At 43.2% G+C, this 144,179-nt stretch overlaps 9 protein-coding genes across 10 annotated transcripts; 2 read left to right on the top strand and 7 right to left on the bottom strand.

Moving 5' to 3' along the window:
* Positions 1–1,126: 1,126 nt before the first annotated feature.
* On the bottom strand, positions 1,127–2,155 carry LOC131289947 (microfibril-associated glycoprotein 4-like). Its single transcript, XM_058319301.1, has one exon. It carries the CDS (start codon positions 2,078–2,080, stop codon positions 1,127–1,129), a length of 954 nt encoding a protein of 317 aa, XP_058175284.1. The 5' UTR covers positions 2,081–2,155.
* A 36,763-nt stretch (positions 2,156–38,918) lies between these two features.
* Positions 38,919–40,406, top strand: LOC131287800 (protein GUCD1). Its single transcript, XM_058316884.1, has 6 exons — positions 38,919–39,112; positions 39,225–39,399; positions 39,469–39,592; positions 39,667–39,854; positions 39,926–40,032; positions 40,109–40,406. Exons 1-6 carry the CDS (start codon positions 39,106–39,108, stop codon positions 40,201–40,203), a joined length of 696 nt encoding a protein of 231 aa, XP_058172867.1. The 5' UTR covers positions 38,919–39,105; the 3' UTR covers positions 40,204–40,406.
* Positions 40,407–41,199: 793 nt separating this feature from the next.
* LOC131289101 (protein strawberry notch-like) lies at positions 41,200–55,690 on the bottom strand. The gene is given in 12 exon segments (XM_058318302.1): positions 41,200–41,710; positions 41,796–42,159; positions 42,984–43,122; positions 43,208–45,116; positions 45,196–45,349; positions 46,009–46,415; positions 46,523–46,908; positions 46,989–47,150; positions 47,153–47,371; positions 50,970–51,191; positions 53,976–54,099; positions 55,679–55,690. Coding segments are annotated over 12 exon segments (4,344 nt in total). The 3' UTR covers positions 41,200–41,464.
* Positions 55,691–57,990: 2,300 nt separating this feature from the next.
* LOC131289976 (TLC domain-containing protein 3A) lies at positions 57,991–59,770 on the bottom strand. The gene is made up of 5 exons (XM_058319344.1): positions 59,283–59,770; positions 58,729–59,200; positions 58,429–58,659; positions 58,240–58,338; positions 57,991–58,163 (listed from the first exon to the last, which is right to left on the bottom strand). The coding sequence occupies exons 1-5, from the start codon at positions 59,549–59,551 to the stop codon at positions 58,035–58,037; spliced, it is 1,200 nt and encodes a 399-aa protein (XP_058175327.1). The 5' UTR covers positions 59,552–59,770; the 3' UTR covers positions 57,991–58,034.
* Positions 59,771–60,844: 1,074 nt separating this feature from the next.
* LOC131289975 (alkaline phosphatase 4-like) lies at positions 60,845–62,299 on the bottom strand. Its single transcript, XM_058319343.1, has 3 exons — positions 62,050–62,299; positions 61,125–61,980; positions 60,845–61,049 (listed from the first exon to the last, which is right to left on the bottom strand). Exons 1-3 carry the CDS (start codon positions 62,297–62,299, stop codon positions 60,845–60,847), a joined length of 1,311 nt encoding a protein of 436 aa, XP_058175326.1.
* Positions 62,300–62,987: 688 nt separating this feature from the next.
* Positions 62,988–64,895, bottom strand: LOC131283967 (eukaryotic translation initiation factor 5). Its single transcript, XM_058312814.1, has 2 exons — positions 64,625–64,895; positions 62,988–64,535 (listed from the first exon to the last, which is right to left on the bottom strand). Exons 1-2 carry the CDS (start codon positions 64,835–64,837, stop codon positions 63,342–63,344), a joined length of 1,407 nt encoding a protein of 468 aa, XP_058168797.1. The 5' UTR covers positions 64,838–64,895; the 3' UTR covers positions 62,988–63,341.
* Positions 64,896–66,048: 1,153 nt separating this feature from the next.
* On the bottom strand, positions 66,049–67,911 carry LOC131288423 (uncharacterized). The gene is made up of 4 exons (XM_058317555.1): positions 67,775–67,911; positions 66,843–67,118; positions 66,352–66,448; positions 66,049–66,259 (listed from the first exon to the last, which is right to left on the bottom strand). The coding sequence occupies exons 2-4, from the start codon at positions 66,862–66,864 to the stop codon at positions 66,202–66,204; spliced, it is 177 nt and encodes a 58-aa protein (XP_058173538.1). The 5' UTR covers positions 66,865–67,118; positions 67,775–67,911; the 3' UTR covers positions 66,049–66,201.
* Positions 67,912–74,532: 6,621 nt separating this feature from the next.
* Positions 74,533–77,494, top strand: LOC131287757 (protein aubergine-like). Of its 2 annotated transcripts, XM_058316841.1 has the most exons (4): positions 74,533–76,129; positions 76,196–76,951; positions 77,030–77,302; positions 77,400–77,494. In XM_058316841.1, exons 1-3 carry the CDS (start codon positions 74,661–74,663, stop codon positions 77,292–77,294), a joined length of 2,490 nt encoding a protein of 829 aa, XP_058172824.1. In that variant the 5' UTR covers positions 74,533–74,660; the 3' UTR covers positions 77,295–77,302; positions 77,400–77,494. The 2 variants fall into 2 exon arrangements, with proteins under 2 accessions (XP_058172824.1, XP_058172823.1); XM_058316840.1 differs by having other exon boundaries at positions 77,030–77,488.
* A 4,004-nt stretch (positions 77,495–81,498) lies between these two features.
* Positions 81,499–141,299, bottom strand: LOC131288480 (uncharacterized). The gene is made up of 8 exons (XM_058317618.1): positions 141,170–141,299; positions 88,318–88,538; positions 88,099–88,237; positions 85,423–85,634; positions 84,283–85,357; positions 83,231–83,963; positions 82,232–83,152; positions 81,499–82,180 (listed from the first exon to the last, which is right to left on the bottom strand). The coding sequence occupies exons 1-8, from the start codon at positions 141,297–141,299 to the stop codon at positions 81,499–81,501; spliced, it is 4,113 nt and encodes a 1,370-aa protein (XP_058173601.1).
* Between the last annotated feature and the right edge of the window lie 2,880 nt (positions 141,300–144,179).

Below are 144,179 nucleotides of genomic sequence, written 5' to 3'. Positions count from 1 at the left end.
GTAGACATTGACTGCTGGAACGGTTGGCGTTCGGGCCGACGACATCCGGATGTGCTTTTTCGTTTGCAGGCGACAGGAAATTCAATCAACCAAACCATCGCATCCAACTATCGCCATATGCTGCCGAAGGTTAGCCCTTTGACGTCCTTCCTGAGCAGACCTGACCTCCATTTGATTTAGTGCCTATGGGGTCCAGGGAGGAGTGAATCCATCCTACCAAACTGCAGAGCCAATAATATCTTCGGTTCATGCAACAGGAATGAACACATTAAATCGGAACGGAAATGGTTTGCGTATTTTATTATATCCCATTTTTTTTCGTTGTTGCGGTTCTAATGACAGTATTACTTTAATTTTAAAAAAACTCAATCTGCAAGAAAAATAATGTTTACGCAATAATCTCAGTAATGATACTGCAAAATACACAAACCAGAAACATTTGCTAATTATAATAACAACAATATCTCATTAAAAAGTGACCAAGAAAATTGACCAACATTAGAGGTCGTAGAGCTACAAAAACATCAGAATCATTAGCAAATTTTGAATCGTATACAATCGTGAGCAAAAAAGATCATAAGCTTGGTGGCTTCTACTTCCACGACATGTTCCCTCAAACCACGTTATCAACATCAAAAAGAACCGAATTAAGAAATATTTTCAATAGAATCCCTTACCAGAAAATTGAGCCGCCAGTACCTGGCGATAAACTTTTTCTTCGAACACGCTGATCTAAATCGTCCATATCGATGACCTTATGCAGGCTACAACTATGCAACGTGATATGAATTTGTATTAAATTTAAAAGTAAGATAAAATCAGCGTTGGAGGCGAATAAATCTAGAATTAAAAGGATATCAATACAGATGTTCCCTCCTACCTCAAAGTATTACTGTTAAGTGTATTGTCAGAAGCGATAACCTACGAACACGAAAACAATCACAAATGAAAAGGAAACAAATGCAATACCGTTACTTTACAAACTCGTTACAAAAAACTTATTGGAATATTTGGGAATAAAGGTCAATGTTAAAGTTTAGAAACAACATAAATTAACTGATTAATATTTAAAACACATATTTTAATCAAAAAGTTTAAAAATTGTGTTTATTTTCAAACCTAATCCTCACACTTCCCGTATCAGCATGCGCGAATAAGCCATGCCCTGGTGGTTACTCTTGAAGTGATACCAAGAGATAGACTTCACGTCTATCGCGTTCATGAACCGTCCGTTCAGGTTCGAGTGATGGCAGTTATTGTACCACCAGGCTCCCTCACAAGTAACCGCACAGTTCGTGGCCGATCCATCATTATCTCGATCCATGGTCGTAAACTTCCAGCCTTTGTGGTAGGTGAACGAGTCGCCACCGGTTCCGCTGTACGCTCCCACCTTCTTCAACATATACTGTTCGGCCTCGCTGCCAACCTCAAACTCTTTATACCGCGCGTACCGATAGTCGTTGGCAAAGTCTTCCACCTCAATCAGCAACTGGTATGCTTTGCGGGAAGTCAGCTGGTGCAACTTCTCCAGACCGATCCAGAACTCCCGATCGATGCTCCCGAATCCGTCCCGGTACTCGGTCCAGTTGCGGAAGAAATCGAGCGAACCCTCGAAGCGGTGCTGTATCACCAGCCAACCGCCTCCGAACTTGGTCTGTTCGCAGTACACCGGGAACGGCTCTTCATCGTCCGATGGTCGAAGCAGGTACTTGCCCGAAATCTTCGACGGTTCGTCCCGACACGATGCAAATGGACCCTTGTGGCGCATGCCCTGCAGATCGAACAGAGACCGCGCGTTCGTGCTGAGTCCTTGCTTCGGGGCAAGACTGAAGATTTCACCACGCAGCTGCTCGTGATTAGCGCACACCGTCTGCCGGGCCAGGATCTTCCAGGACTGTGCTTGCAGCGCTGTCAGATTGTTCCCGACCGCCTGATCCAGCCGACTGATGGCCCACAGCATACTACCGAACACCTTTTCCAGCTGAGCCTGGTTCTGCGCAATGCCTTCGCTGTGCTCTTTCATTCCGAAGTCCATCTCGAGCAGCTTATACTGAAGGTAGTCTAACTTGGCCATTAGCATCTCGAAGCCATACCCAGACGACCCGGTGTTAGCGGGCTTAACTGTTGTCGATTCCGTCTCATTCGTCGCAACCACCAAACTACAGCCGAGCAACAACCCAAGGCACAAGTACACCGATCGCATGATTCGACGAGGAACCTATTTCCGAAAGAACTCTGCAACCAACAACACCAACTACACAGCACCAAACGAGACTAATGACACGCCACAGTATAACCGACGTCTTTTATACGCCAACACAACAAACCAACCGCTAAGCACGACGGTAAAAAAATCCCCGTTCATGGTGATCCCCTTTATCAGAACCGTCGTCGGGTCAAAAGCGAAATTCACCGACGAGACGCGTTGCAGTTTCCGGCAGTGACGCAATCGTCAGCGAGCCAGTCTTATGCGTACACATTTGCAAAGTGATAACGAAAGGCACGTGTTGGTATAGTCTAGCGACTTTCTCTTTCGGTGCTTCCTAGGGAGGGAATTTATATCCAACACCCTTGGAAGTGGAGACCTCCAAGGCCAAGGCAACCATTATCAGCGTTTGTTTTATTTTTGCGTGCACGAATTAACGCGATTATGCAGCTGCTTGCTGTCTAAGAGTCAGTCGTTCTAACCAAAACTTGTTCTGAACTTGTTCACTTCCCAAAAATATCACGGATGTGCTCCGTTCAATTTATCTTAATTGTTTTGTTTTCTTTTAACGGTCAACAATAAACGAATGATATTGAATGTCAATATTTGAAAATCCTTATTAGGGCTAGCGCATTATTCATGCATTAAAAACCTAATTCAAATCCTTTGAAGTATTTTAGATAAAGAAAAAAACCAACCACCCTTCATATCATAAGGAGTTTACTTCTAAATCTGTCCTGCCGTATCCATTACATCATTGTTAGTTCAATATTATTCTTTATTTAGAAATCTGTCCTACCGTATCTATTACTTCATTGTCATTCATCCTTTGATCTAGGAGTTATTCGATCTGTTGCAATTTTTTACTTCTCTTGTACAAACAAATCAGTAACAATGTTGGTCAAATATCATTATTAGTGAAAAAAATGTGCTACCCTAAGTACAGTAAACTCCCGATTATCTGGGTATTTTTTAATAATCTCACGTTTCGTTAGAAACAAGTAAATTAAACAAAGAAAATAAATATAGTTGACTTTTATGGTTAGTAAAATCAACGGTTAGTAGCAGAAACCAATTCGTAACCAAAGTGTGCCAAAAATTGGTGTACCAAACCGAAACTATGCAACAGACGCCACTCTGCCTAATTGAATTGTTTATTTGATTGTTTAATTTAATTGTAATTTGGACAACAGTTTACTATTGTCCTGACATTTTGTACGTTTGTTTTGCAAACATTGCTACCGTATGCTTGTAATGTGAAGCGATTACTATACATTTCATTTGTAAGTATTTATTTTTAGTTTCGTGATTGTATGATTCGCTTGCGTGATTGTATGATTCGCAGGAGCCGTGCCACGTAATAACTTGGATAATCGGTAGCTTACTGTAATACTTTAGTACCATTATCCATCCAAAGATCAAAGGACACTAGCGAATCGTTCGAACCGGTTTGGAGTTTGTTTGTGCATCGAAAATTTTATAGTGTAATGATTGACTTGGGTATTATTTCAAGCCTCTCAAGATTGAAAGCAATGACCCAAAGGTTACCCAAAAAATAGTGTAGTGTCCTACAGAATATAAGTTAACTTTCGTTTATGTTTATGTAATAATTTCAACTCCAAAAAGAACTTTCATCAAATATCTGCTTTCAGATAGAGCACCAGCTGCAGCAATTTGTTCCCCGGGGGCTGAATTGAAAGTGGATATTTCGTTTACCGGTGGGGCGGACCAAGAAAATGAGAAAATTTACTGCCTGGATTTTTTAGTCTCTCTACGGCAGTGCGGTACGTCGATACTTTGTCTAGTGTAATATTTACCTGACGACTTGCCATGATCAAAACATCTTCATCGTCCCAGCCAGTCAGGAATCGAGCCAGCAGCGCCCAACAAGCGAAGGGCCAATCTTATTTCCAGCATTATCGCCGTTCGCATGGGATCCCTCCCATCCCGAGCTAGGTTGGGATGGCTCAAAAGCCAAAATTTGTACCACATCGTCACACCCACTGCAATCGCTCAAGCCTCCCATATTTCCCGTGGGAGGGGGCCGGGCAAACGCAGATAGCGCTCCCTGCTGATGACGAAATTATGAGTCCACAAGAAAGCGAGCGTCTTTGTTGATTTTATGCTTCTTTTCGGCTGCAGGAAGGTCCTATTGAAAATAAATGACTCTATTGTTAATGTGGGAGGGAATTTGCATAATTTCACTTGGCTTCGTCCATGGGTGGGGCGGGTCACCGTAAGGTGGGCGGGGTTGGAAAAGATTGGAAAATAAGGAAATAATCATGACGGACCGCTTGTTTCGTTATTTTATGCCCGACGGGAGATTAGGTGGACGCAAACTTTACGATTTTTGCATTTTCTCTTTTTATCCATCCCGCTACACCCGAAAACACTGCCCGCAAATTGGATGCCCTAAAGATGCGGTTGCACGATAAGTACCATAATGATCTTTCGGAATTAATAATTCAGTGTGTTGGAAAAACGGGACAACTTTGCTTATTTCAGCCTCACAAACCACCTAATTAAAGTTTCATGATACTTATCGAAATAACACAGCGTTTTTTGGAACACGTTTTTAGCACGCACTTGTAACAAAACAGGTTATTTGTAATAAAAGTGAAATCACTAATTCAGATAATTCAACTAAGTCTCGATGTCAGCATGAATAATACTTACATTTGAACTATAACCACAAACCAACTATTTCAGTATGAATAAATCCGTTCAAAGCGTGGTATGTTATAAAATATTATTGGCCTACTAATCTGCAACAAAAAGCAGTTTGTTCTTAATTCAACACCCTTTAATATAACCATACGAATACAATATGCACGATGCATCATTAAAAAGACCCATGGTGAACTTCCGGCTGATGTAATCCGGTTCCATGTGATTTCCTGCAAGGTTTGGATAGTAAATTGGAAAATATAATCTTTATACTTGAATAGAGGTCCTTCATGAACCTGTTGACATTGGCAAATGCTACGAGCTACTTGCTTCAGCAGAGACCATTGGAGCTTATTGGACTTGGTTGCAGACAGGCTGCAAGATTTCCATATACATGTCACGTCGGTTGTAAGCTAGTGCCGTACAAAAGCTAAACTACTAGAATGATTTATAACATGTTGTTGCTGTTATAAATAACATTTTGTCAATCGCCATTATGGTGTATGAATTTATAATAAACGGGAATAAACAACTAGCTAGCCAATACATAGTCTTAGTACATATAATTATAGTCGTGGGTCACGACTGAAGGTTTTTTATTATATTGACCAATCAGGTAGGCGGCTGAACACAGAAGGAAGATCTGCTCGACGCTGTAGCTTCACGATGCTTCGCTTGAACTTATCTCGCGGCTCAGCGAGATTTATATAACTCAATCGAATGCTGCGATTCATGCAGGATAGCGAAGTATAACATAATTATATACTTATTATATTCATAGCAATAAAGTCTTACATCAATGCATGAATTGAAACGCAAACTAGATATATTATGACGATTACCAGTTTAAGATTTAAAGATATAAGTAGCTTTAACTAAGAATGTAAACCGTTAAAACAGACAACAACTAAGCTACCCTGTAACGACAAAACCACAACACAACCTTCATTATTTTCTTTGGGAAATGTAAGTTATTCCTGTGTAGTTTTCATCCTGTAACGGCAAATCTCTACACGAAAACGCTGCGCATGTTACGTCCTTTTTCTTATTCATTTTTAAATCGAAAGTTAATAGTACCATCTTCCAAATTGAACCAAGATTAACATAGGTTGGAAGCACCCTCTAAAAAATGCACTTTTTACAATTTATTACCTTCACGTCTCGGCCGTGCTGTTTGCCAGAATCCCTCCATGGCGTGGCGAAAGTGGCATCAAACCCACAACAATCCTTAAACCTTCGGATGGGAAAGGTTCGGTTCGGTTTGGAAATGGCTGCCAAAAACTAAGTTAACGCAATGACACCATCGCACTGTATTAGCCGGCGAACGTGCCTTGAAAATGGAATTATCCTAATTGAAACCGCAGGCGGCACGAGGCTAACTTCCGCCGCGTCCCAACGCCCTTCGAACCATCTTCCTGATCGATTTCGATGGCGGTTTTCTTCTAACGACCCAACTAAAGGAAACTCCGGGGTGCTCCGGGATGAAGATCGTGCTCGTGCTATCTCGAGTTGGGGCGGTAGAGAGAGAAAAAAAGATGAACACACACACGCACACTCAATCCCGTAGAAGAAGAAAACAGGAAACCCTTCGCTAAAGGTGGAAATTTGAATCAAGAATCCAAATCAGGGACCCGATGCACCACGGGGTCCGGCCCGGTTCGGTTCGGGAGTGTCTTCCCATTCCGAGCATTGGCAAGAGATCATTATGCAATCGGAGGCAAGAAACCGCAACGATGTTGGAGAGTGTCAGAAATTGAAAACCATCATTTTGTCCCGTTGGCGTTGGCGAGCGGGTGAAGGCCTGGCGAGTCGACGGGCCGGGTCACGAAAGAACTACAAACTCGCTCCAACCCCGCCGTAAACGGTGGAATTTATATGCATAAAATACCAAACACAAAAAAAGAAATAACAGTTGGGACTATTCTGCATATAAATGAATTATAGCCGGAGGACTCCTTCCGGCGTCGGAAAAGCCCCGGATTTCGAGGGGAACAAAAAAAAGGAGTGTGCCACTCGGCATACAATGAATGTCTGCAGCGGTGCTTATGGTAATTCGTTGTTATCGATGCTTTGCGAGGAAGCGTAACGATCCCCCGCTCCGATCCGTCGTGGGTGGCGAGCCGCTTTCCGGCTGCTCTAAATTCAACCGAAGGTGTAGGGCACTTATGGGTCTTGATGTTTTTATTCCAGTCCGTGGGTTACTGCAAACATGTTTTACTGTCTGGAAAAAGCCCCCTTTTTACCCAGCAAGGCTGATTTCTGTTTTTCGGATCCACTAGTTTTTCGACAGTATTAATCAAATACTCTGAAAGAAGCTCGTTACGTGCGCTGTACGCTTTAAGAAAATCACTTATAGATTTTCACCTACGTGCCCTGTTTCGATCGAAGCCAGCCTGTTGGACCGGTTGGCTGTATCGAAAAGAAACCGGCAAACCATGTCCGACTATTTTCAAACTCGTTATCCGCATTGCGCTAGCATGTTTTCGGACAATGGCTCTTATGTACGATCGAACACCGACATACGTCTCCATTCAGGAAAATCTGATCCTATGCATTTGAGTGACAAAAAAGTCCAACGTTGAGACGGTGCCGCACGAAATGAACAGGTGTTTCAGAAACATTCTTCTGATGGAGTGCAATCCTTTTCCCTCCAGTTTTGCTGTTTTTGCTTTCCATTTGGACAGGAGTTGCTCCAAGGCAAAGCTACTACTGAAAGTGGTTTAACACTCGTTAAACTCCAGACACATTTTTTTCATCACCCAACGAATACAAAGAAACTAGTTTTCTAGTTTACAAATAAAAAGTAAGAATTTCATTTAAAAAAAAAGTGTACTAAAAAAGTACACAAAATATTTCAATCAACTTTGCATCTGGATAAACCCCAGCCGGACAGTACGTCCTAGTAAAGTATTTCATACGCAAATTGTATGTAGAATTACTAAAACCGTCTTCTAAACTTGTTCACAGCAAATCAATCACATCAAGAGCATCCGTTGGCTAACAAGTTACGATCGAAACTGTTTTGAATAAATCCTCGCACAAGCATGAGCCTTCGATTTAAATTTCGGAACGTTGTTTCTATTTCAATCACGAAGAGAGATTTAAAACCAACCAAAGTACTGTTTGATAGGATAGGACCGTTTGAAGTTCATCCTGGCTCTTGTTTATTGTGCTCAAAATCTCTTTCCGCTTGCAATGGGTCGGCAACCACCAACGGGAGCCTTTTATCGTTCCATACGAGTCCACCGCGTTCTTTCTTTCTTTCTTTCACGTCGGCTTTCACACTTACCCGTTGGTGGCCAGAGCGACACGTGTCCGTAATCGGATAGTAGCATTTACTTACACAGTTCAGTTACATGCGATTCGACCATGAATTTGTTTTTTCAAGCTCTACCACATAGGGATTGCACGAAAAGAGCGACTGTGGCTTCATGAAAAAGCGAAAGCTGCAGGCAAACTCCATCGCCTTTCCAACGTGAACAAATGCCAAGTCCTCATTCCGCCCAGTCCAGTAGCGTTCTTGTAACAAGCTGGCCATCCGAAAGGGAACCGCAACGCAACTGCAAAAACCGCGTACATTGATTCGCTCTCCAATGAAGAGGTCGGAATACTCCGGAGCGGACGGCAAAGTGTCATGAAAGAATCCCTCTAGGCAAGCCCACCCTTTTCAACTTAAGTGAGCCGGTGAGTATGTGGAAAGCACATCGTGAATAATCAGTTTCAAATATCCGCTTCGAGCACCTACTCGGTTCTGTCGTACTTGGGCTATCGATGACATTCGCTGCAAGTACCATTGATATCTCTTCTACAGTATTCTACATTATTCATGAGCATTACAAGCTGTAAGGGACACTGGGAATGTTTTATTTTTATTAGAGAAGATTACATTGTACTCACGTTTGGAAATCAAATTGGGCGTATTGCGCTTTAATGTAAAAAATAAATCCAATGTAAAAACCGAGTTGCATAATTCAAGAATATTTTAGATATCGCTTTATTAAAATTGGTGTAAATAGCTGGCATACAATCTAATTTATATATCAACATTTGATAACCCGTGATGGGATTTCAAAGAAAGAAATGAAATTAAAATTACTTATTTGACTAGTTTTTATATATCTATTTACATTTTTCTACCTGTTTAGAATAACCTTCAAAGAAAAGGTTGAAACATAGAGATGGTCAAGAAATCAAATAAAATAAACGACAGAGTGAGCGCAATAAAATCCAGATAGCTCCGATTTTCCGGTCCATGTCAGATTTTTCCCCCTTTTAACAAACAAAGTGTCTGCAGCAGGCGAGAAAAGCTGTAGTTTTTTTTTGTTTTCTACTGCTTGCATTTGATTTCCGTCTATCGTTGTGTTGCGTGCGGTTTTTGTATGGCGTATTTATTTTGCAATTACCGTACACGAGCGCCGCTGCCAAAATACTGTCAGACGACATAAGATTTATCGTTGTATCGAGGTCAGCCTTTTAAATGTTCGTTTCTAGGCGACCGTGCAGGTCTGATGTAGCAAAACATACGCTTTCAGGCGCGCTTCGAAGCAGTTAAAAATGGCATAGCTCGTACCTTTCGCGTGGTTTGTGAGTTAGTTCCTCCAGAGGCTTATTTGTATTGTCGATAATTTAATAAAATTATGTTTAATCAGTGTTGGTTGCAGTTTTATGGGAGACCAGAAGAAGCAGTACAACACATTTCCGCATTCCTAAAAAATTGCTAATATGACGAAGAATTAACATTACATTAACAGGCTGTCACTGACTACCTTCAGGCATTTTGCAAAAGAAACCAAAAATGTATCTACAGCCAATTCAAGGAACAACTTTAAAGAACACCAAAAGTGTATTAAATCCTAAAAATATGTCTTCACTCCCACTAAAATCACTAAATCAACTAACATCGCTGCTGTACTGGGTTTTTGAAGCTTAAAATTAAAGCAATGCGATTTAAATGAAACTTCACGCATAGATTGAACCAATCAAAAAGGTTAAAGTTAAATACAGAACCATTCCAAGATGTCAACGTTGTATCATGAAATTTTAATTAATCCTCAAAGTCCGGTTGCGAATGCTATTAACGGCAACAGTTGTTGTTGATGCTATTATAATTGATCAAGTAACTACTCACCACCACATGCAACGCAGTTTCCCAAAGGAATGATTTCTTCTGAAGCTCCATTTTAACTTCGTCCAACTTGGGTACGTTTTAATTAAGATTAACGACAGTCGTTAACGTAATATTGCTCGTTATGTTCCCACAAACTGGGAAGGCGTTTATCAACAGAGTTCTGCTTACATTGAGGAGATAAACTTTATTAAAACTTGAAAGTTACCGTTGTGAAGTACAATGCATGAAGTTACTACCACCACTGAAGATTGAAAAATATTCACCAATTTTTTTAAGCTCTAGAACAATCAAGGAAAAATGTCATGCCAGAACTCTGTACTCATGAAACACGGTGCTTAATTTGCAAATTTTGCAAAGGTACAGCCCCGCTAAATTAAAAACAACCTACGCTACAGCTAAAACGTATGTAAACCGGTGATTCCCCAAATTGGCTAAAAAAGGAACGTTACCTTGCAATCGTCAACTTCCACTCCAGATACTTCACAGTAGCAACATCTAGCGACGTCCTTCAGTAGCCTTCAACGAAAACGACTAAGAGACGAGTCTCCGAGCAACCGGAGACATTGCTTTGATTGCATGATTTATACACCAACTGACAGCTGCTCTTCCGGATTGTGCTTACGGTTAACGTGCAGCTACCAGGTTTTCGGTCCTTTTTTCATGATCCTGCTTTCAAGCCATTCCATTTTAGGTTTCATTCTCTGCCGTTGCATGCGATACGTGTACCCGACGGTTGTCGCAAAAGTGCATTTTTCCAGACTTAAGATGGATTGCCGTGCAAACAATGAATGTAATAGTCCGGGCAATTGGAAAGCGGATGAAGAACAGTCGTAAATTACCTTGACTATCTCTAACAAGGAGCATACATTTCTAAACCTGATTTCAGTGACCCACTGTAATGTTTGATTTTTTTTTATTTTATTACAATCCAAACCTATCTAGATAATGTATGAAGGTTTTGATTAGAATGTAGAAAGATTACCTATTACGGTAACTTTGTAAGAATATATCGTCCAATTTATTTATTTATTTCAGTGCAAGATAAACATACTTTTATACAAAAATATAAAATAAACACTAAATCTTATATACTATTGAACGGGGTCAAATTTTCTAAAAATATGATCATTAGAGCGTGAAAAAAGAGCGAAATTCCTTGAATGTAAATCACTTTCCACTATTTTTTAAATTCTTTTCAAATAAAGCAACAGAAAAATAAGCACACCGACAACAATGTTGTTCGCATCAGCACTAATGCACAACTATTTCCGTCCGTACCTTTGCAACTCTAGTCTCAGTGGCTGGGCTATTAGTCTCAGTGGCTGGAAGAAACGCAATTTTCTCCGTGTCCTTATAGATATTACGATGAATATCGGATGCATCATTATCAAAAGCCTTTTTATTGGTACCATCGTTTGATGATACATTGTGATGCTTCAGTGCCTACAAATAATGCACTGAGGATCGTTCAAATCGGGCCCCCGCAATGGACCACTAACAAGCAGCATCCATTTTTATCGTACTATGAAACTGAAAGCGCTTTGTGCATTGAATAGAGTTAATAAATTGTATATTGTGTGTTTAATTCTTCATAACTTGTTGAGTAAAGTTATGAAGTGAATATCCTTAAGGCCTTGATAGGTAAAGGTATAGGTAGGTAAAAATCCAAATGACGAGCAAAAAAATGTTATCTATGCTTATCTTTAATTTACATTCTTAACTTATACAAACGTTTGATCTGATATGGTTCATGATCCGACTTAATTGTATTGCTTTTGTTTATGAAATATACAGGGTATTGCTATATTTTGAGCTAGTTGTTACTAGAGCTAGTTAAAAATACTATACTATCTAGAAATACTATACATACGTTATTCAGGTAAGGTTAGGTTACAATTCACAATTAAGTTTCAAACCTAAACCAAAATGGATTAAAGCGTATGTGTTAGCATAACTCCACATAGTGCAATAAATAATCTACATTAATCTATTACGCCCGGAAGACGATTATGGGACGTGTATTTTGGAGCCAGAATCCATTTCTCAACATAGGAAAAAAAATGTGTTTGCTTTGCTTCCATCCATTATTGATATTGCTCTGAATTTTATCTTTTAATCTAGAAATTTCAATTATAAAAATCGAAATCCTTACCCTTGCCAGACCACTGCGCAGACAACTGTAAATCGAAAAGGTTTGCTCAATACGACCGTGCTGTTCCTTTCGCTTTGGTGCACCCAACAATTGCATCCATTTCTTTTGCGTTATCCAAAAACCTGCTAGTCCTGCTGTGCGGCAGTTAGTCATGGTGGTATTTCCGATAGGATTTCTATAACTTGCTGCCGGGAATCGTGGAATTCTATTAGTTCAATTGAAAGATAACAACGAGTCCAAGCGCTGCAACGCGAATCGATAAGAGTTATCTGAGCATTTTGCGCCGGCTTGTAAAAACCATTATCCAAAACTATACCCTGCACTGGTTTTGTGGTGGAGTAGAAAAAAGGTTATGTTCATAGCGGTATGCTTTGAAAAGCTTAATATTTTAACTCAAATAAATAACACACAACCTGAAAGTCCACAGATGTCCTTGCGTTCCTTTATGATTGGTTTGTTCCTTTCATTTGTAGACTTCATAAACAATTGCTATATTTACTTTACTATAAATTTAAATTGTGTTGACATTAAAGTTACTAACGTGACAGATTCTAAAAATGTCATTCCTAAATGGTTCATTATTTACATGTTAAAATATGTTGCATATTTTACTAAAGTTATATTTATTAAAGTTTTTTAATATTCGGTTTTAATATCTCCTCGTAAGTTTAAGTAAACTAAAGAGCAAGTTTGAGGTATGCTGCATTTTTGACATCACTTACCAGATAATGGAAATGTTGTAAATTTAAACTGGAGAACTGTTCATTTTATGTCGCATAATTTAAGATCATGAAGTTCATTATGATTTTATGACTGACGAATATGATATTTTTATAACCTATGAAAAAGCGCTGTGTAGAACTTTGTAACAGACAATAGAACAGTCACCATCAATGGACCAGATAAAGAGATTCATATTGAAAACCACGATAAGAAAAACTCGTACAATGCATTCAGGTTAAACCCGATTCTTTCCCATCGCCTAACTATGTGTACTTCATTACTGACTAGTGATGCAGAAGCAACATGGCTAAAGGTTGCGCCACCACACAGCTTCAGAAAGAAAAGCAGCATAACAGGAATACTCGCAGCAAATTGGAACTGTAAAGCTTCATTGAAGATGGAACGATCTGCGGTCGGGAAGAAAGAATTCAACTACGGCAAAAGTGCTCGTCTGATTAACTGCATGCATCGAATCTGCTGGGTCGGCAAATCGTTCCGTACCGCACGGTGTACCTTCGCACCCGGACAAGGTAAACCGGTAATGCTATCCGAAGAGTCTTGCAAACGCCAGAAAAGACTGACGCGCTGTGCTCGGAATGTTTGAATCGGTTGATTAAAAAATCGTAAGCCGTGCTCGATCGGATGGGCCGCTGGGATGCACGAAATAGACGGATGGAAACGAAGCTCCAGCGAGGCATTCTATTGACAGACGGAAAATGTGCTACTTAAGCATCCGATCGCAGGGAGCCGACTGGGAAGGGGATCAAGGAAAGCGCCCGGCCAACGCTACGCTGCGCTATCAGTGTAGATAATCATGGCAGGAAGAGTGGCAGTCGTGGCAAAACGATTGGCGCCGTCTTGCGGCTTGCTTCGAATTCAAACACAACACACGCAAAAGAAAAAGCAGCGGCAAAATTCAGCCTTTCGACGCTGGGAAAGAAACGATTGGAAGTTGCATCGAACCGGAGGGTCGGACCGATTGCTCACCGTTCGTGGCTGTCAAGATTTGCTTTCCTCATAACCGGAACGTAAAACGGACCCGGCGGTCTGCCAAACCGAAGCGGAAGACTGACAAAACCCTTCGGGATTGGCTCGCTTCGAGGTTAAGCTGATTACGAAATTGGATTACTGTGCAAAGCGAGCAAACGAGAGCGATTGCAATGCAATAAATGGAAGCGGGCCGAGTGGTATATCCCCGCACGGATAGCTTATCATTTTAACTAGCTGTGGTCAGATGGAAGAGAACGTTTATTTTAAAGGTATCAAGTGCTCATCAGACGTTCGAAAAATCCATCGAAACGGATACTGAAACGAACCCACGAGAGAATCCTGCAGACGCCTGTTATGAAGACGTTATTGACGTAAACTTTTTGGGTTTGGAAGCAAAAATGAAAAATGTCTTGGGTGCATCTTGAATTGATTATTTTTTGATACGATACTTATCTTACAAATTTTTGTTCATACTCAGTACAATGCTGTAGCAGTTACTTGCGCAGGTGAGATTTATGTTTTTCTCTTTAATGTTACGTATTTAATATTTCACGTCTTCAGTAAGCATGATCATATTCCATCCGAGCCGGTACTCTTAAAAAAAGATATTTACATGGCGTGAAACATTTATCTTCGTCCGCAATTCCTTGGAGCGCGAGAAACAAATCCAAGACACTACGTTTGGTGTATCATGCATGTCAGAAGATTTTGTTTTTGAACTCTTATGATTTATGTGTAGCTTACATTTGTACTCTCCAAAATAAATTTGTGGTGAAGTGATAGCATAAACTAGAGAAACAGTAGTTCTAGATTTTCCAATTTATCATGCGCCAGAAAAGGCTCACGGTTTAGATTGTGTGTTAATATCATCATACAACATACCTCGTCATTCCGGTGATACTTAAATGTTAGAAAATTGTACAGCTTTTTACTGACGTTGAAATGCTTGTTGCATAATAGTTCATCGCAATTTCTTTGTTAACCATTCCAAGTGCTTGTTAATAAGGAGCAACTTTTGAAATGAATCTATCAAGTGAGCATATTTTTTCCACCAACGCACATGGTCCATTCTGTTCAAATGACGCCTCGACCGAAACGCGCATAATGAAGCTTTTTCCATCAACCTGCAAGTCGTACCGCACTGATTTACACCCCGCTCCAAGCCGGAGCAAACATTACCGTAAAGTTGATAGTTTGCATTTAGACAATCAAATTTGTGTTCCCCAACCAACCATGATAGCCGCCTGCACATGCTGCCAGCTCGTTTTGATGTTTTTCTTTTGGTTTTACTTCGTGTGCATACGACCATCGTTCTTTGACGACCGGGATCTTTCCTTCCATGCGCATGATACGGGGCGTTTATCGTTTTTCCTTTTTTTTATTCCTTTCACGTGGACAGGACAGGACGCCGAAACACAGCGAAAGATGCTGAAAGACTGTTTCTCCGCACGTTATTACACTGTATCATGTATAATTTATGAAACTTATTTCGAAACACTTTCTGCTATGGTTTATGACAGTGTCGTACGCCGTTCTACTATCATTTCTAGCGTCATCTTCAGTGCTCGTTGCAAAAATTTAAGTTCATTGCATAACGCATTGCATTTTTTATGAATTCAGACTTTATTAAAGTGCTCTGATATATTCGTAAAACATTCTTTATTTTTGCAGTCGTCAAAGATTTATTTGGAGGAATGTTTAAAAAAATTAGATGATGTACATGAAAGATATTGCATATATCTAAGCGGTAATAATTTATTATCTACGATTAGTTGCCTTCATACTTAAGTTTATAGATTAATTTCTAATTAATCAACCTTTTTTGCAACAAATTTAAATGCATCAAGTACTGGAGCAATTTATTTCACAGCATGGTGGGTTGTTCTCAATTTGACAAGCTCTAAACCGAAACGAAACGAGCCGGTGTTGAAATCAAAGCAAATCAAGTTAGCGTTTGACCACGGAATCCCGACGCTCACGCTGACCATTTCCCACGAACCTTCAGCGAAATCGGAAAAGTACATTTAATGGAACAGGCAAGTCTCGACACAGGGCCGTTCGGTACATTCCTTCCCGTTGCCGTGGAAGCAAAACAAAACAATAAACAAAAATGCAAATATTATCCCATCGTAGCGAAACGAACAAGGAGCAGTCCTGTTAGTGATCTTTATTCTCTTGTTTTTTGTGTACGCCCGATGTCTCGCGTTTCCAGTAATGGTGCTGGCCGAGAGTGGGCAAATGTATGATCCCGAGAGTTCGGTGTTCTCGCATCAGCACGATGATTGGTGGGATGTCCGCAAAATTGCAACCGGCCCTGCTGGACGGTATTGGGATGTTCTCTAGCGCGGAATCAATTAACCTAGCAACATCGTTGTCGCTACGAAAACCCGAAGTGCATTCACTCTCCGCGAACAGTGCGGAACACGTTTTTGTACTATACTTTTTCCTATGCTTTCCTCGTCGCTACGATGCGCCGTGGCAATACTTAAAGCTTCACCGGACTCGGACTGTACTACACCCTGATGGACGATAGAGTGATAGCCAAACGGGAGCGGATTGCAAACGTCCCCGATTAAAGCCGCCCCAGGGGCTTAATGATGATGTACATCAACCGTGCTGGAAATGGTGGCAAACTGATACAGGAAGATTCCAGCTGAGACAAGTTAGCTTTAAATTATCGCAACCATTCCAAGGAAAATTACTGAAATTGTTGTGGGTTAATCGATTCATTTGATGAGGATGGTGAACTATGCGGAAAACATTGGTGTTGGAAAGTTCGTTTCGAGCGGTTTGAACAGCATATTTGCGACTTATTTTCTCTCATTTAATTTCAAGTGCATAGTTACGCAATTTACAGGGTGGCATCGTAGAAGTGATACACTTATTTGAGTGTTTTCTGACAAACTTTTTGTGTCGCATACATGGGTATATTTTGATAAATTAACGTGTTTAGAATTTATGTACAAAACGTACACTTAGTGTTCAGTTCAGATAGATGTTATTTAAATTGATTACGAAGAGATATCAAACCTGATTTCAATTTTATTACTCAAACAAAGTGTATCACTTCTACGATGCCACCCTGTATACTGCCGACAAACTTTCTCAGGCCGTAAAGGAACATTTCGTTCTAATTCTTTATCTCTCTCTTTCTCTCCCTCTTTTAGGATATGTTACTTGTCCATCACGGAAGCACTCAACCGTCGCGCGTCTTTCGAGCGAACATGTGCGAAGTTTCGGCATCTTTCCATCGCACGACGGTTGTGCAGACCGAAAGTGACAGGCTCCGTCCATCCGTCCACTTCCTGGGAAAAGCAACACACCATGCTTAAGGCTCCGAGCACCAACGTCCATCGAATTACAGATTTTCGATACTTGATATTTCCCCTGCATATGCATGTATGGAGCTCATCGATGCGACGGGCTCTATTAATTATTGCTAAGTAACTCGCAAACGCCTCCCAAACGCCCGGTGGGCAAAGCGATGGAGAATAAATCATTCTAGTCTCTTTGACTAGGAATCAATCCAGAACGGGTCGTGAGTTAAATTTTTAAATGAATAAATTTTCTGCCGAGGGCATTCCGTTCGCTTTTCACCTAACAAACTCACCGAAAGTGAAGATACACTTGCATTAGCACATACGTTTATCGATCAAATTTAACTGGTTACATTTGCTTGAGGAATAATAAACTATAGTGAAATTTTATTTTTATCTTCAGGCTGCCTCTAAAAATATGTAGGAATCTCAACAGAGCTTCAAGTTCTTTAACCCGGTCTAGTCCGTTAGAGCGGACAGGATTTTAGTGGGTGACAAGTTTTCATTCATTACTAATTTTTAAGACTATAAAAGGAAGATATTTATCCTGAATTTGAATCTTTATTTTGCTATGCTTTCATGTAAATCAACAATTTGAGGATCAATAACAATTTTGAAATACTTTTAAAAACAGAAACTAAAATGTCTTCATCGCTTTATCGCACCAAAGAGATCGTAGAAAAATGGGATATCAGAACAGGGCATATATTTAGTTAAGCATATTATATCAAACCGTATTTAGATAAAAACTGCAGGTAAAATTAATTGATTTTACTTTAAATGAATAATCTGTCAAAAGTGCATAATCCAATGGTTTCCAATCATGATAATATATTTACACCAACATACAATTCACCAGTCGCTCGATGAGATGCTCTACTGGAGGATAAATCAATCAATAAGCCCCCCCTACGAACGGCTCTAAATTTACCGCGCGATGAAAATGCCCTTTGAAGTAAAATAGTAAAGTGCTGCTGAAACGTTATGCGTGCCCTCGATTTTGCCGATCGATGCATCGGGACTGGCCACCTCGGTTGCTTGGCCTATCGCATTCATCACGGTGCATCTATTCATTACCGGATGAGTTGTTCGCTAATGAACTCAAATGAAGAGTATGTCGATCGGGAATTATTGTCATAAAGTGCGTGTCAACGGGCAAAGCCGGCACAGACGTAGTGGGATGGTGTATAATTTTAAACTGCATTTCTAGCCAATATTTCTGCAACCAAAACGAACGGACACAGGCACACACACACTCACTCACACGCATGCAAGCGGAAGTCACTTAAGCGCACGCGGAAGCATGCACACAAATCGAACGTGGCTGAGTTTATCCGTCGCTCGAAAGTGCGAAACGGAAATTGCTACAATGGTGGCCCCTCTGGTGTGTCGATGGCTACTGTTGACAAATATTTGAGGATAATGTTAGCCATTTGCATATTTTACGGGCCAGCTGGCAGGTAGCGCATTCTTCATTAATGCAATTCAGTTGTTGCAAGTGAATGGGAAACTGTTAAAAGCTGATGAGTGCATTGCGGTCAGTAAATACATGTCTATTGAATGTTTGCGGAAGTTAAATATCAATAACTGGTACACGGTTTTAAGTACCACAAGCAGTTGAACTGGCTTATGCTGTACAGGAATTATTTTCTAGAAAATGTTATCGCTACAACATTATGACGCCAAAGGAAAATGTTTAAGGCATAGTAAATCAATAAATTAATTTGAAGAAAAATAATTCGACTCTCATGAGACGAATCCACTGAGCCTTTGTCCCCAATAAATCCAACACATTTAGTAAGAGAATATTTCTGTCCGAGAAATAGGTCAAAGTCTCTAAAATTAATAAAAATATATAGTATATTTCTGTACGCAGCGCGTCACAAGATGGCTAGAAACATGATACAACAAATAGATGAAAAACTATAGAGTAAAACCATCCTGATCAAAACCCAAATTCTACACATTCAAAATCATTTGTTGTATTTAAGGCACGTCATATCATATTCAATATCGTTATTATTAGAATAGATATTGATAATGATTACATGAGTTTTCTACAAGGCTAACAAAATTGTGTTTCCTGCAGACCCTTTTCAGGAATGAGAGCTAGTTGGTTCGGAAATGTGTGTCGATTGTATGTGTTCTTCGAAGGCTGATTATAGGCAACGTGCTGACATGTTTGCTCATGTTTGGTAACAATTTCTGTAAAATACTCTCGACTACAACATCAAAAAACCAAGGTGTCGGTTGTTGTTTCCATCTCGAGTGAAACATTCAACGTTATTCGCACTACCCGGATAAGTTGACGATGAAAATTAGTGGAATCCAAAACACGCTGCTACAGATCTCTCGAGTTTTTAGAGTTCGTAATTTTGTAAGCGCTCAGTCGTGTTCTATGGAGTGTAACGCACACAAAACATAGCACGGGATAAATATCCTGCTATTCAACAACATGTTTTTCGTTCTAGTCCGTCATGGGGAAATGTAAACGTTCTTTTAAAGCCATGACCGAATCGTTGCCTCAAATTAGGATCGAGCTTACATTCCTTTTACCAACAGACTCTCCGTGGAAAATCGTTCATCCTTTGTTTCGAATCCCATTTCGTCTCTCCATTTCATCTAACAACCGGTTTTGCATGGTAAGTACCTGCTCGGAGCCATCTAAAGTCTGCTTGTCTGATCTCCATTAAGGTCCGGAAGTACTCCTATACGGCACCGCCGTAAAATCGATGCCAAATTTGTCCGGTGACCTTTTTTGCTAGTTATCGCAGCGTTTGCCGAAGGCTTAGGGTTTCTTAAAGCATTCAAAAGTTTACCCATTAAACCGGGTTATTCCAGGGCTGGGTGGCATGATTACGGACAGCGTAGTAACAAAACACGATCCTACATTTAGAGCATTTTAAGAAAAAGTCACCATTGCCTTTAGTAGTGTTCTATTAACAATATTTTGATCTATAAATGTTGCTCATATTGGTAGGGGAACCTTGTCTTCTTACGTCATTATACAAATATTAATCTTAAAAACTGTCTTAATTTTATTTTCTATTGCAATAGTTTATAAGCTGCTGTTTACATTTCTAATCAAGTACAGTAGATTGGATATTGAATGAAAAAACCCTTCTTGCCCCCTTACTTCACAACACGGAAAAGATTTTCCACGCTCTTTTCAATCAACCAACCATGTAGCACTATTTACTTCGACTTTAAAATATTCATAACCGTTAGAAATCCTTCAAAAACTTGCTCACTTTGATGTTATGCAGCTATAAATTCAGGAAGCTGAGTATTATTTTTCCAATAAAACATAGCAAACATAAATTCCACAAACGAATATAACTATCTGAGAAATCGTTGCAAAGTTGATCAAATCAATTAGTAAAAGTGATTGCAGAGAATGCTGAAACGAGAAGTAAACACATGAATTCACGATAGAGTATGAAGGTTTTCCTATACAAAAATTTGCCACCAACGATGATAATTAAAGGAAAATGTAAAACATTGTAAAATGTGTTATGTTTTCAAGTCTAACCTATTTAAAGATATGGTACATGGTTAAGCTCAATTTTAATAAATGTAATTCATGCTTAACCATAATCGATTTAGTGTAACGCGAGAAAAACATGACTTTAAGACATACATCATTCGCTCCTTAAGCCCATTCAATACCTCGTGCAAAGAGGTTATGCAAATGGTCACGTGTGAAGGTAGTAGAAAATTGATATAAAGTGTACATAAATATGCACCTCGTCGCCGCGGACGGGACACACAACCTTTCAACACGTTGCTCGTGGCAAACCAACCACCCCAAAGAACCCCCTTTTTCTACAAGCATGCTTCTGCATAATCATGCAGACTATATATTCATCCATTCTCTTGCTTTGTACTTCTTACCACTTTCTTCCCAAAGGCAACCGCTACGGTACTGCACTACAATCATGTTCCCACATTGCCAAGGACTCGTTACTCTGTTGATACTTTGTTGCAGTACCAGAAACAACATCCAAACGTTTTGCTTCCTAGAACGAAACTTTCCGCCTGTTTTGTAACAGTTGATGAAGAAAGAAACCGTGTGAGTAGAACTGAGAAAAACTGGAAAAAAATTGAACATCGGAAGAGAAGGCAACAAACTTCCTAGACACAGATCGATGATGGGACGAAAATTCTATCAAGGATGTGGGAGTTGTTTTGCAGTTTGGAAGTACACGACACAGCTTATACCATAAATATTCCAAGCGCCAATGTAAACTAATTTAAACAATGATATTGTTAAGGAGTGTTTACTTCGAAGACATTTAAACTAAATACTTATGTTTCGAATAGACAATGAAATTATTGAATTCGTAACTAAATTTTACTAATTAAATTAACATATTGTTGTGTATTGTTTAGCTTGCAAATACAGCTTAAGATTAATACAGGTATAATAAAACTTAACTACATTGACGTAGGCAGATTGAAGAAGACCAGAATGGAAATTAGAACAAAGTACCAGGCGCCTCCATTTATTCATTCCCTTGACTTGATATTGGAAGCGTTCTGCTTTCTATTTATTACAATAAGATATTTATGAAGCTTCTATTTCAAATTTTACATGAATTTCAATATAAAATTTTAGAAAAGAAATTCATTCAGACATGTAGTTTCTTTTTTACTCGACAACAAACTACCAGGCGTCTCCATTTTCTCTATTCGTTGAATGGACCTGCAGAAAGTGGTTCATGCACAATTCTATGAATACCTCTCGAAAGCCATTTAGGTGTGAAATGTAAAACAAATTAGTATTTTATGAGATGATGTTTAATTTATTGCCTCTGAAAAAAAGGCAATAGTTAAACTCCATATCCATACAATTACAGTAAAGTTTTGGACAAAAACGCGAAAACCTCAACCATGGTTAATTGATTCTGTTTGACATGGAGAAGTCCAACCACTGATAGTACAAGTTTCGTTCATCACTAAAACCGCACAATCAGGAGACTGGAACAAATTCGCTCGTAATGATAGATTTGGCAACAATGGAGAAAAACCTGCTGGGCGTCATCTCATTAGGCGTTAATTATACCACACCGTAAAAGTCGTTCCTAGGCACTGCATCCACAAAAGAGTGTCTCTTAGTTTTTTCCTCTCCCTCTCTTATCCCCGTCCCTCTCTCCTATCCCCGTCACTATGGCAACATGATGCACGAAATCACCGGACCACCGAAACCGTGAACGGACATGAGCGATAATTTAAAAACAAATAAAACCATCATTAAATTACTGTGTCACTACTGTTGGCAATTGGAACAGTGAGCCGACTGGAAAGTCTGCAACTGATGGAACGATGGTCGATTGGTGAGGACAGTTTCCATAGGATCCCACTGGATCATGGTCGGCAGCAGGGTTGGTACACTTTGCCTCAACAGCATAACCACCAGCTAACCGCACCGGCGTTAGGCACTGGTTGAAAACTTTCCTTCCAGCCAGTGTGGTAGCAGCTGGAAAAAATTCGGCACCATGAAACACAGTGTTCTACGGTCTCTCGAGACGGAACCTCCTCAAAGAGTATACATTACGTACGTTGGACTAAATTTTCCTCAATGGCAAAAGGCTGGGGAAGGGTGAAAAAGGGACCGGTGGTTCCAACTCGAAGACCAACTTTTGACCCACAACCATATGAATGATTCATTCCGAAGGTCCGAACCGGAACTCTCAGCTACACCCAACCACACCTAGTCCATACCGCCCTTAACCCAACACCACTACCACTTCCGCGGATCGATGGAACCAGGACCACTAAACGACCCACTTCCTGCCTTCCTGATGTTGCACTTATTTGCCGGTTTTCAGCCCTTCCCCTAACTATTCCACCCCTGTTAGAATATGTGATTCATGGTGACAGGAGCGGGAAAAACAGTTTTAAAGGGAGATGGCTTTCCATTAGCGATGGTGGTAAGGAAGAGACACAAAAACACAACCCTCGAGACATTTCAAACGGCCCGAGATGGGCCTGCCAGCTGATCTACCCCGTTTACTTACTCTTTCTTTCCCTCGCTCTGTTTGATTTTACAGTTTTGATTGTACGGTTTATGTACCTCCGTTTCCACTTGCTGCAAGCCTTCCACTTTAAACCTCAATTGAAGAACAAAATCCAAACACCGGCGCGTGGGCGGGAGAAAACGGAACGTTTTGGAGGCTGAAATGAATTGGAATTTATTACCTTACCGAGTGAAGACCGAGTGTTTTTCCCTGGAAGAAGCCAACAGGCTTAAGTGCTTGCTTTGCTACTTGGAGTTCGCTTTGGCGCTGGAGAAGCACAAATCGAAGAAGCACAATCCCGGCGGGGTTAAGTGGGTGAGTTGTAAAGGCCAGTTGAGGTTGATGGGGTTCACTGTTCGAAACAGTATAACATGAAACCTCGGGGGCAGGAGGCGATTGAGATTTGTTTTGAATTTTCTCAGCTTTACGAGACAAGGCCCTCAATGCAGTCTGAGTTGATAAAAACCACCTTTGATCCTAATTTTCATTAGTGTAGATTGGATGAATCAAACAGGAAACCCGTAAAATGTAATAATTTTGTCGCCAAAGGCAGCTTTTGCAACTAACTTTTCTGGTTAAAGTTTGCATTGAACAACAAACATTTATCACATAAGTTAGATCACTTTTATTAACCGAGCGTGTTGTTTGTACTATCGTAAGAAAAGTTAATAATCGGCCCTATTCCGGGGAACGGTCGTTCCCGGGAAGGGTCGTTCCCGTAGTTTGTTTACGTTTAACTGTCAATTTTTTTAAAAAATGTTCGTTTTCTGTTCTACGTCAGAGTTAAACTGTTATACGCGGGAACGGTCGTTCCCGCATTGTATGGGGAAAATTTTTGCTGCTCTTTGAGCATCCGTTCAATCGTCAACCCGGGCTTTTTGGAGTTTTATTTTCAAATAACTTTTGATTGGATTGTCGTATCGGCATGAAACTTTCAGAATAACTAGAAAAATTAGTTTTCTATCGTTTTGCTGAATCAAAAAATTTTTTAAAGGAATTTAAATAATTTTTATTTGCATTTTTCGGTCGACACCCCTTACTCGTTCAACCGGTCAACCCGTGTAGCCTATAAATGTGTATGGCAGATTCCGTTTTCCTGTACTTCAGACCTCATATCTTTTTATCGAGATGTCGGAGCGATTTGAAATTTTCAGTGATGATACTTGAGGCTATTTTCTAAATGATAAGTGTTTGAGTGTTAATTTTAAAAATTCATCCTTCTTCTTGGCGTAACGACCGTCTTGGTCATGCCTGCCCATTAAGGGCTTACGAGACTTGTTTCCCTGTTGTACGTGGATAGTCAGTCCTCTCGTACAGAGGAGGGTCCGGTCTCGGTTGGGATTCGAACCCACGCCGTCGAGGTGGTGAGGTTAAAAATTCATTACGTATATTTATTCGTGTTTTCTTAAAAATTCACCCTTCACATCTACAACCACCTACCAGTTTAGACCATGCCATGGTATATTATAAATGGAAGTTTGCTTTTTGTGCAGTTTAGTTCGGTCCTAGATGCAATTTTTTTTTTACAATTTTCGGAAAAGCTACATAAAATATTTTAAAACGAATAAACTTTCAGTCATTTCATACTATCGTCGTCTTTTGTTGCACTCTATCTGGGAACAGCACTTTGTCTGATACTTTACTCTTTTTTCGTCTGCAATGTCTGTTTGGTGTAATCCATTCTTTGTATTGAGTTTTTTCATTACTCTCACGATTTAAATTTACATGTATTTGGTACAATTGTTTGCCTTAGGGACTATACAATACAACTTAAAACTACCTAACTAACTTAACTTATACAAACTTAAACTTAAAACTAGCTTAAATAGGGTGAAGGACTCTGGGAGAGGATACAGGAACGGAATTGGGAGATGGTGAAATTAAAGTCAAAAAGACCGCTCACTGAATTGAAGGTCGATAGCGACCGAAGCAACGGATCGTTCTGGCCAGAACTTGTCCGGCAAGTGGGAAGCAGGAAAGGAGGGTCATCATCTATCACGAAGATGACGCGAAGGGATGTAGCAGGGTAAGGAAGATAGAAGGAGAGGGGCATCAAGGCCATGGAGGAGGAGGTTCGCGATGAACAAGGGGGGCCCCTTGTATTTGATGAATAGTTTTAAGTCCGAGCAAATGCGACGCGACGGGTTGTGGGGAATAGGAAATGCAGAGTTGTTGACAAAACGTCTCGTAGCGAGGCGAGTAAACTTGCGCTGCACACTTTCAAGTCTGTTCATTGATGTAACCCCCGCAGGGGACCACACAACACAGGAGTATTTCAATATTGGGCGGACCCAACAGCAGTTCAGCGCCCTCAAACAAAAAGGGCTGCTGACATGCGCGTTATAAGGCCAAGTGTCCTGATCTCTCTATCCACTATTAAATTGATGTGGTCAAAGAAAGTGATCCGGTTATCCAGCCACACCCCAAGATCCTTCACCACAGATACCCTTGTAAGTGGATTCCCACAAAGGATTCCCACAAAGTAATCGAAACAGATCGGATCATGAATGCGTCCGAACGATACATTTTTGTGGACAGAGCACTAGGCCGTTTACGGAGCACCAAGCTGAAAAGTCATTGAGGGATCTTTGGAGAGAATGGCAGCCAAGGTGGTGACATCATCGGCATATAGGTAGTGCCCAACACCAGGAAGAACACCGTCGCAGTCGTTGAAGAAGATGGAAAATAGGAGAGGACTCAGGACGCTCCCCTGAAGGACATAAAGAGAAAAGAGAAATGATTCGGCACTCTCACCCTAAAGGAGCGACCTGAGAGGAAGGATTGAAACCGCGATAGCAGGTAGAGGTGGTAGCAGGCTACAGCCTAGCCATATAGCCTGGCCATATAATAAAGCTCATAGCTGTGCATGCTAGAAGGGGAAGAGGCAGTTACTTACCCAGAGGATAAAGAAGGGGGGATTAGAGGGTTATCTCAGCGGGAGTTTACGTGGCTCTAGAACGTCCGGGGGTTAGTCGTGAAACGAGCTTGCAACCCGTAGCGGATGTGGTTGTAAGACTGGTAAACAGACGCGTCATAATTAACACGTTAAGCGCTATGCGCAAATTGCATTTCCGTTCTGCCAGCAAGTCGTAAAAACGCCGACCTAACTTACGGGTCTGTCCGAGCATACTGACGCCGAGAAAGGACACTGTTGGCCCCACGGGACCGACGTAGCGCTTAACGTGTTAAAAACATCACGACGGAACGGGGTGTGATGAGCGTATTCTTTGGCACATAACTTATGGCCTTCAGTTGCCAGTCCTTAACCAATAGAGGTCTATGTCTCCAGGTTAGCTAGCGAAGGCCCAGGAAGCTGGATTCAATAGCCGTACTGGAGTAAATCCTCGCCGAAGTAAGAAGAAGAAGAAGATGTGAAAGGTGAAAGTTTTTGGAACCGCAAATAAATATACGTAATAAATTTTTAAATTTATGACTAATGCACTATATTTTGAAAAAAATCCCCAAGTATCTTCACTTAAAGTTTCAAATCGCTCCGACATCTCAATAAAAAGGTCTTTCGTCTGAGGTACAGGAACACGGAATCTCTGGGAAGACCGGTTGAACGTTTACATAGGTAACACGTGAAGATTAACCAAAGCTTTTGGTGGTACATATTTAATTGTATCATGTTTCAGCGTCATTTATGATGGGAAAATGAATAAAATTCATGTTTTGAGCAATTGTAAATACACAAATTACATTACAAACGTAAACAAACTATAGTAAACAAACGAGACGATTGATTTCGGCTGTAAAAATACCGCCTACTATAACGCCTTCTGTTATACTGTCAAAATCGTCGGGAACGACCCTTCCCGGGAACGACCGTTCCCCGGAATAGGGCCGAATGATCAACGTTAAGAATTACAAATACACGCCTCAGATTTGTTTTATTTAAAGTATCAAAGATGGATATAAAAGAGCCAGTGCGATTCACCCGCAGCTCTTTTTAAGAGCAGAAGTTGGTAATTGCAACAATTGCCTGTAATGCTCTGATTTGAAATTACAGCTAATTTGCTTTTATTTTAAAACCATTGCCACGATAATTGAAAAATTCCAAAGTAGCTCTTTGATATGAAAAAAGTTATTGAATCTCAACGAAATAAATGTCACAATACCTGTATTTCTTTCAAAATTTAGTTTGTAAGTAATGGTAAGTATTTGGAAGCTACCAAACAAAATTTTACTTAACTCGCTCTACGCTAATTGTCTAACGCCTTCTGAGTCCCAAACAAATATTTGTCATTTTTAATCACCATGGTTACGTAACTTATTTTTATTCTGCAACGGACAGGGTAGCAGCAATGCAGGAAGGTAGTTATCCAGAAACGAAGTCCGCATTTTCATTTTAACAATGAATTTTTTAATTTTTTTTTCATTGCAACTTTCATTTGCATCAAATAATATTTACATTGCCATTAGAAATGAATGGTTGATTCTGTATGCAACTTTCATGCTGTTTCTTCAACACAATCTTCTTCTTGGCGTAACGACCTTGTTGGTCATGCCTGCCCGTTAAGGGCTTACGAGACTTTTTTACCCTATTGTACGTGGATAGTCAGGCCTCTCGTACAGGGGAGGGTCCGGTCTCGGTTGGGATTCGAACCCACGCCGTCGAGGTGGTGAGCCCCGGCGCTCATGGGCCGATTTTCTAACCGACGCTACCGCTCGGCTGTCGCGGACCCCTTCAACACAATCAAAGTGTTTTAATAAATGCCTAAGTTGAATTTCACTGTTTAATTGGCAAATCTTCCCAATGCCTCAAGGAGGGATTTTCTGAGAAATAACGATAAAAACCCCGTCGATTAATAATCAAGCAAGGCTTTCTTCGTTCCCAACCGTGTTTAAGTGCCATTTCTGATTTCTTAGCTTAGGGGTTTTTTTTTCAAAAGCACAAATAAAAAGCCCGATACACAATTTCAATACGCATTACGGATATTGTGTGCCGATCAAATTAATTATCCACCCTACGCCGGTACGAAGAGAAAAGATTTGCGAACAGCAGTGCAAACCATATTCTCACATATCGCTAGTCTCCCACATTCCCAACCCCCCCCCCCCCCTCCCCCCCTTCCCCAGGGTGGGTGACACTACCCATTCGATTGCAATTTAATCCTTCCACGGGCTATTTGATCTGTGTTCCAAGAAGAATCGACTCTGATTGCCCTCAGCTGAGCTTTCCCCAGCTTCGCCCAAGCTTCACGTTAGAGAGAGGCAACGGGATCTCAGCGGGATGGCACTCGAGGGTACGGATTGAGCCACCCGCATGCTTATTTATGGATCGTGCCTACATAATCGAATGCTCGCCTGTGTTGGTGATCGTATGCTAGTGGTGGTGCCTACGGGAATTCCTCGAAGGTGACCGCACGTTCGAGCGGATGGAATGCGGTCGGAAAAATTCCATTAGCCCTTGGCGGCGGCACACGACATAACCTACGGATGGAATGTGACCCAAAGGCACGGAATGCCGCCCGTGTCCTGGCCGGTGCTTGGATTTATTGGCCCAGTGTGCAACCGTAGGAGGAGGTTGAGAGGAATCGATTTCGGTTCCAAGCGTCCGCTCCAGTGAGAGCAAATTTTTCCCATGCTGTGCGTCCGCACAAACGTACAGAGGAGGGACAGACACCTGTCGGCGGGGGGTCCGATACCGTTGCAGACAAGTACAAATCGATGAAGAATTCTATTGGCCCCAAGAATGCCCCACCATGTGCTGTTATTTTAGCGAAAACAGGGAAAACTAGAGTCCAGAATTATCGGCGAGCGGCATGCGATCAAAGGCGATCAAATCAAAGCCGAATAATGATGAAGCGGTTCGAACGGTGAGAAATGTACGACAAATTGTTAAACAAAGCGGGCAAATCATTGATGGTGAACGTCTGACCAAAGTATTACAAAAGATACTTAAGAAACTTATTAATCAGTGTTGCTAAGCCTTAGTTCTGCGTTACATTAACGTTAAAACTTCTCACTGTAAGCTTCGATCTATATTTCCAATACAATCTGATTTATGAACTCCAAGTGTTTACTTTCCAAGAGAAAAATATTCCCTCTATCCATCACGAATCATACCGAAATCATGCTATGTGTGCTTTTGAAAACACATATGCAAACAGGAAATCATATACAGAACAGAAAACCTTAAAACCAAAGACAACAGTACGCTCAAATACATCTCAAGAGCGGTAAAAAGCGATACTAATATGAAATTGCCCACAAGTATGAGCATAACAACAACCATCCCCACTCGAAAAAAGGCGCTGGAATTTAAACCCGAAATAAATATGAAACACAAATAATACGCCGTTTTGGCCACCGGCCGGATTATTTGGCGAGCGTGAAAAGGCTTATTTTCAACATCCCTTAATTTCACACCCCAAGGGAGCATCGGCAAGCGAAGCGAGGTGAAAAACAGGGAAAAATTAAATAAACATCTCAAATAAAATAAAGCACCAGGGTGGAGAGGAGTCGGTACAAAAATACTTGCAAAATACTTGCTAATTGATTCCCTTGCCTTTCCTCTCGGGCCCCTGGTGCTGCTTGGTGTTCCATAATTTTGCACTGTTTTTATTTTGTTTTATTTTATTTTCTCTTCCCCTGTCAGAACAGACCTTTCAGCTTTTATTTTTTTATTTTGCCTCCCAACACTTGACCGTGAGAGTTCACGGCTTATTTAATGTGAACTTGAAAAAAAATTCCCGTAAAATCACTCCAAGTCCAGCGGCTGCTTTTTCTTGCAAATTGATGCTTTCATCTGGTACGCCATCGACCGTAAAATGTGGCCATTTGTTGTCGGTGACTGATTTCTCGGAGGCATAATTATCAGTCACCATGGCATGAGGCTAAGACAAACAAGGGATTATTGCGCCATTTTTAAAAGCCTCCCTGAAGGCACCCTGTTTTTACTGTTTTCGTGAAGTTCTCGGTTACTCAATTCTCTGTTACAAAAAGTAGTGTTTCATAACAGAATGTTTTTTTCTTATGTTTTCAAATCATATCATTATCCTAAATTGAAATAAATCTGAGTACAACATTATCAAACAAACCAATCTAGTTGAATTCCACTTTTTTTGTTTTCACAATTCAGTAAATTGCAATGTAATTCTCTCTTTGCAAACAGCATACATTAAATTAAATACTCCACTCGTAGTTTTGTCCATTTAAGCCGGTTTGAAATTGAATGTAACGTAATGCTAGTTAATCTGCGGGATAAAAATTACAGCACCACTTGCACGCTACACGAAAAACTAAAGTTTCCAACCGCCCGATAGCTCTGAACAGTCAATTTCGTTTGGTTGAATGAAAAAAACCTTCAGCATGCCCCTATCCAACGGGGACAACCCTCACGTGACAGGGATTACACCGGCCAGCCTCGAGCAACGTCGGGTCCTGCCGCTAGCAACGTGTTGGCATCATTCACATACCATCACCGTCATCATTCTCGGTGCGGCGAGAACGTGCTGCCTCGGACCGTTTCGGTGGGAACAATTATTGCCGGTTTTAATTAAAATGTCCCGCAGATGCTAAGCTTTAATGAAAACCACCGCCCGAACGCAGGCGCGCCCAGCTTCGAGGTCAAAGCCAAAGCCATGTCTGTCGGACGTCGGGCCGGGATCTGGCCATCGGGTGAATTTAATCTTCACCACCCACAATCGGGAGAGGTAGTGGTGATGGTTGTTCCAGCCGTTGGTGTAGAAACCACCATGTTGCCGAGAGTAATTTCGTTAACCACTGCTTCACTTCTATCAAACTGTGACGCCGTCCGGGAGCGCATCTGAGGTACATTATTTTCGAGCCTTTTGTGGTGAAAGCGAGACGTCATAAAGAGGGTGCTGATGTTTGAGATACGAAATCGAACAACAGCTTGTCAATTTGAGCAACGGCCTTTTCCCTTGTCTGAACGATATCTATATAAACATTTTAAATGTCAGCAGTAAAGTTCTCCAAACTAAATTCCCCAAAATACACATCAACAAACGTTGATGAATTTTTGCTAAAAAACACAATTTTCTTACATCGTTGGAAGTGAAACTTAACAAGTATTTATATCTTTTTTCATAATATTTTTATTACTTAAAATAACCGGTCACCAACGAAGACAGAGAGAGATCCCTACTCCTTCTTGCCAAACAAATTTGGTTTTATTTGTACATGCGCAGCGAGTATAACAAATTGAACGTAGGGGAAATTTCGTCCCCATGATGCTCCATAATCTCTTTGGAAAACATTTTTCTCGCGATCGACGAAATTGTCACGTGGTCAGCGAGGGGAAAAAGTACCATTTGTTGCATAGGGGAGATTTTTTTTATAAACTGCAAGTTTTGTTGGATGTTACAGGATAAAGTCACAGGATGTGCAACAGAGGATTGGAAGCACTGTTGCGTTTAGTTTCAGCCGCTTAGTTGATTTGATTCTTCATAATTCGCAGATAATGTCAATTCGGTCAACATGGAGTTTCTACCTGATCTGTAAAACTAATTTTAATATAAAACCTTTTATATGCAAAACTTACTCCTTAAAGCAAATATTCGTTAATTATAACAAACTGCAATGTTCAACCTACTTTGCATCGTTCGAATATCGTTTCTTGATCCTGCAAAAATTCAGGGCCATTCCAACGAACCAAATCAATTCTGTCCATCAGACAACATTCAAAATGAACACCCCGGAAGGTATTTGCATTTCTGTGTTTTACTTTCGTTGCAACGCCGATTACAAAATTAATGAGAAAACGCTACCGCAGGCAACAACAGCGGGACAGAAAGGAATTTTGTAAAAAATAATCAATAGAATTTAAAATAAACATTCACGAGTTCACTGTCATGGAATTAATTGCAAAAGAAAAAAACTCCCAATTTTTGTAGTTTGAAACCTAAAAAAATCATAATTTATATTTACTGTACCGCCAATATTTTTTGCTGGTTTTTATTAAAGCGTTTAATTGTTTAACACAAACTCTTGAGCAATTTTTATAAACTTTCCATACCTCTGAACGAATCTTATATTTATTTTGTTTGATTTTTAATGCTGTGCAAAATGAAAGATGAAAAAATTAAATAAATACAGATTTCAAAACAGAAACCCCCTGTTGAGCAATACATTATACCGAGATCAAACGGTAGCAAGTAAAAGTTTTGTTACAAACTAAGTGCATTAGATACAAATAAAACTAAACTCCCACACACACACACTGGCTACATGAAAGGAAAGGCAACCGATCGAAGAATCCTTGGAGTGTACACTCCACCCGACCAAATCCTGGAGAAAGATAATTTGAAAAGTGACCACTTGAATGTCCCATCCATTGTCCCAACGAACAAACATACAAACAGGTAAACAAATAAAAAAAAAACCTCTCTTCGATCACATGAAATGCATGCAAAGATACACTTTTGAACGAACGTAGGAAGCTTTCCTTCACAGTCGTAGAGAACGTTATTTTCTGTCGCGCGAGCTCCATGCCATAGGGAACAGATTGGCGACAGCGTTCCAAAGACCGAGACCCCAGGAAGACTGATTGGTCGTAAATGTCATCCAAACCACCAAGGGCACAGGAATGGGAAGTACTCCCGCATGAGTGAAATGGAATGCGTTGGAAAAGGGCGTCCGTTTTCCGGCATTGAATAGAAAAATAGTTACTTCAAGTCAATTGCCACTTATTAGCATTGACATACTCGAGAGACGGGTGCCTTGTTCCGGATTCCGTAAGCTGCACTACTTAAGTCCCGACGCTCATGAATCTCAGTTACAGTCAGTTTTTCTTTTTTTTTTTTTTTGTCGTATAAGGGTTCGAGTGTGCGGTGGAAGATGAACAGAAACGGAATACTGGAAGCACCGAGAATGGCACTGCTATGCAAATACGGTATAACGTAAATACTCTACTCCCCGGTAATCGATGAGGATCGCTTCCACTCCTCTATGCCGGTGGAAGAGGGTATCAAAAACGCGGTACACACATTGTCAAGCGCAAACTTCCGGACAACTGTTGAACACATTTCACTGAACACATGGGAATACTTTCTCTGCATCAATAATATAAATACAATACTCAGAAAGTTACATTGGGTACAAGTAAATGTTAGTAGACATATAAAAGCGAATCTATTATTGGAAACAAGTAATGTGTGTAAATATAAGATGTTTGATCATAAACGTGATAAGTTGCACTATCTTTCATCGCGAGAGACATTATAATAACTCTTGCTTACAAACAAATCTAATCAACTATGAATTAGCAAATATTTGCTTGAAAGACGCATTATGCAACTCATCCACCATAGTGCCTTGGTAAACACAAATCGTAATATATTTACAACCATGTGTTTACTCTCTGCATGCTGTCTGCTGGAACCATTGGGATTTCTATGAGACCCTCGAACGGATTGCATCTGCCGCAGCACACAGCAAGAAAAAATCATTTCCGGTTCACGGGGCGCACCAGCATGGTTTCTATGATTCTGTGTAAAGTGAAACGAATCCGTTCAACTGCTGCCTTTCGAAAGCTAATGTCAACCCTCAAATTAAGGCTCATGTTTAAGCTAACTGATGGCTTGCGTGGATGTGAATGATTTATTTTATTCGTGGGATTTATTTTTTTATAAATTCCTGAAATACCATGTTCTCAGTTATGCATTTTCTTTTTTACACACGGCAATCATTGTTGGAAAATAATCCGGATAACAAACGATGCATGAGCTACAGGTTGTTTATATTTAACGTCGGACAACAAGTTTGTACAAAAGCCTGAACAAACCATTCTATAGAAACAAACGTAGAGCGGTAGTGTATAATAATTTTCATTTTATATTTATAATGTGAACTTATTTTACCGTGAAGTAAATGAAGAAGAATTATGCACGTAGTATTGCGATAACCAGGAACTAGAACAATAAATTAAAATTAGTAATGTGTAGCAATAACTAAGGTTGTTGCATTTAGTATTTCTGTGTTCTTTAGAAGGTTTAGCTTTATGCTGAATTTAACTTATTATTTAGTTAAAATTGAAATGATTATTTAGTGCATCATTAAAACTTATTCCACTCACTTCCTGATACTTGGCATATGGCGATGCATAAAAGGCAATGTTGTCGGTCGGCAATATGTTTTAAGAAAAAACTGTGAACCAGATAATCAAACTTGAAAAGGATATTTATTTTTTATACAGCTCCCCCATTTGGCTATATCAATCAGATGTTGCTACTTTTTTCCCCAGACCAATTATCTAACCTGATTGTTTCCACTCGCGACCAGAGCAAATATAGAAAAAAACAAGGGAAAAATGTTCCGTATCCACAAATTTAAACAACCTCAATCTCTCCTCCTTCTCTCATCAGCATCTCTTGGTTTCAATCGCTTGCCGCTTTGCTTTTGCTCCAACATTCCAGGAAAATCCTCCCAGCTTTGGCTTGTCGATAGTTAATTACAATTTCACGGAACAAATTGAGTTCGAAATGACTGTCCGTTTTAAGCCGACTGAATGTGGCTCACATGCTTTTATGCACGCATTTAGATGCATTTCCACGCAACTGATCATTGCAACATCAAATAAAATGGAGGCGGGAAAAGCTTTGTACCATCGTAAGTTGGGGGAGAGGGGCATTTGGGACAATGCAGGACCAGGACAAATTCGTCCGAATAAAAGAAAACATTATAACCACAACTTTATCCATCCGCAACCGCCAACAGAGATGGCGCAATTAATCGAGCATCATATTGTCCCTTTTAATTAATCCACACATAGTACAGGCAATAGAAACAGGAACTATTATTAGTCCTTACTAATTAAACTTGTTTGAAATAAATTTTACACGGGAATTACACGCGTGGAAATCAATCGTATGCGGTCAGGGTAAGCGTGGGATTTTCGCTTGATCCGGACACACAGTTTGTTACCGGTGAGAGTGTGAGTTGATCCGACCGTCATTGCGATACTGGCGAGTGTGACTCACAATTAAAATGACCGTTCGATTACAGACTGGATGATGCTTTGCAATTAAAACATTCAATTTTCAGTTTATGGTAAAACTAGATTAATATTTACAGCAACGTTTGTGTCGGCAGTACTTAGTTCATTGCGTGGTTTACCGCAATGAGATAGTGTAATAATAGCATATAAACTGCTTGCCAATGATGGAAAAACAACGTTTTATTCGTATCTATAAATTAAGAACAAACTGTTAGTTTTGGTACACAACCGAAGCTATGCATGGGTTAAATAATATGTACACGTAAAAACGAATTTCATAGTTATGAATTTATGTTAAAACACTTTCAACTGTTGTGAACTGTTCAACTGCTTCCAATGCATAATTTTCACCTGTTGCATTCATCCGAAATCGAATATCAAAATAGAGAATAATTAGATTTAAGATAACTAACGAAAAAAAGAGATAATGTTTTATCATGTTCATTTTTAATCAGTTATCATATAAACATTCAACAAAAAAAACAATTGTCTACCTTCCGTTTCTACCTCCGAAAACTACACTTCGCTACCCGAATCATTTTTCAAATCGTTTATTAAATTTTCGATCAAATTTATTACACCGATCGATATTTACCTATTTCCGTTTATCTGCTTAAATCTCCCAATTGATTACAGAGTGGTTCGGCAAACCGGAAAAAAGACCCACCTTTCAAACACACCTTACGCCCGGTGGAGAAATGCGACGGAGAGGTCCGAGTAGAAACCGGATCCACAGGAATTGTCTATCAAAAATAGATAAATTCTCCGATGTAACTGCACACGGGTCGAGATAAAGATATTGTTTTTATTACGAACGAAGCGAGCTGGTATATGTTTAAATTGATTTTGTTTTCACACCACAAAAAAGCCCCCTGGTTGGTTGGGGTGGAAGGCGGCCAGGGGTACGGGTGAGGGAAACGCTTGAAAGGACTTGGAAAATTGCAACACCACGTCATCCTCTTTCGCCGCCAATGAGCTTCCATCCGGTTCCAAGTCAGCATCAACTGTCCACTGTTGAGGACGGCTCGTCCCCAACGACCAGTGGGTGAGTGTGTATGTGTGTGTGTGTGTAGTATAGTTGTGGTTGAGGATAATATTGACAGAGAGAACAGAACAAACAAACAGTGTAGCAAAATCAATTCCTTTGGACCTGGTCGGCGCGAGGATGGCAAAAGTTGTCCTACCGAGAGACTTTCGATCGAACCGCCGAACGACATTTGCCGGGTTTGGCGGTTCGTACCGTCCAGGATTCGTGTATCGGCAAGCGCCACCGCAGCGGAACACAGCCACGGACGGCATCTTGGATGCGGCAGAGGAACGTCACGACGGCTTCCGATTTGCTATCGACAGGAAATTGAATCAGCCATCGTAACCATCGTCGGTGGCGCCACCCGCCCGGACTGTCGAGCGGAAAAGCGAGCGCTTTCCACACGCGTGGCCAACGACCAAGACCACGACCGACAAACTAAAACCAATAAAATAATTGCTTCACACGGCGTAAAAAATCGGAAAACAACGGAATCAATTTATTTTTATTCGCTTTGCAATGCCGTCGCCTTCGGCTTCCCATCGATCCCAGACCGGTGGTCAAAAAGTTTTCCACCGGATTTTGTCCCGCTCCCTAGATCATCAGTGTTTCAGTTTTCATCCATTTTCCCTCAGATTCCGGTGTCAACGGCTGCGAGGTGATGCATGTGAAACGGAAACGGTTTGTACGGTGTCTGTCTGGCAGTTGGGCGAAGAAAGGGAAAAGAAATAAAGACAAATAGACTCCCCAGGGAACCAGAACATAAGGAAGGGAGTTTCGTTGAATATAAAATGCAACGATGGCGACACGCTGGTACTGGGAGGAGTTTCATAATAGCCGATAAATTAGCGAAATCATAAATGCCAACGCAATCGCGAAATGAATTGTGATAAACAAGGTGATCACTATGAGATAAGAGATATTTTATGTAATCGTTGAGACGCGATGAAGTAGGCGTGTATAGTAAAGTTTAATTGAAAGCTGCACCAAATTCTATGAACACCGAAGAAATATGGAAGAAATATTTCAAAAATGTCAAATTTTACTCAAAATATTCATTCAGGAGCAAACTTAAATCAACGAAATATTTACACCATTAAAGCGTACTGGTCAATTTGTGGTTTTATTTGTCATCAGGAGCTGAACTCCATATAAAAAAAACCTTGCGCGATGTCGCGCGAATCGCGCTAGATTTTTTTTGCTCGGAGTTCAGCGCCTGTCAGGCGACGTCGCGTTACGCGACGGTGCAGTCTGGAAGGCGTGTAAACTATTAAACTATTTTTTAAAGGTGGTTTAAGCTATTTGCTTTTCAGCGCCGACTTCCCAAGGAGAACCCTGCTGCACTTGCCTACCAATGGTATCCATGCCTACCTAAAAGAACCTTGCCGAGTGTATTTTTGGTAGGCATGGACACCTCATAACCTACCAATAATTTGTTTTGGGAGGCACCGCAGTGGAAAGAGGTACTGGCTGTCAAACCTTTGTTTGTTTACTGTTTACTGTTTACTGTGCAAGTCTGGCCAACTAGCAAGCATTCGAAAACAGGAAGGGACGATGACCATCATCGACAGGTATAGAAACTGCAACGCAGTGTAAATAGTTGGTCGGTGGCCAACGGACTTCGCGGCGATCATCGGTTGTTACCGGTTGTAACATAGTATCGGTGGCCAGTGTTCGATAGCAGCGCTTGGATTGACCGACTCGGGGTGGTTAACCGGGGCCGTGTTAACTCGCATCAGACAGTAAGTACGTGTGTAAGAACCCACAGCAGAGAGTTCTTACTGATGATGATTTGTCCGTGCTTTTCACACATTTCAGGGTCTCGACAAGGAGGAAGAAGCGGCTTGAAATAATCATCAATGCGTTCTACGTGTTTTCACTGGCCATGACGGAGTGGTGCTGCACATCGTACATCGAAGGAGCCTGCTACGATCCGTGGTCGCTGTTTGCCAGCACGAACCAGAGGAGGCGTCGGACGATTTCTGAACATTTCCCCTGATTGCCTACCGAACCGGACGATATATATATATATATAATATTATCGTTGTATCAAAATAATAAAACAATCAAAAATATTTTCCTGTATGAAAATAATTATTATGGGAAAGAAAAGATATCCTGAACCCAGCTCATATAATCTACTACGAATGGGTATACGTTTTTTACGCGTATAGCCAGAAATAGGTGTTATAAACACGTTGCACAGTCACGTTGTCAAAACAGTTCTCTTTTGCGGTGTCCCGCAAGTATCAAGAGAATTGTTTTACCCTTCTTTTCAGAAGTGTTTTACATCCAAAATTGCATAGGAAATCTGCTGCAAAAGAAGGTGTAAAACACTTCTGAAAAGAAGAGCGATCAGGTCTCAAGATAATTCTTTTACATCAAAATGACGCCAAAATTTCTCGTTGGGTTGTTTACTGTATTTAAAGTTTTTTTTTTTGCTTAAATAAGATAGAGACCTTTTAATAAAGAGGTGCCACAAAAACCAAACATGCCAAAAGATAGTCAATAGATAAACTGAAACGTAGACTTTTCCGTTTTGTGAAATCTTTGAAATGGTCAAGTCACAATAATAACCGACAATTCAAAATTTTAACGAATCTTTCAACACACTTGCACACAAACAAAATTTCGTGAAAACATACCTGGTATGCAATGCAATAACTTTGGTTTTGTTGACAAGTCATTGTTATTGTTTTGCTGCAATGATCATCGAATGTGAAATGTTCGCCTTCGAGCTAAGGAGAATCGGTACTGTTCGATTTTGATATCATATCAAACATCGCCGCTTATCGAACACCATGGCTCAACCCAAAGTCAGTCTTTATCGTGGGCCCAACCAGCGCGGGAAGCATTACTGCTGACGGAAAGATAACGGAATCGAAGCTCCACAAACATTTGGTTGCCACTAATATGGAAGGTAAGTGGTATGCAATAGCAAGCACCAGCTATCTCCACACCCACCGTTTCCAGTTCAAGGCCGAACAAAATAGTTCTGATTTTGCTTCAATATGTTACCACTTCATTTACAGACGTTCACGGAAGTTACGTGCCGGATATTCTCGAGCATCCGCTCGTACATTTTACCCAACGCTGGGACTGGGATTGTGGGTTAGCCTGCATTCTGATGGTACTGGATCGCCGCCAGCGACAGACGTTCCTTTCGCAGTTCCAGCAAATCTGTGACGAAGGCCAGTTCGGGAAAAGGTTAGCCATGCGTCGACTTGGTCACATCTCCCGCAATGTTTAATTACTATTCGTTTGTTTGTTCCGCAGCACGTGGACAATCGATTTGTGCTACATACTCAAGGACTTCAATGTACCACACAAATATCTTACCACAACGCTCGGTGCCAATCCGTCGCATCGAGTCAACGACTACTACAAATCCTATACCTTGGTTAAGATTTCACCGATTTCTCTCAATTTTAAGAGAATAATTTAAGGAATTAATATTGCTCGTCTCAATAACAGGATATGCTACGGGTGAACAACAAATTCCGGTACGCCGATCAGAATGGTGTGGACGTGAAGCAGTGCTCTGTTACTTATCGGTTCCTAATAGACCACCTCGGGACGTACGGGAACATTATTCTGCTTACGAGTGCCTCACTGCTGTACTGTGACCTGTGCAAATTAAACAAACTGTCTTGCGAGATACGGTAGGAACAACTTCAAGCGGGTCATATCAACCGATAGTAAAAACTTAACTCGTCTTTTACCATATTTTTAGTTCCTGCCTAAGCATTACACCCAGCTACATGGGACACTACATCGTTCTCTGTGGGTACAACAAACGCTTGCAAAAGTTCATGTACCGCAATCCTGCCTGCAAAGATAGTAAGTATTAACTGCGCAAAGGAAATGATACCGATAGATGCTAAGCACACTTTTATTTCCCCATGCTCGTTTGCAGAAGTTTGCTACATTTCGTACCAAGCGCTTGACAGGGCCCGAAAGGCAAACGGCACGGACGAGGACATTATTCTGCTGTATGACAAACCCTCATGACCACTTCTTTCCGAATTCTGTTGCATTTAAAAAACGCGAAACAGAACGAAGACTACGGCGCGTGAGCAGTTAACATGAAGAAATAGATATCATTTCTAGTCTGCGCCATAATATTGACATGCATATGCCTCTTTTCGTATTATTTTTCTCCAATAAACACTATACAACTTTTTTGAGGGCTCCTTAGAGCCTTTTCGTTACAATCTCGTGCCCCTATTTTCTCCTTTCTATAAACAGGCTATGATGACACCGGAAATTTCGGAACAAGAGAAACAAGAGGACGAACTCCACACATGGTTTGAACGGATTTATTGAATTTCTTCGTCAAATCCTTTTATTGGCTATTTCATCCCAAGAGGCGGGAGGTATTGCTAGTCTCACTGAAACACTTAACTAAACAAAGCGTAACGCATAATATACGGCGGCGTAGAGCGCAGTAGTATATCGCATCGAAACTAATCTACCATTTGCGGGTGTTCTCGTTCTTTCACGACCCCTCGATGCCTCTTTTTTTCCAGCGGTGTCTCTCTGGAGCACTCCATCGCATCTTTTTTTAGTTTCCTTACAACTCCTCCTAAACCTAAAGCCTACCACTGCAGCGTGAACTAAAGTAATTTGTACATTCTTTACAAATGTATGTTTTTTTTTCTTTTGGAAGTAATGTGCTCCCCCGGTGAAAACCAAACGCTAAAGAAAAAACGGCTTCGATAGCGTCAAGTGTGCATTTGCATAGCAAGATTGAAGTTTTTCTAGTGAGTATTAATTGCAGCGCGAAAATAACATTTTTTATTTGCTTACTTCATAGCTTCAAATAAATAAATGAAACTCTCTTCAGCACAATCAAGAAACCCATCCAAATGAAGTATCGTCAATGTATACTGCACAAACGGATTTTACAAAATCCCAGCGGCTATGCCGGGCAGGTTAACGGCCCATTTAAGTGCTGTGGGTTCAAACCTCAAAGCAAGCATCGATTTACGAAAACACTTCTATAACGGATGGAAAACTAGAAACGCATGCAGCCTGAGTGAGATTTTCAAGCAGAAAATCCACACCCGGCTAGGGGAATCAATAAGCAGTTAGTCTAAATAATTCGAGCTTTTCCATTCTCCACGGTTGGTTAAACGTAAAGAATAAAAACAATACCAAGCGCATACATCATACTTCACCATTGTTACGTGCTGGGCACTCACTACTTCCGAAGAGGACATGACGGAGACTAATGGAGGGAGAGGGGGGCATTGAAGGATAGGAATTCGATTCAGTGATCGTCGAAGACCACCTCGTCCACCTTCTCCGAGTCGCTGGCAAGATCCTTCACCAGCTGTTCGACGCAGTTCTTTGGAATAAGTGTGCCAACGATTTTGGCACCCTCTTTCGTCTTGAGCCGGATCACCTGCATGCGCGACTGACTGCCAATGCGGGAAGCCAGACTGTTCTCCACCCTCGCCCAGACTGCGAGTACCGATCCAGAGAGTACGCTGTAAGTACGCTGTCGCAGTCCAATCTGCAAAGTCCAAGTGCAAGAGATACAAATCAATGGATGAATGTTGTTGTGTTGTGGTTGAATTGAATGCGTCAAATATACTAACCTCGCATTCCTGACCCATCGACACGTTCCGGCAGTGACCCTTCCAGTAACTGTGCGAGCAGGTGTTAACCGAAGCGTCGTATAGCTGGCTCCAGTGGGCTTCCGCCTCGGTGCTCACCACCTTCCGGTACTTTTTCTCCAGATCGGCCAACGATTCGTGCTTGAACTGTAGGCCCGTGTTCGGGTGGTATACTTGGAACAGGATGCTCTCCTTGGTGTTCTCCTTCTTTAGCAAGCCCGCGCCTACAAATGACTTCTTTTTGGCCGGATTCTCGATCTCGACCGCCAGTATCACGTTGTACTTGCCGTTGCGAGGATGCTGGGAGATGTAGAAACCTTCCTTTTCACCTCCTAACTCGGCCCATCTGTGAGAAAAAGACAACAAAATAAATCCTTGCTTTTATGCAGCGCACGTGATCAATTTTTTTTAGTATATTTAAATAAAGCGTTCCTCAACAAAATATTGAAATAAATTTGAAAGCACTGGAAAGAACAAAATAACCAAGGATTACTGTTCGCAACGATATTGCACTAAGCGAGCAATCACCGTCGTTTTATTCCGCGCCAGAGCAAAGTGTAAAGGATTTTATTGAGTCGGTAAATATCTTGGAAAACCATTTTACAGGGTTTTTTTTGAATCGATAGCATAGGGCAAGGCTAAACAAATTGGGTGTATCCTTCAATTTCGAAAAAAATGCTAAAGCAGATCAGCGCACTGGTCAACTCATTAGGGCATCGTTATCCCTCGGTGCCAAATCGATAACCTTCTCTCCTCTAATAAACTCTAAAATCGATATACTATTTTTAAACTTCATCACATCCGCAAATTACAAGATTGAAAACCGGTTTATTTTGATTTTCATAGAAATATAATACGAAAACTTTCTACTATAATACCCTGATTGGAGTAACTGTACCGCTAATGAGCTTTTAAGGTTCTTCTCTTTATATAAAAAAAAAACCTTGGCAAATGTTGATTCGTTTACCCTTTATGTTTCAATATCCGGTGTAAAATAAAATGATGGTGCGATCGATGCGACTATTATTTCCTGGTTATTATTACAATAAAGTTTTAAGTGCTGTCAAATTTATCTGAATATTGATGCAAAAACATGGGCAATAATTTGTTTAAATTTCCTGTAAAAATTCGTCCCGCACCCGGTACATGATTTCTGTAGGTCAAACTTACTTGTCGATAGCCTCTTGCCAGATCATGCCACGTTCGACCTTCACCACGTGTAGTTCCGTTGGTGCAATGCCCGTTGAGTGTTTTCGCGAGAATCGAATGATTTTAATACGCGTCACATTTTCTCCTGCCGCACCAAGATCTGGGGAAATTTAATAAAGAACCGAGGCGAATGTTTGGTAAACCCAAAACAGTATATGCAACTTGCATGTTGGCAAACCACTTACCTACGATACCCAAGTCGAAGCGACCGCGCTTCTTTTCTTGCTCGATGGTGGCCTCGAGTGTGTCGGTAAAGTACTTGAAAAGCCGATTCTGCAGCTCAACCGGCATACCCAATATTCGGTTCAGGAACTTCGATATGTTGTTGTAGTCCTTGTCTAGGCTCAGCACACCCGGCATCTGCTCACTGTTTACGATCAGCCCGACACCAACCAGCGCCCCGGCCACATCCTTGAAAAAGTCGCCACGATAGTCGGCGGGAGGTGGAACCATCGGGGACTCGTAGCCCATGATCGTCTTCATCACAGCCTCCAGCGCCGTCCGACCGTACTTGTTGTCTATGTTGAACTGCGACAAATCGCGCGTTTCCGTGGCACGCCGATCGCCGTGCGTCAGGGCACCGAGCGACTCCAGCCGCTTGGCCACGGTTGACGCGAACCTCCGTTCCCCCGCCAGGTCAGAGATGAGGAACATGTACTCGGGTGCGTTCACCTGATTCGATCGGTGCGTTCGTCCGAACTGCTGGATCGCCCGGTCGGCCGACCAGGGAAGCTCGAGCGTGATGTGGACACGCCGGCGCTGGTTTCGCACCCTCCGGTCGCTCTGCAGCGAAATACCGCTCGAAGCCGCCTCCGAGATGATCGCCACGTCCTTCTCGCCATCCATAAAGCGCTTCTTTTCGGTAATGTTGAGCGTCTCCAGCGGCACGTCCTGCTCCGAGCGCGATTCGTACTGTATCGAACCATCGTCGTTCTGCACCACACGGCCCTTGCGGCCCGTCATCTCCGCCACGTTTTCCGGACCTCCCAGCTCGTCGATCAACTGATCAAGCGTATTGGCCGGCAACCGGTCACCGAGCCGTTCAATTTTAGCCAACAGTTCGTCCTTCATCTGACACGCACGTTCGATTGCGTCCTTCGGCGGTGGTCCACCGGCCAACTGAATGGAGAACCCGTTGCTCGACTGGATGGTCAGCGGTTTCGTGTCCATCTGTTTCTTCGTCAAGTGCGCCTGTATTTTGTCCTGCGTTGTAACGGGCTTTTTGCGCCCTCCAACTACGGACGTTGGTGTTGCCATGACGGAAGGTGCAGAGGACGGCGCTTGTTGCTTACTAGCCTTCAGTTTCGTCTTTCCGGAGGAAGTGGTTGGGACAGATTTTTGATTTTTCATCACCCATGGATCGTCGCCGTCGCTGTCGCCAGCGAACGGATTGTAGCCATCGCTCTGGCTCCCCGCACTGTCATAATCGTCGTGGTAACTTTCCTCCTGGTCGCTGTCGTCGGATGGTCGGAAATCGGACTCGTGTGAATTGCGTCGCGATTTTTCGGACGCCGACGACGAAGTAGAAGCCGATCCATCATCATCGTCCGATGAATCGTTGTTACGGGAACGCTTCGTCTTGGGCACACCTTTGGTGTTGGATGCACCAGCTCGTTTGCGTTTCGAATCCACCAGGCCAATGCCGGCAGACGTCGAAGCACCCTTATTGGCTCCACCGCGTGCGGAAGAAATGTCCTGCAAGAGGCTATCAAGCTGCGTCCGTCCACCACCACCGTCCAGTCCAAGCACCCGGTTGATGCGGTTCCGATCGGGTGCTGGAAAATGTTTCTCCACCAACGATTGCAGCACGCCCTTAGCGGTCGATACGAAATCCGAAAGCTCTCCATCGTCGCGTTCCAGTTGCTCGAGCGTCCTCGCTTCACCGGTCGACTGCAGACCGATAACCACACACTTGCCGTACTTGATGGCTTCCCGGGCCACCTTGACTGCGTGGTTCACCTTCGACGCGATGCAAAGGTACTTGAAGAACCGCTGGTGGGCCGACCAAAACTGTCCCCACATTGTTTTCTTCATTCGGCTCTCGGCATCGATCAGTTCCGCAGCTTCCGTGAACTTTTGCATCGCTTCTACCCACTACAAATACACAAAAGAAGAGTGTCTCATTAACATTTAGCAGGCTCCTGCCGAACTTCTCAAAGACGACTATACTTACCAACTCGACTGACTCGTCGTAGACCTGCTTGAACTCCTTCGTCAGTGGTACCTCTTCGATTTTAAACGTCACTCCATGAAAACTGAGCTGCCGCGCAATGTACATTCCTCGCAGTTTCATATCCATTGCAACGATCTCCATTGCACCAACACCGCTTTGGGACAGAAAAAAAATAAAACGGATTAATACATTGCAGGTATTTAGGACTAGTTCAGGGCTTTGAATTCAAATCCTGCTCAAGTTTAGATAAGAGAAGTACAGTGTAATAAGATAATTAGATCTTTCTTTATAACACAGTTGGGTAAATGTTTATTTATATTTTGTTTTTCCTTATATTTTCTAATTATTTCAAGAACTTAACTGTAAAGCACTCGTTAATAATTTATTAGTGTAAAAACCATTGCTGTAACAAAATATCGGGATAAATAAATTTTTACAAAATTTGAAAGATTCGTTAACCGGATATAACATTACTCTTCTAAACAGAAATGTTTTGGTTAGACAAAAATTTCATGTTGATATTCTATTCGCTTTCATAAAAAATTTACGTTGAATGTACTAACTTTAGGACGTTATATTATTTAAAAAGTGCAAACTTTAACTTTATAGTTTGTTTCTCAGAACCTCCTTATAAATGGCATGGTTAACCGTTGGGCAGCATCTACTAGAAAACCTCGAAAAAAACAGCAAATAGCATGATATATACTTTAAGACTGCCATATTTTCATAATATTACTGACTTTAACAGAAACAATATGCATATCAGTCAGAATTCGTAGAGAATTGAACAAAAAAAATTGCTCAGGTACTTACCGCTTCTCAACAGCCTGAATAAAATCGTTAAACGTGGGGAATGGCGTTCCCTGGCCCCATATACCCAGTCGCACCATATACGCCATGTTGCGGGGCTCCGAGGCGCCGGTGGCAGACGCGTACACGACGCGCGCCTTTGGCAACTTGTTCTGTAGCTCTAGAGCCGTCAACCCCGTCTTGGTCGGCTTGCTCGAACCGACCGGGCACAAATTCTTCGCCTTGTGACACTCGTCGAATACAATCACGCCGTCGTAGTCTTCTCCGCACCACTGCAGCAGCTGCTTTAGCCGAGTCTTGTACTTTCCGGCCGTGCTCTGCGATTCCCCGATCAGGGCCGAGTACGTGCCAAAGATAACGCCCTTTTTGACGTTGTTGTTGACGGTGGAGTTGATTTTAGCATATTTTAACTGTAACGAAAACCCACAAACACAGATGAGGATTTAATATGTTGTGTATAGTTTTTTTAACACCGGATCAAGTTTGACCATAGCGACAAACACCGCCGCTTCGTTACCTTATTCAACGGCATAACGTCGATTCGACTGGCGCCGATGTCGCGCAAATCGCGCTCCGCGTCGTACCGCAGGTCGTTTGACACCGAGATCCAGATCGACTTTTTGCGCCCCTTCAGATAGTTCTCGAATATGATGCCGGCGATGGTACGCCCCTTGCCGACACCGGCACCGTCGCCTATTAGGAACCCGGCTCGCGTACCATCCGGTAGCAGATGCGCGTGGGCCTGGCTGGCGTACGTTATCGACTCGAGTTGCAGTGCACTCAACAGCCCGCCATTGATGGTTTCCGGCGGGATGGAAACTTGATAGTATACATCGCACGGTTCCACGGAAGACAGGGAGGCCGTTTCTACAACCGGATCAGGATGTTTTTTGCCAATTTTCACTGCAACAACAAAAAATGGAAGATAAATCACTTACGAATCTCTTCCGGTTTTTGTGAAATCTCTACAATATTGTGCTTACATTTCGCTGGCCAATACTCTGCATAGGTTTCCGCCACACCCATCTCTTCCTCATCCGCTTCCTCTTCTTCGGGCATTTGGTTTACCTGAACATTAAAACAAAGCATAATGTCACCACAAATGGAAAGGCGCATAACGACCAATAGTCACCTAGGGAACGGTAGCGTACCTTGCTGGCATCCGCCATCCACATCTGTGAGATCAATTTGGTCGGAATTCCGCTGGTCAGGTAGTGCGGGTTGGCCACCAGCATGGCCTGCAGATTCTGCAGCCACTGCTTGTTGTTGGACATCATCAGCTGGCTCATGTTGTCGGAGGAGCCAAGTGCAGAGCCCGGTCCAACCGACGAGTTGCCACCGAAACCGCCAATGCCGGCCATTTCCACTGTGCAACGAAAAAGGGTGGGAACAGTTAAACGGTAAAGTTAAACGGAATTAAACGAAAAAAATAAAGTAAATTGTTTCTACAAACAGCAGCGATAAAATACGTACAACAAGATAAGAATTACATGCGTGGAAATAATCCCAAAGTAACGTAAAAATGGCATAAAAAAGGGCAACTTCTACTTTAAGCATTTATCAAAGCGCCATAACAAACGGTAAAATAAAACAAATTATTACAAAGTCTATGAACGTTTTGCTGCATTGCTTGGTCCTTATCAAATCTGTAGAATTTGGTTGCATTCTATTTCAAATTAACCATCGCTTTTGCAGCAATGTACAAACATATTAGCTGAAACGGAATAGGAACCAAGCATGTTCCACACGATGCCATTATATACACATCGATTAGTGATGCAGTATGCACGCATGCATGCAGAACTTCAGAAGCTCTCATATGTGTATTTCCGCATTGCAAAAGCGCATTAAACAAGGCAGGAAGGAATCGCAGACTGGTTAATTTATAACGTCCATTCCGGGGTTTGCCACCCGGGACATGACAGAAACACATCAATGCAATTTAATTAGCGAGCTCCATCCTCTTGGATGGACACATCGCTGGATTCGCTGGACAGACATGCCTCCTACCCGTTCCTCCCATTCCGTCTTCGTGAGTGCATTCATGTGAAGTATAATTTGCCTAAATCTAGCTAGAAACCTGAACTGCATCTCGTGATAGGCTTATTAAATTATACCTCAGCCTAATTTGCTGGGTGGTACATTATTGCTAATCATGTCGTAAATCTTTTATTTTAAGTTGAAAACGAAAATTAATTGTTGAAACATGAAGATTTTCTCAAAAGAAGAATATCACAAACCGTCGGGATACAACCGTAACAAAATATTAGCGAAGTCCAAGGTGGTATTTTCAACTTAAAACAATTCTTGTACTCTGAACTACTACTGAAATAACATGCAAAACATATTTTTCTCGGATGTTTTACCAGTTTTGCCCGTTTTAGAAAAACAAGCGCGCTGTGATCCATTCAGCTTGACAGAAGAAGCGGAACAGTATAAAACCACCTGATGTTGGACACTTCACCTGGACGTCGCAAATGTTTAGTGACGGTTGGCAATTGGCTAGAAACAACTAACAGTTGTTTGGCTGAACCCGAACTGGGGTTAAACCACAACAAAAGAGAACAATTGGTTCATCATGCAGCATAAACAATATGCAAAAATGTAACGAACGGAAGATTTCTATAAGGTGGAAGAAAAATGTGAGTACATTACAAAAACGCAAGGAGCAAATCAAATAGAAGCCATTTTCTGGCACATTGTGTGTTTTAGATGGATAAGCATACTTCGTATCATAAAAATAAAAAGGCGGATAGGAAAACGAAATAATCCATCGGTAAACCAAGACAGAAAGGAAGACAGTAAAGTATCAAACAGAACCATTTGGCAGGCTGGATCCGCGAAAGGAATGCTGCGCGCTTCGGCGGATGCGCGTGCGTGCGTGGGCGTGCAGCAAGTAACTTACTCTGCGCCAGCAGAGTGGCCAGGCTCGGTGGGTAGTAGCTGCCCAGGCCACCGAGAATGCTTGTCGCTCCTGGAGGTAGTATCGATCCGCTCGCCGAGGTCGGCTTGACCAAGCCGGAGGACGAGGAGGTGCTACCGCTTGGTCCGCTCATGTTGAAACCGCTGCCACTACTACCGCCATTTATACCGCCACCACCTCGGCGACGCTGACCGCCGCCGGCGATGTTGGAGGAAGACGAAGACGAGCAGCCATCGTCGCCTTCTTCGTGTGCCGCGCGCAACCAATCAAGACAGAATTGGCAGACCCGCAGGAAGATGCCAACCAAAACCCCAAACGCAACGCATTCGAGGAGGAGGAGGATGCGAGCGAAGAAGTTGCATTGATTAGGAGGTTTTGTGCGTGTGATTTCGGTGGCCGATCCGGTTGCGTGTATGTACGCGGGATTCGGAAGTAAATAAGGTAGTAGCTCGACGGGCAATCGATGCACACGCACATGAAAATAGATGCCGCCGAAGGACGGGGCAGTGGAATGGAAGCGCAAGAAGCACAAACAATGTTCGCGCAATGCCCGGGCGACAACACATCACCCACGAATGATGAAGATAAGATTTATGTACACGCGACCACACAAGAAGAAGACCCCCGACGAGTCAGCAACGTGAATGTACGAAGGTGAATTCAAAGCTCGACCGGAAGAGATGGTGCAAGCAACACCGGGTGCAGGCAAAGGATGAGCGCGAGAAGGAGTTTGTCAAATGTGCGCGGAAGGAATTTTCCGCGAGACCGAACCGGGACACGGAGCCACCATGAGAGGATGAGAAGAGAAAAACGAGAGGAATGTGTGTTAGCAAAACGGAGGACTTACGGGAAATGCATCAACCAACCGAAGGCCGACAGGAGGGATGTTGCACAAAGCATTGCAAATAATGATTGTCCAACTGTACACAAACCAACCTAATAATTAGTTCAATGATGATAAACAAATAACAACACAAAGTGTCTAATAAAAATAAGATTCTCAACGAATAGTCCAGGCTTTGCTTAATAATACTGTGAACGGGCACGTAGCCCCATTTCAGTTAAAATTAGGTGGATAAATAGTTCAATCCAACCTACTAAAACGATCGCCAGAGCTTGCAACATAACGCGAGCATTGTTGAACGAATCTGTCCGAAGCATTAAGTAGATGGCCGACGCTTTTAAGACGATGTCTAAGACGACGTCTTTTAGCGGCAGCCAATTTCTGAGCCTTTTGTAAGGACGGTTGCTTGAAAAGATGTATGTAAAGGTGGGTGTTTCATTTCTTGATTTAAATTTACTGTAGCATATCAATATGTTTTAATATTTTTCTTAAAATGGGTTGTTCTTGCAAATTTACTCGGAGCTTCTTTCTAAATGACTACTAAAACATTTTAATCAAATGAACCGGTTGTTTCGTTTCTTCTCAGGTTGGAAGATTCTTCTCACCAGACTCAGGAAAACTGGGTTTGCTAAGTCGAAACCAAATGTTGAATTAGTTCTAAACATAAAACATAAACTTAAACTTGTATGTAACAATGAAATATGTAGAATTCGCTTGTTCGAGAAGATTATCACGTGTTAACAATTTAAAGTTCAAATTTTTAATAAATTAATTTCATCGAGATAAATAGTAAAAAAAAAGTCGGAGACTATGCATCATTGAACAAGTCCAGATCGAATATTTTCAGTTTAGAAGTAAAACAGAATTGTTAGGACACGGCAATCGAAAAGATAAAACAGAGTTTGCAAAAATGTGTTAAATTTTCACTATTCTAAAAATCAAATAAACGATATTGTACAACTTTGTGCAAAATTCCTCTTTAAACAACTTCAACCGACAGATCGAGTACATTTTTTGGCGGGAATTGAAAAATTTCCCGCTTCTTGTTCGGTTGATTGAATGCGAACCTACTTCAACCACCCTTTTTTTAAAGCCCATCACCCGCAGTACGACCACCTCCGTTGCCCAAAAGAGGAACAGTTTCTCTTCAAACGCCGGATATACTAAATACTCTGTGTGAACGATTACACTACTCACCACTACCACCAGTTCCCCTCGGCAGACCGGCGGCTACCACCTTCGTGGAGGTATTGCCGAGCTGCTCGTTTTTGATGCCCGCCGTCGCCATGCCGTGGTTGCCCGGGAACTGTACGCTGGATGAGGAGTTTGTCCCAAAATTGGCCCCTGTGTCCGCCGTTGATCCTTCCGATTTGAATTTCTTCGTGAGTGTGGCCACCGTTGCCAAATCTTTGCCTCCTCCTGGTCGTAGAGAAAAAAGGATTGGAAAAAAAGATATGAATTAGTTAGTATCTTTATTTGTCGAAAGGAGACCACCGGTAAAAGGAGGGAAAATTCAACGAACTTATCAAACAAAATTCAAATTGTAACAGAAACCAAATTATTTCGATAATGCTGTACCTTCTAAGAATGTTCTGAACCTTTCAGTCCACCTCCGCCACAAAACTGATATCGGCCAAGTGGTATGCGACGCTAGCTGTATAGCTTTCTAAACTTTACAGAGCAATAATCAATAATTTCACCGAAGCGTCCGACAAACGCGAGTCCGACCGACGAGCACCAGGACCCAGAGCGACCAGAGCAAGGATTTCGCGTCTTGACACATGCAAGCTAATAATTCAACTGACGAAACGCACAAACAACCTACACACCTTCTCCTAGGATCAATTCGGTGCCAGTTTCAATTGCAGAACAGTTCGGAAGGTGACGAGTAGGAGGACTCGGCTAGGGCTGGAGGGTGGTAGAAGGTGCCATCGGTTAGCCGAGTAGTGTTTGCCGCGGCGAAGAGAGCGCACTCGGCGTCTTCGGCGTCCAGCAGCACACCAACAACCGCGGCGATCCGCGATATGATGATATGCGGCGCGGTAGATAAGAAAACCGGTACCGTGTGAGCGTGGTGAAGGCGAGATCTTCGCGAACCGAAAGGACAGCTGGCTCGCTGGCGTAGATGAGGTGAACTGGGTGGGGGTCATCAGACGCCAAATGATTCGAGAAACATGTTCCTCAGGACGCACCGTGGTGGCAGAAACGTTTTCTAAACTCTCTGATATGCCTTCCTATTCACCCAACCACTACAGAGAGGTCCATCCCTTTTCCCGCTGTGCCAACATTCATAACCCTTTCCTTTTTAGAAAGGACGCGTGAGGTGGAGAAGAAAACTTTCTTACCACCACCCCCTTCCCTTCATCCACATTGTGCGATGGCTTCACTTTCCTTCGCGAATCTCGCGAGCCCTTTTTCCCCGGAGGGAAACGGAGCTAAATACCGACTAACCGAGAGGAGCACATTAAGGCCGGGAAAATGGGTCTGGCCTGCGGCAAGAAACGCTATACGCGTGAGGTGATAGGCGAGGTGGAAGACCTACGCACACAAACACGAGCGTGGAGAGGATACTCGGTGGAAATGGAATATTTGCCGACCTGAAAACAGCCATCGGAAAACCGAAAGATGTGGTGGTGGTGGCCTGCTGCGAGGGGACGAAGGCGCATTCAGTTTGATTCGGGGGTTTAGATGATGAATACTCCCTCACAGTGGGGATCTGTGGTTCGACCGTTTGGTGATTGATAAGAATTAATTTAAATACTGCAACAGACAGGATGAAGCCTTTCAAGGAAATACTTTTTCTGCCTTTTTACTGTTCTAATTTCTGTAAACCTGTCAGTTAAATGGTGTGTTTTTTCTTTATTAAGATATATTAAGAAGGAATTTGTTTATTTTTTTTGCTTAGCACTAACAACCAGCAAACGGGGTTCATCATTTAAAGGAACTGACAAATTACAAAACAACAATTGCCAAAATGTATGAAACTGAAATAGATTACTAAATACAATTGTTATTTTTCTACCATGGCAGTGACGATAAGAATAATAGAAACGAGAGTATCTGTGTAGCTAACAGCAATGATAAAACCAATCATTTTCCCTTGCACTACCTACACAAATCTTGTCGTACAGGGGAGGGTCCGAGCACAGTTGAGATTCGAACCCACGCCGTTAAGGTCGTGTGCCTCAGCGCTCATGGGCCGATTTTCTATCCGGACCTAACGCTCGGCTGTTGCGGACCCAAATCGGTTGGATTATTGTTTAGAAAATTATTAAACAAATTATATGGTTACAAAAAACGTTATCGTTATAAAAATGTTGAAATATTGTTGTAGCATGACGGGAAATATATCTAAATTTCCACCCTCTTTCTCATTATGCCGCTGGTCGCGGTACACGCGCCACCGTACGCGAGAAGCCACCCTCGAGAGGCGTTTTGAGCGGCTGAGAGTGGGTTTGTTGTTCGTGAGAATCCTTTCGCAGCAGGATTCACCGCGTAATGCGAATGATTTCGGCCAGCACCGTTGGAACCACGTCGCCGGAACGGGACAATACATTTCGTGCTATCTAGCTCTTCATTCTTCTTCCCCACACCTCACGATTGCCTCTCAACCTAAAATTGCAACGGGAAAGAAAATTGAATCGATTCAAGAGTAGCATAATCATATGTACATAAGTGCGGCTAACTTCGCAATGGTTCATGGAAGCGCTTTGAATACTTCGATTGTGGGTAAATACTACTTGTGGCGAAACAACACATACTGTGACGGAAGTGCAAAGGACATCCATTTACCACCATTTGCTCTCTATGGCATGGCTCTATGTTTTCAAATCCAAGAATTGACCAAACTGTTCGAGGCGCTGAGCCTCGCGATACGATAAGAAACGACAGCTCAAGCATTAGCTGCCATTAGCGATTCTCGGGTTGCATTCCTCGTCACCATCGGCATTTATCTATCTATCCATCTATAGCAGCAAAACACGCCCGTTATCCCTGGTGTACGCACCCATCCAAAAGTCCCCTCCGAGGTCCGTATCATCACGAGCGAACGAACCAACACATCCATCGAAGATTATTTACACACGGAATTAAATGACTTATTATCCGCAATCTCGGACCGAATGGGCTGAAGGAACCCGCGAAATGACCAACGATGGATCAACCGGGAATCAACGACGATCATCCTTTTCTATGTGCATTTACCTGGTACTTCTATTTCATCCGGATCTTCGTCATCGTCGAAGTCGGTCGAATCGCCGCCCTTTTCATCATCCTCCTCCTCGTCGTCCTCATCTTCTTCCATTCCGTAGGACGAATTTTTCAAAGCCTGCAACAACAAACGAAGCAAACAAAATATATTATATTACCACCTTTTGTAAAGGCTGCAGTAAAATGTACAATCATAAAATCGTCAAATTTATTTAGCTGTAACCGTTCTATTTGCCAAAACTATACAACGCAATTTAAAATCTTTATTGTTATCAAAAATTATATTTTAAAACAACAAGTAGTTACTCTACAATTTTTTGTAACATTCATATATTTACGTTAGGAAGTATTGCTCGAACGGAAGGAATAACATTATGTGTAATAATAATAATAATAATAATAATAAATATAAAAAATAAGCTTAAGATATAACAACATACTTTACATCTAGGCATAAAAAATACAATTACAATACAATTAATAAAGTGGTTCGACACCGAAAGGCGAATGACTTCTACACAACAAGCACGAAGAAAACCTTCGATGACAAATTCGCCCGATATTGGAGGAAAGAAAATAATATATGTTTATAAAGCAGCGTCCGAACCACATGGCATTTTTCCTTCTTGCAGCAATACTGCCGGACTTGTTTATTATCACTTCCACGTGTTTAGAAACACGTTGCGCAGAGCAACGAAATCGAAAAGTCGGCCGTTCTAGCGTTGCGATGGTGACCGAAAAGGAATGAAAAGGCAAGAAAAAAGTATGGTATGATTGTACCATCCGTCAACCAGCATCGGCGAAATTCTTGTACCGGTAACATAAGATTACCGACTTGGGAAAGAAAGTCAATCAAAAAAGCATCTTTCAATGGGTTATGGTATAGTTAGCTGCGCTAAGTCGTAAGGGCGGAAACTAATTTATGCATATGTGTACCGCGCGAAGAATACTTGCAGCAAGGTTGCATTTCCGTAATGCGCCGACAAGCTTATTGCGTACACATTATGTATCAAATTGCAATGATTCTACTTTCGATTGGCACCTAACACTCCCATTTGGGCGAACGGAGAATTCCTGTTTCGGCCACGACAGGGAAGACTCTGGCAAAACCCCCCATCGTTCACTTCCGGTCGCAGCTGGACCGCGCGACGAAGGATGAGGCTGAATATTACATTACAGTGAACAGCGGATCAATAGAAGGGACAGCCACACCCAAGGGAAGGGTCGCACTCCAAGGATCCGCCAAATGTGCGGCGTAATAGCATCAAGGACATCCGCCTGGCGAAACTTTCCGGTTCACTAGCCATATTCCAAGGCTCGGTACCCTTTCGCAAGGGTACCTCAGTTCCAACCCCAATTGGTGGTGCTGTCAAATGTGACATTTAGTCAAAACGCTCAAATACATGCACAGAACTACATACTATTTTTGTGGTTATGTTATGCCTGTGAAGAAAATCGTTTGCAACGAGAAGAGGAAGAGCAACAGAGTGGAGTCATCTGGTGATAGTTATCACATCGTCACCCTTTGGACGACGTGTTTGTGGGAAGAAAAATGCAATTCGCTGAGTTTGAGATAGCTTCTCCCGTAGATCGATTGCCGGTCGCACGCAAACGGAAGCGATGACAGTCGCGAAGACGTTTCCAAACGAGAGAAAGAATGGTCCGGGAAGAACGTAAAAATCAAAACAAAAAATTACCATCCGATTCATGTCGTTTCCCCGCTTGTGCTTCTTGTCTCACACGGTCGCCTCCTGTGCAACCCGGCACCGACCAGCTAAAAGCTGCGTTGACGTAAGACGCGTCTAGCGTGCTATTTCCCTCACGGACACTATTTTCACTGCACAACAAACTGCACTGCGAGGCAAACTTCACCGAAAATGCCGCTGCTGCTTTGTCTGAGAGACCAGCAGTAGACTTTTCCGCTGCACTGGGAAACTTTTTCACTGCCTGCCCCGGACACTACACAACAATAATACTGTACACACACGATTCGCACCACACAGTTCCAACTGCGCGACTAGAGAGAATGACTGTTGCCTTTCGGAGTTTGTCAAACGGAGAACTCAACGACCGAAACATCCACTGCCAATCGTCTTCTCTTGCTGACTGAATCTAAACTGGATGTGTGCATCGTACGGAAAGCATGTGTGTGCGCTTTGTTGTTCGTGAACTGAAGTCTGACAGCGATGCGTTTATACATTCGGTTGAAAGCTCCACTAATGCTACTTGTACAGGATAACTGGATCAATAATATTCATGTTTTAATTATTAAAAATTACTATCTCTAACAAATATATTGGAAACAACAAGTATAATTCAACAGAATTGCCTACTACTTTTTTCTCAACCTGGAATACAATGCAATACCAAGTGTCTTCTAAGCACACCTACTTAGAACAAGCATTTTGCAGAAACATCTAGCAGTCAATCACGTGTTGACTTATCGCTAATACAAATCAAATTCGAGACCATCATTTAGAATAACAAAGGATAGGAAGGCTACAAAATCCAATACATATTTTATTTCCATGTAAATTGGTACACAAACACCACATTTCATTATGGTTCAGATATTTCGTATTACCCGATCAGTTTAGATGCCACATTTAACTGCAATACAATAACGTACTCAGTGCACAAACTCCTAACCAATGGTTTCGTCCAACGATTTCGTCTCGCTCGTGCAAGTTGTTACCTGCTAGTGTACATTTTCACAACGAAGACATTATAGCAAGGTGCCACCCACGATTTCGTTCAATCCCATTTTTATGTTCCCCACAACAACTACCAGTCTACACGAATGTTGGAACATCTATCAATTATTTTTCTGATTTCTAAATTTCAGTACACATTACTGGATAAACGTTTCCCCCAGAGTTCCAAATGGGTTTCTCAATTTTACTAGCATCGGCGTCCTCTAGCGTCTGAATTAACCGCTACACTGAACTATTTACTTTGTCTTCAATATCTATCAGGCATTTCCTTTTTGCAATACATGTTTTAACCTTCCAGCTTTGACGCGGTTGCTTAAAAAACCTCTCCAAATGTGCTACAGAGTTCTTACAGGTCTATCACATTCTCTAATAATCGGTAAACATCACACTAATATGAAAGCTCCATAGAATAGTTTTATATATATTTTTGTTTTGGATCGTCCGTCCGATAACCATTTCTCGACCGACCGTTTGTTTCCACTTCTAACACGTCTCCATCTCCAACATACACACACACACGTTAATTCCTGTTCCCGCCTTGCAACAATGAACACCACAAACGTACCGCAGAATTAATATAGGTGTATATATCTTCATAGCCAAAACGCACGAAAACGTTGTGCGTTGTTCTGTAGAAAAAATGCACAAAAAAAGTCTATCATCTAACGTTGGATTCGTTCGCTGTATAAGTAATCTTGTGTTTGTTGCCTCGGGTCAGCTAGTTATCCTTCGTAACAACAGTGTGTAAAAAGTAAGTGTAAGTGTGGGCTCCGTTGGTAAATCTCTAGGTTTTGGTTTTCTGGTGATAGTCTAGTACACGATTTAACTTAACTTAACGACAGAACAACGGCGTGTAATATTGTATACCTCCAAACAAAACGATTAGCTCGAAAAAGGCAAGAATAACTTGGAAGATCTGTGTTCCAGTCCCTGCACTACTTGGTTTCCGTGATTTTAAGCTGCACATCCAGTAGCAAAAAACTATGACTAGTAAACTAAATGAAAAGCGAAAAAATGTTTAGCTGCTTCTACTCTTTGTAAACATGGAAGTGAAAATCGAATGCTGGAACATTTCCGCCTTCATGCCATATCCGTGCCTATCCGTTCGTACCTCCCACAGTTTCGTTTCGTTTACTGTACGCACATTTTGTCCGCTGTGACGTTGCAAGACAACGTGTGGTTGTGAACATTGAATTTACACACAAAATAACACTTATGCCATAAAGTTACTAAGGTATGAATGCCCGCTTTTTTCCAGCACACAAAGCACAAACGTCAAGTCTCGCACTCGCACTTATCGCCCCGGGGATTTCGTCTAGTTGTCCTCTAGAAGTAAATTTTACATTAGGGAGCGTATTTCACTATCTTTGGATTGTGATGGTTTGATTGTTCCCCCATTGGCAGACACATCATTTGCGCAGGAAGAAGCGTTTGTGCGTCGGCGATTGTTTTTCGATGGAAAGAAAACCTAAAACATAGGAAAACAAATAAGTGTTTTAAATAAACTCCGGTGCTAATGATAAAGACTCGGGGAAAATAACTACCTTCATTGCACCTCGTACCATCAATCGGAACCAGTACAGCTGGGGTAAAAAGAGTGCCAAAATGCTGACCTTGCATCCCCATGGCAAATTCCAAACGGCCTGTAAGAAATCGGAGGTGGTGATAGAAATTATGCGGGAAACAGGCACTGAGCATTGTTTATCTTATCAACACGGAACGCATCAGGTTACCTCGAAAAATGGTTTGTTCACCACCTGGCTGTAGTAGTAGCACACGTAAGGCATGAGGAAGACACGACACCAGAAGAACGTTACCAGCATTAGCAGGCCATTGATGACGTACATTTTCGACTGCTTCAGTCCCATTACGCTGAGGATGCTCCGGAACGAAACGAACGGCGTGGACAGTTCCATCATGAACATGAAACTGAAAACACAGTCTCCGAGGCCGCCCCGAAGGTACTGCAAAAGAACAAATCGAAGCAGGTGAGCAACCGCACACGGTGTGTTTTTTTACACATTAAAGCCTACCGAAATTACGATCAACCCATACGAGCCAATAAACAGGTGATGGAACACCATCAAAGGATGCGACGCCAGGTACTTGGCAAAGCTGGGTATGCCCATTTTACTCTGGCCAACGAAGGATAGTGTGCCCTGCTCCATGCTCGGGATGTCGTCAAAGACTTCAAACTGCAGACCGTGTGTCGCACTTTCGCCAGGCTTTGCCACGCCACTATTAGCCAAACCATTGTTGCCGACATTGTTGTTATCTCCGGCTCGATCTGCCTGAAGACCGAGCTTCGCTTTGATTTTTATTGCAGCTTCAGCAGCGTAGATTTTGTACATGGACCAAAGGTCGTAGAAAAAGTACGACGCAGCGAACCAGGCGTACGATTCCGAGAGAAAATGTGAAGCATGTAGGAAATTTCTTGGGCACGACCATCGGCACACAAAAAGGCCGGCAATGCAGGAAAAGGCAGCCTGAACGGCCGAGACAAGCCTGCGAAAGAAGAATGAAAAAGTAACAGTGTGTCAAGATCGTACGATGTGATCTAAGTGTAATTTCACATTTTGCTACTTACTTGTTCGTGATATCCAAAACGTCCGACACGCGCAATCGGTAACGCTTGACAAAGTTGTGTCCGATGGAGGTCTTCAACAGGAGCTTGTTGAGAAACTCGGTAAGCGCCACGAAGTACACGAATCCTAAGCTGATAAGCAGTGCGCCCTTCTGCACCGTTATCCGATCACTTGGGTTCAACGTGGACAGACTGGCACAGGCCAGCGCAAACGAACCGACCGAGTAAAGCAGCGAGAACACACAGCCCTGTGTGTTTACCTTTTCCGCCATGGTGATGCGTACGATTGTTCTTCGTTTTCTTTTCACTTGTATCTGAGTATCTCCGAATGTGCGGGATACGGAAAGGATTATTTTTGACTATTTTCAAGCGTAGCTTCTTGACCAAAAGTAAAGTCACATTCACGAGTTGCTGGAGCACCACAACTAACTGGAGGACTTATAACTTTTGCATTATCATCATTAGTCTGCTTTTGTAACGATCGGCGTTGAAGTACGCTAAATGAGAAAAAAAGAAATACAAACTGTCTTAGGTGGAGGTCAACAGGAGTCAATTACGGTGCCAAATATGACATGACAAAGCAAAAGAAAAGGTAAACCACACCGTCATCCACGCACCGTGCTCGACTGGGACGGTTGCGGGTTACGTATTAGGAAAACGTAAGGAAAATAAACGGATGAATCAACTTTCGATTAGCGTTTCAACGCCCGTTGTGTCTGCTTCGCCGTCTACTACTGTCCTAGATCCGCGTACGGGCAGTGGTCCCGGGGGTCGTGGCGCTTACATAATAATCATGCCCTCTCCAAAGGTAAGGCTGGGGTGTTGTTTTGATGTCCGAGTTGTTACATCCGCGAGCGATGAAAACTCTTATCTCGCGGCTTTAAGTAAGAGCAACACAAAGGGAAGAGGATGGGCCTGATAATAAAGCCTGCTATTTAGAGGCTAACACAAACAACCGATAGCGCGGACGGCACGTGCACGTGCGCCTTTACCGCACCTGTAAGGCGTCGGGAGGACAAAATCCACCGAAATCGTGCTGCCACCGGAAACGTTCACTTTTTTAACCTACCATCGAGTAACGAAAGGATACGTACAGCTACATACAATCGAACTGCGGCACTACCTTCCACAGGTGTATTTTGTAGTGAATGAAGGAGGCGTCTGACGTATTGCGCTGCGAAGTAATTTCATAATCTGGCCAGCTGTCAAAAATGGCTGAAATTGTATGAAGGTATTGGTGTGAGGCACTTTTTGCCGTCGGTTTAGAGATTAGAGGAGTGGACTGTAACGTTTGTCTTTGCTAAGTAACTTTTTTCATACATTTATCGTTAAAAAAAGGTGAAACAACAAGCAATCGGCTAGTTGCATTTAGGTCTTTTTAATTTTCTATCCTCTTTTTCAATTGATATATCTTCTTTTGATTGAAGACAAGAAATAAAGCATAACAGAAGAATATGAAAAACAACGTTACAAAACAATGTATACTGAGATTCAGAAAAACCACCTCACGTATTTATTGCTTCGGCAAAGTATGCACCTTTAATAAAAGTTTCACATTCATATGATTAGAATATTTGAAGGACAAAGTTGGCTAGATCCGAATCTCGAAAACGGCCAGTTCTGGCAGCGTAGGATATAAAATGAGCCAAATACGTTTGGTTGTGCACACGATGCAACAAATGGGACATCGGTCCCGTGGCATGTACGGCTGCAAATCCTTCACGATTGCTAGATCGGAGCACTATTATCAGGCTATCTTCGAGGGTATCGCTAAAATGTGAATAAAAATTGTCAACCAATTTATTCAAAACCATTGCATACCACGCGTTTGATCGCGTTCAATACCTCAGTTTCCACATTGTTGACCGCACGGTGGCGTCCAGCTCCTGCAGAGAGATCTCTTTCATTGAGTCCGCAATTGCAACGAGCAGAAAACCTTCTGATGTATGCACGGAATGTAATGCACCGAGAGTTAGATTTTGGAATGCGCCTGGTTTCTTCAGTTCTAACTGATTGTATAAGCCAAGCACATATTCACTGTCATCCCCGGAGTTCAGAAGATCATTCATGTCCGCCGATACCCGGTAGGATAAATCATCTTGCATTTTTTGCCCTTCCCAGGCAGCAACAAAATTGTCCTTACATGATGGTGTCGTACAATCAAAGGATCCTGCGATGACGTTCAGCTGCTTTCCCGTATCACTCCGGAGTAGCTGCGTTTGGACGCTTGGGCAGTGTGTGGGCTCGGGAGACGTAAACGTCCAGCTTTCGTTCGGCGTGTGTGCGTAAAGCGCGGCCGGAAAGGGCATTACTATTTCCCCGTTGGTAACCAGCGCCGTCCGACGTCCGACCACCTGCGCCCACTGCACAATTGATGCTACTTCGTGCGTTTGATAATTATGCTCAACGTTTATGCATTCGTCCGCTGGTTCCACCCCCGCGTCCAATCCAATCGTGTTGGGACGAGTTTCAATGCCGCAAAACAAGGCCGTTGGGTTAAACTTAGCCCAACGATCTTGTGACGCACGCAGCAAAGCCAGATGAGGAAAAGATTCCCAGATCGGGGTTTGCTGAGCGCCAGACGATTCTGCCATGCCCAGGGCAACGAACAGGGCCACGTTCTTCGCTCGCCGATTGTTTTTCGGCACGCGAAACGCATTACGTAGCTCCGCGAGGTTCGTTTCAAACCATACCGATTGCTCTGAAAGAAGTAGAGGAAAAGTAAAACCCGCGGACAACCTCTGCCCCAAATGTGTGCAACACAACAAACCTGGGGGCAAATCAACCGTATGCAGTTCAATAGTGGCGACAAGTTGTTCCTCATTCTCGTACGATATTACGAACGCGACGCAAATAAAAATGATCGCCAACACAACCACTATAAGCAGTCCAATGCACAGTTTACTCAGGATGGAATTAATTTTGCATCGGGGAAAGCCGCTGGTAAGTTTTTGGCGATCATTTTCAGAGCCTTCAGGGTGGTTTACGCCCGTATCCAGATGAAATTCTTCCCGCTGCATCCTGTCGTCAAAAGTCCTACGGGTCTTTATAGCGCACGAGAAAGATCGATTGGTAGAGGAAACGACTAATGAAAGCGCGCAACTGCTTCTAATAATTGATACGCACTTCGACCGTATCGTACTGTGTACTGATGAGATACTGAAGTGCGCGCTGATGCTGGAGAAACATGAGCATTTTACGATACCACGTTACGATCACTTGTTTGCTGTGGGATGGAACGATGCCTATCACGGCAAGGGTGGGATAAAGCTGTAAAGATGGAGATAATGATGCATTCGTGCGCAGATTTGGGTAGCGTTATCTTGCAACTAACGTCTCGTAACGTTGCTGAGGAACATTCCGAAGGGTTTTGAGAGAATAAAAATTATATAGAAAATTAAGCTTTCAAAATGTGAAAGTTCACGAGAGGTTTTGTAAGTGATAAGCGGAAATTGTACTGAATGTGACAAAGTTAACTACTGCTTGAGGTTCTAATAAAGCGGAAAGTAAAACAAAAGTTTGTATTTTACTGAATGAAAATTTTTATTCTTTTTTTGTTTATTTTTTATATGCTTGAATGTTTATTTCCATACTAACACAGGAAAGAGATAAGGAAAAAAACGGATCATAAGCCATGCCATTCTTCGAATTAAAAGCTTCCACTGTGTGTATTCTCGTGATCATCCTACAGCACACAACATTCGTACGTAATTCGTAATTTCAACCGGTCGGTATTGCAATCGCGAATATCAAACAGAATATTAGCGATCGATTTTCGATAACCCATTACCAGCCAGGGGTGTGCGGACCTAATTTTCTTTGGACAAACCAGCAAAGCAACAAAAGCCAGTTCAATTACATGCCGATTCGATAAAGGTATGTTCTTACTAAGAAACAATGTCAGGTGAAAATAGTTGCCTGATTTGTGTAGAGAAAAATTCTCGAGGGATTTCGATAGGCTAACTATGCATATCTTTGTTCATCGTCCTTTGGATCACGAGAAAACGTGGACAAAACGCGAAAGAAAAGAAGTAAGGTGTTGGTAGAAGGTTCAGAGGAGGCTTAAATATCGTCAATGTTAAGATCTTCGCCATCCTCGTCGTCCTCCACGGCAGCAGCTGCAGCCTTCTTCGGTTCCGGCTTGGTCGGTCCCTTGCGCAGTGAATCCACCTTCGCGCGATCATCATACTCAATTTCGACCTCCGAGTCGTCATCCTCCTCGGATGACTCCTCCTCCTCGGCCTCCTGCAGCCACTGGACGAACGGTTTGGCCCGCTCATGGATCTGCGCGGCAACCTCCTTCGACACGTACTTCTTGCTGACCTTCTGCGACCAGTCGAGGATAACTTTCTCGTCCAGGACGTCACTGTCGTAGAACAGCTTGAGGATGCCGGGCACCTTGTCCATCAGTTTGTCGGCGTGCAGCGAGATGATCTGCTCTAGGCCACCAATAAAGTACTTCTGCGCCTTCTTGTCTTCGTGTGTAAAGCGCAGCAGCAAATTCCGATACTTGCGCGCCTCTTGCGTGATGTTGGAAGTGAACAATAATTCCGCCAGCACCAGCGTCGACTTCGACTGGATATCGAGCCGACTCGCCTCCGTCACCAGCTCCTTATGCACCTGCAAGTTGTCCAGCTCACCTGCGTCCCGCTTCTTCTTGACCAGCTCGTAGAAAATGTCCATGCGCTCCTTTTCCGTTTTGTCAAAGTCGTCCGAGACGGTCATGTTCTTGGCGCCATCGGTGAGATCCTGCATCCGGGCCCGCACCGCCTCCTCAGACGTATCGACGGTCCAGCTGACATCGTCCTCGCCGTTAGCAATTACACCCGCAGCCACGACACTCCCGGTTGTGCCCACAAGCGACTCGTTCGGTGACTCATCACCGTTGGTCTCACCGTTGTCGTGCGCCGATCCGTTGGCGGTGGTGTTCAGACCGACCGTCGAATCGTCACCGTTCTCACCCTTCTTCGAGCGCTTGTTACGCTTTCCTTCAGTCAACGACGCACCCTGACTAGCCGGGTTCACGTTCGGCGGATTCTTGATGATGTACGTGTTCACCTTGTGGTTCACCTCGAGGGGACCGTGGAAACCACAAGCTTTACAGCCCTGCGAGATGGTTCCCTTCTTGGACGAGACCAGCAAATCGGTTTCCGGATTGTCGCACTCAGGGCACAGCACGTACTTACGAATGAACCCGTCGAGTAGATCCTGCAACTTGGTCGCATCATGCGATCCATTCACGATGAAACGTTCGTTCTAGAATTGATAGAAGAAAAAAATAATGGTCATAATCAATTACAACCGAACTCAACCAGTCAGCGCAAAACACTCCCATTAATTCTTACCTTGTGATCAAACTGGGTTTGCGCACCCAGTTCGCACCCGAAGTACTTCGTCGGATAGGTTGCAGGCCGTCCAATAGCTCTGGCCACGTCCACCATGTTCACAATAACCGTCTTGATGCCGTTACCTTTACCTTCCACCTTCGCGTTGATACGCGGCATCTTGTAGCGATAGAAGATGTCAGTGACATTGCGATTCACGTTCACGGTAGCCATTTTTGCGACAGGCGTGTGATGCAGCGCACTCTTTTTACAACAAACGGGACGAAGCTGTTGATCTGCACGAAGATTAATGGAATGATTTATATGAGATTTTAATTACAAACAATGAAATGCAATGATAAAGTTATATACCTTACAGACTCAGGAATTCGTTCCTACTATAGTTCACACACTCGCAAGTGGTGTTCGTCAGCGGGAACTCTTCGATCCGATCTATTCGGCTATTGAACGCAGAACCAGATCGTCCGTCTGCAATTTGAACGCCGGCGCCGACAGCCTAACGATAGTATATGATGCTCGTGATTCTACTTCATGCAAAACAACTCTTCCCCGGGTGTTTCAACTATGGATGGGGAGAAGGGTTCAGATAGCACTGCACCGTTGTGGTGATGATTCTTAACGAAACCAACGAGACGGCTGCTGCAAGCTGACCAAATTCATCTGTTCACCGGTGAAGCGATCGATGATCGGTCGATTTTTTTGCGAATGCAATCCTCCAGTGGCGATTACGGCGTACTCGAATCTGCTGTGTGCCGTTGTTGTTGGTGACAAAAGCATTTGTGGGATGATGTGGTGATGGTGGCGCGTGGTGGGGCTTTTATCGACCCTCTTTCTTAGAGATAAATCAGCAGGATCAATTCCTCTGTTCACTTCCCGTCCTACGTGGTACGGGATTTGTTTTCCGCCTTGACACTGAGGCAACAATATATATATTGTCCTCTAGTTATAAACACACCAACACGTTACTTCCACTGTCTACCAAGGTAGCCTTTTTCGCAGATCAATCTACCGTGCATAATCAATACAAACAAATGACAAAAACAGAATAAAATCCTTAATTATTAGAAATGTTCAATCTTGAACGAGTATCATTTAGCAACGAAAAAGAAAATAGGGTATGATTGAATTATAAGAACGATAGTTAACGCATAATCGAATACTACGGTCAAACAAATTGCAAGCTATTCTATAGCCTATTCCCGAAGTATTAGGTGTTTATATACGTGTCGAGTTTTTTTTAAATTTTCGTATGTATGGCAAAAAGCAACTGTCGGCAAAGTAACGACGCACCAGAACAGTTTATCTTCTTGATTCTTGATAGCTCATGTAGAATTTAGTAGAAATGTTAAACATTCTTTTCCTACCACAAATAGAGAATATTCACCTCTTTCAGCTTGCTGTTCCAAACGAATGCGGGAGACACTCTTTCGCCAAATGCAGACGTTGATTTTCGCTGCTTTAAGCGAGCGAATGTAGCGACGGATTAGCGATGCACAGCTCGTACAATATATTCGTTAAGACGATACTTATCACAATTTAAATAAAAATATACAGGTGCCTAATTTTGCTTCAATTTTTCACGTTTCCCTGAACGGTTGTAATTTCCGGTGTCTATTGCTAGAATATTTTGAAGTCCTGCCAACGATTGAAAGAATGAAAGAAAATGCATCAGTTGCTAGGCAAAGGATGTGTTCGTGGAGCAGCAGCAAAAACACTAAGAAACGTACCTATGACTTTTACTGCTCCTATGAGAAATCATGCACGTCGTACCACTGAAACTCCGTGATATGGAAGATAGCGGTGCTCCTTTGAGTGCTGGTGTTTCTGGAAACAAAGAGAAAAGTAAAGTGAGAAATATTAAAGCATCAAACTGGATTGATAAAAATTATCATTGGATAGCTTGTTACAAGATATCAGTAAATCACATCTATAAAACGCAGGATTAATGACCTTATTTATGGTAATTTGAATTTATAATGGATCAAATAGAAATGGTGAACGTAATGATACTTTTTTTAATTATTATGAAAACAAAGCTCTCAAACAGGAACAGTTACCATTTACCATTTACGAAACAAACCTTCCATTGTCAATCATTTATTATACGATCGAAACTAGTATTGTTTTTGGTGGTTTGGTTGGGTAGTTATTTCTTCGCCAAAGTTGCATTCGTGGCAACCGCAGACTTTACTTTTCTATAATATTGTGAAGCACTTACCTTGTACGCTTTCTAAAGGCATATAAAACGATAGGCGCCGCTCCAGGCGATCCTTTTGGCTGGTAATCAATTAACCCAACTTTCGGCAAATCAGTAAGGATGCAGACCTAAACAACGTCACGCACTTCCACTTCGACCCCGCTCGGATGATGATGATGCAGACGACAGATGTTGGCTAGAAGAGGAAGTGCACTCTTGCAGCTGTTTCCAGCGATTCTAGGATTCACGCTACGTGCATACGTAATGCCGTCGACACGTAAGGCAAATATGTTTTAGCTGTGAAATAAATTCAAGAAAAGAAAAAAATCTCTGATAGGTGCAAAATGTTCCCTGCGCTCAATAGCTCGACAACTTGCTAATTGTTCAACATGGAAAAGAGGGCGATACCCACATACAATTGTCTGAAAAAATTGTCCTCCATTACCCTCGTAGATCAATAAGACTGCGGCTCAGGATATTTCGAGCATAACCGACACCGGAGGAAATCAGGTTACTACTTTCGATTGTAGATCGAAGGGAGCCACGACATAGCTGGGCCTCACAAATATGGCGAGTCTAAAATTCTTATCATTGTTACCAATACCATTTTCGAATGTGAATAGAAAAATCAATACGATTCTAATCACGCTGCCATTGGCTTAATAACTTTGACGACATTGTGGCTTTAATTGATGGAGTTCAATAAACCATTACGCAAGTAAAATTTCTCGGTTTTAAGTTCATTACTGCTGCCATGCGAAAAAATTGCTCGCTGATTCGAATGAGACCGTCGTGAGCTCGCTCGAATGCGTGTGAGAGAAAGAGACGAAATTTACCACGTCCCTCCTGGTATTTCAACAGGAAAAGAATGGCGAAGATTTTTCTCACGCAATTTACCAACTACCATACCGAGAATAACTCGAACATTTTATGAAAATGTCAAAAATACTTACACGTTATGGAAAATGGATGGGAAAACACATACACGCCCGACGGATTATTGAAGCAACTATCGCAAAACTTTGCTCACAATTTTCCCACACAACTGGTGAAGTCACGAACTACTTTGGAAGTGATGAAAAATTTGCTGCAACGTGATAAACGCATGCTTCATAGTCTTCCCACAAGAAGGGCTTGCGCTTAAATGTTGTTTTATGGCGAATATATCTTCTTTCCTAGTCTCACTTGCTAGTTTCTTCGAGTGTGAAAGACGTCACGAAGCAAAGTATGCACAGATCATATATGGGCTATGCTATGTTGTGGCAAGTCCAGGGTTGTATCTGTCTGCGGTTGTCAAAGAATGATCATAATTAATAGAAAGAATTTCGATTATTTCGATGATAATCACAGTTTATATTAATTTTAGTAGGCATTATATATATATATATATATATATATATATATATATATATATATATATATATATATATATATATATATTCATGCTAAACAGATGAATACTAACAGCAGCAAAAAGCAAAAAAAAACATTTAGCATTTTTTCCATAATATCAAGGTAACTGGAACAAAGCGGAACCTACGGTAGATGTCAGTGGTTTGTTACCAGCCCGCTACACGAGCCGCAAACTCCAACCGCAAACTCAAAAACCGTATAAGTTTACGTCAAAATCTTTGCGGTTCGTGTAGCCGCGTTTTGCGGTACCAATGCTGTCGCCAGTTAATGCAAGCGCAAAGTTCTTGATAGTCTAGGCACGCGTCATTCTCTGCTGTTTTTATTTTTGATATTTCAGTTTACTCAAAAAGCTTCCTTCAAAGCAAACAAGATCTTATTTCAGTTCACACTAAAAGTAAAATATGCATCCATCACATTATCGCCTTATGCATTTGCACCGGGTGCCACATTGCCGAAAAAAAACTGCCTATTAACCTTAAAATCCAACGGAAATGTAATTTAGTTTCATCATAGGCAGAGACGAATGGCTGAGGAGGTCAAAGTTTCTGAAATAAAAAAAAAGTTTCATCACGGGGAAATAAATCTCAAATTAAAAATTCTAGCTATAAAATGAATATTACCGTAACTACAAAAGAAACACGTAAACTTATCACCGTATGTCCGTTGATTTTGTTTTTGAGGTTTGTTATGTTTACATTTATTTCATTTTCGCCTTCTTCTTCTTTTTTTTATTACTTTGACACTTCGCAGGAGAATGTGGTCGCAGGAGAATCGCAGGGCCAACTCGTCAGAGCACTGACATCAGCCAACCTCATCAAATTCAACGTCTCATGGCATACCACAGATATGTATACCGTGTATGCTTGACAGAGGTAATCTTTCAATTCCACTAGTGTTTGGAAAATCAAATCCCACAGGGACTTGAATCTATTAATTCAAATCTATTCCGAATTCCAAAACTCCAAATCCTAATCCTAATCCGTTATATTTGTTAAATTCAGTGAATAATTTACTTAAGAATCAGCATATGTATTTGACAATCTTCTAATCAAATTAATACCACCATCGCTCTAGTCTTTTCAGAGAAATATGACGAAAATCGCATCAAATCACTACTGATATTTTGCCTTTTCCATAATAAAAACATGACATGAATTTCTGATGTGAGGTTTCCCGTTGTAAGTTTGTACATACATGAATTTTACTTGAAAGTTAAATCACGAATAACTTAACCTAAGTTCAATCCATTCTATCCAACGTTCCATTCTCGTAAACTGAAATCTTTCTGAAATTCCCGGTTGACAGAAATTGACATTGTTGCTGGTACTATGTAGTGCCAGCAAGAGTCCCAGCAATCTGCCATGGAAAAACTTGCTGGTACTACATGACAGCTGCAAAAAATTTGAATTTTTGTCAACCGGGTTGTCTACAGATCGACTTGTTCTTTAGAATCCGTCAAATGGGATTCAAATCTTTAGAATCTGTCAAATGGGATTCGAATCTGTAGAACTCGTCTAGGGATCGAATCTTCAAATCTTCCGAATCCCGATTCTGCCAACACTAATTTCAACACTGACCCAGCAAAAGAGTTTCATTTCGTTTCAGTAGGTCGTTCAGTTCACACGTATCTCCATTTAGACTTGATTCCTGCTGCGGAATTAGTGAGAGCAGTGCGAGTGAAGTTTAGTGATTGTGCAGTTCAGTGCAGCTAGCTCGACCGGCATTGATCAATTAATGTGAACAAGCGTGAAAAGGTATGTAATTTGATCATTGCATTTTCTGAAATGACATTTTCGCTCGCTTCCCAAGGTGCATAATTTTTGGTCATTGAAGTGCCAAATAGTATCTTTTTGGAATAACTAAAATAAAATGGCCGCCGTCAACTTCGATAGCAGACACTTATTCATTTTGTTACACAAGCGTGCCTAGATCATTTTTCGGTATTGTAAATAATTGAGACGCAGCTTAATGGTTGTGGCTTGGCGTCCGATCGAATGACGTATAATCTGTATATATTCTATGTTTTGATTGTATGGGATTGTTCGTTTCGAGTGAGTACTGTACATGCTTATCGCCGACTAAAAAGCAGCTGCCGAAGAATATTGGCCTTGTTCTTTTGGAAGTATCAAACCACTTATACTTAGAAGCACACGCATCCGCCCGCGTGCCGTCTAATTCCGCCACACACTCACACATAGTCAGTTAGGTCCTTCGAGGGAAACCGAAAGTTTACCTGCCATTGGCGCTGCCCTTTTTGTTTGCCTTGCCGGCTGAACTGAACAAACGTGTTTGGACGTTTTTGGTTCCGTTGTACCCGTTTTGTGTCAAGTTTTGTGAAAACCTTTGAGTGGTACTGGGAATAGGTATTGACAGATTCACTATGTTCCTATATTTTTGAGGTTTCTATTTCTTCGGAGTATCGAAACGCTCTTGGTTTTAATATCGTGGATATGATCGCCACCATTAACACTGTTTTCAGTGGAATAAAATGGCGGTTAGGCAGTTTTTTGTCGATCCATGCAGTTGTGTATTTTGATGATGCCACATTTTGTAACACTTACTGTTTTCTTTGGTTATGGTATTCTGTGTTAGTTGGTTCAATGCAACCAAGAATGCTGAGCATCATATTTCAGCCTCGTCATGAAAATGTACATGTTCAGGGTATGATGGGAGAATGAAAAGAAAGCGATAAGGAAAGGAAGAAAATAAATATCTTTAGTCGTGTGTGACAATCCGTTAAACAAAGTGATGCTAAAGCCACCAAAGAAGATAACAAAGTAAGCGACAAAAAAGTAGGTGAAAGCCTACTACTGAATCTGCTTTTTGTTTCCCTTAAATGTTGCCCCAACAATAGAAGTTAAATTTGAACGACTATTCGTCGATCGTCCTTATCGAAAGTTGTCTTTAGTTATGTCTCTGAAATTCATGTTCAATAGTGGGTACGAGTTGATATATTGTTGTAGAAGACTATAAAGCAATGTATTGAAAAATATCGAATTTTATTTTATTTCATAAAACAATTTTTCTACCTTTGCGCTTCCTTCGACCTTAAATAATGCGATTTAAACCAATCTAGTGGTAGTTTTATTGTTGTCGGTAGATAGGAGATCATTAGTGGATTTGAATGAAATACATTACAGGGAATTTAAATAAATATCAAATGTAAGTAAATCAATTTTTTTAAAGGCTAATTCGCAATGAGCGGCAAGTGACAAGTGGCAAGTTGCAGCGTACCTGCTCTGTGCGAATGGGGCCTAGCAACAAGTAGTTACTTACAACCGAGTAATTTTTGCCGATAGAAATACAATAGAACCGAGTTTATTTTTGCAGGCAAAAGTAGGAGGTTGACAACTCGTTTAATTACAAGATGCCAAATAAAAACTTGTTAGTTTTCGTGATTGGTTTTGAATAACTTCCGACTTTTATTACAGGAATATTATTTTGTAGCATCAAAGATTTGTTTTTTATTTATTGAAGATCAAATCATTAAAATGCATACCATCCTGTTTGTGTGAGTGATTTTAGTTACCAGCAAGTACTTGCTACAGTGCGAACGGCTACTTGCCTACTTACTTGCAACTTGCATCTGCCGACGTGCAGCCTTAATTTTAGGCCTTTACCTGATCAAACTTTAAAAAATATTGAGAACTCATGAAAATCATGGTATACAATGTGAACTAAGATTGAAAAAGATTTATTGAACACCTTTTAATATTTTGTTTGGCCTCCTTTGGGATTACCAAACGGGTTTCAAGCGGCTAGGCATCGAATCAATTAATTTTGTGGTGAATTCAAGTTCGATATTGTCTTTTTGGGAGTAACTGTATATCAGTCATTCCTGCACCAAACGCGCAGTATGTTTGGGATCGTTATCCTGCTGGTAAAAGTAAACTGCTGAAAGTTGCGATTTTGCCGCACTTTCTTTGACTTTTTTTTTATATTTGGATGGCCAAGCCGTATCGTACTTGTTTTACCAAAAATATTACATTTTTCTTAACCTAATGCTAATTGTAGCGTGGCATTTTCTCCAGCTTACCGCGGCTGTAACCTTATCCCGGGTTAACTCAGTTGTTGACGGGTTGGCTGTGGACTGTGCCGGCGGGTTGTGCTGTGGTCTGTGAGTTGGGTCTTGTGGATGGTGCGGGGTGGCTGGATATCGCATGTGTGGTGCTCGGCAGCCGCAAGCGATGCCGCCCCCTACCACACGCTATCCCGTACTCGAGGTCCATTGCATCCATATCTACACGTTAATTCACACAACAAAAGGAAGACAGGGAATTTGGATGGAAGCAGGATTGTTTTACAGTGCGATTCCATATTTTTCTGGCATATTTAAAGATAAATCCACGCGTATTTGAAATCCTTTTGCCCCAGGATGTCACGGATGGGGGTCGCGGGGGCCTCCCCAATACCTGGAGCTCGGCTAATAGTTTGGGACGTGAGGCGTCGAAATCCACGCATGACCAGAGGATGTGGTCAGTCTCGTGGAATCCTTCGCCGCAGCCGCATGCTTTGCAGTCAACCAAGCCTACACGTTGCAGGTGTCCATTCATCGCAAAATGGTTTGACATAAGTCTAGACATCATGCTGATGAACGCGCAACCCACTCCGAATCCTTTGAACCAGGGGCGCAAAGTTATCTGGGGTGTGATCGAATGCAGAAACCTCCCGAGCTCATCATCATCCCACCTCCTCTGCCACCTAGATAAGCAGAGTTGTGACATGGAAAGGAACTCGTGAAGCGGAATCGGCCTCTCAAAGAAGCTGTCCTCGTGGGCACCGCGTTTGGCTTGAATGTCGGCCATTTCGTTGCCCACAATGCCGCAATACGCTGGAACTTATATTTGCGATATCCATCCTGAACGCTTTATCAAACATTGAGCACAAGACGTCGTGTATTTTATGAATAATGTGATCTTTGCTCTTAAGAGAATTGGCTGAGCAGCACTTAGACCGTCTATGAAAATGTGAAAAGTGTCAGGTGGTCTCGCGCTGATGATCATCCATCAGTCCATGAAAGATGGGTATCAGTTCTGCAATGTAGCCGGGAGCATGGCTGGCGCAGTTTATGGTAGATCTCGGAGGTGTGGTTAAACACTCCGAAACCCGTGCCTTCGTGCGAGGAGGAGCCGTCTGTGTAAAATGTGTTGCCCGTCGGTAAGTGGCCAAACTTCTTCACACAAATTCTGGGAATGGACATCGTGCGTAGGGAATCGGGCATTTCCTTGGTTTCCGCCTTGAATAAGGTGTCTATAGAAATTAGGGAATTGTAGGATTCTGGGAGAGCAGTACGATAATGTAAGCTAGGGCAGACCTGAAGTGATAGAAAATCATGAAAAGTTTTCATGATTTTGCATTTTGAGCCCACCTCAAAATTCTCTAGCACTAAAGGATTAGATACACTGGCTCGTATAAGAAGGCGAAGCGAAAGCTGGGTGAAACGAAGAATCAGCGGCATCACCATTCCAAGGACATATTATGTGTTGAGTTCATGCTTCCTAGAGCAATACGCAAACAACGGTACTGGATCCGCTCGAGCTTGATCAAGTGCGTCTCGGCCGCCCAGTGGAAGCAGATGCAACCATAACCAGATCGTGGTCTGGTATAGCCTCAGGAGATCAGAGGGATGAGCTCAAGAAGTTGATCCTCTTACTACATTTCTGTAGTAAGGAATTGACATGTGACCTCCACACATTTTTTTTTGTATCGAACCATACGCTTAGGTATCCAAAAGTTCTGGCAATTGTGATGTTTGTGCCATAGAGAAAAACATCAAAGACCGGGTTAACCAGTCTGTTGTTCTCCGTGTCATTTCCGATTTTTGAGGCGAAAATTCGATACCTAGGCTGGCCGCCCACATGGTGAGATTATCCAGTGTGGATTGAAGGGGATTTGTAAACCGGCGATGGTCTTTGCTGCCAATTGCCGAAGTGTGCAATTCGGCGCTATAACAACGCTTTCCACCGTCGTACTTTATGGTCTGTATTACATGCTTCGCGTCCAGCTCCTCATTTTTCGTTATCCAGACAATTGTTTGCCCATCGCTATCAAACAAATTTATTTTGGTTTCGTATGTGAACAATACATAACATGGGCTTTTATTCACTTTGTTTTTTTTTAGCAAATTCTAATCTTTTCCTTTTGGCAGCAGATACGATTTTTTTAATACTTTTCGCACAGCCTGAACAGAAACTGATTTTCAAATAGTTCAAGTTAAACCATTTCATTAATAAAAATTTCACTACTTTTATTCTCAATTTCTTTTTCACTTCGTAGCTCTTTTTGGAACCACAAATAATGGAACAACAACAAGCAGCTCAACGAGGCCGGGGACGTGGTAATCTCCGTGGCGCTGCCGGCGGTACAGGAGGAACAGCAGCTGGTGGCGGTCGTCCGCAGCCCGACTGGAAACAACCCAGGTCGCAAATGCCTGGTGCGGGAGGAAATGGTGGAGGAGAACCGGCTGCCAAAATGGCCGATCCGTCGTCGTCTGCGGTTGTACCTCAACGAGGCGGAAACGGCGGTGGCAACGGTGGAGATGCCACGGGTCGTGGAGCCATGCGAGGAAAGCGCGCAATGCCGGAAGTCGTCGTGACTCGACTCGCAAATGCGCCATCAAAGCAGGGTGCAACCGGTTCGAAGATGGTCTTAAAGACTAACTATTTTCGCCTGAACCGTCTGGATAGAGGTGTGGTATTCCAGTATCGCATTGACTTCGATCCGCCGGTGGAGGACTCGCGCGTCATCCACGCGCTGCTACGGATCCATGGGGCTGCTTTCGGGCCCTACATTTTTGAAGGGACTATGCTGTTCCTTTATAACAAGCTTAAAACCGAAATGGTTGAACTTCAGGTGAAGGACCCCCGGACGGATATTCTTTATAAAATGACGGTTCGGCATGTTGGCACTGTGGACATGGCATCGGAACAAGCCATGATGATCCTAAATCTAATGCATCGTCAAGCAATGGCCAGTCTTAAACTATTGGAGATGAACCGTCATTTCTTCGATCCTGTATCAAAGATCGCCATCCCGCAGTACGGACTGGAGCTTTATCCCGGTTACGTCACGTCTATCCGCCAGCACGAGCAGGACGTAATGTTGTGTATCGAGATCACACACCGTGTCCTGCGAACCGAAACATGCTACAATGCGCTCCAAAATATGATGCGCAATCCCGGCCGGTTCAAAGACCAGTTCAAAAGCGTCTTGATTGGGTCTGTGGTTATGTCGATTTACAACCAAAAAACATACAAAATAACAGACGTCGACTTCGAGACCACTCCATCCTCGACCTTCTCCAAAAAGGACGGCTCGACCATTTCATTCGTCGATTATTTTAAACAACAGTATAACATTCAAATTCGCGACCCGAAGCAACCGATGCTGGTATCCGTGCCGTCGTTGCGCATGCAGCGTTCCGGTGTTACCGGTCCTATCATGCTCGTGCCAGAATTGTGCCGTATGACGGGCATCACAGACGAGATGCGTCGAGATTTCAATTTGATGCGTGCCATCGCCGACCACACACGTATCGGAGCGGATAAGCGTATCGAGCGCCTGCAGAAGTTCAATTCGCGACTGCAGGAAACCAAAGAGAGTCGAGACGTGTTTAAGTATTGGAATACCGAGCTTGATCGGCGCTTGGTGGAGGTTCCAGCTCGCACCCTCCCACAAGAAAATATAATTTTCCGCATCGATGCACCCGGCATTCCGGCCGGTGCGGAAGCTGATTGGACCTCGGCTTTTCGTAATAATCGACTATTTAAGTCGATTCCGCTGAACAACTGGTACGTCGTGTGTCAACGTGGCCAAGAGGGGCTAATCAATGATTTCCTCGGCTGCATGATGACCGCGGCCAAGGGAGTTGGTTTCATGATTGCCCACCCGCAAACGTAAGTTAGCTGAAGTCGAGCGCGAATTTTCCCATGTTGTACTAATCTTATTTTCTTTTCCTCCAGGGTGCTGACACGGGACAACAATAACAACTCTTACGTAGCTGTGCTGAACGATCTGATCAACAAAGACCCACAGCTGATCATGTGCGTGGTGCCGAATGATAATGCCGACCGTTACAGTGCCATCAAGAAAAAGTGTTGCGTTGATCGGGCGATTCCTACTCAGGTAATCAAGGCGCGCACGATCACACCAAAGGGTGGCAATCCGCGCACCCTAATGTCGGTAGCGACGAAGGTAGCCATTCAGCTCAATTGTAAGTTGGGCGGTATCCCATGGATCGTGAAGAATCCTCTCAGTAGCGTGATGGTGGTGGGTTTCGACGTGTGCCACGACGCGCGTGATAAGTCCAAGTCATACGGTGCCCTCGTTGCTACGATGTACGCGACCAGCGGCGGTCCGGAGCCGCGGTACTTTTCCAGCATTGAGCCGCACGCCCGTGGCGAGGAGCTGTCGAGTTTCATCTCCACCAACATCGTCAAAGCGCTGCGCTCCTATCAGCAGCAGTTCGGTGCAGGGGTGCTCCCACGGCGCATCCTAATGTACCGCGATGGTGTTGGCGAGGGCCAGCTGGGACATGTTGTGCGACACGAGGTGGACGCCATCAAAAAGCGCTTGGCGGAAGTGTACGTCAACAGTGAGTTCAAATCGCAACTCACAATTGTGGTGGTGAACAAGCGTATCAACACGCGGCTCTTCATGGGTGGCCGCAATCCACCGCCCGGAACGGTGGTTGATGATATCATCACTTTGCCGGAAAGGTATGAGATATATTGAAATAGTTGGGAAAGATGCAGAAAAGAATGTCACCATGTGGGTTTCTCTCTCTCATATTCTAGGACGGATTTCTACCTAATTTCACAGTCCGTGCGCCAAGGGACTGTTTCGCCTACCGGATACAATGTCATTTTTGACGAGAGTGGTTTGAAGGCAGATCAGCTTCAGGTCTACACATCAAAACAGACTCACGTGTACTACAACTGGTGCGGCTCCGTTGCTGTTCCTGCGGTGTGCCAGTACGCCCACAAGCTGGCGTTCCTCACGTCGCAGCACCTCCACCAGCAGCCGCATCAGCAGCTCGAAAATCGTCTTTACTACCTCTAAATTAGGAGGTAAGAGAGAGGAGGTTGTTGTGCAGGGCGATTTTTTTTTTTATTATTTTTTAATTTTTCAAACGAAAGAAGTACAAATGTTAATGAATTTTCGTAGCCGAAGGCGGTGACAATCTTCCATTTAAAATGCCAGTGGTACACTCTACTACACACTTAGTTAAGGTCGTGAGATGTGCCTGAGGAAAAAAAAACCACAACTATTGAACCAACGCAACGAACACTTTCGGCATGGCCGTTTTGTGTGCGGTATGCTTAGTCCTATAAGAGATTATAACTACAGCGCTGTACCATTTTGTTTCGTTTGTACTGTTATTCTTGATTGAACCACCATTGCACAATTGATATCATTTTCATATATTCAATGAACAAATTTCGGTTTTCTATTTCAAAATCATATTTCATTTTCTTTTAAATTTGTAACTCTTGATCATCTCTTACGTAAACATACGAAACGAGCCTTACATAGGTTCTGTCAAACCAATGAACTTATGAATAAAATGAATTTTTAAATTTACTATATCAAATTGATTGTCGCCTTGTTTTTTCACCTGAATGATGAATTTATCCAGTTTTTGAATTCTTGGGGCTATGGTTGTTTTACCAAGATTAATGCGAGTATATTGGGAAATTTGTATAGTTCGCAAGTCGTTTAATTTATGAGAGTTGCGTGGAAATTATTTAAATTCGATTAGTATTGGTGAAACATTGTTTCTGGGTCAAACTTTCAGATATCAGGGAAGGCTTTTTTCAGATAACATTACAACTCAGGAAACTCAGCTTTAAACCATTCGTTTTCAGACTTCTAGTTGGAACTGACGCGAATAAATTACATGATAGAAAGAAACCCCTTAGATTGGATATCCCTAGGATATTTACTTCAAACTAGCGGTTTTTTTTTTCGCTCACTTTGCCGATGTGTGAACCACGCTGCCTTTTTCAACGAGAAGCTGACCTACATCCGGGGTCGTCCGTCCGCAAAACGTCGTGTTAACGTGTGCTCACCTCTATCCACTTCCAGAGGAACATTGAGCTCGTACATGAAACCCTTTGAAAAGCAAACTTTGTATGATTGTGTTTGTTGCGCTTATGTTTTTACGACATTGCAACAGAAAATATATACACCAAGAAAATATATGTAGGGGAAGGTGGGGCAAGACGCGCCGGTGGGGCAAGATGCCCCGGCCTGTTTTTCGCTGAATTAAGCCATTTAAAAATAATTTAAGTAATAGAATATGTTCATCAACGTATCTACTACAGACTATGTAAATTTCACTGCACGAAATAACCATTTCAAAAAGAAAACGAGAAAAAACCAAATTGACTCTAAATGATCTAATATTTTGTCACTTTTATGTAAGGTATGGCATGCTTTGATATAATATTTTTTAAACACCGAGGCCTTCTTTTACTACCTGATAATGGTATTTAACGAATACCGAAGAGAAACTGTTTTAAAATTCTCAAAATTTTGAACAAATTACATAAAACGGACGATCCTCAGAGTGGGGCAAGATGCGCCGGCCTTGGTGGGGCAAGACGCCATAGCATTCCAAATGTAAACAATGGGGCAGGACGCACCATTAAAACTAGAGCCAGTCGCACGGTGCCTCCATTATCAACGCATTGTTGATTTAAATAAGTCTAATATTAAACATGCCATGTGAGTTTCATAAGAAACGAATAGTTTTTAGTTCTTCATATGAAATTTGTGTTAATTTTTTATGATATTCAACTGTGTTTTCAAACCACAGATCATCTGGATTACAAAACGTCAAATTTTGACTCTGTCAGAAGTGCTACCTGCAAGGTTGATGTAATTGTAAAGGTTGTACTAAGGCGGTTGTATAAAAGGCCAAAAACAGATCCGTGAAAATATTCAATAATTGTTCGGAATTCAGCAACGAATTTATACCCAAACTGTCTTTTGAATGGTACACCACAAAATTCAATCCAATGTGGGTTACAGGGGCTCAGATCGGACTGTTTACTAGTGCCTCTGCATAGACTAACCTTTCAACAAGCAACCTTGGTCCATCTCCTGTCTGTTTTAGGCCATCTTGCCCCATGTTTACGTAGTGGCGCGTCCTGCCCCACCGGCTGGGCCATCTTGCCCCACTATTGTCAGCGGAGCAAAAACTGAAAGGCCCTTCGAAAATCTTATTTAATATGAAATTGATTAGTTTGATATAGTGTTTGATATTTTTCATACATAAAAAAGATGTTTATTTATCTAACTTTAAAAATTGGAGACTTTTTAATGAAAGGAATAGAAGAAAATAATGTTTTTCGCTTAAGGGGCGCGTCCTGCCCCACCTTACCTTACCATGATTCCGAAGTATGAATACAAAGCATGTTTTCCATTCCGGTCTCCGTGTTCATTTTTTTCAGTTGTTCGTTTGTGTTACGCAACCAGGACGGAAAACTGAGAATTTAAAAGATTTCAATGTTCAAAGCAATGTCAGAAAGGAGAAGGACAAAAGCAATACAATGGTGTCCTCTCCCCACGAACGAAGGCAACGGTGTGAGCATATATCGGAAGAGACGCAAATCAAATCCAGAACACGATCTTGTTTCGTCACGTGTTTTGGTGACGCATATTCCTTCCACGACGCGCAAAACCAGTCACAAAAAAACGTGTGTCATGCGCGGAGCCTGCTAGATTTGGTACGGTTACCAATATAGTTTCGTGGCATAATGCGCAAAAGGAGGTAAGCGATGGACTAGAGCTATCGGCAGGACAATGTACTCGAACATAGCAACACATGGATATATAATGTACGTAAAAACAATTTAATAGTGTGCATCGGTTTCGAGGTATTTTTTGTATTCTAATTTGACGCCACACATTTTGGCGGTAAAGATGGAGCCAGCAATTGAATCGAATAGAAATTGGTGATCCAGCTGGAAATTGTGTTTTTTTTTTGTAGAATGGTTCATACTGTACCTTCTTCAAACCACACGCTCTGAAATTGGGACAGTTGAAAAAAATATTTTCGTGTTACTCTGTTGTATATCATATTTATTTTTAACTTTAATGTTGAACAATCTTAACACCCGAAACACGGTTAAAAACGAGAAAAACTGAACGATAATATATTGCATTCCTTTAACGGTTCCGTGAAGTAATCTTTAGATAATTTCTTTAGATTTTTCAACATATGTTTGTTGCTCTTGTTACTATCGAGAATACGTTTCACTTCCTTATTCTAACTCACCTTCCACTGCGAACACGTCGATTACGTTTCCGCTTTTCATAAACTTAAGTATGGTGCACGTGATGTTACAGGTAGGTGCATCTCGTATAATGTATATGCTAGGGAATTAAAACTAAGGTATTAGAATAACATATTCCTCTCACGGCGGTAGGTGAACGGACTTCCGTCTCCGTTTCGTGGTCTACCGTTTGTTCTCCTGTCGTTTTCGGTAAATGGTAAATTGGATGGAGTTTCTGATTTGTTCTTTTTTTTTGATACCGCAGTGTATTATCGGTTCAAGAAGGACGACCGATTTAGAGCAAACAAGAGTAATGCCGTGGTAATAGCATCGGTGCCATGCAGTTACACCATCGCATGGCGCTTTATACTAACGTTGCGGATTATTCTACAAACTAGCTAATACACTCATTTTACCTTCCGTCCCCTCAACGGAAGCGATGGGTCCAAGCGAAGCGACAAACGATCGCCCAACAACGAGTACCCAACAAGTTGATATACAACAAATGTACGGGTGTGTGAGAGGCGCTTAATAACGGTTAACGTGATAATATGGCCAAACAAATTCAAAGCAAAACTAACATTTCGTCGACGATCCTACCGACGATCGGATGCTGGATAAGGATGGTGGTACGCGGAGTTTGCTGGTGTATCTTTTCCATTCCGGTCGGACGTCGGCCTTCTAAGGTGTAGTGTGACCGTCTTTGCTCAACTGCTGCAACTGGGCCACAGCAACGTGGGATGGATTGGATACAACTACTTTTAAATACACTCTATTGCGTAAGTACATTCTATAGCGAAAACCCGCGTTCCTGTTTTCTTGCTCGGTAATGATTTCAATTAATATATTCACACACAATCACACATACTTACATCCGGCAGACGCATCCATACGCTTTCTCTTTCTCTCTCTCTCTCTCACACACACACAAGCACACACGCACACTGGATTGGACGGATGGGGCCAATTGATCCTGTTTGGCCTTAAAATTTACCGCTTGGATACTTGGCCTGATTTTTAATGGAGGTGATGCTGACCGACACCTTGTTGTTGATCAGACTGTTGTTATTGTTATTGTGAATCCCGTTCGTGTGGTGGTAACCGGAAGTGCCGTTCGTTTGCGGTGCCGGCGAGGGTGGCGATCGGCTTCCGTTGGTTCCACCGTCGTGCCCATTCTGGCCGAGTTTGGCCAACGATCCGACCGAATTGAACACCGGGATGCGGGACGGGCTGGCTTTGGTTTGCGAGCCACCGGAAATCGAGCTGAGGTTGCTCATCGAGCCGCCGGTGGTGCTGCTGCTGCTTCCACCACTGGTCACCGAGCCGGACGGGGACAGGCTGATCGACGGGATCGACGTGCGGCGGATCAGTACGGGAATTTCCGTCTTGGAGTTCGAGCGCTCAAAGGTCGACCGCAGCTGATCGATGCCACCGGCGCCGTGGGGACGCGGAGTGGTTGGGGTCCGTGTGCCGGTCGCGGACGATTCGTATGTGGCCGTGGTAAACTTGATCTCGGTGTTGCGCGGTATGAAACTGTGCTCGCTGGACATGCGCCGCTCGACCGGTATCCGGGATGGTGGTGTCGTCGGTTTGCTGTCCGGTTTCGGTGGTTTCTTCGAAACGATCGGTGGTTTGCCCGTAGGACTGGTAGTGGTGGTGGTGGTGCTGGTCATGGTTGTGGCTGTAGTATTGTTCTCGTCGTTGGAATTTTTTAACATTCCGTTCATCTGGTGCGGACGTTCGGCAGCCATTGGTGGCGTGATGGCCATGGTCGGTTCGGAGGTTTTCAGGGTGATTTCGGTCACGAAACCAACACCACTGCCGCCGTTGGTCATGGGGGCACCCGGCGCTTGTAGTCCACTACTTCCACGGCGATTCATCGTGATCGAACTGCGCTGCGGAGGTTGCGGTGGCTCGACGGCACTAGCACCATTGGTAACTGTGGCACTCTTCACCTCCGTTTCGATGGAGGTTACCGTGCGCTGGCCATGGTGGACATCGTCTTCACGCTCGTTGTTGGCAAAGTCCACCGGAGGTGGCGGCGTTACCATCGAGTCGTCGAAATCATCCAAAGTTTGTAGACTGAAGTCGAGCTTCTCGTCGTCGATCATGACGATCGAGGATGGTTGCGATTCGTTGCCGAGTTCCTCCTGCCCGTCGAGTGCCGTCGAGATGGTGACGATGTTGTCGGCGAGCAAGGAAAACTTCGACATGCCACCACTGCCGTTTAGCATGGGCTTGACCAGCGTTACGCCACCAGCGCCGTGTTGCTCCGTTGAGGAGATGTTGATGCTACTGACACCGTTCGTGTTGCTGCTTGTGACCAGTTGCGAGGTGGCCACCTCTCCGGGCTTATCATTTGGTGAAGTGCTTAAGATCTCCGTCGAGCCCGGGTTGATCAACGTCAGGCTGATCGGTTCACCGATATCGAACGAACGCTGCTGATGATGGTTGCTTTCGATCTTTATCTTACTGATAGCACTCTCACCGTCACCATCGGCTGAAATGAACACCGACGGAGTGTTCTCCAGCTCCTCCTGCTGGCCAAGCAGTTTCTTCAGCACGTCCGACTTAGGCCGCTCGAGGCTACCGAACGGGTACCGGGATACCTTCACATCGTCCGGGATGTTCGTATCGTACGCCGTCGTTACACCACCAATCTTTACCAGATGGTTAACCAGACTACCACCACCGCTCTCCACCGTTTGCTGGTGTGGCTTCTTCTCCTCGTCCCCTACATACGGTCCGTAATTGACCCCACCACCGATCGTCGTCAGCGAAACGTGTTCCTCACGATCGTCCATTTGTGGCTTTTTCGGTGCCTCCGCCACGATGATGGCCTGATTCATTGGCTTCTCCGTTTCCTTCACCACCACAACCTGAGCCATCAGTACCGTGCCACCGTCCTCCGGTCTCTCCTCCTCCTCGTCCTCCTCCTCCTCCTCGTCGACCATTCTTCCGTTCAGCAGTTCGCCCGAGTTGTATGCATCTTCTAGATTACCCCAGGCCGACGCACCCTTCAGACGGTTGCGCTGCAGCGAGTTGAGCGCTTCGGCCGCATCCAGCTTCGGGTCCAACGATGCTTGTCCCATCTCAGAAGAAATCTTTCGCTTCTTCGCTCCATCGAGCTGCTGGGCCGGGTCACCACCGGCGCCGGTTCCGTTCGCCACCGTCACGTTCGCCGAATCGCCCGTTATCTCCAGGCTTTGGGCACGCTCGAGCGTGTTGCTGTTGCTGCCCGTACCGTTGGAGTGCGGCTTCTCGGCAAGCTTTGACAGGTCGCCAAGGCTGGCCGTGCGTCGGTTGCTCTCGTCCATCGACGGTGGTTGCTCGTCGTCCTCCACGCTGCTGCTGGCCGGGGTCGGACTCGGCGAGCTCTGGTGGACGGTAATGTCGCTGGAGTTCAGCTCGATTGTGTTTCCACGCGGTAGAACTTCGATGTCGGATGCTGAAAGATGTACAACGTTTTAAAAAATGTTTTTTTTAAAAAAAAAAGGCCAACTAGATTCAAATGTAGCCAATCTTCCGAGTTCAATGGGCATCAGACTCGGTCTGTCCAACTAAGCAGTTTCTGGTACAATCATTATTGATAAATTTTGTCTATAAAATTTATTGGTAGAATCAACGTTTTTGGAAAACCTGTTGTAATGTTCAATTTTTTAGAGATTACGTCAAAAATGATAGCCATGGCACTTAACGTGTTAACGTGAAACCAAACCAAGTTTTCGAAGAGATTCCGTTTAAGTTTTTAAACATGAGCTACTCACCATGATTTCCTCCAGACGGACGGAACTCGCCCGCCATCATGATTTCGTCTGACGTCTGCTTGCGTTCGCTCTTCGGAGTCGAGCTGTTGCTAGGGCCCGTCTCGTTAAATTGCTCAATATTGTTGATGCTGTCGATCGTGCAGTTCAACACTTCCTCGGCAAAGTTGTCGGAAAAATTCATCCGTCTCGAGTCCGGCTCCTTCGTGCAGTCCGGCATGTCCAAGCCGCCGCTACCGTTGAGCGTCATCATCACGCGACTGCCTCCGTTTTCGGTCATATCGAAGCTGCTCAGGTTGGTGTCCACGGTGACGGTGCTCTCGTCCAGCTCCGCTTCGTTCTGCGGCGGTCGGGGTGCCTTTCCCTTGCGCTTGTTGTCCGCGTCCGCGGTCGAGCAAGCCGCCAAAGCCGCACCCGCCGATTTGCGATTGTCTCGGGCCGCATTTGCTGCCTGCATCATGAAGCTGGGTACTTCCTGCGGTATGCCAGCTGCATCCCGACGGATCCCGCTCGACGTGAGACTGTTCTGACGCTGAAATTCATTCGAACCCTCGACCGCCAGCTTCACCACCTTCTCATCCGAACCGGCAGCCACCACGTCCGGTACCATTTTCGGCTCCTTGGTGCGCTTCTTCACCACCGGCGGTGGTGAGGACGACTGCTCCTCGGCCCGCTTGCTGTCGTCCGACTCTTTCTTCTCGATGTTGAAGTTATTCTCGTTGTCCGCCTGCATCTTGGTCGGGCTCTTTCCAAACAGCTTATCGTTGACCGACGGTGGGAAGACGCGAATGCCAAACTTGTGTCCCTTCTTGCCGGCCGGTTCATCGCCGCTCGTTCCGGTCGGCGTGGTCGCACTGGAACCACCCTTCCGGTCGACATCGGCGTGCTTCGATTGGAACTTCTCTTCGATCATCTCCTTCATCTGCTGCTTGAACGAATGCTTCTTCGGCTCACGTTCGTTCTCTTTGTGGACCGTCGGGAGCACCTTGTTGAGTGCGGTCGGGCTTGCGGCACGGTTGTCCATCTTCAACGGTGAGTCTTCGCTCGGGAACAGCTTCTTACGCGAGTTCCGTTCAATCTATACGTAAAGAGAAGCAAATTAATTCATTGGCATTTTTAAAGATCTGTGCACGAATATTTTACCGTATTCAAATCTGATTGACTGCTCGAGCGATACAGTGGGTGCGTTAGGCTTTGATGGCCTGGCTTAGGGCTTTGCGTTTGCGGTACGATTGGCTTCGTGCCACTGACCAGCTCCAGCTGGACGTTATATGGCGAAGCGTAGCTCAGGATTGTCATCGCGTCCTCCTGTACGATGTGACGGAAGTCGATGGTGATGCTCGTAATTCTGTCACCTGCGAAGGATACGAGTATATAAAATATGTTACACGGAAATAGTATTGATTCTATTTTATTTTTCTGACACAGTCCCTTCACCACATGTTCCTCTATTTTGCATCTTTTAATTTCAACCGTTCCGTTAAGTTTGCCAGGAGTTGTGGTTTCGATTTATTCCAAATTGTTTTTCTTCGCCTAGTTGTTCGTCTACCAAGGCTTGAAATTTTTTCGATTGCTAAAATCGAATTGGCTCTAAAACGAATGTACCAGGGTTATAAGCTGCCTCTGGACAAATTTAGCATCGCATTCCATACGCTTTGTGGACAGGTTGCATAGAAAACGTTAGCGGCACGTCACAGAACCATTAGACAAACAGGTCCCCGGCATGGAATATTTCCACACGCCATGGTCTCAAATTGATTGGAGAGCAAGAAAGTATTCGGGTGGTTAAAGCAACCAGCTCCACATCTCAAGCACCTCGGTGACCTTCGGAGTGTGTTTGGCCGACGATGAAAATTCGACTTCACACAGAATTTCGGCGTCTGCATCCGCCAAACCTGCGCTCCAAAAGACCGTACAAGTTCGATGTCGTAACCCGCCAAATAACCAGTTGGTTGAACTAACGAACCGTACGCGAACCTAGGGACCCACTTGCAGCATTCGTGGTTGGCGTGGAATTTGGTTGGCGGCAAGAGAGTTCGAACTTGCCTGACCGAAGCGAAAGGGTGCACGGTATCGTAATGGGATTAGTTGATTGAGCGCTACGCAATATCTGCAAAATTGTTGTTTTTTTTTCACCCGAACGAAGTGAAACGATTCCATGTAGTATCAATATGTATGGATACGATCAGAGAAGGCAGCTGCAAGAAGGGTTACCACGGTAAAAGTACGATGGGAATAGCATCGCCGATATTTTTACCCTTTTCCAAAGCCATAAAGTTGTGAAATGACAATTATTAAGACTGATCGCTAGATTGAAGGCAAACGTGTCGATAGCATTTGTAAGGTATAATGGTTGTTTTATTCGATTGTTGATTAAATTGGGAACGTTTTCATAAACTTGTAGATTCTAATCCAATTTAGAGATCAAATGTGTTATTTTGATTGTTCTTTAACTTTGCTATAATATTTGCAATATCGTTTTAGGTAACAACTTGCCGTCACCATGGGCATTTGAGATGTGCAAAGATTAAAAAGATGTTCACCGGAATTATGCGATTTTAAAAGGATCATTTACGAGCGATTCAGTTACCGCCACGCTACTGTAGTCTTCACCCGCACTCGGTGACGTCAGACATGTGGCCACATTCGTGCGCTATAGATGTAGAACCATCCACATACCGGCTCCGAAAACTCAAGCAGATGCGATAAGGTATGAATGAAACGCTGCAGGGTAAATATTAGCCGAGAGGTCGCTACATTCCACGCCTCGCGGTCGGTGGGTTTGTTTCTTTAAAATTTTGCCGTCTTATTTACACGCTCTACGGGTAGAATCGGGTCATGTTTCTTAATGAAACGTGAGTGCGGCGTGGTGTTGTTTTTTTTTTCAACACCACTAGAAAAAATACAAACGGCACGACGTTTTGGAAAAGTTTTGCAAATATTAGCTATTTATAAGTTGTAATGCAATCAATAACAAACAATAATAGGACAGCATTATTAGCTGTGGAATATATTTTTTAATATACATTGATATATATTCCGTTTTAAAAAGGTTTTTGATAATGAATTGTTCGTTTTTGAAATGGTTTAGGTGCTATTTATTTTCGGATCAGAAACAGCTTTGTTCGTTCTTTACCTTTTTTACGACTACTACCAACTATTAAACTATTATAACTATTTTTATAAGTTTTGTTAATTTGACACTATTTCATAGATTCAAAATGATATACTGTGCATAACACTCAGTTTGAATAACTCTTTTCTAAACTTTTTATTCGTTTTCCTGGAACATTTTTTTCAATTATTTTTTTTATGTGTAGTACATGCGTTAATAAATTTACAAAATAAATTTAATTTAAGGAAAGTTAATATACAACGTCTGATATGTTTTAAGTGGCGATAATATAGAAATTGGCACGAAAATGTAATAGTTAATATTAATAAAATATAATAATTAATATTAGTGTACACAACAGACGAAAAAGTTATAAATTGCAATATATATATATTTTAAGTAGGATATCGAAAATACAGTTCTTTAAATTACCACTTTCGAATATCTCTGGTTTAGGTGCATGTACCATCTTATGATTCTACATTCTAGAGTTTAAAAACCAACGAAACTTTGTATATCTCGAGAGTGGCTGACGTAATCGTAGCATCCGACCCGCTGCTCCCACGGATGGGTGTGTGTTGTCACACTGATTGGATTATAATCGGTATGTATTAGAGGGTCGTAAAATTGGTGAGGTAGAAAAACAACTTTGATCCTGAACCTCCCCCTTCCTCTCGCTCTTTCTCTTCCGTTGCCTTACTTACCTGTGTTTACGAGACCAGCGGCCGGACCCTGGGGCATCACCTTCTTGACAAAAATTCCCTCCTTCAGCCCACCGTAAACCTCGACACCGAGCCCGGTGAAGTCGGAACCACGGAGCGCCACCAGCCGTGGTGTGGACGCCTGGGGAAGAGAGCAGTGCAAAGAGTGTTGTTGAGGTTAGGAATTATTGGCACACTTCGATGGGCGCGCGCTGAACTTACGGTCACGTAGCTGTCGTCGACGGTTTTGCGCTTCTCGATGGTGTTTTGCTTCGACGTCCAGCTCGGATCGAGCGGCGAACCGGTCTTGTTGGGGGCAGGCGCATTTCCCGCTCCACTGTTGCTGGCCGCGCCGCCAGCCTCCGTCGTCTTGAACGCCGGATTGTCGAACGCATACTCGCCCTTCGCCGTCGCCTCCGGGTCTTCCGGCATCAGCTGGGGGTCTGCGGGGAGGGGAAAAGAACGCACACATGATAAGCACCGGATCGTTTGAAGCGGGACCACGACATATCCCGCTAATTAACACTTCAAAGCGGAAGTGTTGGCGGTCGCACCTCTCTTCTTTTCGCCACCGAAATCGAATGCTCCCAATGAAGGGGTCGGTACAGTTTTTTTTTTAATTTTTTCGCGATAAGTTTGATGGTAATCCATCTTAATTGTGCCAATTAACTCCTGGCAGGTCGGTGTGAACAGATTTACACATTACGATCCGCCAAAGGTTATAAATGGATTCAAACTTTCGGTTTGAACGCAGAAATGTTGTGAACGAATTTGCAAACTTAGCTTCAGATCACGGTACGTTTCGATTAGGAGTGATTGATTGAAATTGATTGCTTTCGACATATCTAAGTTTTACTCTGGTTATTTTATTGGCGTTTCACAGTTGCCTTAGTTATGTTCAGTTTGTTCAAAATGTTATAAAGTATCAGGGGCTGAACTTAAGACCTTTTTCCTGCTTGAATGGAATAACATTTGTCAACATCGACGATAGATTCAGAAGCATCGATAGATCTCTTAGTAACGATAGCTTGTTGCAAACCAGACGCATCTACGGATTAATCTACTTCATTAATCCTCCGCTAACCACACACATGTTCGAGCGCATATTACACGACCGTTTGAGGTTACGCATGTAAGTAGAAGTGTAAAAAAGACACAGAAATTACAGTACACCAGCGCACCATCATTAATCGGCAATGTTGATCTCGGTAAACCTTTCACTTTATCGATCACAGTGCGGCATGTTTGGTGTTTTTTCTTGGTTTGCTTTCCAACTGACCACCCCTATTCGCTTTCCTGTAGCCAGCATCCCTCGGCTTGACCATAACTTTGTTGCGCGGTAAAACAACGGTCGATGGTTTTAAAACGTTTCTGTCGAACGTCGCAACGGATGTCAAATCGATGGCGACGCGTGATTGATGGAAGAATGTTTCCGACCGATCCGAGTGATAATTGTGCACCGTTCGTGCGTTTGCTTGCATTCTGCAGGAATGCAGATGAGAGAAGGGGCAGCAGATTTCACCGTAACAGATGTCATAAAGGATCAAGTTATGTTTTACCTTCATAACGCGCATTGAAAGGTGGCCATTGAAGCATATTTGATGATGGATACCAGAGACCAGTAGGAGAAACGTAGGAAAGCATGGCATACGTTTGTCGTCGTTGGAAACGTGATGATGAGAAGATAGGTTTCCACTGTGAAAATGTTTCTGGGAACGGAAAACTGATTTCCTTGTTCTGTTTACAGCTTACAAAAAATAAGATTGACTATGCGTTGAAAGCGGTCTTAAAGCATACGATACATCATAAATGAATTAAAATAAAATTTATAGTGGAACATTCAGCGCAAAGTGTGTGCAATCAATAACAATGTCAATGCAATGATTGATTGACGGCCTTCCTATCTGTCTCGGGGAAGGAGTGGGTACCCAATCAACACACAACCCAAGTGGAAGGACGCTCGTTTCGCCTTTTTGCTCGTTTTTTATTTCTCCTGCCAACAGTGGCAGTGAAACTCGAACAACCAAGTTCAAGATCTTACCAACCCGATCGACGGCGTAAACATATGCAGTTGGTCAAGTTCATGGAAATATCGCGTACTCAGGAACGTACCGTTCAGAGCAGCCGCATTGTCTCAAGAAAAGTGCAAGAAGGGACGGTCTCCGTTTTGGTGCAAGTAAAGTGCATCGATCTTGTTGTGTCCTTGCATTTACGGCTCCCGAATGTACCGTTCGCTTGTTTTGGGGCACCCTTTCTTTCTTTATCTTCCCACTTTAAAGTGCGCCCCTCCCGAGCGGATGATGCGAAAGGTAAACGCACTTTGCTCGAAGTCCACCGCGTAACGGGTCGTTAAAGTCACCAAATAAATCTGGTTTTGGCCCTTCGGTGGTGCAACGGTGGTTGAAAAGCGGTTGACTACCGTCACCGTAAGTTGATGCAAAAATCACACGCTTTTCCTTAAGATTGAGAAATCATCACGGACGCTTTTCACTTACGGCTCAAGACGTTAACAGTCGGCGGGAAGGGACGGTAATGATATTCGGTTGTCCTGCTTTGCAACGTTTGGCCCATTTGTTTTTTCACCGGATGTCTCTGGTAATGCTGTAAAGTGTCTATAATGAGATGTTGGTGTATTTTTGTTTTCAGGCTCAAGTTTGTCCCAATGCTTTCCATTGCAATTTTTTCGTAATTGCATGAATTTCATAAAAGTTTTACCAAGCCGTTCGAATTTTTAACGTGACAGAAAATCGATAAATAACATTCGAAACATCAATACATCCCATAATTTAGAGGAGGAAAGGTGTTTTTTCTCCGACATAAATCCTGAGTGCAAGATTAATCGAATGTCCGCCCCCGGCACAGGGCTCACTGTGCGGTCGGGCAAAGCAAGGACGCAAAAAACAATTAGGTGCCTCGCCACGATGGCGCACAAATGGATACAACAATAACAATAATAACAGTGGTCCAAAGGACGATAACATTCATAATGAGGCACATGAAAAAATAAAACCGAGGCAACCGAAAACGGTGAGCAAAAAAAAACCCGTGAGCAATCCGAAATTCTGCACGAGTACGTGCAGCTGATTGCCGGGAACATCGTATGCCCAGAGAACTCGGCAGAACCGGTCCACCGGCATACCGGTGGAAATATCTTCGTCCTCGCCCCCTCCCCGTCGCCCACTCCACCGACGGCCCACAGATTGTTTCGTCCATTGATCATTGCTGGGATGGCAGCGTGTCGTGCCGAGGCTGATTGACTTGACCGGTTGCAGTATACGACCGGTTCCGTTGCGAACCGTTGTTTCGACCATTGTTGCCGTACTTCCTTCCAACGCAAAAAATATGGAATGGAATAACCTGCGGCAGATGCGGAACGAGAGAGAGAGAGGGAGAGAGAGGATGCTGCTGATTGCTGCCTACGGTTCGCGGTTCGTCCATAGTGCTGAGAATCGATCACTGCAACGATATAGTACTGACCCATTTTCTTCGGTTCCACCTTCCCACCGGAGTGGGCTAACGACGATGCAAGCCTTCGTCGATTCACTTGTTCTTTTCCTCTTCTTCCTTCCGATTGTCTTTCCACTATCCTTCTGGGGGTTTTTTAAGGTCCTTTTCCGCATGACCGCGGTTGAACGATGCAACCTCAAACAGGTAGTCTTGAGCGATCAATGAAGCAATATTGAGGATCCAATGGACAGGAATGTTTGATTTTTCTTTGACTTAGAAGAAGAAGAAAAATATAACTGTTAGAAACGGACAAGCGAGTGAAAATGTATGAAAGATATTTTACTTTTCAATTTGCATAAAATTTTTCAAAATTGATTTTTCAAAGCTGCATCCAATAAGGAGAATATAAAAACAATGTAACAAAAATGAAATAATTTCATTTTAGCATTGTAAAATTTTATTCCTAAAAGACTAACTACAATTACTAAGGGTTTGTCAGGGACCTCAAACGTTGTTTAAAATTTTGGAAAGTGATATCAAACCTTTTTTAACTCTAGAATTTGTTTGGAATCTTGCCCGAATGCTTTTTAGCGGCCATTTTGACCGCTCTTTTTAACACGCTATAATTTCATCATTGTGGATGATTTTTCAAATTCGTAAATTGCAAACTTTAAGTATAATTGTTAACTATCTTTCGCTTTGGTTTTGTAATGCACAACTCCATTATTCCGCTAGCTCAGTGTAAAGCAAAACAGATCAAATTTTAGTTCTTTTCAAATTTTAGTTTTTCATAATGTAAATTCAGATAAAGGTGTGGGGTAGAAAGCAAATGAATTCAGCCACCTTTAAATGGCGTTATACATTTTCTAAATAGGAAAGCAACACATGTAGTAGCATAAAGTTTTACATTTACTCTTGTTTAAGTAATGATTCTTCATTCTTCAAATTAATTTCTTCAATTTAACTTGAAATTTGAAAAGCCGTTAAATTCGCAGCTAACGAAAGTCAAAATCGACAATAATTGAAATTCTGTTTCGTTGTTTACAAAAATGTGCACATTGGCTTGACTTTGCCGAACCCTAACTAAAAAGTTTGATCATGGTGTTGGTGGAAACTCTTATAATAAATCTGCTAATGCTTAACAATGAACCAAGCAGTGTTAAGCATGTTATATTTTTTCTTAAACTGCATCATTCTTTTTTAACAACAACTACAACTCAATTAAAAACAACACAATATAATTATACCCTCCTCCGGATTTTGATTTCGAAATTTTCCCCCGTGGTGCGGCCACAATACGGCCGCTCAAAAAAAAAAAAAATGTGGCCGTATAATCCTCGAAACAAAACAGAAAACTACGGTCACAGGACGAAGCATCGAGAAAAACAGATAAAAAAGCAGGAACATAATTTCAACTTGACAATGGCATAATAAACAACCGCCCGGGAATGGTAATGCCGTGGCAAACAATGAGATGAAAATTATACCGAACAACGCATGTCTGGGCAGTGGTGTATACGAAGGTTTTTCAATGCTCCAAGGATAGCGTACATTTTTATTATTATTTGCTCTTCCTCGCATGTGAATTGAAGCAACCAATACATGCAGACGAAAGAATTGAATCAATCAACGGGATTCTCTCGGGAACGGGTCCTACTAGATGGAGAAGGAAATCCAGCTACGAGTCCTTTGAAAACTTGCACGACGATGTACGCAGTGATGTGAGCTCGGGTTCGTCACTTCATCCGATTTTGGAATCTTTTGAATTTCTTCGTTCATTCAGCTCGTTTGTATACTGTTCCCGGTATAGGAGAAAAGTTTGAAGATATCCTGCTACGTGGAGGAAAAAGTGAGGCCACAAATTAAGAGCGAGATAGAGAGAAAACCAAAACTCTAAAGACAACTTTAGGGATGAATGTTGACGATCGACGCAGAGGCGATCATTATCAACAACTTATAAACGTCCTCGAAAGAGACGGATCCCAAGGGTTGGTGGAAAGCAGCAGGTTCGAAACTACCTTGTTTCTATTACAAGCCAGCCCCGTTCGTTACATCCCACCATCGTGCGATACCGTGCATTGGTTCGAAAGTCAATCGCCGAGAACATGAAATATGACAATCGTTAATGCGTGTGAATAACAACATGACAACGACGATCGAATGTTGACCGGGGCTAGGTGGGAGAAGGCAAAAGCGGTGCGGTGGATCATAATGTAAACAACAACCCGTACCGGCGATTTCCGTCCTGCAGGCAACTACAAAAAAAAGGAGTGAAACAGCCTCGATGGCGCGACGATCGATCTTGTATGTTTGTGTGTGTTTGTCTTTTTTACCGTCGTTTTTTTTTTGTTAAAAACCTGTTCCTTCGCTCTGCCAGCGTTATTCGGTATGGAATTCGGAGTGTATCTCCAGTAACTCTTTTTGGACTTTTTCCCCTCTCGTATTTGAATGCTTTATTAACGCTGCAGAAATCCTTTACACCGAATTTTTATGTGTCTACCTTACCTATCAATACAAACAGAGGAGCCTTTTTAAAACTTATTTTTGAGCATGCGTCACGTTGTGGCTGATGTCAACTGTGTGATAGTGAATCAAGAATTTTAACGATCGAGGAAGATGCAATGCCCTACCCTTTGTTACGCATAGCTATCGTTGCAGTGTTCTTAAAGTGTTGTTTGTTTATTTGGGTTTGCCCCATTGCTTGCGTCGGCTGTTTGAGCTGATTGCGACATGCAAAACGAACGTGACAAAGTCACTTCTACCTATCGGGAAAGCTCTTTTCACTCCGCTATCATAGCGCGATGCATATGCACCACCATGCAACAGATGTGGCTGGCTGAATTATAACGCGCCATTAAACGACACCACTTTCGCTCTCATTCTTTTGGTTATTTTTCATATTCAAACACGGCCTTTTTTCGATCATCTCTTTCGGCCTGGGGCAGTCGAAAAACTGGTGTCACTTTCACTGGAGTTTTTTTTTGGCGGTTGGATTTTTTATCAATAAAATTAAAGGCTCTTAGAAGCACAGCTGCACGAGGCTATAATTAGCGAGCCCCGGCGTGAGAGAAAACAAAAATCCCCACAGGGGGGTGCTGAAAGTAATGGCTTTAATTTATTTAGTATAGATTCCATTCGATGCAAACGTGTCCCGTAAGCCCTGGAGAGTATCATTGGAAACGCATCGCACGGCGGGAGAGTTGATGGTAGAGAAGAGGGAAAATCTATTTGCTGCCAGCTCGACTTACCTTGAGAGCGCAGCACAAGCGTGACTTGTGGACAAAATTAATCAAATCAAGCTCAATGCCACATACAATTTTCCATTCGTAGCGTTCGAGATGAAACGCACACCTACCGGGGGGTTTGGAAAATGGATAAATGTTTTCCCCTAAACCGTTTTTGTTTTCATTTTCCCTTTCTCAGCAGCTGATCCTCTCCGTATGGATCATGCGTCCAAAGGCAATAAGCCTCCTCCGTAAGCTTCCCGTAATCGAAAATTAACGTAATTCCATAGCTGAAGGGTTCCTGGTGGGTCAATTTCACTAAACCGTGTAATTTGGTAGCGAACCGAGCGCATTGCGGAAGAAACTGGCTAAAGACATATGGGCTTGATTTCCGCTACCATTCGATCAAGCGAGTTACCTTTTCGTTGATTGGTGGAACCGATTGTGCAGCGTGCCATTTATTAACCGATACTATCCCCACAAAGTAAACGTTTGACTTCAAATAATCGGCGCCTGGAACTGAAGTTGTGGTGAATTTTGTTACCCCTTGTCTCTTGGGTCATGGAAAGGAAAAACGAGTTAATTCCCTCTCCGAAGCCGAACTGATTTAAAGCTACAAATTATAATCACGATACGCATGCGGGTGGACTTTACTGACCATAATTTGAGGGAGACTGTAGCGGCGATAAAGTTAATATAAGACGATAGAAAATTTCCCGCGGAAAAGGTTTGAGGCGAAACGATACATTCGTGATTTTACTTTTACTTTACGGCATTCATGTGTGGTAGGGTCTAATGAGCAGTTTTGTGGCCGATTTGTGATGTGTGTTGATCAATCAAGGTTTATTCAAATGTAATTTTATTGTTTCGAAAGATAAAGCCTATTTTATGAACTTTCCTAGGAAAATAAATTGAATAATTGTGACATTAATTAATTTCTTCCATTTAACCGAGCGAATCACATTAATAAATTATTTTTCGTCATTCCAATCAAGAGTAATGATTTGAGATTGCACTCAGTGTAATCAAGGATGAGTAAAGCTCACGTTTATATTGATCTCTATGCCGAATCAGATTAGTTTCTCATCACCATAATTAATTTGATTGACTAACTTTTCTAGTTCTGATTTCTCCCAATAAAACAAACAAACAAAGAGGCTTCCGGTTAAAAATTTGCAAATAGTTTGTCAACAAGCGAAACCCAACGCCGTTGCGGTCCAGTAAGCCACCTGGAAAGTATTTCAACTTTCAATTTACTATCGATTTGCGTGCCACCGTTCTCAGGCTTGCTCATGTGAGTGGGAAAATCCTGACGAAAACCGCCAGACGATGATTTCGCCAATTTCGCCCAACGGTAACGCGCACGTTGTGTGTTTGTGTGTGACCAACGTCCCGGCGTCACGTGCGTCACGTCTCATTGGTGCCCAGATCTAGGCACGCTGATGCTGCCGATTCGAGTCGCCCCACTTCAATCAGTTAATTTCGATCTTTTTTGTGTTTTCCTTTCATTTTTAGTACGCGTCTTAATTAGTCGAGGATCTAGTTAGGGAACGCTTTCAGCTGACAATTTCGAACAGTTTAACTAAAAAATGAGAACGAACTGCATGAGAACCAATTACCAAGCTAGCAATGAATTAAGTCGAGATTTCAAGTATCGGTATTCTTTTACTGCTCTTCAAACACTGGTTTTAATCTAGCTTTGTAAATAATTTTATTTTTGTTGACAGGCAAAGCCGCATTCGGTAGCAAACTTTCTAATTTAACCTTGTTTTAAACCCTCTAAGTTTTTTTTAAATAAACTGCGAACTACAATAACCTGTTTCTCCAACTCCTAAACTGCTTATTAATACTTACAAGAAGGCAATAATCCAATTATTCTGTTCATTTAAGAAAAAGAGCTATGTGAACCTATCCTATTGCAGTCCTTGCGATTACTCCTGGCGAGACTCCATTGAGCCCGGGTGCCAACCACCCACTCCGGGTGGTCGGATAAGTGGCCAACAAATCGGTGGCAATCACCCCATAGCACCGTCGGAAACGTGGAATCGCCGGGTGCCCCGAAAGGAAAGCAGTAAAAATTTACGCTACAAGAAGCATAACCTAGTTTTGTACGGTGGCACATGAGCGTGGCCAGCGTAGTGCCAGGATCGGGGAAGTGGCAAGACTACGGACGGTGGGACCTATGACGATCGAGCGCAGTTACTCACTTCACCGTTTCGTCGATCCGGTTTGGCTGCATTCGTTTTTTGTTTTGTTTTTAATTTTATTTCTTTTCATTTGGTATCTTTGCTGCCCTGCTCCCTGGATTGTACTTTTCGTTTACTTCCATCGTTCCGTCTTACTAAGTTCCCCTTGGGTTGTTTACTCTGTGTGAGCTCCCATAGTTTCTCCCTTCGCGAACCACCGTCTATTAGATGGTTCCACCGAAACCACAAACATCGCGCCGGTTCCGTGGGACCGGAGCGAGCGATCCCCTGAGTGTTTACCCCGGCAAACCCTCCATACCCTCCACTTCGACAAGCATGCGTCTACAGCTGATTTTTATTACCGACCGACCAGAGCGCACAGTAGAACTGGATTGTGCAGCGAAACACGTTATTATGCACCGTTTTGCCTCGCAGCCTGTGTGTGGAGTTAGATTTTTGAGTCAAGTCCCCCCGGTGTCGTTTTGACAGGTTTGGATTTCCTCGCGCCGTCAAGTGTCGCCGCGTGCTTTCGTTGCGGTTGTGTGATCAGCTGATACGATGTGTATTTATTTAATTGAAACGGACGCAATAAGAAGAATAAAAAAACAACAGGCAAGAATCAACGGTTTGGCCCTCAAAGTGTGGTGCGGTACGATCATGGGAAACCGATCAAGTTTGGTTTTTTTAACTCATTCCTTGGTAGTAAGGAATTTACTCAACGTTCAATCAAACCTGATGGAGGTCAGATTAACAATCATGGTCATAACTGGTTGTGGTTAAATTTATGTTTACTGTATTTTGTATATGAAATCGAAGAAAATATTCTAATTTGGTGTTGATTTGTAGCACATATTTTGAAACAAATTATACCAAAATGGGTGAGAGCGTAATAAATTTGATAGTCCATTGAATTGATTAATTAGTTCAATCATTACTAATTTTTTAAAAAGTTATCTAACCTGTTTAATTGAATGTAAATTTTTAAATGAAATGAATCCATTTTATTTAATTAACACAGAAAGTTGCCTGGGATCCCCATTAGAAATGGTTTAATAGGCCAATATTATTTATTTTTGTTCGTTGGTGCAGGAAGAAAATTAGGAACTCAATAGCAAAGCAAATCATTTTGTGAAATAATGAAACTGCATGAAGTCGCCCCAAACCGAACCAATATGACAGACTTTTCCTCTCTTGATGTAAAAACGAAAACGAATCCATATTCAGTTGACGAAACGTTCGCGCTTCATGTGCAGGCCACAGCGAAACATTGGCACCCATCATCCGCCATCCGGTGGTGGCCGCAAGCAACTCTCCCGAAAACCGCAGGCGATCGTGCCTTTGAGGTACGCCGTCCGATGTCATCGCGATGTTACGACATTACGGCCCATGTGTCTTTCTCCTTTTGCCTTTGCCTACCGGCCTGGCTTTTGCTACCTTTCCTTCCGATTTACGACCAAAGCCGCTAATTGGTGCCGGTGCGCACATTTCTGAGCACGCAGCAGGATTTATGTGCCCCTGAGCCTACAGGTCAGGCGGGAGGCCAGCCCACGTTCCACCTCCCCCTCTCCTTGCCGCAATCATACTGCATGCACCAGCCCGAGATCTATCGATGCCGGTTCGACGGCGTTGGTTTGGTTTAGCGAGCGATCATGGGCGAGGAATGCAAACAGACCACGCAAAAAACGTAAGCGATCGCAACAAAGCATATGAAATTATTTTCTCACGCCTTACTGCCAACCAGGACATGTGATTTGCGCACGGGTTTTTGAATGGGCTCCCAAAAATAATAAAAATGAAAGAAATAAGAAAAGCACACCTTGGTTGATTTGTGGAATTCGTCACATTCGGATGGGGGGTTTTTTTTTATCCTCGCAAATCGCGAAGTTTCTCTTTCAGTTGAAACGTAGAAGTTGAATGTCCTTTACATTGTATTTTTCAACTCAAGTTGAAGCCATTTGCGCAGCCATCTCTGTTGCATTATTTATTCAGTTATCAATTGTGCGTCAAGCTTTTTGAAATAGAATAAAGATGATGGATTGCTGGGATGGAGTTATTTGTTTTGCACGAAAATATTTCAACGTAGATAAAGTTTTAACATTTTCGTAGTAAACGCAATGGCGATTGTTAATAGTATGTGTTTTACATTTACGTCCCTATAAAAAATGTTCATGATTTAGCTTTTATGTTTCGTCAATAAAAAGACAACGACAACTACAACAATGTGCTTACATGCTTCTTTCCCGCATAACCATGTATTTTACATTTTCGATACAACGTTGAGGCCGTCCGTTGTCGGGTTCGTCGCTTTGAGTCTTTCGTATTTCTTGCTCAAGCGGGTTTGCGTTTCTTCGTCCGCAAATCGATCGTAATGAGAGAAAACAAAGCAGCCAATGTACAGTCACACCTTGGCTCCATTCCTGGCGCGTAAATCACGCGGCTTCAGAACGGGCCTGTTTGTGTTTTCTCCAGCCCTTAACATACCGGGGCGTGGCCCCCGGGTTCATGGGACTTGATGCGACAAGGCGACCAGCGACCATTGACGAGCAGCCCTTACCCCGACAGGCGCACACCGAGGCGGAAGAAAGTGCACTAACCCGTGTAATTTTGTGAACCGACGCGGCACGTTGTGCGACTCGGCATGCATAAAACATGTGGCTCTCGATAAGCGCGCGCGTGCTGCTGCAGAGATTATTTTTGCTTTTCATCGCTCCTTTCGGTTTCTTCCTCTCATCAACATCTCGTTTGACCCCACAGTGCGGATACTTTGCACAGGTTTCGCGACACACTGTGATGGTGTGTTGGCCATTTGGTTCAGAAAATCGAAACCGTGCTGACCGAAAACTCTCACTTCTAGAATTCCACGCGGGCTTAAAAATCGAGAAAAGAAACAACACACCACGCGATGCCACAGTTTGACGTAGCGAATGATTTTTAATTGGATTGGGAAGGTTTTTGTTTTTTAAATTTTTCGTTAGCACCCTCTCCACCCCCGATTGCAATTTTCCCGGGAGCTCGGTGGTGGGAACAATCGAGACGGTTATTCACGAGTTATGAAAAACGGCGCCACGGTAAAGGTCGAAATACGGGCTCCTAGGCGATCAAGGTCGCACGGCACGGTGTTAAAGGGATAGGAATAATGGCTCATCGCAAACCGATTTCCGAGAGACCAAGACCCTACACGCGCGGAAAACTAGTTCCCGAAATAACAATCGGCCTCTTTCTCGGGGGGCGGGAAAATCAGAAGGACGCCGACAAGCGCACGGCGTTGGCTTCACGTTCACTTTCGTCGACCGCACGGGGAAAACAGGCAAATGGCCCGCGTGGGAGTGAACGTTGTGGCCATTAGTTTGTTGAACCTGAACCTGCAAAACAAAACAGAAGAAAAAGCCAAACCCACCGAGCAAGAAGCGGTGGAAGGCAGATACATAAACGATATGCCCCGACCGGCTGGTCCGGATCAAATGGGGCGCCCGCGTGGTGGGACTTTTGCGCGAGGCGGAGGTGAAATCGAAAGGTTTTTCCACCGACGATTGCACGATCGCGATCCGTTTTATGCAATGCAGCCTTTATGCATACGCCCGCCTCCGGGTCTCCCGCTTGGAGCTGACCGGGATAGTACTTAAAGCTTATCGATTATGGTTCACCGGTTCGCTGGAAAATTGGTGCATGCCACGTGAATGTGTGTGTGAGGCGCTCTCTGTTGCGTAGCATTTTTTTCGCCTGGCTACTTAGGTTAGTAAGTGGTTACATGCGTTTTTTTTTATCAATCCCACGTTTATCTTAGTTGCACCTGATTTCAGGTCACTTTTATACGACCATTTAAAGTGAGTTCAAAGCTGGCATGTAGTGGGAACTTGGTTGGTTTTTCTTGAGATATCACAACGAGTTGGACATTAAGTAATGGCTGTTCAAGGTTAGCAAAACAAACCGTTAGTGTATACGTTGTCAAAAGTAACCAGTTACGAAATTGAGTGAGAGAGTTCATTTTTAAGTAAGTGAACATGGTAAACAGTAAACTAAGTGTTATGTTGAAAACTAAATGCAATGAAATACGATGCGTTAAATGATTCGTTTTCTTTTTTTTGTCAAATTGAATTGATTCTCCCTTATAATTGTCTTCAACAAATTTAAAATGTTTTAATGTAAGTGTTTTGATGCGAAAAGACGAGTGAAAATAATCCTTTCTCAATATCATTTTAATCCAGGTAAAACAGTTTCCCATCACGATCGCACTCCTCTGGGACAGTGTCGTTTGCCGTTGACAATTATTGACCGAAACAATTCGTTCCGTCCGAACATTCCGTGCTTTCCATGCGCTCCGTGAAAGCGGTTCCAATACCTACCCGGGAGTCGATTGTAATGCGGCGTATTTTGCTACATTTGCAAACCGACGACATTGTCGACTCATCGGTTCGCTCGGACGCATCTCCCTTTCACCCCAGAGGCGTCAGGGGGAGGGGGCGATGTGGGGCAGCAAACGGACAGGATGATGAAGGTCCGAGAAAGTCGAACCATCGCTCATCGACAGCGGCGGAGTCGACGGTGCTTACCTGTGGAGAGGAAAATTTAAAGAGACAATAAAGTAACAGCGACGAGAAACGGTCCATGTCAACGGTAATGTCTAGTAATTCACTTTTCTCCCCAGCCCCGCTCCGTGACCCCTTCTTCGGTCTAATTGAAACCAAATTGACCGCGATCGGCAACCGGCTCCCGGTCCCTTTCAGTCCCTCACGGATCCGCGCACGTGCCATGAGATACGGAACATAAATCAAAAAATTTTAAAACCCCCCAATGATCGACGTTCAAGTGAAGCGTTTAACGGTGAAGAATGGATGATCCAGTGCCATGTTTATGCCCGATGGTTGAGTGTCCGGCAATGAAGGGCGGTTATTGGGGATGATTAGGGTTTTTATCTACTCGTTAGAAACAAGCTAAAAGATACCACCGTCCTAACGTCATAAAAAGAATTAGAAATCGAGTGTCTCTCTCTACAAGATACCTTTGCGTGATCGGATCAGTTTTTCACCGACATTTCCTGAATCCTTTTCTAGACTCTTGGATAGATCAACTGAGCACGAACCAACATTTTTTCTTATGTCAGTGTACGAATATAAGTTCAACTTCGCCCAACAACTTCAAAGTCGCAAGTGAAGTGGGCAAATACAATTTTCCGGACCATTTAAAAAGAAAACCATCCACTAATCCCATTCCCGGGTGGATAAACAAACTCGTAAAGCACGCCGTTCGGGAGTGGATAAAGATTTCTAAAGTTTGTTTTATCGCCCCACATATCGAGGTGTTATTTAACTTCCACAGCACGTGCGTGGCTCCTTGACCACCAACGGCCACCCGAGTGGCACCGGGTTGGGCAGCCGTTCCGTTTGCCAAAACGGGACCCGGCTTCCGTTTTAATTGCCCTCTCATCTAATCACCGGCTGGCCGGCTGGCTGGCTCGGCTGGTGGTTGCACACCGTGTGCGGTACTATTTGTAGGTCGTGGTCACGGTCATGACCGACCAGGAGCGTCCAGTGTGTCGACCTTATTCGGACGACCGGGTATAAAACCAACAGAACTGCCTCTGTGACCATTTTGTTACGGTCCAGCGGAGTCGTCCCCTTTTCGAAGTCGTCCGAAATGGGAGCAATAATGTCGTCAATGTCGTTTCTGTTATTTACCTGTCATCGTCCGGCCACTTGCCGGGAGCACGCTCTACGTTGATGACATTTGCCACGATTTTACTACTCCAGCTGCCCCGGTTTGCAGTGGCAATCTGGCGAGAGGATCATTGAAAGTCATCACCTGGCTTAGCTTCCGACTCGTGTGAGGTCAAAGCTTTTTTTACACTTTAAAGCTGTCATATCTCGATATTTGTTTGCGCACGAGTTGACACTAATGGGAGATTTTACCATCGTGCTCGTTTGCTGATTGTGAATGCAACTAATTATACTTCCGTAGAACAATCGGTGAATCGATTATAAATGCTCAAAGGGGCAAAAAAGTGTCGGCCAGCTATCGGAACAAATTCGTGCCATTTTCATATTTATTTATTTGTGTTATTTATTTTTTTACTAGCGTTTTCAATAAAAAAAATAGAAAAATTTTCATTGGTGATAAGAAAAAAGTTATACAAACTAATTGAATTAAGTAAACTTTTTTATAAAGTTACATCTGTTAAGTACTTTAAAAAAATATTCCGATGGCCAGTAAGCCGGCCTTATGGTCCTTGGCCGAAAATTTAGCCATAGACGACAAAACCATTCATGTACGGATGTTTTTCAGTTGTTGTGAGGTATTCACGACCAAATGCAACTCCTTTTGGACTTTAAAATGTTGGAATAGGTCCTACCTTTAAGTTTTGTAAATGTTTTTTCGGTGGGTTGCAGTTGAGAGGCATAAGAAGGGTTAGCAGTGTGGGGTATTTCAATTATATTTGACCCGTTCAATTCCTTCGATGCTCTTTGCTCATGATTTACTGTGGCCAGGTATGCCCAAACCATTGAATTGTACTCTTTATTATGTTTTCTGATAAAGTTGTTTGATTTCAGAAGGCACTTACACTTCTCCATACGCCGGAAGTAATGACAGAAATAACAGCGTTTTTGTGCATAGCTTTCTCGCTGGTTTTCAGCCACGATATGACGTTCTATGGGAGTTAAGGGACCCCAAAACATTTTAAATATACTGTAACAAGCTTCAAAAGTAATATAAAGTACCAGGGTTTGTTTCAACACAGAATCAAACGTAGATGGTTTAATGTTTTGGCCACGGCGGATTCAATTTAAATGATACAGTTGTCAAACTTGTTCTAAATTTAAAATAAATGCTACTCTTTATTTTGCTTTTAACAAAAAGTTGCTAGCGTTTTCCGTATTTGCATGAAAAGTCGTTAAAATTTGTCTATTTTTTTTTTACTGCAAACGCTATGCAGCTATCGGAGACGATTAATGTCTTTTTTAAACAAAAAAATTCAGTAAATTGTTCTGTGTACTACACATAGAAAAATGTTGAAAGAAGAACAAATTGTAATGAAAAAGTTGTATGCAGCAAAATGGGTAAACAAAAATCGGTTGGTGATATGGTTATCCATTGTACATGCCGTTGGACATCAGTTTTTGGAATTATTCATCAGTTTCCAGATGGTAACAACACATGTTGAACAGCATGAAACGAGTATCAACACGTTTTATTTCATTCATTCATTTACATAATATTTTTCTCAACTAACCCAAATTTATTACATGCTTTCCCTTTACTGCTTCTGCAATTTTAAAGCTCACTGAATATTTCCGCTTATTGTTGAGGATTCATCTGTCTTGAAGGAGCATTTAAAGCCAGCATCTGTTTTGTAGACGACAACGGACCATTGAAAAGGTTTTCGGCTAACTTAGACGTTGCTTTTCTACCAAATTTGAAGGTCAAATCCCGCAGCCAAAATCGCACAACTCGAAGGGAAAGTGACCAAATGACGCATATGACATTTGGGATACTGGGAAAAAAGGGTCGCGCCGTCGGCTCCGCAGGATATCTGGAAAGTTTTCGCATCCCAAAACCCTCCCCGGATGCAATTTAGCCGAAATAAAAAAAAAAGTAAGCCTTGCTTTGGGCACTAAAATTAAGAAAATCGTCAAACAGTGAGCAGGGGATAGTTTCTAAAGATTAAAAAATTCCATGGTCAGCCGGTTGAAAAAGATTTAAAAGCTGCTCGTTCTACCGCTGCTCCGATGAAGGACAAGAGACAGCGCAGATGTGGCCGGAGAATGCCCCACGCTGGGACAAAGGTTTAGCGTGCTTTGATTGCAATCGGACTTGATCGGCGTCTGGTCGGAGATTTAGTGATGCATAAAATACACTTTTCATTCGATTGTAAAATACGCGTTGTCCTGCGCGAAGGTTTCGGGCTGTCATACGACGTCGCGTTTTTGTTGTTCCGCGATGACGTTTGCAGTTGATTGCATAAACCGCAGGTGGTGACTTCTGGAGTCGAAGCAAACAAGAAATGAAAAAAACAGAGCACTCTGGTGCGTATTTGATGCCGGTGTGAATGGACAAAAACGACGGGCCCTTAATTGAATCCACTCATATCCGTCTCCCGCCACCAAATATGGCGCAGAAGTAGTGTCCCATCTGTTCAACCTGTTCACCACTTTGGTCCAGGTACTTCCATTTTTCCCCACGTCTATGCCTCTTGTGCTCGGAAAACTGGCAACTCATCAAAACCATTTTTAATAACCTTCGCACATTAATTGCAATTGCCTTCCACTCTTCTTCCATTTCCTTCAACCTCGCGTTTATCGCTCGATAACTGGCGCATTGTTGTATGGCGCTCGGGTGAACCACTGTACCCAAGTCCCTTTGGACCCGACGCGAGGCTGCGCAGAACGATGCGATGGCGTTGAGCAAGAGAACCGCACACGAAAAATGCGGGAAAACGAAAAAAAGGCTTGCTGTGATCGGGAACCGAGCCACTCTCGATTTCAGCGAGGAAATGGCCATTTTATTCCCGCGATCCTCCCGAAGGTGGAAAGTCGCGTGCTGGAAAGTAAGCGTTAGCTCCTCCTCTTGGAGGCACATTTTTCATGCCTCCCACTTTTTACCGTCCCGCAGCGGAGTGGTGGCGTTGCAGCAGATGAAGATCGTGATAGTGGCGCAATCTGTACCCGGTTGCGTTCCCCGGTGTGGAAGGTTTCCATTACGGCTGCAATTCTCCCGCAATTCGCTAGCAATTTTCCTTTCGCGTGGACAACGTGGGGTAAACAACGGCACGGTCCCTTTTTTTAGTTCAGCCCCCGGAACCGTACGGATCTGGTGGAACCGGCGCTGATCATCGTCGATCATTATTTCTGCAATGCATTTTTAATGAAGAAAGTAAAATAAACTTTTCTTGCCGCTTTATGACGTTCACTTTCTAGCGGCGGCTGAAAGGTTGGCGTAAAAAACTGCACTCTCATATCCATAAACGCTTGTCTAAGGAATGTTTGCTGTACGTGAATTATGGGGCACTATAGATGACAGCAAAAACTTATCCTAGAGTTGGAGTTTGGCAACGCACATTTATCGCGTCCAGAAGAACGACCGTTAGTGTTTTTCGGCCGACGTGAGTGGGGAAATGTTTCAAAATCGTCGACTAATCAGCATAGCTCTGAGGCATCTGAGGAGGCACGGATAGGTCGGTAAGGAGCGTCAAGGTGGTCCGGCAGTGTCCGGCTGTTTGACGGCTGGTTTTCGCCGATTAGAAGCTTGGACGAGCTTGGACTGAAGCGATCAACTTTGCCATAAGTGGCGAAGGTGTGGGGCCGTTCAGTCGGACCGTTTGATAAACCTGTTCTCGGCTTCGAGGTCGCGTCGCACACCTTCTCCGTCTGACCCCGGCCCGGGCCATATCACCGCCCGGTCGGCTGAAGGTTAGACAAGGTTGGTGCAAAACGCGAACGAGTGGCATTAAACGGTTCCGCATGCCATTCTTGTGGAGAGAATCGATACAAAAAAGCAGTCATGAAAATATGTGCACACCTTCCTTTCAACGCCTTTTTATTGCACTTTAAAGCGTGCTCGTTCTAAAAGTACGTGCCGAAAATAGAAAGAATGCACTTCGGGCGTAACATTGTTTTCTACCGTGGACAATAATAATAAATGTGCGATAACTGTAAGATTAAGGCAAAAGTGATTCGTGTTGAACAAATTTTTAACCACGTTTGGGCAGCATTGGGCGAAATTTGAACACGCACAAAAAAATTGTCTAGCATGATGGCGCAATTTCAGCTGTAATTATACAATAAACAACGTGTTTTTCTATGTAAAACAAGAGTGATTAAAAAGCAATTTTTTATGTCGACACATATTATCAAATATAATAAGATCTGTTGAAACATTTGAAAGGGACCAATAATCATTTAAAACGAACCATTTAATTTCTCTAATAAATCATGCCTCACGATAGATTAGAAGTAACAAATAAATTGAATAGATAAATGGTTTTATTTAGGCAAGTAATTAGAAATGTTATAAAACTAGAACTAATTAATTCAATTTAGGGGGCACCCACTTTTGTTTTTTGTGTTTTATCTGCAGTTACTTTTTTTCCAGTTAAATTAGTTTCTATATTTATTAGTATTGATAAACAATGATGAAATATTTTTAGCAAAACATAACATAAACGGTCGGTCTGAATGTTAAAAAAGGTCTGCAGTTGAAAATTGCGCGAATCGGCAATATTTTTTTCATAATTTTTAAATAACATTCAACGTAACTAATTGCGTCCCCATATTAAACTGTAAGAGTTAACGACCGTTTCTGTTAAAACATAGACTATTTGAATGTTGTGGCCTATTGAAAATAACTTTTCCATAATGTCCTTCAGTTTGACAACACACGTTCATTGTCGATTGAAGTGAAAAAAACACGGAATATTTTGCAGCGGGAGTTGTCACTTTTCACCGGATGCCACCACGTTTTCGCCCCAACAGAAGCCTACTTGTGCCGGGTAGCGGTGGCTGTTGTGCGGCCGGCGTAAACTAGGCAATCCGTAAGCAACCGGAACGAACCGCACGCAATCGCGTTCGGTTCTTCGCCTCCAGTTCCATCCCATCACCGGTCGCCGGATTTTCTGTTTGCCTCGAAAGTTAACGCTCCGGTGCTAAGTTGGGTGTGTAATAAGAAAAAGCCGACGCGCGTGCCCGCCTCTTTTGAAACTGGGTAGGGGAAAACCCTCCGTACGAGAAAGTGAGTTGGTCGGTAGACGACACTTTCCCTGCGTCTGGCGGGATTAGTTTGCCAAGAACGTTTGACACGTTTTAACTGGGTGTTAAATGGAATGGAAATTAAAGTTGAACGCCTCACGCATTTTTCACCAGCTGGTGCAAGCTGCTTCTGCCTGGAGTGTGATCGATTGGACCACCCGTTCAAGCCCCGGTATGATATTAATCGCCGACAGTGGGCGAGATGGCAAGATTAAGTAAAAAATTAACGGGCCACGAGGGACCCAACTGACCTTGGTGAGGTCTCTCTGCGTTGCCGGCGAGCTGCGTTGGCAGTACGATTAATTGTTAACGAAACTCGCAATCGATTTCCAATTTGCGCTGCATCTTGCATCGAACGGGTGGTATGGAACAGGTTTCCAATGAGGAACATTCGTTTGTTATGTTTTTTTTTGACACTCAGTCTTTTGATTTTCTCTCTCTCTCGTCGTACTTCTGATTCATGCCGTTCAAAGTTCCTTTTTTATTCAGTAACATTTTGAATCGCTCAAGAATGCTTTTATTCGCCCAAAAAGAAACAGAATCGCCCATAAAAAACCACATCAGATCATGCGGGCACGATTCGGTTTCGAAATTCCTGTTCTTAATCTCACCGCGCGCCATGCGTCGCAAAACGACTTCAGTGTGTTTCAAATTTTGCGTACGCTCCTTTTTCTTCTCAAACATTTCCACCGGGCGACCATGAACCACCAGCTTAATGCATGTTAAATACCACTTAATGGTGCGTCCCAGAAATAAATCATTGTGGTCCACGGGCGGGCGCGCACCAAATACTCCCCCTCTGTCGTCCCTGAAGTACGTACCGCTGGTCACCACGGTTTTTTTTTTGTATACCATTTTGTCTGCATCCAGAACAGCGTGGCCCAGCTTTCAGACCGAACGCCTTTGGGTTCGATTTCTACCATAGTTTGGCGGTTCGATGTTGTGCTCCGCGTCTGGTACTACAAGTTGTTCAAGGGAGCGGCAACAATTGGACATCGTCGAACACCCCGCAGAAGATCTTGTAATATATTGAAGCATGCAAAAAGTGACCAGTGTTTCGCGCAGAACAAACGATGACAAATGGCTATATTTTGTACTTATGTTTTCTTAACCAAGTCGTTTTTTCCAGGTGATGTTTCTGAGGACGCATATTTTTAGAGCGTGTTTATGTGTGTTCCCTGCGATATACATAACAAAAAAAGTATAATACATCCTGGAGAAACTGTATTTTATAATAATTTCTATATTGGAACTATAACGGATTGTAAATAAGTTGGAAAAGTATTTATTTCGATGCTTTCAAACCAATTTCTTTTCTTGATTTTACCAACAGCAAAAAGTTTGATTAAAAAAGGTGCAAAGAGGATATTTTATTGGAATAGATAACAAACAAATAAACATTTGCATATCGACTGAGGATTTGAGTAAGCTCAAGGAAGCTACACGGACGTCCGGTACAAACGTTTGACACACTTCGGTCTGGTTCACGTTTTAGCATATAAATAAATGCACGCATTATAAATAAACCTAAAATTCACGGTCAGTCTCATCCATTGCCATACAAAGCGAAGCCCACGGAGGCGGCGCACGTTTGGCACAATTAAGCCACTTTCGTATGCATCGTCCTCAACGCGTGTCCTCCACGAAGGCGGAAAGGGGGCGTACGGCTGTGCATTGAATGCACAAAAACAAAACAAAAAACAAATTCACATAAAATGCCAGGCGAAAACGCGAAAAACTGGCAGAGGCAGCACGCGAGGTATTTGTATCCTGATTTCCAGTATTTCGGATGCCACTGCGAAACCGATTCGAAAACGCCGGCGCAGATGAAGCGCACCCGGTTCGAACCGGTTTTCGATCGGATTCCCGTTTACGGTGATCGATGTTAAATTTCTCCCATTTCAAATGATAATGACAAAAACAACGGCCGGCGAATGCACAACCCTTGAGAGGCCTTGCGCGGGAGGTGAGATTTTAGAAGAGAAACAACGAAAGGACAGTTTTCGAAAAAAAGCGGTCGAGAGCTATGCGAAAAGAGAAAACCGAATCTCGACACACATCCTCCCTTCCGCACATCCGCGTATCAGGTTGGGTGTTTTTTCCCTTTTTTTTTATTTCGTAAGGCGCGCGCTGGAATTTGTCAAACGCCTCCCGTGGCTTACTTCGATGGAAATCGGTGACCGACGTAGTGAGATGATTGAAAGTTAGAAAATAAAACTCAATTCGACCACTTCGATGCCAGCGTCGGTCCCCGGGGTGACATCATCGTCACTTACGCCGTTAACACACGCCTTGTTTGACCAGATACTCGCCTTTCTCGGAGCCTTCCTTCTGCCAGCTTGTTAGTCTTAAGCTCTCGCAGATGAGGCGATGGGTGACTGATTAAATGCTGTTTGTTTCTCGTCGCCTGCTTGGCTTCGGTTTCGGAGAAATTTCGCTACTTGATCCCTCGAAACGTCATTGGCGTCGTCGCCGGCGCTTTTGTTTTGTCAAGTGATATTTCCAGTTCCGTAGCCTTCGATAGGCTTCGATGAGGGTTTGTCGCGCGGTAGAGTAGAATCGAAAGTAATGCGCGACATCGAAACCACGTTCAACAAAATCGACGGAAGAGATTTACGAGATTTGAGTAAAAGATTTCGTGGTGCCATCTTCCGCCCGTGGGAGTTTTTGGGAGGTGTCTTCTTCTCACCTTTTCACTGGCGAGTTGGTTGCTAATGGTTGTATTTGTTGATGATCCGTGTTGTATTCCATCGATTAGGACACCCAAACACGCCCCGTCGAATAGCCCGCATCGATGGCTATCGTTGATTAATGGTACTGCAATACGAAGGTGGACGTTTTTTCCGCCCCACCGGGTTTCCGAGCTATGAGAAAGTAATGTTTCGTAATCATAATTTAGTACTGAAAGAAGATGTTCTTCCCCTTCAGCACCGGAGTTGTTTAAACACGTTTGAATTGGATTCGTCAAAACATAAACGTGCTCCTACTGTGCAATTCCCTTCTGATATTACAAAAGCACCACGAACGTAACGGTAAACTTGTGCGTACTAGCGTCTAGAGTCCAGTTTCGTTTCGGTGGCAAGTGGATTTGCCTAACGGTTCGCACGGTGCACGCCTTCTTTCTGCCAAACGTCATCAAATGCGAACGACGGGCTCAAAGCGCCACCGGACACGCAGAGAAGCGGGAGAAAAAACTAACCGTAAAAGTGCAACTCCCGCAGGGACTGGGAGGTTGTTCCCTTTAACACGACCATAGTATGATAACACGCTTTCTGGAAGAAAGTGGTGGAAGAAACTCCTGGAACAACCAACTGGTTGAACTTGTTGTTTTATAGCCGGTGCAGTAACAGGTGCATTAATGTCATCCGAGAAGCTAAGAGTTATTTTCCTACGCATTCAGCCCATAACAAGCTTAAGCTATAAAGTTTAGTCTTAAAAATTAATTGATGTTGTTATGCAAGGCTGCGGTTGGACATTTTATCGCTTGGAAAGACGCTGAAAAAATTTGCCCACTTTCAGAACAACTTCCTGTTGTTCCATAAAACCACATTATCATGGTAGTGCGTGGTTTGCAACTGGAGTGTTTCGTATTACTTCCATTGTTTTTCAAAATTCTTTGCATCTTTCCCATAGTCTTAACATTTTTTAATAATTTCAAAGCTACTAAATGATGTTTTTGGGTTTTTTTCGTCCAGATCATTTCCATTTTTAAATATTGTTTTTGCATTGGTTGCACTGTTAAAGAAAACGTTTGTTTTTAATTCACCTATATTCTTCTTTGTTTTAATTGTTTGTAACAACCGATAGGAAGGGACAACACTCAGTACTGATTGAGCGTTGTTTTAATTTCACTTTCTGACGAAGACAGCTGTTAAAAACCGCAACCGCGGCATAGTATACCACCGTTTTCCCTTCTATCTATATCTAAAGGGACACACGAACCCATACAGATCGTTTGTTGAGCGCTTTCGAAAAAAATCTAGTGGACTGAATTAAAAAAAAAAAGATTAAACCGCTCCCACCACCGTCTCACCCATGCCCTTATTTACTAAACCTGTGCACGTGTTTGGTGGCGCTGCTGCTGCGCCGGTGGAACGTTTCGTTTTCACCATGCAAAATTCATGAAATGTTAATCAACTCCATTTTATCCAACGCGGCCCAGTGGGACATCGAATGCACCGAAGTGTGCGTTGCATCCATCGGGGCTGGCAAGCATTCTTATGCGGCGAGCTTAGGAACGTTTGCTGGACCCTGAACAGACACACTTGCCCACCCCCCGCTGGGCCATCAGAAGCGCAGCTAAACACTGAGTGCACACCGAACCGAGCGGTGGCGCGATTTCTATGTGTTATTTTCAGTTCGCTTCCCCCGAGCCGGCCACCGGAGCGACATCGGAGCACAGAAACTCCCGGCAATCCTGCCGCCGTGAAGCCGTGCCCGTAAATCTCCGGCGCTGGTACTCGTGTAACGTAGCAACGAAAATTGCACACTTTTACCGGTTTTCACTGCTTCTCCCAGGATCACCTTGAACGGGTACGCCGTCGCTAAAACGGCATGTTTTGCATTCCGAAAGGTACGTTTACGCCAGTGGCCCCGGGACTGGCGAGCGAACACGCCGGTCACGAACGCGAACGCTGCATTAGAGCGTTTTATTTGTGCCCGCATGTTGCCTCCACTGGACAGAATGTTCCTGTCAGAAGCGTCCAATGACTCATGTTGCATTATGCTCTACAATCAACAACGGTGTGGAGGGAAAAAAAAGCTTTCCGAAAGAAGACATAATTTAAATGGTTGAATTGCACTCTAACGACTAAAGTCGGCGGGTTCGTCGCTTACAAAGCATATGCCGCCCGTTGATGTCTTTTGATGCGCTGGCACGTTAACGATGGTAGATTAAGGAATGACGAATACAAATTAAACAATTTTCTATTAATTTGTTGTATGCATAAAAGTCACAAATTAGTTTCGTTTGATTAATTTAAATAATTAATTAAAAGATTTTTAAAACAAATTATCGAATAATGCAGGTTCGTCGACTACCAACAGTGCTTGTTTTTTATACAAATGACAAAAAATTGGCGCATTTCTTAGTATTACTTTCTTCGAATAATTTTCACTCCATAGTTTCCACTTTGATAAGATTTTTTTTAACATCCAAGCAAAAGGTATTTTCACACGGTCGGAATCCGAACCGGCGAGGCACGCGGTAACAATTAGCTCGATAGGCAATTAGAAAACACGGGTCGGAGCCGGTGTACAGCAAGCGAATGAAAACAAAAACAGACAACTACAAGATTACATCCATCAAACGGGGAGAAAAGTGTGAAACTTGTGCGCGATAGCCAGAATCACTGCTTGGGCAGGAGATTTATTTCAGCGCCGCGGAATGCGATACGCGGAAACGATGCGAAGAGATGGAAAGGAAAAACCAAGCCGCAGCAGAAAAAAGACGTTAATTGAAGGGAGACGTGATTGAAGCAGGCAACTAATAATCGTTGCAACAAACTGCAGCACTTCTTGCACCACCCCCGGAATCGGTTGGCGGGAAACGTGCAAGGGTTGAATGAAGTTTTATGAATGAGTATTTAATAGAAAGAAAGGTACGTAAAATGAAGGCGTTAATGAAAGCAGTCATGGGAAAAGGCTATTTTGGCGATGATGCATTTCAAAGGCAATCATTTCAATTATGAAGCTCATGAGGTGATTAAAAAATCGTCGAGTTTGATCATCAATAAACTTCACACTATCAGGAATAGGGGTCGATTGGATTCGATTGGCCGGGAAGCGATTACAAAATAGCGAATAAGCCGCACATGAAATTCCCAACCCCCGGGAAAGAATGAACAGTGTGTCGGTCTCTTCCTACGCCACCGCTCAATCGACACCATTGCGGTTTCGTCGATCCGCGACACCGGATGCTGCGCGCGCGTATGATCTTGGTGTGATTTGTTGCACCTTCCACTTACAAACCCGTCGGCAAGATTGTGTCCCACCTCGAGGGTAAAAACAAGAAGCGCACCGAGACTCTTCTCCGACGTCCCCAGAGGGGCACGTACGCAATCGTGTCGTGATCGAACGATTGCGCACCTCCTGCACCGAACCCCGTCTCCGTCAATTAGCTAATGTTTTAATTGCCTGCATTGGTTGTGTCCCGTTTCATCTCTCTCTCTCTCTCTCCCTCTCGTTCCCGATGTTTCCGTTTCTTCTAGTAGCAAAGTGCAGTGGCATCTCTGAGGGACGTTTTTATTCACTCTTCCTTAATTCGCAGTCCCATTTCAGGGGGAGTCGACCAGAGTCGGCAGATATTACATTCATTTTACGCACATGAACACCGCACACCATCAGGTTTGAGATCGGTGCCGATCGCTTTCATTGACCGCCTGTGGATGTTCTCCTGCTTTTTTCCTCTATCCGTGACGTTGCGCTGCGTGTTGTGACGAGCCAAACCTAGAAGCGCCCACCGAAAGCACTTACTGGTGCAGCTTCTTTTCGCCTGCACTCCGTTTAAGTATGCTTTGCGACGAAAGATAAGGCGCAGCACAAAATGTGGGGAAAAAGGGAGGACCGGGAATAAAGAAGCGACTTCAGTCTAAACCGCGACCGAAGGTTGCCATTTATGTCATTTGCTCGAGCAATCGCGACAACAGCAGCAACCAGCGCCATCGCAAACCGGTACTATCCCGCTCGAACCCTACCGCCACTTCGACGTAATAGAGATTCTACGGAAAAACGGTGGGACAAAACAGAATAAAAAAAACAACACACAGACACACGACAATACCAAACGGCCCCGAAAGGAAAGATGCACTGAGCGCTCGGCATGGTGCAATTGCAGTCGGAGGATGGATGATGGTTCACGGCGCCGGTTCGGTTGCAGGCGAGGAGAAAAAAGGCCAAGTCGTATCACAGATCACAGCCCATCACAAGTAGAGCGCCTGTGCGTCTTTGCGATTTGCGTGCGAACCCCGGAGGAGATTTTTCGCTCGCTCCGGAACGGGTTAGAGATATTTTTACCCTGTTTCATTCCACCAACCGGAACGTCCGGGATCCGCATTACGGCCGGTGTGGTTCTATTCGATAATCATTCGGTGTCTTGGATGCTCCCGGATAGGAAAACTGGTAGCATTTGCACAGTTGCTGGTTTGGGGCACTTTTGATGCCACTACTGGGCATTCATTTGGCTACTTGCTACGCGAATTGAAGTAGGTACCCACTGTTGCAGTTGTTACATTCACGTTATACAAGACTTGTTGATTATCTCACATAATAACAATAATTCTAATTTTTTTACATACTTTCAGTTTGAAGATTTCCCTCGGCACGTGCTTTCTTGTAGATTGGGTATAATTATGACAGTTATTTGATATGTTTGATTCAGCAGGACAGAGGCATGTAAAGGAGTAACATTAAGAAATTTTCCAAGTAAAACAATCTGAACATTGAAAGGCATTTGCATAGAAAAGTTGTTTTCATTAGAATTGGGTCAAACATTTGGATCTTGAATAACTTAAGAGTGAAGCTCACTTGAAAAATCCGATATTTTCATCTCTTTTCTATTGGCACTATAGAACTTAAAATTAAAAAGGATATCAGGTCACGTTTTCGAAGATAAATGATTTGTTCTTTGCTTTTCATAGCAACTTCTACATAACGTCTGACTGATTTTATTCCTCATTGTATTTGTTATGTACCACTTTGACAAACGTTGCTTCATTCAATGTTTTTTAACATCTGTAAGACGATACACCACCGCAACGTTTCGTCTAACTTTTCAAAAATACATTTTTATTGCCCCATTCGATGTGACTATGTATAGACACTTTCTCCACGTGTTACTTCTCCAGCTATTTTACTTTTACTTGTTTACAGTTTGTCACTTGGCGAAACATTTGAAAAAGTGAAGTGTGCGAAAGCAGTCGAAAACATTTGGAAAGCATTTCTGTATGGCGTTTTTGTTTTGCGCTATCCCCATTCGAAAAGGCTTTCTCTTTCGGGAAGTTTGCTTTCTGTATGTCACAAGCTGATCGACGCACTTGGTTTTGGGCTCGATATAACCTGTCGTTTAATTAAAAAATTATCTAACCTGCCGGTGACACCGCGTAGCGCGTAACAAGAGTGATATTAATGGTTTTCAATCGATATCGTTACTAAGCTGCATTATTAATCGGTCACATACATAACGGTGGGATTAGAAACGGATGTTTTTCCGTTTCGCTGCTTAAAATCATCCTTCGATTACTTTAACGACGAATGTAGATAAAAATAGCGATCATAAATGCCAGTCGTTAACGATGAGTTGCTGCGCGAGCGGATTGGTGTTAAAATCTTCCAATCAATCGAAAGCAATCAGCGCACGATCGGTTCGGCATCGGACGCGACATGCCAACGGTAGTGACGGGCATTATTCGTCAAGATCCATTGTGAAGACGTTCGCCGATGATAGTGTGAGCCGCAAGACGTCCTTTCAAGCACCCACTTTTTGCTTTACGTAATGCGCCGGTGGAGCTGTGAAGATCGTCGAACCTAGTCTTTACTTTTCAATAATTCCGCACCCGTAGATTATGGGAAAGAAGTGAGCGATGGTTAGATTTTGTGTGCAGATTTCCTTTCACAACCTTTGCTCCTCATTCCCGAAAAATCGACAGAGGATTGAATGTCGAAAACTCATGCCCGGGTGGTTGCAAGTTTATCCGCCTTCGTCATCGTCGCCGTCGCCTACATCCCAGTCTAGCCACAATTAGCCAAACGCCCGTTGATCTACCCTCGCCGGAGGACTAATCCTGGTGGGTGACTCTCGCCGCTGAAAAGTGCTGCACTCAGCTCGTCAAGAGCCCTTTCGTACCTGCCGGTTTATGGTGTGACCGCGATCGGCATCGAAAAATTAGCATTGGCGACCGAAACTGATCCGTGCTGCAGTTTGTGTACCCTGGGAGCGATCGCGATGCTGGTCCGAGCGCTCGGAGCGAGGTGTTAGAGTAAGGAACAAAAAATAACAACACCATTGGTATTCTCCAGAAATTCCCATACTATATTTCGCCTAACTACCTGCTCCGAAGAGTGCTGAGGTCAATGTTTTTGAGGATGGTTAAAAACCGGAAAGTCCTTTCGGTTGAAGATCATTTATTTTTACGATCATTGGGAATATCCTTATTTTTCGACATATGGCGACATGGTGCACACTGGCTTCAAAAGTTCCGATAATAAGGTTTACATTGCATAAAAAAACGGCATGGATGAATTTATGAACTTAACATAACTGGAAATACCCTTCATCTTTAAGATCATGAAGATATTGTTTGATGATTTTTACCCTTTCACTGTTCACTTCAAACGTCACTTTAGTTAAAGTTATATGATTCTTGTTAGATAGCTTTCCTGTCGATTAATCAATCCACTGAGCTACAATTTTTATCTTCTAGCGAGAAAATTTCAAGCTCTATTAATACAGCTTTTACTTTTCTGTACTTTCAAAAATAATAATGCTATGTCCTTCATTCGCAACAACTGCACAGTTAAGATTTCTAATTCTTTTTTAGGGTTTATTTCGTTTTGCTTTCTGGTTTTGTTATGGCGAGTTCTATTCTATCACGTGTTTGAATGTTTTCAAACAGAAAATACATTTTCTTACAACTATAAACATTTGTCAACATTGAAAATGCTTTCCAACTTTCTTATTCGTTTAAAATGATTTTTTCCTTTCCGTAATATGTCATATGAAAATTTTAAGTGACTATTTTAAGTGGCTGATTGTTTACCGTATTCTTAAAATTTGCTGCAAAATAAACCAACGCTCACCGTTAACTCATGGCATGCAGCATGGCTTTTGGTACCCAAGAATGAAAGATGCCCTTTTCCAACCATCACCGTCGTACTCATCATTGCAAGAGCATCGCCTGCGAGAGGCCACGACGATAAATACCATAAAGTGTACGGCACATGGCATATACTGTCGGTGTGTCAACGGTACCCTACCGTGCGGCCAACTCCAACGCTCCCATGCTTATATAACGCCGAAAAACATTTTCCTCCAACCCGTCCCCCTTTTCGTTCCACTGCTCTTTGAGTGTCGCGACCAAAAATCCCATCTGTACCGTGGAAGATCTTTTCCCGCATCCCGACGATTCTCTGCCTTTCATTTCCATGTTTGGAGCGGAGGTTTTTTTTGGGAAAGGTGCGCATCTAAGAATTCCGATACACCGACATCGCTGGTGCTGGTAAAGATCAAAATTAATAATATTCATACTCCGGGAGCCGGGGACGGATAAGTACGGCCCCAAGGGAAGGGTTCTCGGGACGACACCCATACCGACGATCCGCCACGGAACGGTGGTCGTAAAATTTGTGTTTTGTTTTGGAAATACTTTGAATAAAATACCAATAACCATTTCCATCCCACGCGGCCCGCAGGAAGGTTTTGGGAAACGCTCAGCAAACCCATCCTCCGCGACGACCAGAGATAGAAAGAGAGACGGACATTGTGTTTTCTTCTTCGGATGGTGGATCTTCAGGTGGCTGCCGTTCATTTTGTTTTTCCGTATCTGAAGCGTCTCCTTAGAGCTACCGTACAACACGATGCCGTTCGACCAACATACACAAGTGTTCGATCACGTTTCCCTCGGGCGCATCGGTAAAGTACGTTGCGTCATCGAAGGCGAAATGATAATGAAAGCGAAGCTTCATGATGACTTTTTCGTAAGAAACGCGCATCTTTAGCCGTGTTGATTAAAAACAATCAACATCGCCCTCGGCACGGAGCACAATCATGCATGCCTGTTTCGAAATGTCCTTGTATTTTCTACTTTGTAGGTTAAAATATACCCCGAAGGTATCGGTGATCGATGCTCAACAACGGTGCATTAAAAATGTATGGTTTACCACCAAATTTACTACAAGCTTAAATTAAAATACGACTCTTTGCTAAAGTGGTTTGTTATCTTCCAAGTAAATAAATCAAGTTGAATGAATCAGTTGAAACATGCACAGAAAAACTTAACAAAACTGGATGAACTCGAACATAAAATTTATTAATTTGTTCACCACAGGACAATGCTTCCACCAGTCCACATGTTTTTCCTAAAAGCTTTTATAAAAGTTAGGCTTCTTCCTCTAAGAACATGAGTTTCTATTCGCAATCATCATAACATATTCAATTGATGTGCTTTTTTCTCAGGTCTTATTTACAACAGTTGTATGGTTCGTAAATTTCAAATCATCATAATTGGCCCAGCATAAGATCGTTTACTTTTTTGTGTAAGAATTTATGAGGCTAGTTTCGCAAAGCGCAGTGTAAGTATTCCCGAATGCGAACAATACGACTGTCGGCTTCAAGGACAGCCTTAAATGGCAAACAAACGGCGCTCTTTGCGGTTGGGTCCGTCGCAAGAATGCGTAGACAAATAGAAAGTGTTTATCATCATTCAACTACCCTTTTGATGGAGCTGGAAAACTTAACCCCAACAAACGAGGGCGCGGTTTCAACGAACGGGTTGCGAAACAAAGCAACGAAAAAAAAAAGACAACCACTAAGAAAACTATTCTCCTTGTTCTTTCCTGCAAGTAATCAACGCCGCATTCGATCTGAGCACTTACGCGGACGGGTTTGGGTCCAAAGTGCGTGTCTGTGTGTGTGGGTGTGTGTGTGTCGGTTCGATGGCTCGCAGTGGCTGACACATGACATGGCAGCTCCCTTTTTTTTCCTTAATACTCCCGATGCCAAAGAATGGCCAATTGCTGGTGTAGCTAGCGGACTCCCCAGACAAGATCAATGTGTTCGAGTTTTTTTTTACCCTTTGCCTTCGGCTTTTTGTTTTCTTCGCGAGAAATTGAGGACCTCGACACGGGGAGCAACCTTCGAGTCATCCGGGTGCGATCAATCAAACGCGTGATGTGCGCTGAAGACGCTGGGAAGGATCCGTCGCTAGAGAATGATCATCTTTCTTCGGTCGCTGGGGTCGCGCTTTGTCGAAAGTCCGAAGCCGCTCCCCATGCGAAGGATGGAAGAATTCTCGGCCAATGTGAGGGGGCTTCAGAATGTTGAAGTTAATTTTTGTTTGTACGCGTCTTCTTCCTCCAGCGAGCGATACTTCTTGTTCGCGACGGCATTCACCGCCGTACAAGGTCGCGGTATGTGCTAATGAAGAAATTATTCCCGCTGTATTCGCTGCATCTTCGAGCGTGAAATGTTTGCACGCGCTCGAAAGAAGGACTGCCTATTGCACAAAACGCATGCTGCATTATCTATCTGTCTTTCTATTTTTCAAAGTGTTGGTTGGGAAAATGAACGGACATAGCCGCTCAAAACGAGTTGATGGTGCGTACTCCGAAGAAAGTCGATGCCCGATCGATGGAGAACATTGATTAATCGATCTAGAAGGCTCATGGATTCTTGGAATGTCACACGTGAAGCCACGTTTTTATGCTCACGTTCGATGATCGTGTTGCTCTTTATTCAATAAAAAATATGTATTTTAAAAAGAAACACAAAAGCTTTGTAGAAGGAAGTTTTACTGTTTTCGAAATAAACATTTTAGTTTCAGAAAAACTGACCTCTTGATTAGAAACAGTTTTGAGAATATTTCTATAATATTTTATGAGCTTACCAAAGTACTTTTGTTTGAAGTTATCCAACATCTTAACATCCTTACCTGCAAATGAAAGGGAGAAGAAAAAAAGTTAGAACAAAAAATCAGAGTTACGCAAGCAACTAAAAATTAAATAAATATAAATAGTTTCGTTTGGCTTCTCCTGTTTGTATGAAACAGGTAAAATAAGAATAACAAGTGCATTAAACATTGTTCTAAAGTTCCGTTTCAGAAAAATGGATACAAATTAATAGTTGACATTGTGTTTCATTTAAATGTTCGTTCCGTTAAATGAATTGATTTCATTAAACGTGACCGCGATTTGTCATCACTTGTCCTTTTTCGTGTGGTTGGCACTCGAAGTCGTTGGATGCGCCGACACAACACACACCTACCACACGGGATGGGTGTGTTAATGTTTCCTAACCTTCGAACGACCCACGCCACCAACATTAGAACTTCACAATAAAACACAAAAAAGCGTCATCCACACACACACACACACACCCGCCAGTTGATTAAGTAAGAACGTATCATCTCTAAGGGCGAGAACCAGTCACGCTCACGGTTTCCGCTGGCTCAACGTTATGGTGGCTTCAATTAGGAACCCTCCGGTGTTCTTTTACAGGGTCGAAAAGAATCCCTCGAAATCATTTACTTAGATTAGATACACCTCCGAAAAAGACAAGAAACTAACTTAAGGTGAAGCACGAACCGCTGCGAGATTCTTAATCGATTATTAACGAATTTATCTGTCCCACACACCGGCGGGTTAGAGCACCACGTCAAAGAAGCATCGCTGCGGTCAACAGAGATAATGCAATACAAGTAATTCAGCCACGCTTTGACTTCAAGTGCACAGTGGAGAGACTTCGCACAACCCGATGGACATGTTATTTTTCAACATCGAACAAACTTCGGAGACTTTTTGCAACGGTTTTACTTCTTTAAATAATCTTCGCAAAACGCAAATATTATTTTGTTTCGATTAATTTTAGTTAATGAAACATGAATCAGTATGTTTTGGGTAAGTTTATTACTCTTTCTTGATGAAATTTGTTTCTACAAATTTTGAGTTAGACTTTTCAAAAACTAAAATTAAAAAATAAACTAAAGATTTCTGTGGTTTTCACGAAATTTACAATTAATGTTTGTGTTAGTGTCACACATTTTTGAACCAAATTGTCTGAAGAAATATTGATATGTACGATGTATCAACACTAGAGAATAAATTAACAGTAATTATGCTATTATCGCAACACTTTGCACAGTTTGACCAGAAGAACTGTTCTACTTTCCATCGAGCTTCATCTGAAAGGCTTTCGTGGTGTCAATAGAAACCTATCATCACTCCCAATCGACCCCCGGAGCCTCACTAACCCCTCTCGGCCGTACACTTCCAAGTTTGCGTCCGGATTGCGACAGGTTCTTCGGCGTGTTGGCCACGTTCTTCATGCCTTCCACTGCCCATAAAAGGTTCGCCCGATTGCTCTGGTGTAACGACGATTCGTAACGCCATCAACGAGTGCGAGACACACACACATTGTACACCTTACCCGGGGTTCTGATTGATTCGCTTTCCGGGACGGATTGAAATTGGAAGTAGTGGGATGGGACAAAATGAGGACGCCGAGGAGTTTGTTCTTCTCGATGGCGGGTAATCTGGGCGCGTCTCGAGATTCATAATTACTCAATCAATGCGCGTGTCTGTGCGTGTGTGACGGTGTGTGTGGGCAATTGCACTGTGCTGTCATCTGTCGTCTCGGCGTCATCGAAAGTCGGGCGAGTCAGGGCCAACGCAGGTAATGATCGAGGTGAAGAAGGTGAGAAAACCCTTCTAGCGGTGGGAAGGAAAAATTATACACCAAAATCGCGGGCACGCGCATGATCAATTGCATCCCCGTGCCCCGTACGCAGTGAGTGACGGATTGCGTACTGGCACGGATTACTGCCCTATGGTGTGTGAGTGTGCGCAGCCGGCCAACGCACCTCCAACGAACCTCCAAATGGGGCTACAATTTTCCGGTGATGAAAGGAACGGCGGAGGCTGTCCCTAGATCGAGGTTAGGTTGGGTGATCGGTTTTTTCCTTCTTATTTCTTACGGCCGCAGAAAAAAAAAAAACAACAACGTTATGCAAAAAAGGGTACGCTGCTCATAAATGCGTGTGTTTGTTAGGGGTGGCCACCTTTTTTTTCTCCACATTCGAGTGAAAGGAAAAGTTTGCCGTTGAGTTGAGATTTCATCACACCGCAAAAGGGAACGACGCGCCAGAATCCGAAAGGGAAGTTTGAATTGCCTCGCCACACATACTTAGAGACAATGTTAAGGGTGTTAATTGCGAGGACAATGGGCTTGTGGTTCGATTTCAAAAGCAGTTGTTCAACGAGGGATGCACCAACAACTCGCTGGAAGTAAACATACTAAACAAGGAAACACATACACTCCCGTTTGGTGCAGCAAATCTTTCAACACATTTTATGCATCAATAAATGCTCTCGAAAGAGAGTGCAAAGAAGCATAAAGGAAAACTTTATGCTGCCCCAAGTTTTCGCCCCAATCTACAACTGTCAATAGATATAAATACGACCCGGTGTTGTTTACTCGCACCCTGTGCTGTGGGGAGAAAGTGTTTTTTGAAAGCAAAAGGGTAACCAAACCCGCTTTAACGCCGTTTCCCCCCCGAGGGCCCTCTCCAGAGGAGGGTGGAATCCTGCCCAAAAGGGCTTCCCCACGGATCAGAAGATGGGGAAAATAAACAAGGGAAAAGAAAAGCGAAAAGCCCCGGTTTGGCTGATAATCTCTGGCCCGAAAGTTGTTGTGATGAGAGTCGAACACTGTTTCGATCGATCCGTTGAAGCTGTGTGTGCCGAACCCGGTGAGATTTCCGGTCCGTTACGGAGGTTTTAGATGTTGATAAGGACCGGAAGATAACGCGTCACGCGCGTAGGCAACACGCACAAGCACAGCATTCCATTCCGATGACACTTGCCACGGAAAGCAAGTGGATGGGGTTGTTTATTTCTTTTAAGACATCTTTTTTTTATGTTTGTTTGTTTTGCGTTTCGATCATCTGATTCATTCATAATTCTTCTGCTTTTTTGTGGCTTTTCCTGCCACCCAACCATCTGCACAACTTTCCCACGCCGAAAGGTAACCGCGAGCGGCGGATGGAATCGCTCATGCAAATCCCATCCCATCCCACATCGAGTAATACCCTTCCCTCGGATCGTGTGGTTGATTTCGCTTTCGTCTGCAGTGGAGTGGTGTTTTCCTCTTCTTCCTCTTCTTTACGCTCCCGGCCACCGGGATGACACGACCGTCAATTACAACCAGAAGGTGGGGAAGCATCTGACGTGCAATCGTTTCTTGCCTGCAATGCCATCTCCAAACGTGTTGATTAAGTAATCGAGAGTGGGCGGAGAGCTTCTTTTGGAGGTTTTCCCACTTTTTCTTTTATTTGTTTGCGGGATGAACCGCCCGATCGATTGGCGATCGTTAAAACGAACCGTCGAATCTTGTGAGGTATGTTTTCGAAAAAACGCAGCTGTGCTACCGTTTGTTTGTCCGTCTCGAAACGAAGACGTTTGAAGTTATGATGATACATTTTATCAAACAGTCTCCTCCTTCTCCACGGAAAGAACTTTCGCCTGCGGCATGTCGAGAGGGAGAGGAAAATTAAAGAGTCCATGCTGATTCAGCAACTTGCAACACACTCACGTCGGCTCGACGGGGGCCGACCATTAAGGCGTGTATGGTAATCGGGGGCAGTAAAAATATATCACCAAACGGCAAATCAACGCCAAACGCCAGCGGTTTCACCACTTTCCTTCGTCACAGCATCGTGAACCAGCCCGACCCGGTGGCGGTGAAAGAGAGCCCTCGAGCGTCTTCTCCTTTGGAAAACAATTCGTCGCGGCACGCATACACGCGCAAAATTGTGGAATGTTGGGCGCAGGGGGGGTAAAAAACGGGTTCCGATGGCGCACTGGTTTCGAGAAAGATGCCGCCATCGCCCGGGGGTGCGTTAATGATCATCCTGGTTGGTGATTTCTGGATGCTGGCGTTGTCGCTACATTGTAGCCGGGGAACGGTCGGTGTACACATTGTAGGCAAGGTGACGGGCTCGTGGTTGCATCTCATGGATTGGAGCTAGCGACGAGGATGAAAACGGGGACGGGCTGTACCGTTTAATATTATTTAATTAGCGAGTGCAGGAATATTAATCGCAAGCAATGATACGGACAAAATGGCTTTTAATTGAAAGCTCTCCGTTGTGGGGTCATAAAACGACGTTTAGCTCCGTTTCGTTTTACGATTAATACATGTTTCTTATCGCAAAACAACGGGAGGAATACTATTTAAACCTGAATGTTGCCAACGGAAGGCTGATCACGATATATCTGAACTAATCAAGAAAATGAATCGACGCATCAACAGACTCAATCTTATTGCTTATGCGTCCAGCGATTAATTAATAGTGTTTTGCACTTAAAGGTTTTCTACAAACCAAATATATATGTAAAACATAATTTAAATAAATAAAATACTAAGCTTGTTTTGTTATCTATGTAAAGTATTCTTTTGTATGTAGGCAACCCTTAAAAAAGGTAAATAGTAGAGAAATAAACATCGACTACGGAAGAATTGTATGAACCTTAAAAGCTGGTAAAGAAGTAAATAATGCAAGATCCAGTAGTTAGTATGTATTAAAAAAAAAACAAAAATCCGTATCTTGAGGGTGATACTGAAGTTTTCTTTTTTGGAAAGTATTTGTATATTTTATAATTACGTATATTTGCAATCGGTAATAATCGCACGTCAGTTTATAAGAAAGTATCACTTTCTTCGCTACGGTTAATATGACAATCATACGGTTAAATGCCGTCATAACTTCTACTCAACAGATGAATGCCCTCAAACCGTAAATACTTCTTGCAACCTCATTTTCATTGCAATTTCATTTCTTTTCCTCCCGCCCTCTTTTAGAACCGCAAGTGGTCCCATTGCCACCCATAATTTCCACCACAGGCTGAAATGTGTCGCAAAACGGCTCCCACCGCAAAATGGCAGCAGAGGACTCATTATGCAAAAATTATGTCAAACCTCATACGCCCCGCCGTGAACTTGAACGCAAATCGCACGCTGGAAAAACACGTTGCGGTTTTGAAGCCGGGCGTTGTCGTATTTTCCCATTTACACTCGAGGCTGTACGCGTTTCGATTCCCGTGCCATTGCTACTGCCCATCGCTGTCCGTTTGCCATTGGGTTTGCTTTGGTTCTTCCGTTTTTTTCCCACACCATCCGGCGAGCGATCCAGCGAGCTCCCGTTCTTGCTCTCATTTGCGCCATTATTACAAGTTTTCTTTATTATTTATTATCGAGGCTAGCGATCGAGGTGGTTGGAAGACAGAATTTACCGCTTCGGTTGCGCTTCGGCCAATCCTGCCCCTTCCTCTGCTGAACGTTGTATGTAATGCACCTGTGTTCATCCACCACCACCACCTTCGGGGTCGCCGGACAGCGAAAGGAACGCGGGTGCACCAAGCAAGCAAGGAGCCAATCCTTTTTCTTTCTGCTCGCGGTTTGCTTTCCGAATGGAATTTCAATATCACCGTAATTTATTGCGCTGCTCCAGTTTCTCGCACGCTGCCCGGTACTTTTGCTCCTCAATTCTTACCACTGCCCGCACCGTGTTTCCTCCCGTAGTCCGCCCTCGTTTGGGTTACGTTACACGTTAGGGGAGCTGGTGTGATTGTGCAGTCGACTACTTCCTGCTCCACTGGACGAGTTTTGCGCTCCCGAGACGGGAAGGAAAAAGCAACCCCGGCCCGAATGATGATTGAGGTGAAGGTTTGGGGCAGTTGAAAAATGAAATGGAAATAAATCATCAAGAGTGAACTTGTTTTTCTGTGTGTTCTTTTCACACCGAACTTTTCTCGGAGTGAGACACAATTCAAGTTATTATTTCGTGTACTGCCCGGTTTACAATATCATTCTCGTGTTGTGGAATGAAAATTAAGGTTACAAGAATACAATATGAAAGTTGATGTCTTCTGTTCGCAGCACAAGCGACGAACCCTTTCGTCTGAGAGATTGCATTCGAATGGTAATTTTTCTTCTTTACTAGACTGTTTGAAACAACAAACCATGTTTATTTTAAGCATGTCGAGATCATGTTCAACCATCCATTCCCTGCCGTTAGAGGCGGTAGCGCACCAAATCAAGCACCCAATGTGGCCGACGACGGACACTTGTCCTTAACATTCGAAGGTCAATCACGACGGGCATCGTAAAAAAGCCCACGGCCAACACGTGCAGCCCAACGGTCAACGTCAAATATCGTCTGCATCTCGTTGCTGGATGAATGTCGAACGTGGCTTACGACGAAACTGCGTCGCACTTTTTCGGGGGAGCGAACAGAGTTTTGTTTTCGCGCAAACAGGTTTCTGTTTGATTTTCTCACTCTCGTTCTTTGTTGATGAACCCATCTCGCGAATGCGCGATACATCGCAGTATTTGCATAACGGAGCCAAAACATTCGTGAAGGAAATGTCAGTTAATCGAGGCTGAAAATGGTTTATGACAGATGCAGAAGGCTGCTCCTTCGGTGGATATCTATTACAAATCGATGGGAAGTAGCAGCAGGTATAAGCTACAAGGTTTCGATTCGAACAGAACCGCTTCAAAGTAACAGGTCACGTCCCAAATACCATCCACCTTTGATTGATCAGCAACCCTTATTTTTTGTTAGAGCCGCCTCGATCGAAACCGTGTCAAAACGGTGAACTTACCATTCACAAACGATTTTGGCGGCCACTGACAGATTGGCCAATTGTTTCCCGGTTTTACGGAGGGCCAACTTTCGAAGAATCAAGTCTTTATCGTGAATCCTTCAACAGTGTACCCCTTTTGGGCTGGTTTAGAAATTCCACAAAACAATTCCAACACCTAAATATCTGCGAGCCAAAGCCGGTTTTGGGAAGAATTTTGGCCACCTTTCGGACTAAGGCCGGCCCTTTTTCATCCGTCGGTCCATTTTGCGCCTTACAAGGAACACTTTGCGCTGTGCGGAACCGCGCGTGACAGTCACTTAACAGTCGTCTCTAGAATATGGCAAGCAAAAAAAAAAACCACCGAGGAGAGTGCAAGAGAGCTGGAGGAACAAAAAGTGTCATCGTTAAACCGAATCGGGCGTGAGTTTTCGTACACATCCGGACGTCGGCGCGGTTTTTTGCGTGCCGGAACGTGGTGCTCCCAAATGTTTTGGGTGCAATCGGCGACGACACCGTGGCGACATGCTTGTTGTTGTTGTTGTGTTGATGATGAAATTCAAACAATGACATAAGACAACCGCGCACTTGCGCAAGCTCAGCTTGTTTGAACGGTGCGTTATGGCTAGCGCCAAAAAGAAAAGGGGAAAAACGAAACCAAAGACCCTCTAGTGAACACGTGTTGGGCCTCGGTGTGATTTGGAAAAAGAAAAAGAACTTTGCCGAACAAAACAAACAACCGGATAGAAATTTGCTTGGCAAACGGTGAGTTGGGCAGAAATAGAGACATCAAACATGCGTGCTTCCCCCCGACGAGCGTCACCGTGAAACGCTGGGGAAGACGAAAAGCAAAGGCAATCAGAATTTTCGATCGATGTTTTGGTGGAGATAATGTCGAATCGAGTCGGGAGTGGAAGGTAACGAACTCAAACGCAATTATTCACTTGATTTTCTACGGCTCTCAATCGTACGACTTCTACCGGAGGGAAAGGAGTGCCGTTTAATTTCTCCTGATTTCTGAATGGCCACCGGGGGAACCGGTGTTTCGGTTTTTTCCCTTTTTTGTGGCAGCAGATAGAAACCAGAACAAACCATCTTCTTGGCACATGAATGAAGAAGATGGCTAAGTTCAGTGTGCTGTTTGCCTTTCGGGGGGGTTTTGGGGAGAATCGTTTCCTTTTCTGTATTTCATTTTATGTGTTTCTTTCTCTCTTTCTCTATCTATCTATCGCTCGCTATGATGGAGTAAACATTGACCCATTGATGGGGCGAGGCGGAAGTACGGTACTGCGAGCCGCCGCCGCCGCCGCCTAGAACCGATACCGCTAGGTGGCCAATTAAACTTGGCTCGGGGGGTTCGTACTTGGCGAGAGAAAGCGGGGCCAAAAATTTTGCGCCTTTAAAATTCGGGGGAAGCTTGTTGAGAGGTTTTGATCGAGTGGGGTTTTGAATATCGACCCGCCGGTCGTTGGTTATTGGGCTCTGGGGAGAAGGCTGAATGGGTTGTAATGGGCGTGCAATTATATACTATTTTTTAGATTGACCTACATCTAAGCACGGTCAGGAAGGTAATCTCTAATCTGGATGTGTTACAGTATTCCACTTCCGGGCACTTTATTGTAAGATTTTTAATGAAGCAGCATGTTGGGTTGAGCGACAGAAAACGATTGGAAATAACAAATCAACAGGTGTAGCTCTGATTGATTTAATTAAATTTACCCACATTCAAGCAACATAATTTTGTGTGTACTGGTACATAATTTTGTGTGTAAATGGTACTAAGATTAACATTTTTTCCCTACGTCTTTTATTGGATGGGTGAACAATATTTCAAGGCAAGGCGAAAGTTTTCAATGCTTATTTTTATGCACCTTTAAACATTATTTTTACTGTGGTCATGTGTGTGTGTAATCATCTGGTAGTAAACTCTGAGACAATGTAATCAAAACAGTGGTTCTCGAGAAAGTTGAGAAAAATATTTGTGACTAGCGACTAGGAGATTGTGATCGCACACCGAAGGTCATCAGATCAAAGAGAGGTTAAATGAGGCAAAATCGTAGCAGATTGATCCGAAAATTGACTAAGGATGCCGATATTTCAAAATCTACCATGCATCGGTTGATCAAACATGATTTGAAATGTACGTGTAGAGTGAGAGTAAACCGTCATCTTACAATACTTGAAATGTACGTCCAGAGTCAGAGTAAACCGTCATCTTGCAGCAGACCGTATCAAACAACTACGGCTGGAGTTCTCGAAACGTTTGGTATCAACATTAAAATAAAAGAATACCGACTTCATATTCTCAGATCCGCTTGATCCTCGCACTTCGTTGTCACCGTTTGGGTAACTATTTGTCGCGTCCGAAACAACGATCCAAAATTTCGCGCTAGATCACCACCAGGAGCACAAAAATACTTCATTTCCTAATAGTACAAAGTTCGGCACGTTAAAAAGGACTCAAGCGTGGCTAAAGAAAAACATATTATTATGGGAAATTTCATTTGACCTCCCACCAGCCCAGACTTGAATCCTTTGGATTGAACAATATTGGCATATGTTCAGGTTAAGCCCTGAGAACGGCTATCCCCATTGTTGGAACCCTGACAGCTTCAATTGCCAACGCATTAGTCTCGAAAACTGACTCATACATTGAGAAGGTATGCTTTCGATTCCGTCCCCGTTTGAAGAAGGTGATCGATAAAAATTGTAGACCTATTGAGTAATGTAACGATTAAAAACGATTCCCCAACTTAAGTTATTTTTTTTGAAAAAAATATTAGCATTTTTTTATGGGACATACTGTATTTTTTTAAATAAATATCTTTGAATATACAACAGTCGAAATTTTTCCACGCACTGGCCTCAATGCAACAAGGTATTCTTGTCCGACATTAATATCCTATCCAATCGAAACAGTTACTTAATCTTACGCACGCACAAAAGAATGTTTGTCACATTCCAATCCAAAATATGACACGTACAACGTATCGTACGGTATCGTAATCCGATTCCACCCTCATTCCAACCTTCCAGCACCAATTCCGGTTAAGGGGCGACCCCATCGTGTGCCCAACGCTGTCTGTGCGTGCGATTATGGTCTACAAAATAATATCATTACCCTCCAGCCGGTGCGTTATCTTACTTCCGAAAACAAAACACCACAACGCTTTCCATTCGTGGCATAATCATATATTCCGAACCAAACCGCACGCGGTTGCGCCAATCGAAGCCGGACAGAATGTGTTGATTGCGTAGCGAATCGAGCAAACGTTTGCGTTGGCGGAGAAATCGAGTACGTAGCCACTGTGTTTTCTATCTGGTATCTACAAACCCTTCCACGCCCTTTGGAAGCATGTGGAAAGTATGGTGAAGGATGGCACCCTGGCCAACCATGGGGTGTGTATGTGGCTCCCCAATTCGGAAAGGGTGGAACGATCGGAACGACTTATACGGATTTCCGGCTCGGGGTTGTGCGCTCCAGCGATGAAGGGGCGGTTGAGTCAAACGTATAAATTTCGATTCGATCTAGCGGTTGTATCGAATAAATCTACTCGCTTCTATTTGGTTTAAGCTTGCGTTGGTTGAAGTCATCCGCCTATCGGTAAATTAAACATGAACCCGCATGAAACTACTTCTCGAAAAACGAAAAACACTCGCCAAGAACAGCTGCAAGCGATCGATTGGAACAAAAACAAGAGCCTTCCAACACCAATGCTGCACACCATGTAAGCTGCCCGTAAGGAAAAGCCGCACAACGTTAGATCGATTACCGACAATTATAACCGACCGGGCGGCGAATGGCGATTAGGTTGGAATGCTCCCAAACCTCCCGTTACTCCAGGTGCACTTCCTGGAAGAGTTTCACCGGTGAAGGGCAGAAGAAAAAAAAAGCTAAACCGTCTACTAAAAAACCCCATTCCTCCCTTTGGCTCGCCCTAGAACCGATCGGATGCGGGATATAATTGTGTGAACAACAACTCGATAGCAAAAAGTGAACCTTACTGCTTCTTGACCAACGATTGCGAGTCCGAGTGAACCAAGACGAACCTACATTTGAGAGTGGAGATGCAAGGGAGGAGGGATGGAAAGAACAGGATGGCGTAATAAATGGTATGAGGCAGGCGATTAACAACTGAAACATACACACACGCACACACGCCCAAACACATGTTCTCCAGATGATGACTCCACCGAGATTTTACGGTAAAGATAGTCGGTTGGCCAAGTAAAGCGAAATGGGGAAAAAATCTTAGTCTCTCCCACTAAGAAAAAAAATGGCTCGATGCTCGTCGATCCGCATACGGCACCTTCCTATTAGCGCAACACATTACGCCACGGCCAAATGCCATCCATTCGGTCGACCCGCACGCGGAAACACGCAAACGATCCGCGACCATCTATAATCGGCGTCATCGTCATCGTCGTCGGATTGTCGTCAGCATCAGCCACGTGTTCGCAACAGTGCGCAGCATTGTAGCGAAGTCGATGCGTTGAACACGCGTACACGCCGTTTTATGGAGCTGCAGCTGCACCGTAAACGATTTTACGAGCGGTGCCATTACTCAGTGGCCATTTTTGCGCTCGATCGGGAATCGAAGACGGTACGATCGAGAGTACGGCAAGTGCCAAGCAAGCGGCAGAACCACTTTGGAATCTCATTTGGTATAAATGTGTGCACAATCTTTCCCCTCGGATCGGATCGACAACGCGAATCGATTAATGTGGCTTTTGGATTATTTATACATTGTTTTCTTCTCGTGAACAGTATTTAATGCAGATAACCACGGCAACAATATTTCTTGTTTACAGTAAACAAGCATGCCATATAAAAGCGAAAATGAAAAACAGGATGTATTATAAACCTTAATTAGAATAAACAAATAATGCAACAACGCGTCTTAATAATTTAAAAACAGTTTAAAACTGTTGATGATACAAAATTGAAGAATCTTATCGAGGAAATGATGAAAAGTCAGCGAAAGGAAGGAAAACCTATTCGATTGATTCAGGTATAAATTCAAAGTATTGACATGAGGTATACGAAAATAACAAATATCATTATTTTTTCAAATTATAAACAAAAATAAATGAAAGAACTAGAATTATATCGTATAGTAAAATAATCCAAACATTAACAGCAAAAAAAGGTCAAAGGAGGCCTGCATCCCAATGTTATCTCGCTTTGTGCTAAGGAACACCAAGCTTAGATACATTGGTGTGATATTTATACGACCTCCCCATCATCCCCAGCATGGCTACGGAACTCCAGTGGCGGTTACGAGGTAACGATCGCATCTCGTCCGATGTATGAAGGTTACCCAGTTTGCGTTCTTGGTCATGTTTCGTCCTCTGCCACTTTCGGAGTGCATCGGGCTTCACCAAAAGGGAGCCAGGGAGAGCGGTGTTGCAGTCGGGGAAAAAGCATAGAACCCTCCTCGCGCATAAGGTGCAGCCATCGTGGGGTCCTACTCTGTCGTGGGTTATATACACATTCGACAAGCCACGTTTATCGTTGCCTTTGTTACGATTTGTTTTTATTACTGTCCCACTCGCTGGGCACTTTGAAGTTGTTGGCGATGTTGTTCTTCTGCCGTGCCTCTCTACCGTCATGAAGAACATGAATGGAAAGCGTTTGTTCCAAGCGCAGGCACCAACGGGGCCTGCCTGGGATCAACGATGTTACCGTGCAGCGTGTGTTACATAACGCGTTGTTGTGCTAAATTGTGCAAAGAGAAGTGGAAGAACATATGTCACGTTGGGTGAACATGGTCTTATGAGTTGAATTCAGCCGAGGGGGAACCGTTGTGGGCATGACACAACCCCCAACCAGGGAACGTGCTCTACAAGCTGACCATAGCAAGCGTAAGATAAATTGAGATAGAAAGAAATGAATCTGTGAAAGTACAAGAAACGGTTCCAAAACAACCATTTCTCATATAGAGAGAGAGCAATAGCCACACAGCGCTATCATTTATTCCATCTGGAACAGCTTTGTTCATTAATTATAAGCATTACTTTATCGCAGGTAACGATTTCGAACCACTTAATCACGTCGATCGGGGATGATAAACAGCACCAAAATGACCATTAACCGACCGCTAAGAGACTTTCACCCACACCAGATCGCTGGCCGGCTGTTCGCCTCAGGTTCACCTTTTATCTCCGGTGAAACTCCTCGTCGCATCGCACTATGATCTCTCCATCTCGTCAAAAAACCGAACGAAACGTTACTATCTCCCAAAAGCCCACCTTTCCGATTATTGATCCAAGGGTTGAGGTTTCAACCGGGGCTGACCAGAGACATAGGCAAAACGTCGCGAGCCGGGCGAAGCCAGTTAAACCATTTTGGGTACCATTGGGCGGCATTTAATTTCTTCCTCCAAAAAGTGCCTCCAAGAGAAACGGTTAAAGTCTAGGAAAGGGGACTACAACAAATCCGACATTAACTCACTCATTCCACCCATTCGAGGTCGTTAATGTACTGACACCTGAATGGGATTGGTGTGCCTGTCGTGGCCAGGTCCACGTCTCAGCTACAAAGTATCTAAAACTATGTCCAGCAAAAACAGCGAGGGACGAGAATATGGACGAGCGGGGTACTTCTCCGCGGCATCGTTTACGACTTAAGGCACGGCGTCGATGGGCTTCATCGGGAGAATAGCCAGATTATCCCAATTGAATAAGCATTTGGGATGGTTTTATTGTGCCACAACTTTAAGGTGGTAAAGGCCACACCACCCTGCCCGGCCGTGTTTCCCGGAGGAGGAGTTTCTTTTTAGAACGTTTGATAGACGGCGAACACCGGCTTTCGAGGGTGCGTGTGTCGAGTCAAGGACCAAGTGCGAAACCACATCGATGGCGGTGTCGTGCTGGTGGAGAAAAACATGCTCTTGCCTTAAGCCTCGTCAAGTTCTCGTTGCTTAAGAGACAGGGAACAAGTTATAATAGAGGCTAAGAGGAGATCTACGTGCCTTGGGAGTGGACCGTGGGGTATAGCGCCTAACCTATACGGAACACATTAAGACCTTATCATAGGTGCAGTCGCCTAGGATGCCAATGGTATCCTGCCAATTTTCGCACCGTGTTCTGATACGCCGACAAGGTTCGATACGAAATTCCAAAAAACCGAAATGCCACGCCAAGTACCCCAAGCAGCTTGGCACGCTCAACGAATGTCCGGCGAGGTTCCCAGGAACTGTGGAGTTTGCTAGACCATGTCAGCCACCAGCGGACCAGTGAGGTATTCACCACGAATGTCAGAGGTAGTTGCTCTCACCAAAAGGTGTCCAATGGGGAAAAGGAAAAAAACACATATGAACACTTTCTGTGTGTGGACACTCTCTATCTCCCGCACGCATACATAGCAAATCCCAGGGATGCGGAATTTCTTCCCGGAGAAATGGGGAGATGTATAATGATAAAAATTCTTCTTCCATTTCGCGGTTCGCCCGCGTGACTTGGGTGCGTTCGGGGGGAGATGGGTGGTTTGCACGGGGTGGAGGTCGGCGGTTTTGATACGATGTCTTCGAAAAGAAGCAGAACCAGCGGGAATGCGGATGACTGCCGGCGGCGGACGGCACGCAAAGTGGAAACCTGTTTTTCGGCGTTCCACCGTCCGATCGCGTCTTGAGCTGGCGGGAAGCAAATGTGGCCGGCACGCGCTGGCCGCGATGGGAACTGTGCGAAGATCGTTTGAAAAGTGATATAAAAATCATCCACTTTGTCGCTGTCGTCGTGGTCATCGTCCGTTCTGCGCACAATCTGTTTACGCTGTTCGTCGAACGAAAACGAAAAAAAAAACAAAAAATCTCTTCAGCGAAGTTGGGGATACAGGCAATAGCAAACACCTTCAGCTTGATCGTCAGCAGTGCTCGCGGCTCCGGGCCACGCTGGAATGTTTATCTTCTACACTTGATCCAGGAAATGTGTTTGCCCAAACAATGTGCCCCGTCGCCTGTCGACTGCTGCCCTGCCCGCCTGCTCACGGGAGATAAGTAGACGTAAGATCGCTCAGTTGGGACTTCAAATGCCAACAGCGGAAGTTGACACGTAGTTAGGCGATACGCATTACCAGGTCACTGCCAACGCCGAGTGCTGGTGGGAAGACAAACGCTGGAAGAGTTCTTTTACGCCAGAGAATGCTCTTCAGGTTGATCTTCAGAATCTTGGGTAACAACTCCCAGTAGGAGTTGTCTTTAGAAACACAAAACTCTTAACGTTTGATGGAAGACATTTTTAAACGAATTCTAATAAATATTTAAATGATCTGAAAAAAAGGTTGGATTCGATACAAATTAAATTGGTTGTCGTTATTGTTGAATTAAAGATAAGGAACTAGCATTTTAGGTAATTTATTAATTAGTTCGAGTTGAACCAAACTACTTCACTTATTTTGAACACTATAGAAGTCAAGGCAAAGTTTCATTCGAAGTTCGGAGTTGATTTGATAATGAGTTAATGCTTCGTAGTTTTTTAGTCAAATAGAACACCTTCATGATTTGTTTTTGTTGTTTTGTAAAAATGTGTTCCTTCTTCCTTTGATTTTCCTTATTTTTCTATGGAGTATATGCTTTAAGACTAGAAACCAAATCAACGCAAATCCGCCAAACGTCATACCAAACTCCTGTTTCGAACCGCAGCCTTCGCGTTAGAAAGTTGCCAACTGCGAAACAACTCCATCACACGAACAGTGACACGCAAATGAGCGCGTTTTTCCTTTCGCGGCCAGGACGATGATGATGGATGAACTAACAGGTCGGAAATCATGTCACCGGAACTGATTGCAACACTAAACTACAGCAGCGAGGCGAACGATGGCAAAAGAAGGCATACAAAACACCTCGGCAAAACATGCCGCCTTGGGCATTGCATAATAGCCCCCCTTCGCCTCTCTTCTTTGCCTTCGACAACGATTAGTACAATATGCATGCTGCCCGCAGCGCAAGGAAAACTTGCCCTCCACGTTCGGAAATCCACAACAGGTCGAGCTGAAAACTCATTCCATACGTGCGCTTCGATTTTCGCATTTTCGTTGCGAACGCGACGTAGGAAAGTATCGTCGGCTTCCAGCAATAAGTTCCATACGCACACACAGACACGCACAGGTTCTAGCTCAACCGACACCGAGCCGGGGCAGTGTAATTTGCATAAACTGGCAATAGACTCCACGCTATCCCGGGTTCGAGATGAAAATGTTGCTATCTGGTTTAGAGTCATCGAACAGAGAACAAGAGGAACAAAATGAGAGAAGTCGAAAAAGACTGCACTACAAAGCCGCGGGATCGGGAGACACAACTAGATGGAGTTGGTTCCAGAGATTCGGCAAACAAGTTCTCGGTTATCGGGCCGGACCCGTCCGAAGGGAACTTGTTTTTCCGGTTGCGAATAAATGAAAAAGAAAAGCACCTATAGAAAGAAGTTCCACAGCGGCTGAACACACGCATACATGTACAAACACCCGGTAGATAAGAGATCAGAGATCGCGCTGCTCGCAGCGATCATCGCGAGTTGGACACCGAAATCGCACCTCCTAACATCTCGGATCGGCGGCGCAGAAGTAACAGACGCCGCTTTCGAATGCCTCCGAACAGCACGACACCGACCGTGGACATCGGTTTTCGATGTCCATCGTGCGATAACGATCAAGATCCTGAATCTCCCAACACACAAGCACACCCATACGCACAAGCGAACGTGCCAAAAAAGCTCAGAATTGCGTCCGGGAATCAACACTTGGGTTCCTCCGGGGTAACCAGGTGTGGTGCGATTTGGATGCGACGCGCCTTAGATGCGATTTCTATCGAACTCCGTAGCCATTTCCCGTTCGACCAGAGGTCTCCCTTAAGTGGAGGTCATAAAACAGGCTAGCAAAACTTAGGCCCACTCTCTAGCAGGCGGTATCGATGACCTCGGCTAGATATTTCCTTGGGCAAATTTTTGGATGGATAGAAATTTGACACTCCCGAAGGGTAGTGACCCTTGGGATGGAAATAAAATCACATACTACTAGATTCCGAGTGCGTCGTGAGACAATTTGGGATTACCTGAAAGCCTTGCAAGGTGTCAAGGCGGTAACGGTTCCAGATCGACGTCTTGGAGGAAACAATTTTGGAGTGAAGCCTTGTAAGATCCGGTTCATCTAGATCGTATCGCACGTTGTCGAGGAGGTGTGAAGTATTTACCGAACGCTTATGAACAACTATGGATGGTGTTCAGTGGGCTTATCGTAGGTGGATCTTAAGCTCACTAACAAGGGTCGGTATCACGGCGCACGCGTGTTCAAGTGTAAGACTTCGCTAAGGAGACACTGTCAGCGACGGACCCCCGCTGTCATTTTGGGGTGCATTTCATCCTGCTTACTCTCTTGTCCCAACGAACAGGGTTGTAGGTGAAGGCAACGGCATCAAAACCCGTTGTCTATCTGAAACGGAGCACCTTCGGAACCGATTTCTTACCAGCGCGGTGCAAGTGAAAGCTCCCCTTGGAGAAAGATTTACGGCGAGGCAGCCGACGAGAAAGACCCGAAACTTCGGTACCCTGCCAGAAACCTTTGAACCGAAATTTGGGATTTGTGGCTTTATTAGTTGTGGACCCGAGCCCACTCCCTCACTTGATCAACGTTTAGCAGCGCTTGGTCGATGGTGGTCGCTGAGCCGACACCTCGGACTGCCAACGGGACATAGAGATCCCTTGCAGGCGTCGGTGGGTTCTCTTAATGCACTACTCTGGCTCATTCTCTTACCTCTTCCAGCGTTTGATCCGGTTCGATAACCATCGGCGATCAGTTCGGCGGAAAAGGTTAAACACAAAACATAATAAAGATGTAGTCGTCGGTTCGAGTCGTTGATACGGTTGTGTGCCGATCTCGAAATCGCCCCCCGGTAGGTAATATCGTGTGCTTCAGCTTGTTGCACAATTAATACCACTCAACCCGTCAATCAGTAGCACAATTTGTCGCGGTTATAATTTCTCCCGACCCATCCATCGTTCACTTACTCCACAAGTGGGGAGGGGAAAGCGCAATATGTTTTCTCGACATGCCTTTTTCCTCGATCGTGGGATGAGCGGTAGTTACGCGTGCTGGATGTCACTTTAAGTATACGGCCAATCGAGCAATAAACAAGCACACCCATTCCAATATCCCCAACGACAAGACCGCGACATACGCCGCTGTTCCGGTGTAAAGCGTGTAATCAAAAACAGAAAAAACCAAACTCCTAGACAAGCAAGGGAAAAAGAAGAAAATGGAGGGGAAATTAATTTGCTTTTTTGTTGGCATGTAATGAAGACCGATGGTACTAGCGGATAATGTTTGCCGCTTCCTATTTTTGCACCTTCGATGTTTCGATCGATGTGGCATAAAGTGGGAAGGCACTTTTTTTTTGTTTTGCTGCTTTCGATCGGAGGAAATAGGCGTCGCGAAGGTGTCTGCGAATGGTGGCTGGGAAATATGTAATGGTTTTAAGCGTGTTCGAACAGGCACAACCAACATGCATTTGAACGAGAAAATTCAACGAAGGGGTAAAAATTATTAGATCCGGTACATGTGTTTCCAAAGGGAACGGTCATTGATGTGTATTTGTTTATGCAATCGAGGGAAGCGGGTAACAGTAAATTAATTCCACTAGCGTGACGTCAGAAACGGCTGTTTGGCTATCTTACGGCTGATGAAGCGATAACATTAATTGCTGATAAACAATTTTTTATACATTTAATAATACAGCAAATGAGGTACGAAAACACTTCCATTACAACTCGTTAAATGACTTGATTGAAAACATTTAACATATTTTTTTCTAAATGTTTTTAATTGAAAGTGTGCCGTTGGTTTTTTAATTGAAAACATTAGGGTAAGTTTTTGGACGATGGTTGAATGAACTGTTTTACTCTCCATTCATTAGCAGCCTTCCTTGAACTGACATCTTTTTCTGTTGCCTTTCCACCAATTCAAACTATTTTCTATTTTTTTTTTTACATATCCTACCTGATCATCAAGATTAGATATCTTTTTGTGACATTTCATAGAAGATCGGAGAAAAGCTATCAAAAATATGAACTTTGGGGGTATGTTTTTGTCTGAGTTTCACAATTTATCGATCCCGCACCACAAACACACCTTCGCGTGTGGGTGTTGGCTGAACGAACCCGCCGCGAAGGTGAAGGTATCGCACGCGAGCCCAAACAAAAAAACGGCCAGTTCGTCACCCACCGCGCGATCGATGAACCGCGTAGGGTTGAACATATTTCGACTACGTGCGTGTGTGTGTGTGTCTGTGGATGGGTAGGGAGCAAGGGAAGGTGGAAACGCATTAGCATCGATAAACATTATGATTCAGATGCAAATGATTGTAAAGCCGTGCCGATCAATTCCCGCATACCGGCGAGTAAAAGAAGGCTTAGTTGGCGTAGGCCTTTAAGGTTTCTTGGATGAATTTATACGAAGATTGAGCGGGCGGAATGTGAAGTAGCGGGAATATTAAAATCCAAAGGGGCACTGACACCGAAATCCTCGTTCGATCGAGGTTAGGCCAGCATATCGAGGTTCTGTGTCATTTTCATTCCGTAAATATAATTACTCGAACGCGCGAGACTTATCGAACAGTTTGGAGAACACAGGACAAATTTTCCCGCCCCTACTCGGCCAGGGTGAGACCGTAGTTAGTTTTTCCCGGTATGGGCGGTTTGTCACACCGTGCAGTCATGCGTTGCACAATCGATACAATTACCCGGCCCCGGCTACCGGACCCGGTGCCCCCGTGAGTGACACTTGACTCGGTGAAGGGTTTGAAAAAAATCGGCCAGACTCCCATCTCGGGCCCAGATTGGGTGCATTGGGGGGAGGGGTCAATTTGCGTTCGATGTAACTTCCTGTCAACCCACTTTCCCCGGGTGCTTTCTAAATGCACCGTATTTCTTCTTCAGTTTTCATTTCAATGAACCTCTTCCCCTGTTGCTGCCGCGTATCGACTAACGTTCGGTTTGATCGAGTATGCAAAGTACTTCTTCAAGACCTACTTCCGTTCGAACCAAAGTTTTTAGCCATTCCAGACAGATTGAAGCAAAACAAGCAGTACGCCATGCCCCGTATTACCTTGTCAATAGTGGAATGTGCAATTTATTGCATCCAGCACAACAGGTTCTTTTACCTAATAGACGATACCTATAAGACTTTGTGTTCAAAATGTCATAATGTGTCCTATGAAGAAACGAGGAAGGTATGGCCCAATTATGTAATAAAAGCGTAAAACCACTGATTTATTTGAAATAATATATTGTAATCATTGTGTTTCGTTCTTCGATAAGCAATCGAAGTTTTACTGTTAATTGTATAAAACACATTTCTCCATTCCGCAAAATGGTCTGTTTTTGTGTTTTGATGCAGCAGTTTGTAGTTTTCTATTCCATAATTTCTTTACTTTTAGTATTGATTTAAAATCAATTGAAATATTTAAATAAATTACTTAAATTAAATTAAATTTTAAAAATTGCACTGGCTCTAAATCTACTCGATCACTAGTATTCATCAAATATGCGTAAGCGAGAATACACCACACAGGTTTTTATTTCTAATGTTAACCCGTTTTATTAATTTTTTTATATGATTCATAATTAACATTAGAATTTATAGTGTTATCAATGTAACTTTAGTTGAACGAATGAAAAACAAAACAAACATGAATGAACGAAGACCATGTTCCTTGTCTACATTTTCTAATCCAAATCAATAGATTTTCTCGTTATAATTATTTGAAATTACTTTTGCTTTAATGCTCTGACAAACAAAGTCAATGTGTAGCATACTCAAATGAATAATAATAATTTATAAGAGTGTGCTAGAGAGAACTTTGAAAGCGAGGAAAAAAATATAAAACAGAAAAGAATAAATAAATTCGTTGTGATACAATATAAATACATTGTTTTTATAGGTACATGTAGGATCAGTAATAAATAAATATTATTTCTCAAACGGCCTTGCTAATTTCAAAACATAAGGGTTAACTTAAGCCATCGTGATAAGAAAATAAAATTTATTTACTTTTGTTTTGTCAATATATTAGGTGCAACACAATTCCATATCATGTCTGTGTCCCAAAATTTATAAATAAATTATTATTTGCTCACTTACCTTTACGTTTGAAGATGTAGTTCTTCCGGTACAACCACCAGAGGAGCACACCCATCAGGACCACCGCGAGCAGCGTCCCGAAGATGGCCCCGGCGATGTCGCCTCCACCATAGCAGGACTCGTTCTCCATCTCGCACTGTTTTCTCCTCTATCTTCACACTTCTTCCGTCTTCCGACGCGCTGGAAAACAATCGACCAGACAATTGCCGTACACTCCCACCAGGACGGAGCGCCGGCTGGATGTGAATCTGCGAGTGCGGTCCTGTTTTTCGCGCGAAAACAACCACAATTACTTGGCTGCTTAACGACAATCTTGAGTCAACGAACGAACGAACGAGGAAAGCCCTTGAAAACGCTGCACCAAACCTCCGCAGGCGATTATCATACAGTATAGAATCACTTCAACGACGTTGCCAGTACGCGACGCGAACACACACAATTCACAAATGCTTTAGCAAATCGCAAAAAAATAAAATAAAACTCCTTGCACTAGCCACCTCCTGCTTACTTCCTACACAGCGAGTCGAAAGGGTTTCAACAGGACAAGCGGTATAAATGGATGGTATGACACACTTTGAGTAATTTTAAATAACCCTCTCGAACACAACACTCAACGATCGCGAACGCCAGGAGATCAGGGCTCACGCTGGTCAGGGGGCCGCAAATCCATTGAAACTACACACGCACGCACTTGCAAAAAACATTAGACGGCAAACGCGCAGCAACAGAAATTCACCGCAAAGACACACTCTTCGTGCGCCTTTTTACTCGTCGCAATGCTGGGTTGGCGGAGGGGGGGCAGCAGGTGCTTTGCCACGGATTTAATGATAAAATTATGCAACCATTATCTCCTGATTATTACTCCCCGAGAGTTTGATGATGATCGGTGATTGTTTCGGCTGCTTTTGCAAACGCTTTTTTCTGTTGCTGTTGTTTTGTTTATAATTTGGTTGTTATTTCGCGTGCGCCACAAGGGTTTCCTCTTGGATGCTTTCCGGCGTCTTGTGGAGTGTTTTTGCGAACGTGATGATTATTTTTCTTTTCTCAGACGATGTTTATTGTTTTTTGCTTCGTTCCGCACATTCCTTCCACCGCTTATACAGCGATATCGTTCAAGTTCGACGAAATTGTTGTTTTGACTGGGAAGTAAAGAAAACAAAACAGGCAAGAGATAAGCAAAATTGCATTAAAGAGGTGGGAAACGATGCCACTTCTTGGACACAGTCCTTTGTGTCCTTTTATCGATTCCGAGAACCATCATCTAGTGGTTATCTTAACGATTGCCAGTTTGATTATTGATGCAACATCCTGCTCTTTTGTCGTCTTGCTAACGAACTGCAGCCGTGATGAATATTATCAATTTTTCAATTCTCTGTCGTAGTGGTATATATTTGCACTGAAAAACAAGAGAAAGGTATCTTTCATCACCAATGGAACACCCTTCCTTTAATTCCTTTCAGTTTTGGGATGTACGTTTATTAAACTGAAGGTGTTTCACAAATCGAGCCCCTTCATTAACAGCCCTTGGCACGTACTTTCTCCAGTTATGGCCCGAATATTTTTAGTTCGATTGACATTATATAAATAGAAGGCCAATAAAAAAAAACGCTGGAATGTCCGTTATCATAAAAGGAGTTAATTACAGAAGAAAGGAAACACCCAAATGCATCCCTACTCTATGGCCATCCGGCCACCGATCGATTTACTTTAATTTGCTGTGCATTTCCGGCTTCGGAATCATTATCAAACAAGTTTAAAGGCTGTGTATGTGTGGAGCTGCTGGCGGCAAGGGAAATAAACAAATCGAATTCCAACCCGCTGACGGATGTTTCAAATTGAAGCTTACGAAAGACTTCATGGGTGATCCTCAGCACTCGCCATGGTGGAATTCGAGTGTGCGTGTGTGTGTAAGTTGTCTTAATGCAACTCTCGAATACTCAAAAAGCTATAAAAAAAACAAGTCCAACTTTTACATCACATCTCACGGGATTTAGTTCTTTCGATTTCGATTCGAGTTTTCCATTTCATCAGACCAACTCATCGGAGACGCTCGGGGGCATGAAAGTGGAAGTTAGCCCAAAAAATGCGAGTGTTAATTTGTTATTTTTCGTAACCATCTAGGGTTGACTTGATTGCCGCCGAATGGTATCACCGATTAGCTCGGATAATTTACTTTTCGCATTTATTTCGAAATATTGCATCGCCCAGGTATTTTTCTTAATGTATCTTTAATGTTAATAAATCAATTGCTTTACACGATGGTTTGAAAAAGGTTGATGCATACACCTTCTCACTGGATCAGCAGATTACATTACTTTGCACAATAGCATAATAATAAGTACACAACTAATGGAATAGTTTGAAAAACTGAAATAAATATTGCTGGCCAAGAAAATTGGAATAAAAAAGATGTATCAAATAAAACAACTAGACTGTTAAGCTAAAACCATTTGTAACCCAATGGTATTGAAGTTCAAGTTTATTAATGAAAGAAAAAATCGAGTAAATGCTGGTGACCAATGTTATAGGCTCATTTAAAATGCGTTAATGAAACAATCATGTAAACAAATGTGTGAGCAACAGGGTGACAAACAGTGGCGACCTGGTTAAAACCTTTCGCCAATGGAAGCAAGTTACATCTTGTCGATTTTTTCACTGAGAACATCCGATCAAGCAAGGTGAAAAACGACAAAAAGAAAAGTGCTGCCCCATCCAGTCGGAAGCTGCACAGATGGGCGACAACACGTCAGGATGTCAACGCCTACGCGCGCTGCCGAGCGAAAACGTGTCACGTGCCCGCGGAACAGAAAAGTCTGTCCCTTGACCGTCAACGTGACCGTCGTGGCCGAAAAAAGCTTAACTCTACGATGCGGACCAAACCCCTCGTCAGTCCGTGTTTCTCGTGCACCTTTCTGGGCTCCATTTAGAAAGTGACGGTTGGTCGGGCGAGCGCGCGTTCGGAATGTATCGATTTCCTTTCCGCTCGCTCCGCATTTTGCTCTACATGGCG

The sequence above is a fragment of the Anopheles ziemanni genome, chromosome 3 (assembly GCF_943734765.1).
Source record: "Anopheles ziemanni chromosome 3, idAnoZiCoDA_A2_x.2, whole genome shotgun sequence".
Taxonomy (NCBI): Eukaryota; Metazoa; Arthropoda; class Insecta; order Diptera; family Culicidae; genus Anopheles; species Anopheles ziemanni.
The sequence above is the reverse complement of the archived record's forward strand: the minus strand, read 5'-3'. Positions and strand labels throughout refer to the sequence as shown.

Excerpts from the sequence above, each read along its gene's own strand:
- LOC131289947 (XM_058319301.1), bottom strand. The coding sequence starts at position 2,080 with ATGCTAATGGCCAAGTTAGACTACCTTCAGTATAAGCTGCTCGAGATG.
- LOC131287800 (XM_058316884.1), top strand. Across the intron at positions 39,400-39,468 it reads GAAGGCCAGTTCGGGAAAAG|CACGTGGACAATCGATTTGT; the intron begins GTTAGCCATGCG and ends TTTGTTCCGCAG. Across the intron at positions 40,033-40,108 it reads CAATCCTGCCTGCAAAGATA|AAGTTTGCTACATTTCGTAC; the intron begins GTAAGTATTAAC and ends GCTCGTTTGCAG.
- LOC131289976 (XM_058319344.1), bottom strand. The coding sequence starts at position 59,551 with ATGGCGGAAAAGGTAAACACACAGGGCTGTGTGTTCTCGCTGCTTTAC. Across the intron at positions 58,660-58,728 it reads ATGGGTTGATCGTAATTTCG|TACCTTCGGGGCGGCCTCGG; the intron begins GTAGGCTTTAAT and ends GTTCTTTTGCAG. Across the intron at positions 58,339-58,428 it reads TGAACAAACCATTTTTCGAG|GCCGTTTGGAATTTGCCATG; the intron begins GTAACCTGATGC and ends GATTTCTTACAG.
- LOC131289975 (XM_058319343.1), bottom strand. The coding sequence starts at position 62,299 with ATGCAGCGGGAAGAATTTCATCTGGATACGGGCGTAAACCACCCTGAA. Across the intron at positions 61,981-62,049 it reads TACGGTTGATTTGCCCCCAG|AGCAATCGGTATGGTTTGAA; the intron begins GTTTGTTGTGTT and ends TACTTCTTTCAG. Across the intron at positions 61,050-61,124 it reads TCAACAATGTGGAAACTGAG|CGATACCCTCGAAGATAGCC; the intron begins GTATTGAACGCG and ends TTCACATTTTAG.
- LOC131283967 (XM_058312814.1), bottom strand. The coding sequence starts at position 64,837 with ATGGCTACCGTGAACGTGAATCGCAATGTCACTGACATCTTCTATCGC. Across the intron at positions 64,536-64,624 it reads AAACCCAGTTTGATCACAAG|AACGAACGTTTCATCGTGAA; the intron begins GTAAGAATTAAT and ends TATCAATTCTAG.
- LOC131288423 (XM_058317555.1), bottom strand. The coding sequence starts at position 66,864 with ATGCCTTTAGAAAGCGTACAAG. Across the intron at positions 66,449-66,842 it reads GCCTTTAGAAAGCGTACAAG|AAACACCAGCACTCAAAGGA; the intron begins GTAAGTGCTTCA and ends CTTTGTTTCCAG. Across the intron at positions 66,260-66,351 it reads AGGAGCAGTAAAAGTCATAG|GACTTCAAAATATTCTAGCA; the intron begins GTACGTTTCTTA and ends AATCGTTGGCAG.
- LOC131287757 (XM_058316841.1), top strand. The coding sequence starts at position 74,661 with ATGCCTGGTGCGGGAGGAAATGGTGGAGGAGAACCGGCTGCCAAAATG. Across the intron at positions 76,130-76,195 it reads ATGATTGCCCACCCGCAAAC|GGTGCTGACACGGGACAACA; the intron begins GTAAGTTAGCTG and ends CTTTTCCTCCAG. Across the intron at positions 76,952-77,029 it reads ATCATCACTTTGCCGGAAAG|GACGGATTTCTACCTAATTT; the intron begins GTATGAGATATA and ends CTCATATTCTAG.
- LOC131288480 (XM_058317618.1), bottom strand. The coding sequence starts at position 141,299 with ATGGAGAACGAGTCCTGCTATGGTGGAGGCGACATCGCCGGGGCCATC. Across the intron at positions 88,238-88,317 it reads TCGACGACAGCTACGTGACC|GCGTCCACACCACGGCTGGT; the intron begins GTAAGTTCAGCG and ends TCTCTTCCCCAG. Across the intron at positions 83,964-84,282 it reads TCCGTCTGGAGGAAATCATG|CATCCGACATCGAAGTTCTA; the intron begins GTGAGTAGCTCA and ends TACATCTTTCAG.